At 32.8% G+C, this 119,964-nt stretch overlaps 8 protein-coding genes, 3 long non-coding RNA genes and 1 pseudogene across 17 annotated transcripts; 2 read left to right on the top strand and 10 right to left on the bottom strand.

Moving 5' to 3' along the window:
- The first annotated feature begins 22,556 nt into the window (after positions 1-22,556).
- LOC145314762 (protein twisted gastrulation-like) lies at positions 22,557-28,247 on the top strand. 2 transcript variants are annotated; one of them, XM_080154819.1, is made up of 8 exons: positions 22,557-22,655; positions 22,821-22,847; positions 23,625-23,744; positions 24,338-24,401; positions 24,802-24,865; positions 25,707-25,775; positions 26,771-26,861; positions 27,426-28,247. In XM_080154819.1, the coding sequence occupies exons 1-8, from the start codon at positions 22,593-22,595 to the stop codon at positions 27,501-27,503; spliced, it is 576 nt and encodes a 191-aa protein (XP_080010945.1). In that variant the 5' UTR covers positions 22,557-22,592; the 3' UTR covers positions 27,504-28,247. The 2 variants fall into 2 exon arrangements, with proteins under 2 accessions (XP_080010945.1, XP_080010947.1); XM_080154821.1 differs by lacking the exon at positions 22,821-22,847 and having other exon boundaries at positions 22,557-22,682.
- Positions 28,248-32,121: 3,874 nt separating this feature from the next.
- LOC145314761 (uncharacterized) lies at positions 32,122-41,232 on the bottom strand. Of its 3 annotated transcripts, XR_013877865.1 has the most exons (4): positions 41,137-41,232; positions 35,544-35,640; positions 34,670-34,757; positions 32,122-33,137 (listed from the first exon to the last, which is right to left on the bottom strand). XR_013877865.1 is itself a non-coding variant. In XM_080154818.1 (3 exons), exon 3 carries the CDS (start codon positions 37,466-37,468, stop codon positions 36,776-36,778), a length of 693 nt encoding a protein of 230 aa, XP_080010944.1. In that variant the 5' UTR covers positions 37,469-37,492; positions 37,889-37,976; positions 41,137-41,232; the 3' UTR covers positions 36,737-36,775. The 3 variants fall into 3 exon arrangements, 1 of the variants encoding a protein (XP_080010944.1); XR_013877866.1 differs by lacking the exon at positions 35,544-35,640; XM_080154818.1 differs by lacking the exons at positions 32,122-33,137; positions 34,670-34,757; positions 35,544-35,640 and adding exons at positions 36,737-37,492; positions 37,889-37,976.
- A 2-nt stretch (positions 41,233-41,234) lies between these two features.
- On the bottom strand, positions 41,235-42,696 carry LOC145314760 (uncharacterized). Its single transcript, XM_080154817.1, has one exon. It carries the CDS (start codon positions 42,671-42,673, stop codon positions 41,495-41,497), a length of 1,179 nt encoding a protein of 392 aa, XP_080010943.1. The 5' UTR covers positions 42,674-42,696; the 3' UTR covers positions 41,235-41,494.
- A 6,406-nt stretch (positions 42,697-49,102) lies between these two features.
- Positions 49,103-57,591, bottom strand: LOC145314753 (uncharacterized). Its single transcript, XM_080154811.1, has 2 exons — positions 57,579-57,591; positions 49,103-50,445 (listed from the first exon to the last, which is right to left on the bottom strand). The coding sequence occupies exon 2, from the start codon at positions 50,419-50,421 to the stop codon at positions 49,159-49,161; it is 1,263 nt and encodes a 420-aa protein (XP_080010937.1). The 5' UTR covers positions 50,422-50,445; positions 57,579-57,591; the 3' UTR covers positions 49,103-49,158.
- On the bottom strand, positions 53,778-56,508 carry LOC145315333 (uncharacterized; annotated as a pseudogene). Its single transcript, XR_013878045.1, has 3 exons — positions 56,424-56,508; positions 54,996-55,240; positions 53,778-54,916 (listed from the first exon to the last, which is right to left on the bottom strand). The product of XR_013878045.1 is annotated as an uncharacterized LOC145315333 (transcript).
- Positions 57,592-60,471: 2,880 nt separating the features above from the next.
- Positions 60,472-63,233, bottom strand: LOC145314756 (uncharacterized). Its single transcript, XM_080154815.1, has 3 exons — positions 63,138-63,233; positions 62,731-62,817; positions 60,472-61,631 (listed from the first exon to the last, which is right to left on the bottom strand). Exon 3 carries the CDS (start codon positions 61,605-61,607, stop codon positions 60,681-60,683), a length of 927 nt encoding a protein of 308 aa, XP_080010941.1. The 5' UTR covers positions 61,608-61,631; positions 62,731-62,817; positions 63,138-63,233; the 3' UTR covers positions 60,472-60,680.
- LOC145314754 (uncharacterized) lies at positions 63,227-66,796 on the bottom strand. Its single transcript, XM_080154812.1, has 2 exons — positions 66,722-66,796; positions 63,227-64,988 (listed from the first exon to the last, which is right to left on the bottom strand). The coding sequence occupies exon 2, from the start codon at positions 64,962-64,964 to the stop codon at positions 63,735-63,737; it is 1,230 nt and encodes a 409-aa protein (XP_080010938.1). The 5' UTR covers positions 64,965-64,988; positions 66,722-66,796; the 3' UTR covers positions 63,227-63,734.
- Positions 66,797-73,371: 6,575 nt separating this feature from the next.
- On the top strand, positions 73,372-77,349 carry LOC145314987 (uncharacterized). The gene is made up of 2 exons (XM_080155056.1): positions 73,372-76,045; positions 76,181-77,349. Exons 1-2 carry the CDS (start codon positions 73,372-73,374, stop codon positions 77,347-77,349), a joined length of 3,843 nt encoding a protein of 1,280 aa, XP_080011182.1.
- Positions 77,350-80,719: 3,370 nt separating this feature from the next.
- Positions 80,720-82,597, bottom strand: LOC145314759 (uncharacterized). The gene is made up of 2 exons (XR_013877864.1): positions 82,515-82,597; positions 80,720-81,406 (listed from the first exon to the last, which is right to left on the bottom strand). It is a non-coding gene; the product is annotated as an uncharacterized LOC145314759 (long non-coding RNA).
- A 2,565-nt stretch (positions 82,598-85,162) lies between these two features.
- On the bottom strand, positions 85,163-93,971 carry LOC145314758 (uncharacterized). The gene is made up of 3 exons (XR_013877863.1): positions 93,884-93,971; positions 86,020-86,107; positions 85,163-85,189 (listed from the first exon to the last, which is right to left on the bottom strand). It is a non-coding gene; the product is annotated as an uncharacterized LOC145314758 (long non-coding RNA).
- Positions 93,972-97,984: 4,013 nt separating this feature from the next.
- On the bottom strand, positions 97,985-105,795 carry LOC145314757 (uncharacterized). The gene is made up of 4 exons (XR_013877862.1): positions 105,298-105,795; positions 104,439-104,516; positions 101,006-101,093; positions 97,985-98,927 (listed from the first exon to the last, which is right to left on the bottom strand). It is a non-coding gene; the product is annotated as an uncharacterized LOC145314757 (long non-coding RNA).
- A 2,353-nt stretch (positions 105,796-108,148) lies between these two features.
- LOC145314752 (uncharacterized) lies at positions 108,149-119,940 on the bottom strand. Of its 3 annotated transcripts, XM_080154809.1 has the most exons (4): positions 118,856-119,940; positions 116,861-117,968; positions 114,331-114,407; positions 108,149-109,231 (listed from the first exon to the last, which is right to left on the bottom strand). In XM_080154809.1, the coding sequence occupies exons 2-3, from the start codon at positions 117,942-117,944 to the stop codon at positions 114,403-114,405; spliced, it is 1,089 nt and encodes a 362-aa protein (XP_080010935.1). In that variant the 5' UTR covers positions 117,945-117,968; positions 118,856-119,940; the 3' UTR covers positions 108,149-109,231; positions 114,331-114,402. The 3 variants fall into 3 exon arrangements, with proteins under 3 accessions (XP_080010935.1, XP_080010933.1, XP_080010934.1); XM_080154807.1 differs by lacking the exons at positions 108,149-109,231; positions 114,331-114,407 and having other exon boundaries at positions 116,151-117,968; positions 118,856-119,938; XM_080154808.1 differs by lacking the exons at positions 108,149-109,231; positions 114,331-114,407 and having other exon boundaries at positions 116,151-117,971; positions 119,024-119,938.
- Positions 119,941-119,964: the final 24 nt, after the last annotated feature.

The following is a 119,964-nucleotide window of genomic DNA, read 5'->3' as shown; positions in this document are numbered from 1 at the left end:
AATTGCCATATAGGTGAAATAGAGAGAGAGAGAAAGAGAGAGAGAGAGAAAGAGAGTGAGAAAGCAATTGTCATATATGTGAAATAGAGAGAGAGAGACAGAGAGAGAGACAGAATGTGAAAAAGAGAGAGTGAGAAAGCAATTGTCACATAGGTGAAATAAAGAGTGAGGAAGAGAGAGAGAGAAATAGAGCAGAGAGAGAGAGAGAGAGAGAGAGAGAGAGAGTATGAGAGAGAGAGAGAGAGAGAGAGAGAGAGAGAAAGGTAGATAGATAGAAAGAGAGAGAGAGAGAGAGAGAGAAAGAGAGAGAAAAGAAAGCAAAAGTCATGTGTAATTTTAAATTACATATACAACATATATTTGTGTATCTGTGTGTGTGAGAGAAAGAGAGAGAGAGAGAGAGAGAGAGAGAGAGAGAGAGAGAGAAAGATAGAGAAAGGCACGTGGGTCAGTCCGTCCGGCCGGCGTGTATACTAACATTTCCCCAACCCTCCATATAATATTAATCCACCCTCTTTCCTTTTTTCACATATATCTCCTTTCCATTTTGACTTACACATTTCTCTCTATTTCTTTCTTTTAGCTCTTTACTTTACTTTTTAAACTAAAATAAGTTATGGTTCGATTTGAGTGTCTAATCAAGACAACGAAATAAGAATAATGATTATAAAACTTTGGGTACCAGTGGAATTTAGAATTCAATATCCTATCCCTTTCTAAAAGAACAAACTAGATAAGATAAATGTTTACATACATATACTAACTTAAATATTTTCCGCTAGATATCTCAAAATTATACAGTCAAATTTTATTAGGGATCTTAAGGGATAAGACATATAAAATTTGATCAACAAAATTCTTCCCAATTCTTGTACATCAAAATTATTGGAGAAAATGTTTGAACACTGCTAGTTTAACCCTACCAATCATGATTTTAGCCAACGAATGAGAGAACGTACTTTAGGTACCAGTGAAATTTACAATCAAATGTCCCCTCTATTCCTAAAAATCAAAATACATTCAAAACTTGTTTATATACTAGTTAAAATATTTTCCGCTAGGTGTCTCAAATTTAAACTTATAGAAACTATACAAAATATGATATATTATAATAAAAGCAGATAAAACTTATATTTTAAATTCATTTTAACAAAAATAAAAGAAGATTTAATTCAATTCTGATATTTTAGTTTTTAAAAGATTAAATAATTCTCTTAAACAAGGAAAGTATTTTAGGTGTTTTAAATTATATTGTGTCACATTACCTGGAGTAGATTGAGCTAATATTGTACCTGCTCTTTATCTGTGAAGTAGTAAATCTACTTTATAATCATTTAGAAATTTAGGGATAATATTTGAGGGGACAATGGGTTGTTAAATACACTAGTCCCCAAAGTTTTTAATAATGATTTCTTATTCGTGGGCACTGGGCTTGACAACTTTGCGGAATTTTAATGGATTTTGATAGGTTGGTGTATTTAGTTTTATTGTCCAAACGTTACTACCAATGATTGTAATCTACAGAAGTGGTAATTTTGTTTTTTATCATTGGGTATGTACATAAGTTTATCGGCCATTGTCTTATCCCTTCAGATCCCTGAGTTTTACTTGTTATTGCTGCGCTACGTATGAAGATTATATTCTACTTGTTACTACATTATTGCAAGAGAAGCTTTTCTACAATTAGTTTCAGTCTTACGGACACCAGTACCTCCGTGACGGTTAGCTCTAACCGTTAATTTAGGCATGTTAGAATTTGATTTCAAACTTGCCATGATAATTCCAGTAAGAGTTAGGGATGATATAAAAAGCGTAGCAACTCTATATTCATTACCATAAAGTCCAAAAATCCATTTACAACATGTTGATTTTTAACCTTTTTTATGTGTTATTTTTATCCTATTCTTCTGATTGCTATTACTACAAGGAACATTGTTATAAGCGAAGCATCTCTATAACCAAATCCTAAAAATGTAAATATATCCTTAAAGAGTTTCCTGTATTTGAGCAGTTTTGCACCAAATTTACTTACAATTTAGTTTGAACATATAAATTTATATTCTGCTTATTTAGTTCTGGCACTCGTTAAGTTAATGTTCGTTTGTCCTACTGTCTGATAATCCTGATTCGCTTTCAAAGATGTTATCATCCTTGTTATTATTTACTTAGAGATAATATTTTACTTAGCTTTCTATTATTATAGGTGTTATAACAGCTAGAAGTAATTAGGTTATAGAAGGATTTTAAGAATTATCTGTACATAGACGTCCAAGGGGGGGGGGGGGTAATGGGGTGATTACCCCCCCCCCCCCCAAAAAAAATGAATTTGGGGTTGCCGTAGGCTTGGACGCCTCTGTATCTGTATATCTATCTATCTATCGATCAATCTAGTTTATATTATTAAAGGTGTTATAACAGCTAGAAGCAATTAAGATATATCTATTTATCTATCTAACTAAATATCTATCTATCCATCTATCTATCTAGTTTTCTATTATTATTGGTGTTGTAACAGCTAGAAGCAATTAAGATATATCTATTTATCTATCTAACTAAATATCTATCTATCCATCTATCTATCTAGTTTTCTATTATTATTTGTGTTGTAACAGCTAGAAGCAATTAAGATATACATATCTATTTATCTATCTAACTAAATATCTATCTATCCATCTATCTATCTAGTTTTCTATTATTATTGGTGTTGTAATAGCTAGAAGTAATTAGGTTATAGAGGGATTTTAATATTTATCTATCTATCTTTCTATCTATTAGTAAATCTATCCTTCTTTCTTTCTATCTATCTATCAATCTAAATATTTTTCTACATATCTATCAGTATCCATCTATCTATCTATCAATCTAAATATTTTTCTACATATCTATCAGTATCCATCTATCTATCTATCCATATTTATTTCTATTTAATTTTCCATATATCTATCTATCTAGTCATCTATCCATCCATCTATCTATCCACCCATATATATATCTATCCATCTATCTATGTAGGAAATAAAAAGTTATTTTAAATGAACATGACATTTTGAATTGCAGGTATAATTCAGGGATCATAAGGGATAAGACTATGGACGATATATTTATATACCCTTCCAATTACTATGAATAAGATTACAATAAATATATAGAAAAGTTTGTACACTAAAGTCCCCAAACAGATGAAAAAAACTTTGAGGACCAGAATAATTTAAAGTCTAATGTCCCCTCCCTCCCTTGCAGCTACTACTAAATTTAGGCGGATTTTATAAGATAAGGATTAAACATGGGTATGTTCTATCAGTACAGCTAATTTATTCCAATTGACTTCATTTAAATTATTTAAGTTTAATATAATAAGAGTCAGTTCGTTCGTCCGTTCGTCTGTCCGTCCGTAACAGATATCTCAGATTGGTAATTTAGGTCTGTTTGAATTGTCCTACAGATTTTAAATTATTCATTTACTTCTTAATCGGTACGGTAAATTTTGAAAAGTTGAAAATTTTACTTTAAATTTTGGAATGGTTATTCTTAAGACGAAAAATCTCTTAAATTTAGTGTAAAAAGTTATTACTTCAAAATCATATGTTTTCCAAAATTTTCCTAAACATAAACATATTTATTTTGACATTAAAATTTAAACATTCTAGAATTATCCTCTCCCAAATAGTTAAAAACCTCCCATGAGAGTATGATTGGTGTAGCAGTTAGTGAGATCTGTCAGGGAAAACACACAGAAAAACAGACACACATATTGATATCAGGAAATTGATTATTCTAACGAGTCTATGCTGTTTGGAACGAACGTCTTACATTACAAAGGGAATATTTCATACGTGTAATTTATTAGTGCAAAGCTACTCAATAATTTAGTTATTTATTTTATAGTATTATAGACAACTTTTCGCGGATAACAAAATGAAAATTTATACAATTTCAGATTTACTTAGGGTGTTTATTTTTTTATTTTTAATACCATATCATTTTTTTATCTATCTATTTATCTATCTATCTAACTATCTATGATTTACTTAGGGTGATATTTAATCCTTTAATATCTCAGTAAAGTTATGTAAACTTTCTTTTATTAATCTATCTATCTATCTGTCTATATATCTATTGATTCATCTATCTATAATACAAAGTAGATTGATGTCTGTCCGTCCGTCCATCTGTCTGTCTGTCCGTCCCTTAAGATCTCGTTAACCACCAAACCGATTGGATTCTACTTTTCAGGGAATATACCTACTGGTCCAGTGGTGGTTTTAGGCTATTTTCTTGGAGGGTCGGACACCACATACCTCCCCCCCCCCCCAAAAAAAAATGCCCCTATATTTTTCTAAAATTTTTTTAGGCATCTAATTTAAAATTAATGGTTGCAGCACCAGAAGTACTTAATTTTTTTTTTTAATTACCTCTTGGGGCAAAGCCCTTATAGGCTATGGTTGAAGCCGCTAGTTTATCATAAGGTGTTATTTAATCCTTTAATATCTCAGTAAAGTTATGTAAACTTTCCTTTAACACCGGAAGGGGAAGTTATAATTCAGGGAGAGATCAATTGACGTGAAATATTTTCCCCGCCTCTCTTCGATGAAAAGGCGTAAATTGTTTGTAATTGGAGGTAAATTTGAGGGAAGATATATGCCTTATTTAACATTATCTGTCTTTACAATTTGATTTTATAACAAGTTATAGAATATAAAGGAAAATTTTTTCTCCGAAAATTACTAATATCTGCTTGATTAGAACCGGTTCTCAGCCATTCTAAAAAAATATTACAGTTAATTTTCCACGCATATTGAAATAAAATTGTGATACATGACCAGTATAAATGGGGAAAATAGGGGAATTGATATAATTACCAAAGTTGATATATTTTTATGGAGACAACTGTTCTGGATATTTGAGGAACATAATTGATTAACATTTATACCCCAAATAATTAAAATTACACATTCTTAAAAAAAATAATGGCAGAAAGGTTTGGACATTAAAGGTTTGTACATCCCAATTAAGATTAAATAATAGAGATGCTGTTTTTAAAACTTTGGGGACCAGATAACCTTACAGTTCAATGTCCCCTGCCTTTATGTTGTTATTTGCAAATGCTATTGCAATGACTACAGAATAGTGGATAAATTAACAGGGGGAAAATTGTCGTCAATTTAGGCTGTTATTATGGACCTCATTTATTGGTCAGTTCGTTCATCTATTAGGAGAGGAGGAGATGGGGTTATCTTTATTTGAGACAGCTGCGAGTATCACTTAAAAGAGTACATGCAAATCTGGTGCAATATCCAAGTAATAATATATCGATTGTTATTGTTATACTTTTTAAGCTTTTTAAATCTCATAATAAAAGAAGCTAATGTTTTACCTTTCAATATATTAAATCTGTTGTTATTAAAACAAGGATGACAACATCCACAAAATCGAAGCACTGAAACGGTAGGACAAACTGACATTAATAATCATAATATAATGTATAAGAGTCAAAGCAAAATTGTTAGTAAATTTGTTGAAAAACTGCTTGATTCAGAATAATGTTTATGGACATACTAACATTTTAGGACTTGATTATAGAGTTGCTTCGCTGATTACATTATACTTTGTTGTCCCAGGAATCAATATACCAAAAATCAGATCAATCGGATGATTAGATCACATAAAAATTTGTTGTTAAAAAAGTAAAAAAATTATCATGTTTAAAATGGACGTACGGACATTTTGGTGATGATTATAGAGTTGCTACGCTTTCTAAATCGTACCTAACTATTAAAGGAATCACCATGCAAAATTTGCAATCGAAAGGACAATTCTAACATGCCTAAATTAACGAAAAAAGCTATCCGTTACGGACGTACGGACGGACGTACGGACGGACGGACGGACGTACGGACGGACCGACCCTAATTATAGAAAAGCTTCGCTTTTAAAAATGGGAGGGAGTAGACATTTGACAGTAATTTATAATGGAACCCAAAGTTACATAAACAAATTCGCTTTCCCTTTAATCATGTTTAAAAACATATACTAAAGGCTACGTCCCTAGAGGCCTCTAGGGGCACTTGAGGTGTTAAAGGTTTAATTCGACCCTCTACCTTATTTTTTTATTTTAATTTCAAAAAGAAAAAGAAAAGTTCAAGGGTGGTCGTACCTGTCCCCAAAATAGCTATAAACCTTACCAAACCTTATGGGAATCTACAATGTAAAGGAGAACCGAATCGGTTAAGCAGTTAGCGAGATTCTTTGGTACAGACAGGGATCAAGTTTTTTTTTTCTCAAAGATCAGTCACTCTGTGCTTTTTAATGCGCGTTTGTCTATATGATTTGATTAGCTGCGCTTTGCATGGATGATGTCATTCTTGTTTAAAGTATTAGTTAACTCGTTCATAATTTATCTTCGATTTTTGTTGATGTAAAAACCCTCTCAAATACTTTATTTTAGATGTTTATGTAAAATAGAAAAAATTCCAAACACAGAAATTAAGCCAATGCAAATAACTGGCATGATATAATTTTTTTTGTTATTGTCAAGCATTGATTTATATTGCGGCAACGCCCCTAGAGGCCTAGAGGAGGTAGTGGTTTATTGGATTTGATCACCCCGTAGTGTCAAAAAGAAAAGGTGCAATTCACGCCCCCCCCCCCCCCCCAATTTTTTCGCATCCTTCCAAAACAGTTGTAAAACTTCCCGTAAAGGAGAAGTACACACAAACATTCAATTACTTTATTATAAGGATATTCGAAACTTGTATTTCTTAGACTAAAATTAATGATATTTTGCTATTATGTATATTGAAATATTTCAGAGCTGTTTCGTAAAAACAGACACATTTATTTTGATTGGGGGAAAAATTTAAGAAAAATTATACCTACGTACCCGATATTTTGACTTTTTTAGTCTATCTATCTATCATTTCATACAACTATTTATCTAAAATTTATAAATCTATAAGAAACCTTTTCTAAAAGTAACAGGGTCTCTATCTGTATGTTTATTTATACCGAAAGATCTCGCTAACCGCTGAACCGATACAGTTCTCCTTTACTGTGTAGCTTCTCATAGTTACTAGGAAGGTTTATAACTATTTTTGGGGAAGGTTACATCATCCTCCAAAGAGAAATCGCCAAAAAATCTCCTACTACAAAACAAGTGCCGCCTAGTAGACTTTAAAATGTTTTTTTTTTGCTATTCTTAACATTGATTTCAAAGAAAACATAGCGTAAAGTCCCTTTCGTAACATCGCACCTTATGGGGCGATTCCTCGTATTTTTCACAGTAACTTTTCTCCTATTTCTAGCCCCTGCGGGGGGCTCTAACCCTGCGGACCCAATTATCTAATCCTCTGGGGCAATCACCTAACCCAATATAACCTAAAATAACCTATAAAATGCCATTTCAAAAATACGACGTTCCGCTAGTAGCCGCTAGGGGCGTAACCTTGGGAATAACATATAGCTATCTTTAATTATTTATATTTATCGTACTGTTTACCTATCTAAATATCTATATTTACATCTGTCTACCTATCTATCTATCTCTCGTTCTATCTATTATATATTTCCGTCTATCTATCAATTCTTTAAGAGGGGTGGGGAATTTAAGAAAAATCCTCCCGTCTAAATTTTAATCTTTTTTGTCTATTCATTAAAAATTCCCTCAAAAACGTGCTATTTTGATGCGTAGCTGCTTTATAAGTTGTTTCGTATATATAAATATAGTATAGTATAGTAAGTAAAAATATATATTTTTTTAAAAGCAAAGCTTTTGTATAATTAGGGTCGATCCGTCTTTACGTCCCTTTAAAACGATTAGCTCTTTTGGGTAATTTAGACTTGTTAGAATTGTCCTATCGATTTCAAACTTTGCACAATGATTCATAGGACAGTTAGGTACGATTATAGAACTAGAAAGTCCGTACATTCATCTATCTATTCAATTTTGCAACAAATTATGTACAATTTTGTTTAGACTTATAAATCAATGTTCTGACAGTTATTGTTCATTTGTCTTTCATTCTGATTTTATAGCTTGGCTATTATAGATGTTGTCATTATTGGTATTTAAATAATTTCATGGCAATATTTAACTGATCTACTTGTGGACATGATTGTCTTTGTTGTTTTGATGTGTTTAATTTATTTTAACTTGATAAGCAAATTACGACTTATCTTTAAATAATAGTTTCCTACTTTTATACACCTAGCAGCTGCGGCCCTAGAAGAAAATATAGCTTAAAACCAACCTGGAATCATGTATTAATTAAGTTTTTCTATAATGGGGACTTAATTTTCGTTTAAACTAGAAAAAGTAAAGTTTTTAGATATTTTTTGTATTTGAGGGTGGTTTTACTCTCCCCAAAATAGATATATGTAAATAATCATTTCATTGAAGAGCTTTACTGTAAAGGAGAACCTTATAATAAATAATCTAAAACATTCTGTTAAAATATAAAATTATCTTATATTTATCTATCTATTTATATCACAGAAAATGTCTTGTTTAAATACCTTAAGTGTAGTTAAATAACTTAGATTTTAGCAGGGAGGGAGGAGACATTGGGATGTTTATTCCTCTAGAATAATAGCTTTGGGGACTTTTACAGAATTTTTGATTTATTAAGTTGAGTGTCTAACGTTTCAACCACTAATTGTTATCTACAAAAGGAGTAATTTTGTGTAACACCATTAGGGATGTACATCAATTTATCAGCCATTGTCTTATCCATTAAGATTCCTGGATTCTAGATATGGAATTTCACCCCTAACATTTTTGTCTGTCTGTGTATCTATAAATGGAACTTTCTGTCTATTCATTTGATCTATCTACCTATATATCTATATATCTATCAATCTATCTAGCTAGCTCTTCATTTATCTATCTAAATATCTACCTATCTATATATCAATCTAGCTATCTTTTTTATCTGCTTAATTCAATTAGATATTATTAGATAACTTTTCATCTATATCTATCAATCAATCTATCTATCTATATTTAAATATATTATTCTATCTATCTATCTATATAAATTATATGGGGTTGTTTAAACTTTGAAACCCCTCATTTTACCCCCCCCCCCCTCAAAATAAAATAAAGAGCATGGACTTCCCTGACTCTATCTATCTATCTATAAGAATTCTGTGGGGTTGTTTAAACTATCTGAATGACAAGTAAACGATGTTAAAAATCCCCCAAAATCATAAAAATACACGAGGACAAAATTATCCATAATTAGCGAAGATTGATTATTTATTATTTATAATATCGTTATGTCAATATGTTGTCATCCATTACCACATTAATATAGTGTCATACAGTCTACGTAACAAAAATATTTTTTCATGTCTATATAATATTAGCTACAACCCGTTTTCTTAAAGGATTAAAGTCGGGAGGAAAAATTTGAGATGTCACACCCCTCCTTAACCAAACTTTAGATTAAAAAAATTTTCCAAACATTTGGACAATTGGGCGTTCAAATAGGACCTAGTGGTAGTTAGAATCAGTTGAGAACAAAATCCTAGCCGTTCCTTCTTGCCAGATATCGCCATTTTAAGATTTTAAGTAAAATTGCATTAAATATCCAAATAAAAACTTAAATCTTCTTTCAATTTTAGTAAAAATTTAGTGAGACAGCCCCAAAACAGAGTATTTTTGCTCCTGTGGCCAAACTGACTGCCTGGAGTCCCTAACAGAGAGTACCTTTATGTGTTAACACAAGTAGGGATTCGAACCCATTCCCAAAACTAACCAAGGTGGAATAGCTTTGTATTACAGCATGAGGTCAGAATTTTCACCACTGACAGATGGAAGGCAAGGCCTATCCTAATAAGAAACAGGATCATTTACCCACAGGTACCAATGGAGCACCTTGGAGGTCTGCACCACATGTTTTCTGGGGTGTTGTTTACCTGCACCCATGGATTGGGCAGGTTGAGACCTAATGGTGCCCTCAGACTTCCATTAACACTGCCATTTATGCCAAGCTTAGAATAATGTCACACACCTGGCCCCTGAAATGGGCTGTGAGATGTCCCTTGCCAATCACAGATCAGCACAGCTGCCATGAAAGGATAGCTGTAGGTGGTGGGCCGCATACCTTAACTCAAGATGCAAGTTAGCCCTATTCTGATCTTGATCCTCCAGGAGATCATGGTAGTGTGCATCTTGAACTATGTCCTGAGCCTGGGAGGGTTCTTTCTGAGGGAGTTGGGGACACCATAACTGTTTGACAAACTGTTTGTCATGGTCGCCCCCACTCACATTAAGCAAGTGGTCCCAGCAATGCCAACCCTTGGGAAGGCCCATGGCCCCTCCCACAACCAGCGGCTGAAGAAAAGAAGCCCTCTAGCTATAAAATCAACTGTCTGGCCTGGGCAGCTTTCATGGGGCCACAGCCCTTGTCCCCATTGACTTTCATGATGTCAAGGAGCACCTGTTTAGAGCTCACCATTGACCAGGATATGGGTAGCATGAAGTTCTTGGCCATTCCCATTAAGATAGGGGCCAGGGCCCCCCAGATGGTGAAACTGGACAGGGGCTATTCTTAGTTGTACACCCCCATGGTGTTCAATGTGCCTCAAAGAGGTGCAATTGCATCAAACGGCCCCCCCAGTAGAGAGATGGTGGTCAAGACCAGGCCTAACTTCCAGTGCAGGGGCCTGACTATGGGGACCCCAGGTAGAACTTTAACAAGGAGTAGAACCTGCTGATAGGTGGAGATGGATGATGGCTTGCACGTAGTTCCACCTGCCCGAGGGTCAATGAGTTCCAGAGCCATGCTGAGAAGGTCCTACCATGTCAGACGGGTTTGTGATGAGGCTCCAGTCTAACAGTCATCCCTGAAACTCCACAGTAATGGAGGTTGGCGCAGGGCTAATAACTCTGCCCGTAGAAAAACTTTATTACAGAAATACAACAAGGTACCCCTCAAACAACCCTTGTAACAGAGGAAAGTATGGGAAATTCTTCTGATCCAATGACTGAGGCTGTTGGCAACAACAATATGACGTCTGGCTGGCAAACTGCTAGCAGACCAGGTAGACCGAGGCTCCTCAACTCTAGTAGATCAACCAAAATTTGCACATGGAACATACAAACAATGTACCAGGCAGGAAGAGTAGAAAACATTATTAGAGAAATGACGAAGTACAAGATTGATGTTCTAGGCATCACTGAATCACGATGGACTGGAAGTGGTGACTTCAAACATCTCTCAGGCATGAGAATACTATATTCTGGCCAACAAGATGAGGCACTAGGTCACCACCAGGGAGTAGCACTTATCCTAACAGCCGATGCCTCCAAGGCTCTGATAAGTTGGCTACCACATGGCCCAAGAATAATGGAAGCTTATTTTAAAACCTCTAACAAGAGGATAAATCTGCGGCTAATATTAGTCTATGCCCCAACTGAGGATAAAGATGATGATGTCAAGAACAACTTCTATGACCAACTTGACAAAGTTTACAGGGATGGTCAAAAAGAGAAGGACATTACCATGCTCATCGGTGATCTCAATGCCAAAGTTGGTGATAACAATGAAAACATGGAGGAAGTTATGGGTAGACATGGACTTGGTTCCATGAATGATAATGGAGACAGACTTGTAAGTTTTTGTACAGAGCATAAGTTGGTGATAGGTGGAACCCTTTTCCCTCACAAGAAGATTCATACAGCCACGTGGAAATCACCAGATCAAGCTACTTTAAACCAGATTGATCATATATGCATCTCCAAGAAGTTCAGAAGATCCCTTCTTGATGTAAAAGTACAAAGAGGTGCAGATGTAAGCTCGGATCATTTTCTACTCTCTTCTATTGTTAAGCTAAAACTTAAAAAACAACAATCAGCCCAAAACCCAAGGATTAAATACAACATAAGTGCTCTTCAAGATCAAGACAAGCTAAATACCTTTAAGCTTAACCTTCATAATCGTTTTGAGGCCTTGACACCCACTGAAGATGATACTGTTGAAGAATCCTGGGAAGAAATCAAAACTGTCTATAATGAAGTCAGTAAAGAATATCTAGGTTTCAAGAAAAATGAAAAGCAACCATGGATTTCTCAAAATACCATCAACCTTATGAACGAAAGACAAGAGTTGAGAAAAAAAGTCCTTGATACAGAAAATGAGGCTGACAAAGCTTCTTACAATAGACTTAGCAAGGCCATAAAAAAGAGCGCTCAAAGAGATAAAAGATCCTACACTGAAGAACTTGCAACAAAAGCTGAGAATGCTGCAAGACAAAATAGGATGAAAGAGGTCTATGATATCACCAGAAAACTGACTGGTAAATTCAACAAATCTAGTTCACACATCAGAGACAAACAAGGTAATCTGTTGAAAACTGATGAAGATAATCTGAACAGATGGGCTGAACATTTCAATGATATCCTAAATGTACCCTCTTCTGAAGAAGAAGTTGATATCCCACCTTCTGAAGATACACTTGATATTCTCACTGAGCCCCCTAGCCTGCAAGAAATCAAGGAAGCGTTAAAGACTCTCAAGAATAACAAAGCTGCTGGTCCTGACAATATTCCTGCTGAAGTATTAAAAGCCGACATAGAACTCTCAGCCAAGTCCTTTTTACCCCTCATACACAAAATCTGGAATAATGAGATTTGTCCTGAGGACTGGAAAAATGGTCACATCACCATTTTACCAAAAAAAGGAGATTTGACTCAATGTGGAAATCATAGAGGAATCATGCTTTTATCAGTTCCCGGCAAAATTCTAAGCAGAATTATTCTAAGCAGGATCAAAACTAAAGTTGATGAAAAGCTTAGACCAAATCAAGCTGGTTTTAGATCAAATAGATCAACAATTGATCAAATTACAACACTTAGAATAATAATAGAACAATCTAAGGAATGGAACTCTCAGCTTTTTGTAAACTTTATAGATTACAAAAAAGCATTTGACTCACTGGACAGAACATCACTGTGGAAGATCTTGAGACACTATGGCATCCCAATCAAGATCATCAACATTATCAAATCTATGTACGAAGATGGTGGTGGTAAAGTGATGTTCAAGGGGAAACTGTCTGATCTGTTTGTTATTAAAACTGGGGTCAGACAAGGATGTCTCCTTTCCCCTTTTCTCTTTCTCCTTGCTATAGACTGGATCATGAGACAGTGTGAAGCAAGAGATGGTATTCAGTGGACCGTTACTGATCATCTTAATGATCTGGACTATGCAGATGATATTGGTTTACTCTCTACAACCAGACATCAAATGCAGAGAAAGACGAATAGGATTGCAGAAACTTCCAAGAAAATTGGATTAAATATAAATGTTCCCAAAACTAAAATCCTTAGAATAAATGCCACATCTCAAGAACCAATAAAGATTGGCGACATTAATTTGGAAGATGTTAGCACATTTGAATACTTAGGCAGTAAAATTGATGAATATGGTGGAACAAATGCAGATGTTAAGGCTAGAATATGTAAAGCTAGATCAGCTTTTGCTTGCCTAAACAATATCTGGAACTCAAGAACCATCTCTGTTCGCACAAAGTTAAGACTTTTTAACTCAAATGTCATGTCTGTTCTGCTCTATGGAGCTGAAACATGGTTTCTAAATAAAACCCATGAGACTAAGCTCCAGACTTTCATCAACAAATGCCTGAGAAGGATTCATAAAATCTTCTGGCCTAACATCATATCAAATAAAGATTTGCTTCTGAGAAGTGACATGAAAGATATAAGATCAGTGATAAAGCAAAGAAAATGGAGATGGTTAGGACATACCCTAAGAAAAAGTCCCCAAGATATTACTAGGCAGGCCTTACACTTTAATCCCCACCAGGGGAAAAGGAAACCAGGAAGGCCAAGGAACACCTGGAGGAGAGAGTTGGAGAAAGAGATGATTGATTTGAAGATGGAATGGAGTGATGCTGTTGCCTTAGCAAAGGAAAAGAAGAATTGGAGAGACCTTGTCCGTAGCCTATGCCCATCATAGGGCTACCCAAGGCATAAGTAAGTAAGTAAGAACCTGCTGATCACCAACAACAGCTAGAGGGTATCCAGAGGGGCATGCATTGCCTGAGCCCAATAATGTAATATACAGCTATTCCACCGTAAAGAGTTTCAAACAGTAACTAAGTCTCCAACTCATGCTTTGCCTGAGCCCAATGCTGTAATATACAGCTATTCCACCATGGGTAGTTTCAAACAGTAACTGTGTCTCCAACTCTCTTAGAAAGAACCATTCCAGGTTCAGGGCATAGTTCAAAATGCACACCACCATGTCTCCTGGAGGATCAAGATCAGGGTAGTGCTAACTTGCATCTTAATCGAAGGTATGCGGCCTACCACCTACAGCTATCCTTCCATGGCAGCTGTGCTGATCTGTAATTGGCAGTGGAGCATTTTGGTCAGCTCTAAAATGACCTCATGAAATTTGATGGGGACTAGGGCTATGGCTTCATGAAAGCTGCCCTGGCCAAACAGTTAATTGTACGATTAGAGTGCTTCTTGTCTTCAGCCGCTGGTTGTAAGAGGGGCCCTGGGCCTTCCCCAGGGTTGGCAGGGCTAGGGCCACTTGCTTAATGTGAGTGGGGGCGACCATGGCTACTCTCCCTATTTATCCATACCATCAGCTCAGGTTTGTCAAACAGTTATGGTGTCCCCAACACCCTCAGAAAGAACCCTCCCAGGCTCAGGGCATAGTTCAAGATGCACACTACCATGATCTCCTGGAGGATCAAGATCAGAATAGGGCTAACTTGCATCTTGAGTGAAGGTATGCGGCCCACCACCTACAGCTATCCTTCTATGGTGGCTGTGCTGATCTGTGATTAGCAGGGGAGCATCTCATGGACAGGGCACATGCCAGGTGTGTGACATCACTCTGAGCTTGGCCCAAATGGCAGGGTTAATGGGAGCCTTAGGGCACCATTAGGTCTCAACCTGCCCAATCTTTGGGTGCAGGTGAACAACATCCCAGAAAACATGTAGTGCAGACCTCCAAGGTGCTCCACTGGAGCCTTTGGGTGAATGATGGGGTTTCTGGTTAGGATTGGCCTTGCCTTCCATCTGTCAGTGGTGAAAATTCTGACCTCATGCTGTAATACACAGCTATTCCACCTTGGTTAGTTTTGGGAATGGGTTCGAATCCCTACTTGTGTTAACACATAAAGGTACTCTCTGTTAGGGACTCCAGGCAGTCAGTTTGGCCACAGGAGCAAAGATACTCTGTTTTGGGGCTGTCTCACTAAAATTATACTAAAAGTTGTAAGAAGATTTAAGTTTTTATTTGGATATTTAGTGTAATTTTACTTAAAATCTTAAAATGGCGATATCTGGCAAGAAGGAACGGCTAGGATTTTGTTCTCAACTGATTCTAACTACCACTAGGTCCTAATTGAACGCCCAATTGTCCAAATGTTTGGAAAATTTTTTTAATCTAAAGTTCGGTTAAGGAGGGGTGTGATGTATGTACTGTATAAAATGAACCCTAAATTAGCCTGTGGCCATGGGGAATTTTGTAGGACAAGCGAAGCTTTTCTACGATGTTATATCTGTCTATCCGTCCGAAGCTTAAGATCACACAAACAGCTAAACCTGGTAGGTTGTGCGTGTCAGGGAAAACAAAACAGGGCCTGGAGGCTAAGGGAGAAGCCACTAATCCTATTATATAGAGTCGTAATGTGTCTTATCTGTGTGTTAAGATCTCAGTGACTACTAAAACAAAAGATGCCTGAAGTTTAGGGAAGCTCTCAAGATGGTTGGTTATTGGCAACACGTTTCTAAATTGAAGCCTTGGGATGGTTTTTAGCTATTTTCTCCTCCTCTCTCATAAAATGAAGAGCTCTTTTATATGAATGGGGCGAAGCTAATAATTTCTCCCGAAACGTTGCTCTTAAAGATTATAAAAACAAGGATGACAACATCCATAAAAGCGAAGCACTGAAACGGTAGGACAGACGGACATTAACACTTGTATAGTGTCTGAACTGAATAATCAGAATATAAAAGTATCGAAAGAGTCGAAGCAAAATTGTAAGTAAATTTATTGAAAAACTGCTTGATACAGGATAATGTTTATGGACATACTTACACTTTTAGGACTTGATTATAGAGTTGCTTCGCTTCTACTATTGTTCTTTGTTGTTCCAGGAATCAATATACCAAAAATCAGATCAAACGGATAATTAGATCACAAAAAAAGTAGTTGTTAAAAAAGTAGAAAAATCAACATGTTTAAAATGGACGGACGGACATTCTGGTAATGATTATAGAGTTGCTACGCTTTCTAAATCGTATATAACTACTACAGGAATCATCATGCAAAGTTTGAAATCGATAGGACAATTCTAACATGCCTAAATTAACCAATAAAAGCTATATATCTCGGACGGACGTACGGACCTACCCTAATTATAGAAAAGCTTCGCTTTTAAAAATATTTTTTTTCTATTGATCTATTTTCCAATGGTCTATCCCTGCATGTGTAGCTTGACCAAAACAGGTGTTGAAGTAAGCCATCGGCGGTTTCTATAAAAAAAAAAAACATTAATGTTACAGTTTAGTTACATAACTCACAAGGCTGTAAACATACTGTTATACTTTGGTATTACTCAACTATGGTTTATTTGGGCAGGTAGATAAAGAACCAAAAGATGTCCTACGTACAAAAACGTTTAAAACTAACAATTAGCCTTTTATGAACAAAATACATTTTTGTATTTAATGTGTCATAAAAGATCTTTATATATTGATTATCAAACTTTCAAATTCAAATGAAATACATAGAGAAAATGTCATATTCAGTGATTTATTGACCTACATTTGATTCAAAGTATTGATATATTTGTCCTTTTATCAAGAAAAAATTTTTTATCTCGTTATTGCAATGCTAATTATGTATATATAAATCCAGAGATCTAAAGGGATGAGACAATTGGGTGATAACTAGATGTAAACCCCTAATGATGATACACAATATTACCATTGTGTAGATTATAAATTAGTGGTTGAAACGTTTGAACATAATCATCAACTAATCAAAATTCAACAAAAAGCCCCAAAGTTATTAAGCCAACAAATAAGAAAACATTATAATAAAACTTTGGGGACAAGTGTAATAATTATCCGAATGTCCACTCCCTCTCTATTTCTCATACTTTTTAACAAGAATAATCAGGTAAAACATTGTTCTGCTAGAAAATAAAACAATAAAGCTTTTAATAGGTCCAGGAAACGTCTAAAGCTATTTTTGGAGAGGGTACCATCACCCATCCAAGAGAAATCGTCCCAAGAATAAATACATCCCCACAAAAAAAAATACTTAAATAAAATTAAAAATATCTAAAGATTGTTATTGGTGCGCTACCTATGGATATAATATTGCTTGACCTACAAGAGACTAAATGAATTTAGAAGATTACTAAAATATATCTTTATGTAATTTTATTTAAATTTTAGTTGAAAATATCTATATTTAAAACGAATTTGTATATTTCTTACACAAATTGGCTATGTTAAAGTTTAAGCTGTAATATAAAAACACTCTAAAACCAAAGAATTAAGTAAGAAGGCAGAAAGCCTAAAATGCAAAGAAGGGGGGAGGGAAGGCTTAAAACACACAAATGAGCAGATTAAAAAAATGGGGAGAGGGGCATAAATACCCAAAGTTTTTGCGGGGGGAGGGGGGGCTATTTATGGGGAAAGGGGTTTCTCAGTAGTCAGCTGGTTTTCACAGTGATTTCATACCAATATTTATATTCTTAATAAAAATAAATATAAACAAAAACAAAGTGAAAAAATAATATTTTGTTATATTTTGTGATTATTAAAGTTTCTAGAATGACTTATTGATTCATATGTAGAAAGAACATAAAAGGTAAATATTTTTTAAAGTTAAAGAAATATTTGATAATTAAAAATACAATCTGACCATAAGTAGAACAATAAAGTATTAGTTAGTTGTTAATAAAAGTTATTTAGACTTAATTAAAATATAAGCTTTTGGGAGATTTACATTTTCGTTAGATAGTGTTTTCTAATCCCTTGTATGTATGAGTGAAACTTAAAATAGTTGATATTATAACCAGCTTTCCGCGGATATTAAAATGAAAACTAAATCGATTTTTGATAGAACCGAGAGGTCAAATTGTATGCTTTTTATTTTAGTATTTAGTGGTAAATTGTCTGTAAAACGATGCTAAACATGATTTTTAAGAATGGCTGAGAACCGGTTCTTATCCTGCGGATATTAATCAGTTTTAAAACCATTATGGTAAGGTGTTTCAAGTCCCTACTTAAACTTAACTATACTTGGAGACTTGCATATCGTACCTAACCTTAAATAATTGTAATATCTAAATGCTTTTTTTTTCATCAAAACGTTTGATTATCGTTAAAATTTAACATTTGAAATTATGTAGTGGCTGCGTTAATACAATGAAGTTATTGATATAACAAACAATCGATAACTTGAATTGAATATCGTTAGTTGGTAAGAAAAAAGGATGACAACCTCCACAAAGACATTAAATTAGATGGACAAACAAACGAACGTTTACAAACATAGAGTGACTACTATCCTATTACACAAATCTATAATACAAAGTAGCTTGATGTCTGTCCGTCTTACCGTCCGTCTGTCTGTCTGTCCCTTAAGATCTTGGTAACCACTGAACCGATCGGATTCTACTCTTCAGGGAATATACCTACTGATCCTGTGGTGGTTTTAGGCTATTGTCTTGGGGGGTGGGACAACCCCAACCCCCCCCCCCCCAAAAAAAAAATCCAACCCCCCAAATTTTTTTTTTACATTTTTTGTAAAATCTCAGTAACTGCTGATCAAATTGGGCTCTACCCTTCTAGGAATATACCTAATGGTCCTCTGGTGGTTTTAAGCTATTTTCTTGGGGGGTGGGACACCCCAACCCCCCGGCCCCCCCCCCAAATATAAAAAAATCCCCACTTCCACAATTTTTTTTTTTTAAATTTTTTTTAAACAAAAACCAGTAATTTGGGTGGGGGAACCCCACTGCAACATGGGGCGAAGCCCCCATGAATCCCCCCCCCCCGAAAAAAAAAATCAAAATATTTTTTTTTTAATTTTAATTTTTGTGTATGCGAACAACCTAGGTCTAATTTTTACGAATTGAAATTTTTGTGTATACGGCAAACAACCTGGGTTTAATTTGTACAAATTAAAATTTTTGTGCATAAAGCGCACAACCTGGGTTTAATTTTACCACAGAGTAATTAAACAAAGAATAATTTTTTGAATATTTCTATTAAGGAGGGTTGACTTCCCAAAACTATATAGGGCGAAGCCCCTAGAGGCTAGGGGCGAAGCCGCTAGTTCTATTTTATAAAGTAGTTAGAGATTTTTAACTAAAGCTTAAGATCTTAGTGTTAGGCTATTTTATTTTGAGATTTAAGCCATGAAATGCTTTTAATCTACTTCTAAAATCCTAACTTAGAAACTACATCGAATAACAAATGTTAATAAACAAGGATGACAACATCCATAACAAATTAAGCTTAAAATTATTATTCTTTTTATAATACTAGCGGCTAAGCCCCTAGCAACTAGATGCTATGAATTCAAACGGTCAGAGAAAGCAGAAAAGCAGCGCTTTATATCTAAAAATTAAATAGCCTAATACCATCCATAAGTCGATGTGAAACTTGCAAACATTAGAGAACTCAATGGTTATTATAAAACAAGGCTGACAACATCTATAAAAGCGAAGCACTGAAATGGTAGGACAAACGGACACTAACACTTGTATAGTGTCAGAACTGAATAATCAGAATATAAATGTATAAATGTCGAAGCAAAATTGTAAGTAAAATTGTTAAAAAACTGCTTGATACAGAATAATGGTTATGGACATACTTACATTTTTAGGACTTGATTATAGAGTTACTTCGCTTATAATATTGTACTTTGTTGTCCCAGGAATCAGTATACCAAAAATCAGATCAATCGGATTATTAGATCACATAAAAATTTGTTGTTAAAAAAGTAAAAAAAATCAACATGTTTAAAATGGACGTACGGACATTCTGGTAATGATTATAGAGTTGCTACGCTTTCTAAATCGTACCTAACTACTACAGGAATCACCATGCAAAGTTTGAAATAAATAGGACAATTCTAACATGCCTAAATTAGCGAAAAAGCTATCCGTTACGGACGGACGGACGTACGGACGGACCGACCCTAATTATAGAAAAACTTCGCTTTTAAAAATATACTTGAAATGAATTTATTGTCATGTTAACAACAGCTACGCCCCAAAAGCCTCTGGGAAAACTTGATATAATGGGGTCGAGGTGCGTGTCGTTATTTTAGCCCGCTGCGTGTTTCATAAAATAATACTCGAAACGGGCGCAAAAAACGACATAGAGTACATGAAAATCTGGATCAACATCTAATCCAATAATGTATATTGATTCTTCTTTTAGGTGTTAAAAATGAGACAAATCTTGTTGTTGGTAGCGTTGCTCGGCGCCTGTGGACTAGTCTATGCTTGTAATGAGGTAATCTTATCATTAGTACTGAAAAATCATGTATAGCATGCATCAGTACACAAATCTTGTTGTTGGTAGCGGTGCTCGGCGCCTGTGGACTAGTCTATGCTTGTAATGAGGTAATCTTATCATTAGTACTGAAAAATCATGTATAGCATGCATCAGTACACAAATATTGTTGTTGGTAGCGGTGCTCGGCGCCTGTGGACTAGTCTATGCTTGTAATGAGGTAATCTTATCATTAGTACTGAAAAATCATGTATAGCATGCATCAGTACACAAATCCTGTTGTTGGTAGCGGTGCTTGGCGCCTGTGGACTAGTCTATGCTTGTAATGAGGTAATCTTATTATTAGTACTATAAAATCATGTATAGCATGCATCAGTACACAAATCTTGTTGTTGGTTGCGTTGCTCAGCGCCTGTGGAATAGTCTATGCTTGTTATGAGGTAATTTTATTTTTAACTAGCGGCTTCGCCCCTAGCCTCTAGTCCCGGGACCTATGAGAAGCTACCCTGTAAAGGAGAACCCGATCGGTTTAGTGGTTAGCGAGATCCTTCGGTACAAACATCGTTCTACTTTTTATTATAGATAGCGAAGTTACTAATTAGTTTCTTCCAGGCAAAGTAACATTTTAAAAACTAGAAACCAAACTTTCTAACATTTAATATTTTCAAGTACGGATAATTACACACACAAACACTTACACATCCTGCAGTTTTTTTTTAGTAGAGAAGCTACTCTATAATTTGAAATATTCGTCTGTCCTTATGTAAGTAATTATGTATGAAACATTTTTGGGGAAACGTGATTTTCTCGGCTCATATTAAAGATAGATGAATGAAACTTTTTGTCAACATTACTATCCATATGGAGCATAATAAAGTATTAAACATCCTTAGAGGTCAGACTGCTTTAAAGCAGCTTTTTAGTTGCTTTTACTTTTTACAACAGATTTTTCTGCTACTACAAAAGACACACGGCTGCTGAAACTTATTGCCAATATTCCATTCATTATGCACCATAATTTGGTATAAAAAATTTATGGTAGTTTGATTGCTGTTAAGCAGATTTTTAGCTGCTTTTCTTTTTGCAACTTTCAAATAGGTACCTTATTTTTTTAAAAGGTTTTGTGATTTTAGGTTTTTGAATATTCTCTCTCTTTCCTTTCTTTGTTATGATTGCAGATAATCTGCTCTATAACTCACTTTATCCGTTATTTCTTTTTATAATAGATTTTGTGCTTCGCTACTTATTGATGTTGTCATCCTTGTTTTTTTTAATAAAGAATGGAAAATAACTGTTATGCAGAATACTAAATATGTCGTATAAAAGTTTTTTACTTTTTTGTCAGAATCGACGTTACTATATACTTTGTATGTCCGTCTGACTTTCAGTCCGTTACAATATGAAAGAAAGGTGATTTTCTAGATAAACAGACAATCATACATCCTGTTACTCTTTATAATTATTCAGGCTATCTGTGCTAGCATAGTATCCAAGTGTATGTTGCTACAATCCTGCAGATGTGAAATGGAGAAAGACAATTGCTCATGCTGCAAAAAATGCTTTGAATGCCTAGGAAAAAAAACATAAATTAACAAAAAAAAACATTAGTAGATAAGCTACCCTTCAAATTTTTAGCTATGATCTTTTTTTGATGTCATATAAATATTGATACTTAATTCAGCTTCAAAATTTAAAAGTGGGCATTGGGCTGTTTATGACACTAGTCCCCAAAGTCTAATAACGTTTTATTATTCGTTGGCTTAACAACTTTAAAGAATCTTTTTAAAATTTTGATTGCTTGGTTTATTTAGTTAAGTGTCCAAAAGTTCCACCCACTAATTATAATCTAATGCAGAGTTAATTTTGTCTCTCATCATTTGAGATGTACATCACTTTATTGGTCATTATCTTTACATTTGATCCCTGTTATTTATTAGTGGCTCTTCCAAAGGAGGCAATAGCCTAAAACCCTCCTCAAAAAAAGATAAACAAGAAAGCTAGTAATAATTAAAATTTATGTTTTAAAATGTGTGTAGATTATCTGTATACTGAATGTTGTTCTTGTGTTGACATGTGCCCGATGCCAAACTCAACAGTTCATGAACTTTCCCAGAAGTCTCATGTTGAAGATTTAGCAACCAGTTCACCACAACTTTTTAATGTAAGTTATATTTTTGTTAAATACGCCAAAAGGTTTCGTGATTTATTTTATGATATTAAGTATATCATTATCTATCCCTTACCATTAAATAACTCAACAGTATACGAACTTTTACAAAAGTCTCATGTTGAAGATTTATCAACAAGCTCACCCCAACTTTTCAATGTAAGTCATATTTTTTTTAATACGACAATAAGGTTTCATGATTAATTTTATGATATTAACTATATTAATTTCTTAGCTTAATATAAATGGTTGATCATGTAAATACTCTAATACGGTTTCATGATTTATTTTACTCTAATAATTTATATTTAGAGACTCAGTATTTAAAGGAGGGTAGCAAAAAATATCCTAAATCCATCCCAAAATAACCCAAAACACACACCAGACGTTTTATGTTGTATCTTGCAGACGCCTAAATTAACACTTTCTGAACTTCCCTCCTAAGGTTTTATAAGGGAATTTAATTGTAAACAAACATCTTGGCCCAGAAAAGTTATACTTTTGATCAAGAAAATATGGACATTTTTTCTTAGTGTTTTTATTTAATATATAAAAAGAAGTATTATAAGCAAGGCCATTTTCTGACAGGCAATGAATATCATGAATTTTTGGTAGCTGTGTTCCTAGTGCCCTAGGAAAATGGGGATAAAGGTTACGGCTTTTGGCCTTCCTATTCTATTGCCATCATATTAGAGTGTTAGAAAAAGGGAAAGAAACCATTTTGCTAGGGCACTATAGACAGCTACGATTTTTTGAAGGCACTTGTGAAACTTGTAGCTGGCTAAAAAATGATCCCCAATACACACACTTTACCCCATCCTCTCCCATCCAACTTGATGAACGAATTGACCAATAAGTGATGTCCATGTTATCAACCCAAATGACGACCATTTTTTTCCTATCAAAATATCCACGTATATTCTATATCCATTGTAGGCGCTGACCCAGGAAATGGACCCGTCAAACCGATGGTCAATCATCACCTTCCCCATCGACCTACCCACCTCGGCGTTCAAACCAACGGACAAACATGTTGTTGTCATAGACTCAGTTCAGGTGAGACATCCACAATTATAATAAACAAAATTACCCCATCGACCTACCCACCTCGGCGTTCAAACCAACTGACAAACATGTAGTTGTCATTAATTCGGCTCAGGTGACCTAATGTAGCAAGGATTTAAAAGTGATATACATTCCTTTTGTGATGATAAACAAAATTACCCCTTTTCTAGATAAATTGTTAAATAATTTCAACTATAAAGATTTATTGAGTATATTTAAATTGTGTAGGGACCTTAATTTCTTATTCGCTATCCATCTACTTAACTATCTACCCATCTCTCTGTCTATCTATCTATCCATCGATCCATCCATTTAACTATCTATCTATTTATTTTAGTTACAACAATCAACATTCCTTGAAGATAACAAAATAACTGTTCATAGAAATCTATCTATCTATCTGTCTATCCATCAATCTAACTATCTATCCATCTATATATCTATATTTTTTTTAGTTACAACATTCAACATTGCCTGATGAAAACAAAATAACAGTCTCATATCTATCTATCTTTCTGTCTTACTATCTGACTATCTGTCTATCTATCCATCTATCCATCTATCTAACTATCTATCTATTTTAGTTACAACAATCGACATTACCCGATGACAACAAAATAACAGTTAATTGTACAGTTGCTTATATAGGTAACATTTATCAATTTTTATAGCTGTTTTCGGGATCTTTAACAGCATTCCACATTAGGATTAGATGTTTTCTTATGAATCTATGGGATAATATAGGGGTTGACTGTGTACAAAACATATAATTAACATTATCTTTGATTCTGATAAACAAAACTACCCCCACAGTCGTTTGAATTTATTGGTAGAAAAGTTTTTACACTTTTAGAAACTAACTACAGTAACTACACTAACAGACATACAGACAGACATCAAATTACTTATTTATTTTGTCTAGGTAAATGTATGTCATGGCATAAGTGTAAAGACTCCTGTACTTCTATGGGAGCTACAGACAGACAGAAAGACAGACAGACAGATATACAGACAGACAGACATCATATTACTTATTTATTTTGTTTAGGTAAATGTATGTCATGGCATAAGTGTAAAGCCTCGTGTACCTCTATGGGAGCCACGTCCTACAGGTGATAATCAATAAGATTAATTATACAGCTGCTATGCTTTAAAAAAATATTTCTTATTGAGATTTCATAGAAAATATATAAAAAAGTAAAAAAGATATTTATCACATCATTTAATGAAAAAAAGGTAAAATAGGATTAATTTTTATGATCTATACACCATCCCCCTTAAGGCGGCCTTAACCCTTCAGAGTGTCCTGACCCTGCTATCCACAACCCAATAAAAACAAACGTAATTCTTATACTAAAGTTGCAGGATGTTTGTTTGTTTGTGTGTCTGTGAGTTTGTACCAAAGGATCTCGCTAACCGCTGAACCGATCGGGTTCTCCTTAACAGGGTAGCTTCTCATAAGTCCCGGGAAGGTTTATAACTATTTTGGGGGAGGGTATCACCACATTCCCAAGAGAAATCGCCCCAAAAAAGTAAATCCCAACCCCCCTTAAAATATTTTTTTCAATTTTTTTTAAGTAAAATAAAAAATGGGGGGGGGGGGCACCCGCCCTCCCCAAAAAATTCCCCCCCCTATTTTTTTTTTTATTTTCTTTTAAAATCTAAAATAATAAATTGGGTTATTAAATTCGACTCTCCTCTCCTCAAGTGCCGCTAGAGGCCTCTAGGGGCAAAGCCGCTAGTATAACCTAAAGTAAAAAAAAACAAAGTATAGGATAGGGGTTATTTGACAAACTGCAAGAATTATCTAACGTAAAATATTTTTCCAGTATGACTTCAAAACCGAATAATATCTCTTTATCCTTATAAAGATTGATTTTAATAGTAAGCATGCCTAAAACCAAATGAATCGATCTGCTTTGAGAACCTTTTTTTCATTTAATTTATTTTTAGGTGGTTTCACGATGGGTGTTGCGAGTGCGTTGGGGATAAATGTATCAACTATGGCATCAATGAATCCAGGTAGATAATTATCTATCTTTCTATCTATTTATCCATCTATCTATCTTACTATCTATTTATCCATCTATCTATCTTACTATCTATATGTCTATCTATCTATCTTACTATCTATATGTCTATCTAACTTTCTGTCTATCTATCTACCTATCTTGGGGTTGTAAGTGCGTTAGGGAAAAATGTATCAACTATGGTATCAATGAATCCAGGTAGATAAAAAAAGTGCACCCAGTTTTAAATACGAATTGCGCGGTTTGTGTTAATGGTTGAAAAATACCTTACATACCGTTAGAATTGATCTGAGTTCTGTTTTTTTTTGAAATATAAATAATATATTTGGGTTGTTTTTAATTTTTTTAGCTATGTTGAAAAATGTCAGGAAGGGTGGAAATTCAATTTCTGATTAAATCAAGAAAAATTCCATTAAGATTATTTTTACAGTTTAACTTCATTGCTATGTTTTTGAGATGGTCAATTATGTTTTTTTCTGTTTTACAACCAATTATAATTCATTTTGTTAATATATATAAAAAAAATAATCATTGAACTTCATAAGTATATTGAATAATTGAAGACCTGTTACTCAAAATACACTTTCACGAATTTAACTTTCTGCTGACCTAAAAAGTTACTCTATGGGCCTATAAATAAATGTACAAAATTTCATCTGAAAATATGCAAAACACATAAATTAATCTCCAAGACATTCTCTTATGCATTTGAAATTTTTGTATGAAATACTATGAAATAACGGGATCTCAAAAATGGCCTTTTTTTAGAGGCCTGGCGCTAGGTAGCCAGTAGAGATGGAGAGTTCAGATTTTGTTACATGTATTTCTAGGCCCCTAAAGTAACTTTTTAGGCCAGCAGACGAATTAAATTCGAAAAAGTGTATTTTGAGTAACAGGTCTACTTGCACAGTCATTGAAAAGTAAAGAAAAGCTAAATTTTACCAAATTTTAATTTTCAGTTTTAAATTTATGATTGTTTGTATCTAGATGTGCAGAGTGTCCCATGCTAGACCTGGAGGAAGAAGATGAGGAATTAACAGATGAAGAAATGGAGGAGCTTGTCAATATGCCTGAAGATGTAAGATAGATCTAGATAGATAGATAGACAGTTAGATAGATGGATAGATAGATAGTTAGTTAGATAGATTGGTGGACAGATGGATAAATTGACAGATGAAGAAATGGAAGAACTTGTCAATAGGCCTGAGAATGTAAGTAGAATGTTTATTAGATAGATAGAATTAGGACTCGGCAGCCGCAACTAAGCTTTCAAATTTTTTAAAACAGCGATTGCCATATTTGAGTTAGGTTTAGACTTTTAGCTGACTTTTGAAGGCTGACATCCCTGAGGCTAACAACAAGCGGCTAGCGCATGGCTGCCGAGCCCTGGATAACAAGACAGATCCACACACCCCAATAAAATTGATTAAAACCGCCAAAGGACTAGTCTGTATATTCCCCAAAGAGTAGATCCAAAGTGGTTTAGTGATTACCGAGATCTTCAGAACTTTAGACGGACAGACATCAAGCTACTTTGTAGTATGTACAATGTATATATTTTTAAGGTTAAAAGTAGATTGTAAATTGGGTGAAGAAATGATTATATAGAATCTGTAATAAAATATATATTTTTTTAATTTAGGAAACCGCAGATATCGACATACAGGCAGACACTAAGAAACTTCACCAAGCTTTAGTCGACAAAGATGTTATTTTATAAACAATTTACAGTGTACATTACACAATGTAAAAATATTATTTTTTGTACCCCTCCCACCCCCCTAACATTGTGAGGTTTTGAATCCAATTTATGTAAATGTTAAAAATCAAAACTAATGCTTAAAATGCGATTTTAAATATCTACTTTCAATGTTTTTTTTATAAAAATAACATATTTTTATATTTATTTTCATTTCACTATTCTGCATAGTTTTGTTTAATATTTCTCAATTAAAACTAAAAACCTAAGTTTGCAATGTTAAACTTCAAGCTAGGACTATAAGTAATAAAATCTTTATTTTTACTTCATTTTGTCCATCTTTACATTGTGGATATATTATGATATTCAAGGACTTTCAAGGGGAGGGGGTAGGGTGTTTTTACCCCCCCCCCCCCATCCTCCTCGAACAAATTTTGGCACCCCTAAATTTTTTGAAATTGCATCAAATCACCCCTAAAAAAAATTGAAACGACTTATTCAACCACCCTCCCCCCCTTAAAAAAAATGAAAAGCTTGGACGTCCTTGTTTATATTTTGTTTGATTTTTTTATTTATGTGCCATTTATAGTTTATTCGGCATTAACGATATTTTTATAATAATACAAACAATTAGTTTTTAAAGAAATTTTTACATTATTAAATTTAACTTTTAAAATCAAAATAGAGATTAAACCCTTTTTCTAGTATGGCTTCGAAACCGATTAATCTCCGTTAGATTAGAACCAGTTCTCAGCCACAATGAAAAATTAATAATGCCATTGTTACAGAAAATTTTCCACGAATAATAAAATTAATACCAGTTTTGTAAGTCCTGAGGATTTTTATATTAGATTTCTTTTATTTTAATATCCGTGGAAAGATTTCTATAATTTGATGCGATTTATTATAAAATTATTAACTTAATTCTTATGTGAATTTTCGTAAATTTAAAATTTAATAATAGTTATTATTGCATCGTGTTATAGACAGCTCTCCGTGGATAGTAAAACGATTTGTTACAAGATTAAAACTAGTTTTTTTAGACCCGAAATCCGAAGGTCCATGCTAAACAAAACTGGTAATAATTTTAATTGATTTTTGTTTAACCATTTATGGAGAATTGTCTATAATACGCTGATATTTCAGTATAGCAGAGAACTGGTTCTAATCCAGCGGATATTAATCGGTTTCGAAGCCAGACTGGAAAATTTTATTTTCTTGTGATATCTTAACGAGTTTAATATCTTTAATTCCTGCGTTTTAATTTCTATTAACTTGATATGTACTTGCAGCGGACATTGGACTGTAAATTACACTGGTACCCAAAGTATTATAAACACGTTATCTAATTCGTCCGCTCTAAAACTTTGGGTACTTTCATTGAATTTTGATAGTTTATTTAAAAACTAATAGTGTTTAAACTTTTCAACCAATGATGTAAATCTACAGAATCTAATCTTATGTATCATTATTGGGGCTGAGTAACAATTTATCGTCCATTGTCTTATTCTTAACTTGTTAAATAGATCAGAAAAATGTAAATAAATTAATTATAATTTCTCTTAAAAGATATTTATATGTAAAAAGACGACTCTAATACTTACAATTATACTTATTTTTATATTTTAATGTACATACATACATATTTTAATCTTTAACAAGAATAAAGTTAAAATTTATAATTGGATTTTAATTGTTTTATTAGTAGCAACACTACTCTATAATGTCTATAATTTACATTTTGTCCGTCAGTCTGTCAGCCATGTCCTTCAGCTGCTTTAAAAGATCAGAGAGAGAGGGGACAATAGGATGTTTATTTCACCAGTCCCCAAAGTTATTGTAAATTAAGTTATGTGGTCAAACATTTCAACCACCAATTTTAATCTACAGAAAAGGTAATTTTGTGTAAATTTATATCAATTTATTGTCTTATCGTTTTAGATCCCTGATATTAGCTAGACATCTGATCTTGTTGTCAACATTCCCATAACCATTAAGGAGCATATTAAACATCTCTGGCGTTTAGAATGCCTTTTAGATAGCCGCTAGATACAACCAACCCTTTGATTTCACAATGTTTACTTGGAGGTCCTAACTGTGCATGGTAATGCCTGTGTTTTTGAGCCATCACATTACCCATACTCTCACCAGTAGTGTCATGTACTAGACATAGCAGCAGTATAAACCATTTTTAATATCTGTAGTACTTCGTGGTATGTTCCAGACTCGAACCCGACACCTCCCCGACAGGAAGCAATCAAATTACTTGGTTGTTAATTATTGATATTCTAGTTTTTCTTTACTTTCTTTTCAAGGGGCGTCATTATGATATTCTTGTTATATAGGCAACATTTTTTCTATTTGTCAGTCTGTACCGAAGGATCTTGCTTAACCACTGGACCGATTTGGATCTCCATTAATTACCTCGTACGGGTGGGATTGCAGTCAAGGACCTTATCGACTTGATGTACTGTCCAGGTCCTGGTCCAGCAATCCAGGAGAACTAAGGATGACTGTTGCGCACCCTTCTCTGTCCAAACACCCAAGGATATTAGGTTAAGTAACATCCAACAGACAACCAACTCTCTGTGATGCACGACCTTTGTCTGAGAAGTCCCAACTGTGCAAGGCATTCCCTCTACTCTAACTATTTATGTCGCGCATCTGACATAGCAGCAGTAGGAACCATTTTTAACGTCTTTAGTTGTGCCGCGGTGTCGGTCCGAGATTCGAACCTATCACCTTCCCGACGACGAGCGGATGCGCTACGTGTTGAGCCACGAAGCTTCTCAAAAGTCAAGGAAAGGTTTATAACCAATTTGAGGAGGTTACCAACCGATGAGAATTAGCCCCAGGAAACAAATCCACCTATCCCCTCCCCCCCGAAACAAAAAAATTAAGGAGATCATTATGATCTTTTTATTAAGTAGTTTTGTATTTGAAGATCTCAAGAACTGCTGGACCGATATGGTTCTCCTTTATAGTTTCAGTAAAACCCTACACCCACCAAAAATTATTTTTAAAAGCGAAGCTTTTCTATAATTAGGGTCGGTCCGTCCGTTGGTCCGAGATAGTTAGCTTTTATTCGTTAATTTAGGCATTTATTTCAGATCTAAATTCGAATTCTAAGTGCCATTTATATTGGTTGCATTAACCCCTACCTCCCCCCCATTAGAATTGTCCTATTGATTTCAAACTTTGCATGGTGATTCCTGTAGTAGTTATGTACGATTTAGAAAGCGTAGCAACTCTATAATCGTTACCAGAATGTCCGTACGTCCAATTTAAACATGTTGATTTTTTTACTTTTTAATAACAATTTTTTATGTGATAAAAACATCCGATTGATCTGATTTTTTTATTACTGATTCCTATTACAATAAGGTACAATATTATGAGCAAAGCATCTCTATAATCAAGTATTAAAAATGTCAGTATGTCCTTAAACAGAATTTAGTATTTAAGAAGTTTTGCAACAAATTTACGTATTATTTTGTCAAACCTTATATTTTCATATTTTGTATATTCAGTTCTGACACTCAACAAAAGGTAATGTTCGTCTGTCATATCGTTTCAGAGCTTCGCTTTTATGTATGTTGTCATCCTTGTTTAAATATACTCTCCCTAGAGAATTCTAGTGGCGTAGCCGATAAGATAGTATTTAAACTTGATGAAAAACTGCGTATATTGTTTTAAAACATACTTAAATTATGACTTGATTATAGAGATTCTTTGCTTAAATTTTATTTACCTTTTAAATAAAAAAAAATTGTTTCAGAAAAAGTTTAAATCAGCATGGTTAAAAAGGGCTTACGGACTTTTCTTGTAACGTTTTCAGAGTTGCTATGCTTTGAAATCGTACCTAACTGTAACAGGATTCATTACCCAAATTTTTACAGGACAATTCTAACATACCTAAATAATGAAAAGAACTAACCGTGACGTGCATAAAGACGTACAGAACCTAGTTATAGAAAAGCTTTGATAAGAAAAAAATGTTTAGTTAATTTTACAATATTTATTGTACGTACATTATAGAAACATGTTGTCAAAATAAATACAAAATATTTTTCATTTTATATACAAATTTTATATTATAAACTAATAGGATGTCTTCATGTAAGCATGGTCAATACTATCTCATAAACGGCTGGACAAACTGTTTATATTTAAGAAGCTTAGTAACTGTGAAGAAATTTTTAAGCCAATGTGATATGATAAAGTAAAAAAGTTATAGATATCTTTTTTAATTGGATAATAAATTAAGTATATGTTTGATTTTTTAATCCTTATAATAAAGTAACAGGATGTCTGTTTGTATGTCTGTCTGTCTGTTTGTGTGTACCGAAGGATCTCGCTAACCGCTGAACCGATCGGGTTCTCCTTAACAGGGTAGCTTCTCATAGGTCCTGGGAAGGTTTATAACTATTTGGAGGGAGGGTACCACAACCCTCCCAAGGGAAATCACAAAAAAATCAACAACAAAAATTCGCCTAGAGACTCTAACGAAACATAAAGAGGTATCGTAGAGACTTGATTTTTCGCCTAGAGACTCTAAAACAACATAAGAAGTATCGTAGAGACTTGAACAAAAAAACATTTAAAGTGCTACTAGAGGCTCTAGGGGCGTAGCCGCTAGTATATCAGAAAGTAAAATAATATTTATAATTCTCTGATAAAATTATTTACAACACTCTCATTCATTTACATATCAATAGAGAGAGGATCAATATTGTCAGCTCTCATCTGGATAGAGAGAGGATCCTCTTCAATTATTTCTTCTTCTTTAATTTCTTCCTTGATATAAATTTCTTCACATTTAATAAAACTGAAAGAAACATAAGTTGTAACTGTATTATTACAGGTTTTCATCATTTCTAAATGTCCAGAAGATTTATTATGATATACTAACGCTGAACTAGAGATATAATGTTTGTCACAAAGTTTACATGAGTATGGCTTCTCACCCGTATGAACTCTTTTGTGGTTAGTCAAATTTATATTATGTGTGAAAGAAACTCCACATTGATCACATGAGTATGGTTTCTCACCAGTATGCATTCTTCTGTGGTAAGTCAAGTGACTACTAGCTGCAAAGGTCTTTTTACATTGATCACATGTGTATGGTTTCAGACCCGTATGGATCCTTTTGTGTATAGTCAGTGTACTATTATCAGAAAAAGACTTTTTACATTGATCACATGAGTATGGTTTCTCACCTGTGTGAGTCCTTTTGTGTACAGTTAAACTATTTTTCTGAGAAAATGACTTTTCACATTGATCACATGAGTATTGATTAACACCACTATGGATCTTTTTATGTCTAATCAAATTACTTATTTGAGAAAATGTCTTATCACATTGATCACATAAGTATGGCTTTTCTCCTGTATGGACACTTTTATGGGTAGTCAATTGACTACCAGTTGCAAAGGTCTTTTTACATTGATCACATGAGTATGGTTTCTTACCAGTATGTAGTCTTTTGTGTAAAGTCAAAGCACCATTCTGAGAAAAATTCTTGTCACATTGATCACATGAGAATGGTTTCTCTCCCGTATGAACCCTCATATGAACAACCAAGTTTTCTCTCCGTGTAAAATGTTTGTAACAAATATGACAGGTATTCATGCTGGTATATCCTCTCTCAATCTCCTAAAATATTATTTTTATCAATAAAAACACAAAATTTTCCTTAAAGCCTCAAATTATTTATTGTACCTTAATGTTAAAGGAATCATCAGAACAATTCTGACATGCCTAAATTTACGATAAGAGCTAGTGTTATATTAATTGTTTTAATGCAATGATAAATGGGCGGAGTTAGAATTTGATATTTGAGGCAGGGGAGAAAAATTTACCCCCATCCCAGGACGTATATAAACTAGGGCGGTAAATATAAATAAATACATTCACATAGAACTGGAAATAAATTGTTAACATAGAAGTAAAACATTGATGAATAAATCTATAAAAGCCAGAGATCTAGAGATAATTGTGTAAAAACTTTTTAGGTGTGTCACTAATTACCCCAAGTTTTGGTATCTTTCAAAAAACCGGCTCCAACCGTCAACTGCCGCCAAAACAACATGGTCTAAAATGATTCCAAATTGCCTAATTCGGCGAGAAATACAATAAAAAAAATTTGGGGGCGGCGGCGAAAACGGTACCGCCGCCGATTCTTATTAAATTTTTTTTACTGACCAACCTAAAAAGATTTTGTTTCAATATCTTTAAAAGCACAGGAGAAGCATTGAGAATTTGGAAAAAAATGAATCCCCCCGTAGGGTCGCTTATGAGAAAATTTTTTTGAAAAAAATAAAATGGTGTCAAATGATTCCAAATTGCCTAATTCGGCCAAAATGGCGAGGAACGGCGGCCCCGCCGCCATTTTTTTGTATGAAAAATACCAAAACTTGGGGTAATTAGTGACACAACCAAAAAGATTTATAGACTTTTATAGATTTATTCATCACTGTTTTTCTTCTATAATAAGAATTATTTCCAATTATTTAATCCCCCCCCCCCCTTTACACAAAACTTCAACAATCTATCTTTTATAAAAGCTGAGAAGCATATTTCTCAAAAAGAGAGGGGACTATGCGCTGTTTTATTAAACTAGTCCCCAAAGTTTTAAAATAACGTTTTATTATTCGTTGGCTTAACAACTTTTGGGACTTTAACTGAATTTTGGTTGGTTGGTTTATTAAGTTAAATATTCAAAAGTTTCAACCGCTAATTTTAATCTAAACGGGTGTAATTTTATGTGTCATCATTGGGGATGTACATTAATTTATTGGCCATTGTCTTATCCCTCCATATTTCTCATAGCAGTACAGACAGACTAACACATTAGAAAATATTCGGAAGTTATTTACAAAATAAGGATGACAACATTCATAAAATCGAAGCTCTGAAACGGTAGGACAAACGAACGTTAACGCTTGAACTGAATAAGCAGAATATAAATGATATATCTAAGGAAAATTATAAGTAAATTTGTTTTAAAACTAATAAATTCAACTGTTTCAAATAGACGTACATAAATTCTGGTAATGATTATTCAGTTGCTACGCTTTCTAAATCGTACCGACCTTATTTATAGAAAAGCTTCGCTTATAAACATTGAATACCATAAAAGAATACGCCTGGAGTAGAGACATAAAACACAAATAATATAAAAATACCTTATGATATAAAGTAGATCTGTATAATGGATTTCTCTCTGTTCACTGTGATTGTTAGCTGCTGACTGACAATGATACTTTTGTCAACCTAAATCATAAACAATAGTTATATCTACGTAAATTAAATCTCCGCCCATTTACTTACATATGATGTTCAAATATGACTCATCCCACTTTTAATTAGAAACTGGATAAGAAAATTTGTTAAATAGTTGTGATGTTATTCAAATAAAAATTCTGGCGGCAAAGGGAAGGGCGAGAGGTGGGATGACGTAATGACATCTAAACTTAAACAGTGAGCAAAATGGTCTAAATTTTGTGCTAGATTCTTGAAACTTAGTAGGTACATAGTCCTACAGGACAGGTACTACATCTAAATGAAATAAAAAAATGAAAAAATATATTTTTAGGTTAGGTATTAAAAACCCGGCGGAAATGGGGTCTTTAGGTCTTTTAGCATGCTAGGTGGGTGGCTTGCAGGGGTTAAGAGCATTTTTTCTTATTTTGTGTTATTAAATTATAGGTTTTTTGAGTTTCAGTCCCCAAAACCATTTTAAGTAATGTACTTGTAAATAGACATATAGTGTATTCAAGGAAAAAACTTAAGAAAAAAACAATAAGTTTCTACATCAAAATAGACCAAAAAAGACAAAAAAAATTCATTTTCGCAGGGTTTTCTAACCTAACCAAAGAATAGAAAATGTATAATTTTTTTTCATCTAGATGTAATACCTATAGGACCAGGCATAAGTACCAAGTTTCAAGAATCTAGCTCAATATTTAGACCGTTTTGCTCACTGTTAAAGTTTAGATGTCATTAGCCCCCCCCCCCCTTATTGTTTTTTATTCATGATACTTAAAGAAATTAAAGTACCTCGCATAGGTTTATTCCAAATTCAAAATTCCTCTGCGGATTTCTCTCTGTTCACTGTGAATGTTAGTTGCTGACTGATATTAATACAATTATCAACCTAAATTATAAACAATAGTTACTCATGTTTATAAATAAATCGAAACGAAATCTCCGCCCATTTACTCAATGCAATCGGGCTCCTCCTACTTTTAATCACAACATAGACTGAACATTATTACTAAATAAATATTCTGGCGGGAAATTATTCTTTATCTTTATTAATGAAAAGTGTATTAAATGTATTTATGTCAATAAATTCAAAAACTCTGATGTATAATCAAGTAATAATTACCAACAAGACATTGAAAAAAAATATTTCTAGAGTCACAAAAAAGCTTCTGAAGTTGCAATGATATTAAGAACATATTTAAAAGCCTTATAGTCATAGCAAGGGTTGGGTAGTATAGATATTTGGCCGGATTCAGGATATCCGGCCAAGTGAGCGGATATTGTCGTATTTAGGTTATTTAGGGCTAGGTAAATGTTAATGATACCCCGCAGGATTTGGAAATAGGCCCCACATGGTTAGAGCCCCCCGTAGGGGCTAGACATAGGATATCGTCGTATATCTTGAATAGGAGCCCAGAAAATTCCATTATCTGTGTCTGATAGATAGTCAGACGGACGGACATTTGGAATTATAGAATAGCATTGCTACTAAAAAAAAGCTTAAAACCTAAAAATTAAGTAACTATTTATGCATCCATTAGCCCGTTAATCAGTAATATTACTAATTGCTATTAATTACCAAGAATTTTTGAAATAATGATTGTGAAAGGGATTTTTTTTATAATTATATTGCTGGACATCCTGCCAGATAATTTTAATATCCGGTCAGATACTGAAAATGGCCGGATATCCGGACCAACCCTAAATATACTAGATAAAAAGCAGCTTTTATTACCAAGTTTATTTGCACCAGTCTGTAAAGAATTTTTTAGTATATGAAAACAGGAATGGACAGATAGAACCTAGTTGTAAAGTAGCTCACTATGCTGATAAAAACTAAAAATCTTTGAATTTTAATTGTAGAAAACCTCTTCACCATTGATATCTATACTTTTTCATTTTCTTGTTAAATAATATTCTGAAAATAAAATATTTACATAAAAAAAATACGTTTTTTACACAAACAAAATAATTTAAAATTATGTACAAAAATTAATTGAGGTCATGAAAATAAAATTAAAACATTAAGAAAGAGGATCTTCTATTTCTTGTTTAATATTTTCATCAATATTGTCAGCTCTAATCTGGATAGAGAGAGGATCTTCATCAAATATTTCTTCTTCTTTAATTTCTTCTTCAACATCAACTTCTTCACATTTAATTAAACTAATAGATACAGGAGGTGGATCTGTATTATTGCAGCTTTTCATCATTTTTAAATGTCCAGGGGATTTTTTATGTCTTGATAACTCTGAACTAGAGATATAATGTTTGTCACAAAGTTTACATGAGTATGGCTTCTCGCCAGAATGGATTCTTTTATGGACAGTCAAAGTACTTTTATCAGAGAAAGACTTTGCACATTGATCACATGAGTATGTTTTCTCTCCAGTATGAACTCTTTTGTGGACTGTCAATTGACTATCAGTTGCAAATGTCTTTCCACATTGATCACATGAGTATGGCTTCTCATTAGTATGGAACCTTTTGTGGGCAGTCAAATTACTAAGCTGAGTAAATGTCTTTTCACATTGATCACATGAGAATGGCTTCTCTCCAGTATGAATTCTTTTATGTCTGGTCAAGGCACTACCAGATACAAAGGCCTTCTCACACTGATCACATGAGAATGGTTTCTCACCCGTATGAACCCTCCTATGAACAACCAAGTTATATTTCTGTGTAAAATTCTTGTTACAAATATCACAGGTATTCATGCTGGTATATCCTCTCTTAATCTCCTAAAATAATTTTATGGATTAGTATTAGAACTTAGAATATTGTAATACAAATATTTTAAGGTAACAAAATTGTTTACACAAAATCATGGCGAGAAAGGTAAAATAAGGATGATAACTTCCAGAGAAACAAAATTGTATAAATCCAATGTTTACATTTTATATGAATTTTTGTCAACAAACTAATTAACTACCTAAGAATTTATAAGAAAAAGCGGCCTTTCTTGTAACAATTATAGAAATTCTTTACTTTCTTAATTGTACCTTATTGTTAAAGGAATTCTGATATGCCTAGATTCTTGTACACAGTACAGTCAAATTTTAAAAAGCTTTTAAAAAGAGCGACTGTAATTATATTGTGTACAGAGATTATTTACCTCCCAATATTTAACTAGATACCTTGTGATAGAAAGTAGATCTGTATAATGGACTTCTCTCTGTTCAGTGTTATTGTTACTTGCTGACTGACAATAATACTTTTGTCAACCTAAATCATAAACAATAGTTAACTCTTGTTTATAAAAAAAGGCTAAACAAAATCTCCGCCCACTTACTTACACATGATACTCAAGGCAGACTTTTAATGAGAAACTGGACAAGCAATTATTGGAGTGAATAAAGATTCTGTCAGCAAATTATTTTTATCATCCATTATTTGAGGATATAGGTTTTTAAATATCGTTTTGTCATCATACAATATCAATGTAATTTAGCGGCTCAAACAGAATAAATGTGATCTTAATACGGACAGATGGTCAAAATTGGAGAAAGGCTTTGCACATAAAATATGATAAGAAATTAAAGTACTTTTCATGAATTTATTCCACAATCGAAGCTCCTCTGTGGACTTTTTATCGCTAGATTACATTGGATTTTAATATTAAAAACATGTCCGAACTGGGATCTACTGCAGTTCATGGTAAAATATTGCTGGTAACGAATGCTTCCTGGTTACTGGCAATATTACAAGAATCCTGGGTCCAGCAGCACGCATATTTCCCTAAATCCCAGGTTCCTGTTAGCTGGCAATCTGCACATTTTTCAGGTTACCAGGAATGACAGAAGATAACTGGCTTACAGGAGTTTTTACCCCATACCCTTTTTCACAATTTCTTAGGGGGTAAAGCAATGCTTAAAAAGGGACAGTGGCTTCCAATTCTGAGAAACTAGCTGTAATTACTTTATATACATACTTAATAGAGGTAGGAGAAAGGGGTTGGGGATCTTCACCTACAAATTTAACTGCTTTTATTTTAAATTTCGCTTTCGCGCCAAAATTTGAATGGCATCCATCAAAAGTGCCCAACGACCTAACAATCAATACCGCCTCTTTATTTTTATAATAAATTAAAAAGATAGTCTTTATTTTAATCGTATCTGCAAATGTAATTTTATTATCGTCTAATAATAAAGAGATTTTAATTGGTAGATATTTGATTTAGGAGAAAGTATGTAAGTTCCATCTTGGAAATGAAGGTCGCTAGGAAGTCCATGATAATATATACGTCTCTATTTCTCACCCTTATTAAAAAAAACGTACTTGCAATTTAACAAGTATGACCACATCCATAAAAGCAAAGCTCTAGAGTGTCAGAACTGAATAATCAGAATATAAATGTATAAAAGACGATACAAAATTGTCAGTAATTTCTTGAAAGCTGATTAAATACAAGATAATGTTTAAGGGCATACTTACTTTTTTAGGACTTGATTATAAAGATGTTTCGCTTATAACATTGTACTTAGTTGTCATAGGAATCAGTATTCAAAAAATTAGATTAATCGGATAATAAAAACTTGCTGTTTAAAAAAGTTAAAAACTTGTTTAAAATGGACGTACGGAGATTCTAGTAATGACGGTGGTACCTAACTACATGCCTAAATCAACGAAAGCCATCCGTTCTGGACAGATGTACGGACGGACGGACTCACCTAATTATAGAAAAGCTTCGCTTTTAAAAATGGGTAATCACGGTTATTGCAAAAGGGTAAGCACTTTATTAAAAAGTTAGGGGAAAGTTGAAAGGGAAAAGTTAGGGGAAAGGCAAACTATCGCAACATATAAATATTGGCAATTCTAAACAACCACTCACAGTCAAATACAGGATAGGAAATAGGAAACATCACCAGCCATGCCGCCACAAAGTTTGTCCGTACATTAAAATATGTCAATAGGAGAAGAAGGAGGGGGGGGGGGGAGTTAGAGAAATTCTTAGCACATTTATATTATTTTATATAATAGTTTAGATAAAAATTAAAGTTTACAGAACAAATCATTTTATTATCCCCGGAGATCCATGGATATCCTTTAAAAAAGAAACATGATGTCTGTTTGTTTAGCTGTACCGAAGGATCTCGCTAACCACTGAACCGATCGGGTTCTCCTTAACAGGGAAGCTTTTCATAGGTCCCGGGACGGTTTATAACTATTAGTTTGGGGGAGGGTACCAGAGAAATCACAGAATGCTTTTTTTCGTACAGACTTAAACGCAACATAGACAAATTATATAAAAACGGGTTTTCGGGATTCAACTCCCACCTCTTCAAGTGCCCCTAGAGGCCTGTAAGGGGCTTAGCCGTAAGTTTATGTAAATTTAAAAATCAATTTGTTTATAGTATATGTAAAGACATTATGTCTATTTGATTTCCTTTTTATTACAGCCTTACAGTAAAATATTCAGAAATAAAATTTATTTTGAAATTAGCTTGTCGATATTATGTTAGCAATGCCCACTATAATTAAAGCAATAGTCGATGGAATGTCTACAATTTTACACAAGAATATTTACTAGAATATAAAAATTAACAGGTTAAATCTTTTCAAACCTAATTTAAGCAATCTTCTCAAATATTTATAAACATGGACTTAAGGGCCAATTGTACAGTAAATTCAAAGCTGTCAAATCACAAAAGCAAATGACTGAATGAAACAAATTTATTTATATGACCGTTTTTTCATATCCATACCCAATTAGTACAGAGTAGGATCTACCCCCCCCCCCCCCCCCTCCCACTACCAAAACCCTTACCATTGGTCTTTCAGACAAACATGCCAAAATAGCCGCTTCGAGTAGTGTGCTATCAACCTCTATTTGTGGGGTAAGTGTGATAAAAGGGTAATGGGAATTAAAAAGGGAAATATTGCTCTTTAACAGGAATATTTCAAACCTGCCAGAGTCCAGGAATGTGCATAAATTGCCAGCAACCAGGAAAGTTAAACATTGGTGGCTCTAGAAATATTTCTTGTTATGCTAGATCCAGGATTCTTGGAATATTGCTAGGAAACAGGAAGCATTCGTTACCAGCAATGTTTTACCATGAACTGCAGTAGATCCCCGAACTGTACCAAAAAAAGTATCAGGAGAAAATATAGGATAATTTTGTCAGAAAAAAGTTTATCTCAAATGATTCAAAATTTTCTAATTTGGCGAGAAAACGCAAAAAAAAATCGGCGGTTTATCGTTTTTTTTTTACAAATTCACGTTATACCCCATTAAAGCAAATACTATGCCAAATTTTGGAGTTCTACTTCTATTTCAAAGTCTTAAAACTCACACTCTTACAGGATTCCCCTTTCTAGAACCAACAATCCTATTAAGCCTCCAGAAAATAAGGTGGAGCCTTAAGTTTGAATAAAACTAAATAACCTGTGCATTTAGAAACAATATTGGTAGGAAACTTGTTTTCTTTATAACATTGCTATCTATACTTGGTGCATTTTTATGTATTATAAATATTTATCTGAAAATAATATATTTACATTTGATAAAAATATTCTATTCACACAGAAACCAATAAATTAATGATTGTCATTATGCTTAAAAACATCAAAATTATTCAAAGAAAATTAAAGTAAAATAGATTATTGTTAAAAAGTCAGTTGTAAGCAAAGTAAATCCAAACTCAGATTTTTTATATTTTTGTCCAAAAGTTATTTGTCTTTGAACAGCATTTGATAAATAAAGATTCAATTGCGGTGTTATAACAGTTATGACAATTAAATGTTTATACTTCTATTTTATGATGAACAATATCAATATCATCAATTCTATCTTCATCATAATTCTGTTGACAAGAAAGAGGATCTTCTATTTCTTGTTTAATATTTTCTTCAATATTGTCAGTTCTCATCTGGATAGAGAGAGGATCTTCATCAAATATTTCTTCTTCTTTAATTTCCTCTTTAACATCAACTTCTTCACATTTAATTAAACTAATAGATACAGGAGTTGGAACTGTATTATTACAGCTTTTCGTCATTTCTAAATGTCCAGGGGATTTTTTATGTCTTGATAACTCTGTGCTAGAGATATAATGTTTGTCACAAAGTTTACATGAATATGGCTTCTCACCTGTATGGATTCTTTTGTGTTTGGTTAAATCTCTATTCCTTGTGAATGATTTTTTACACTGATCACATAAAAATGGTTTTTCACCTGTATGGATTCGTTTGTGTTCAGTCAAATGACTACTTCTCCTAAATATCTTTTCACATTGATCACATGAGTATGGCTTCTCACCCATATGGATACAATTATGGGCAGTCAAATGACTTATTTGAGAAAAGGTCTTTTCACATTGATCACATGAGTATGATTTCTCACTCGTATGGATTCTTTTGTGTTTAGTCAAAGTACTTTTATCTGAGAAAGATTTTTCACATTGATCACATGAGTAAGGCTTCTCTCCAGTATGGACTCTTTTATGTATTGTCAAGTGACTACTAGATGTAAATGTCTTTTCACATTGATCACAAGAATATGGCTTTTCACCTGTATGAATCCTTTTGTGTTGAGTCAAATTACCACTACTTTTAAAGGTCTTTCCACATTGATCACATGAGAATGGTTTCTCTCCTGTATGGATTCTTTTGTGATTAGTCAAACCACTCATTTGAGAAAATGTCTTTTCACATTGATCACATGAGTATGGTTTCTCACCTGTGTGACTTCTTTTGTGTTCAGTTAAATGACTACTACGTTTAAAGGTTTTTTCACATTGATCACATGAGAAAGGCTTCTCATCTGTATGGATTCTTTTGTGATTAGTCAAACCACTCATTTGAGAAAATGTCTTTTCACATTGATCACATGAGAAAGGCTTCTCATCTGTATGAACCCTCCTATGAACAACCAAATTACCTCTCAATGTAAAATTCTTGTCACATATATCACAGGTATTCATGCTGGTATATCCTCTCTCAATCTCCTAAAATATTATTTTTATTAAAAAAAACATAAAATATAGTTTTTCCCATATTTTCAAATAAACACAACACTAGGTAAAAACTGTAACAAGGATGACAACTTCCATAGAAACAAAGCAAGAAAAAACAGACAGCCAAACAAGCAAGCAATACAAAGATGTAGTACCTATAGGACTAGGCTTATGTTCCAAGTTTCAAGAATCTAGCTCAATATTTAGACCATTTTGCTCACTGTTTAAGTTCAGATGTCATTACGCACCCCCCCCCCCTTTCTTTACATAGAGCTGTTAATAAATTGTTATTATAGAAGAAAAACAGAGATGAAAAAATGTTAAAAAGCCAAGCTCAACAAAACAGAATGTCCGATAATTTACACAAAACTTCAGCAATCTATCATTGAGTAAAGCTGAGGAAAGGCATATTTCTTATAAAAATTTGAATCAGAGCAGTACAGACAGACTAACACATCAAGTGATATAAAATCATAGAGTAGGTGCGAAATGGTTAGTAAATTATTTACAAAATAAGGATGACAACATTCATAAAAAGCGAAGCTCTGAAACCGTAGTACAAATGAACATTATCACTGCTTAATAATAGGATACCGTTTAAGGACATGCCAACATTTTTAGAACTTGATTATTGACATACTTCCTTATAATATTGTACATAGTTGTAATAGGAATCAATATTCCAAAAATCAGATGAATAGAATAATTATAACACATAAAATCTTTACTTATACATTTATAGATCAGTTAACAGATCTAACCCTAACAACGTAAAGCCAAAAACACTATAAATACCTTATGATAGAAAGTAGTTCTGTATAATCGATTTCTCTCTGTTCACTGTGAATTTTAGTTACTGACTGAAATAAACACAATTATCAATCTAAAATATAAACAATAGTTAACTCTTGTTATATAAAAAATAAACCTCAGAAAATCTCCGCCCATTTGCCCAAAAAATGATGCTCAATGCGAGGACTCCGCCCACTTTTAATCAGAAACTGGACAAGCAATTATTGGAGTGAATAAAGATTCTGGCGGCAAATTATTTTTATCATTCATTATTACATGATATAGGATTTTTAAATGTAAATATGTTATTATATAAGATTAATGTAATATAGCGGCTCAAACAGAACAACAGTGGATGGTTATGTGGCTCAACAAGTAGCGCATCCGCTAATCGTCGTGGAGGTGATTGTTTCGAATCGCGGCTTTACACAACATCTGTTTCTGATTCTATGTCAGGTGCGCGACATTAATATTTAGAGAAGGGGGAATGCCTTGGCCAAAAACAGGCGCAACTCATTATGAATGAATGAATGAATATATATTTTTTCGAATCTACATTTAATAAGATTACAATTTTAAAAAATTTATAATTTGGATAGAGAGAGGATCTTCATCAAATATTTCTTCTTCTTTAATTTCTTCCTTGACATCAACTGCTTCACCTTTAATTAAACTAATAGATACAGGAGGTGGAACTTTATTATTACAGCTTTTCATGCTTTCTAAATGTCCAGGGGATTTATTATGTCTTGATAGCTTTGAACTAGAGATATAATGTTTGTCATAAAGTTTACATGGGTATGCTTTCTCACCAGTATGAATTCTTTTATGGACATTCAAATTACTATTCGTAGAAAAAGACTTTTCACATTGATCACATGAGTAAGGTTTCTCTCCAGTATGAATTCTTTTATGGACAGTCAATTCACCACCAGTAGCAAAGGTCTTTTCACATTGATTGCATGAGTATGGTTTCTCACCTGTATGAATCCTTTTGTGATAAGTCAAAGCACTTTTATCAGATAATGACTTTTCACATTGATCACATGAGAATGGTTTCTCACCTGTATGGATCCTCTTATGTGCAGTCAAATGACTTATTCGAGAAAATGCCTTTCCACATTGATCACATGAGAATGGTTTCTCACCGGTATGAACTCTTTTATGTATAGTCAATTGAGATTTAAATTTAAAATTCTTGTTACAAATGTCACAGGTATTCATGATGGTATATCCTCTGTCAATCTCCTGAAATTATTTTTAAGGATTAGTAGGTATTAGAACATAAAATATTGTTGTACAGATATTTGTAGGTAAAAATTGTTTACACAAAATCCGGATAAAAAAAAATAAAGGATGACAACTTCCATGGAAGCAAAGCTAAAAAATAAAGTTGTATAAATCCAATGGCTACATTATATAAAAATTGTTGTCAACTAAATAACTAAATGTTTATAAGTGCAAATAGCCTTTCTTAGAATAATATTACAGATACATTTTTTTTTACAATTCTGATATGACTAACATTACGATTATAGATACTTATAAAAATAAAGAAAACAGTTCAGTTTACTTATTCTTTAATTAACTTTAGAAAACTTGCCCCAAGGAAAACCCCTGTTCAATTTTTTATAACTCTTGTGAATTATGTGGCAAATCATTCTTTAATACACTTGTGTTTTGGCCATACACACTTGTCTTGGTACTTTCATAGTGTGTTCCTTGCGGGATCGAACCCCCACCTAATTTTACCTAAACCTTACTAGAAATATGAGCAGAAGACGACTTTTGTAGTTTGAAATCATAAAATATAAGCAATGAAGCGCGGCATAGCCATATGTGTGCGCCCCACGCGCTTTCTTCCTTTGTATTGTTTATACCATGGGCTCAGCACGTTGTGTGTGACGAAAAATCATGTTTTGTAATAAAATGCATGGTTTGCTGTGCTATGATTTTACCTCTAATACTTCCTGGCTTGATATGAATTAAGACTGGTGAGTATTCTTTCTTTTTAACCTTTGAATTTTGAAGATTAAAGTGATTTTTTTGGTTTAAGATATAGCAAATTGATTTCTTTATTTTTTTATTAAAATAGACCAAATCATTGACTTATTTTTACCTACGAATAATTTTATATATATTTAAAATGATTCTGTTTGAAATTTATCAGTTTCTATTAAAAAATATGCACGTTTTCTTATTCGTTGAAACATTTTTAATATTTTGTATTAATTTTGTTATTATTTTTTTAGATCCCACCGTTTCATAGTGGTAAATACACTATTTGTAACTGAATCAGTGCCTTATTCATTGGAAGTAGTGAGGTTGATTGTGCTTCTGCACTTTAAGATCTCGTAGACGGCCACGTAGGCCTAAGTACCGAGATATTCGGCCCAAGTACCGAAACAACACTAGAAAAAAATAGACCATTCTCGTGTAATTTATGTGACAATCACTTTAACCTTTTTAGACTTTGTCAAATAAAAAAAAGTTTGGTCAGGTCAATGTTAAAAATTCTCTTACACATAATCATATCTATCCAATGTGTAATATATTTTACAAAGACATATAAAGTTCACTACTTTAAATACCTTAACTCTTTAAATGCACTTTGTGCAACAATCCCAAGAGCTACTGTTATAGATGTACAGACAAATGTAAAAAAGCTTCACTTCTAGAATTGTAGAAAGAAAGTATTGAACAAGGATGACAACATTAATAAAAGTTGACAAACATGGAATGACAGCATTTATATTTGTGTACAGAGGTTGATATGGTTTTATAAACCAACCATCCCCCACCCTCTTTCCACAGATTTAGTTTTTAAAATTATTGTTTATAATATTCAGCAACTCCTCCTACTAGTTTTAAATTAATGATAAATGGGCGGAGTTAGTTAGTAGACACCCCTTTACCCCCATCCCAGGACTTGTATGAGTTAGGGCGGTAAATATAAATAATATATTTACTTATAACTGGTAATAAATTGATATCATAAAAGAAAAACATTGATGACAACATCTATAAAAGCTCAAATACCAAGTGGTTTTTTAATGCCAACCCTGCTTGAAGGTTGTCAGAACTGAATAAACAGAATATAAATGTATAATATATGTCTAAGGAAATTTGTTTCAAAACTGCATAATTACAGGATACTGTTTAAGGATATGCTTACATTTTAGAACTTGATTATAGAGATGATTCCTTATAACAGATTTGATTTATAACAGATTATTGAAGATTATGGATTTAAAGGTTGTGCAAAAAATGCGCACATTTTTAGAATTCAAATTGCCCAGCCGATGTGTATAAGCCATAATTGTTGAAAACCGGTAAAATATTATTTCTGTTTATTTGGAAATAGTTTAACTAATTTCATATAGATCAGAATAGCAAAGTAAAAGAATATAGGGGTAAGGGTTCAATAACTATGGCGACTTTCAATTGGGTCCTTGAATATCAGCCAATAGCATCAGAAATATTAACACAGCTAAATCGCTATAAATAGGAGAAAGCAATTTGCTAGCAGAATAAAAAGGTCCCAAGAAAGTTGTCTGGGGTATACATCTTTACTTATACATTTATAGATCAGAGAACAGATCTAACCCTAACAATCTCTGAATTAATGACGTAAAGCCCTAAAAACTATAAATACCTTATTATAGAAAGTAGATCTGTAGAATGGATTTCTCTCTGTTCACTGTGATTATTAGTTGCTGACTGAAAATGATACTTTGGTCAACCTAAATCATAAACAATAGTTATATTTATTAAGATTAACTCTGGTTTATAAATAAAACCTCCCAAAATCTCCGCCCATTTACTTACACATGATACTCAAGACTCCTTCCAATTTTAATCGGAAACTGGACAAGCAATTATTGGAGTGAATAAAGATTCTGGCAGCAAATTATTTTTATCATTCATTATTACACAGGGGTGTATATTTTACATGGGATCCCCTGCTCAGGGGTGGGGAAAAAAAATAAAAAATAAGTGGTTGGAGGGGAAAAAAATGTAAAAATTAAGAAAATTAAAAACATTTTTTCCAGTTCCCGAGGGGGGAATCAGGCTGGTGGTGAAAAAAAATTTTTAAAATGTGTGGTAGGAGGAATAAAATAAATAAAATATAGAGTTCTTTAAATATTTTTCCATTTTCCCCCTACTTGGTGAGAAAAAACTAGGGGGGGAAGAAAAATAAAAAAATTTTGTAGCAGGGAAAAAAAAATAAATCTTGTGCAGAATATACAGCCCTGTTATTACATGATATAGGTTCTTAAATATCGTTTTGTCATCATATGCATAATATCAATGTAATTTAGCAGTTCAAACAGAAGAAATGTGAACTTAATACGGACAGATGGTAAATATTGGAGAAAAGCTTTGCACATAAAATATGATAAGAAATTAAATTCCCTTTCATGAGTTTATTCCACAATCAAAATTTCTCTCTGTTCACTGTGAATGTTAGTTGCTGACAGTCTTTAATACAATTATCAACCTAAAACATAAACAATATTTAATCTTGATTATTAAAATAAAGCTAAACAAAATCCCCGCCCTTGTTACGAAGCTCAACACAGACTCATCATTATAATACCTTATCAAAAACTGGGCAAGCAAATGGTTTTTTGTTAAAAGGCGTAGGGAGTTATTTTAAATCAAGATTCTGGAAGCAAATTCCTGTAGATCAGAAAGGTGAAAAAAGATTTAGCTAAATAAAAGTGATAAGAAAAGTTGTCATCTAGATTGAATGTATAGTTAGTGTAAGTTTGATAAAAACTGATACAACCCCCCCCACCCCAAAAAAAAAATAACTCTGTAACGTTTGAAAATACAATATAAACCATTTATAGCCCCTAACAATAACAATTTGCGGGCACTTCTCACCATGGTTATAAAAAGCTTGGGTTTTACAAATTTTACACCTACAATAAGGATTGTAGCCTGCCACAAAAAATACACCCCCCCCCCCTAAAAAAAATAAAAAGGCATGAAGGTCCTTGACTAGCATCTGACAGTATAATCATCTCAGAAGATTTACAGCCTTTTACTTATAAATATAAACAAACTTCTTGTAAACAGCTACAATAATTTAGGAAAGTAAAATAGAAAAATATTGCTTTTAGACATTAGGAGGGTGAAGGGGATTTTACTCTATCTAAGAGATATGACCCTCTTTAATTCCTCTCAATGAAAAACCTTTAGTAATAAAAAAGTGATTGACCTGTGTGTTTGTAAACGAAATTAGTAGAAAACTTCTTTCTTGTTGATATCTATACGCTGTGCATTTTTCTTTGTTATAAAGTAATCTGAAAATAATATATAAACATTAGACGATTATTTTATTTACACTACAAGATAAATAAACAAATAAATAATTAATCTTTACACTAAAAAGATAATATTATCATTTATGTAAAAAAATCATTTAAACATCAAGTTGTAAATGAAATAAAATGGAGACAGGATTAATGTGGAGATCCTTTAAAAGTAAAGTAACGTAAGTATATTTAGAATTTAGAAACACCTTAGAAAGATTAAATAGTCACATATAAATTGAAATAAACAAAATAGCAAAATGTTGAAGCTAAACTTAAAGTGAAAATTAAGATTTTGATTTTTGTTTAAACAGTTTGTATACTATGACAAATCAATCTTTATATTTCTATTTTATTATGAACAATATCAATAGTATCAATTCTATCTTCATCATAATTCTGTTCACAAGAAAGAGGATCTTCTATTTCTTGTTTAATATTTTCTTCAATATTGTCAGCTCTCATCTGGATAGAGAGAGGATCTTCATCAAATATTTCTTCTTCTTTAATTTCTTCTATAACATCAACTTCTTCACATTCAATGAAACTAATAGATACAGATGGTGGATCTATATTGTTACAGTTCTTCATCATTTCTAAATGTCCAGGGGATTTTTTATGGTTTGATAGGGCTGAACTGGAGGTATAACGTTTGTCACAAAGTTTACATGAGTATGGCTTCTCACCAGTATGGATCCTCTTATGGATAGTCAATTCACCACTAGTTGTAAATGTCTTTTCACATTGATCACATGAGTAAGGCTTCACAACAGTATGGATCCTTTTGTGGACAGTCAAAGTAATATACTGAGAGAAAGACTTTTCACATTGATCACATGAGAATGGTTTCTCTCTTGTATGAACTCTTTTGTGCATAGCCAAATTACCACTAGTTGTAAATGTCTTTTCACATTGATCACATGAGTAAGGTTTCTCTCCTGAATGTATCTTTTCATGACGGGTCAATTGATCTTTCCGTGCAAATGCCTTTCCACATTGATCACACGAGAATGGCTTCTCACCGGTATGGATCCTTTTGTGTTTAGTCAAGACACCATTCTCAGAGAAAGTCTTTCCACATTGATCACAGGAGTATGGCTTCTCACCTGTATGAGTTTTTTTGTGGTTAGTCAAATTACTAATAACAGAGAAAGACTTTCCACATAGATCACATGAGTATGGTTTCTCGCCAGTATGGATTCTTTTGTGGACAGTCAAAGTACCTTTATGAGAAAAAGACTGTTCACATTGATCACATGAGTATGGTTTCTCACCTGTATGGACTCTTTTATGTTTAGTCAAATCACTATTACTAGAAAATGTCTTCTCACATTGATCACATGAGAAAGAGTTCTCCCCAGTATGGATTCTTTTATGAAAAGTTAATGTACTTTTAACAGAGAAAGTCTTTTCACATTGATCACAAGAATATGGCTTCTCCCCAGTATGGACTCTTTTATGTTTAGTCAAATTACTATTACTAGAAAATGTCTTTTCGCATTGATCACAGGAGTATGGTTTCTCTATCCTATGAACCCTCCTATGGACAATCAAGTCTGATTTCTTTTTAAAATTCTTTTTACAAATATCACAGGTATTCATGCTGGTATATTCTCTCTCAAGCTCCTGAAATTATTTTTTATGAATTAAAACACATGGTTGTAATGATATTTCTCCCCTTTCCAAATTTAATCTTTTCAATGGATGATCATGAAGGATTAGCATGACTTAAAACCAATAAATTTAAGCACACTTTTAAAATGCCTTTTTCCAAGTGAAAAAGTGCTATCAGTAAAAAAAACATTTTAATGTAATTTAAAGGGATAGTTCTACGAAGTGTATTTAAAGAGTTAAGGTACTTAGAGTAGTGAACTTTTATATGTCTTAGTAGAATATATTAGGCATTGGATAGATATGATTACATGTTAAAGAATTTTTAACATTGACCAGACCAAACTTTTTTTATTTGACAATAACTAAAAAAGTCAAAGTGATTTGCCACATAAATTACATGAGAATGGTCCATTTTTTTCCAAATATGTATAGCCAAAACGCAAATATCAGAGAATCTTTTTCCACATATTTCACAAGAGTTATAAAAAAATTGAACAGGGGTTCCCCTTGGGACAAGTTACTTAAAAAACATAAAAAATAACGTCCGGTTCATTATAGGACAGGTTTTCTATAGATTCTTTTAAAAAAAATAAAGAAAACCGTCCGGTTTACTTACAATATACACATTATCTCACGCGGAAATACCAACTAACCATAATACAACATATATATAAAAAAAACCATTCTCATGTAATTTATGTTGCAAATCACTAACTTTTCTAGATATTGACAAATAAAAAAGTTCGGTCAGGTCAATGTTAAAATTCTTTATCACATAATCATATCTATCCAATGCCTAATATATTCTACTAAGACATATAAAAAGATCACTACTCTAAGTACTATACTAAATATTTTATTGGTCATTCTTTGTTGTTATGTGTATTTTGTTGTATAAAAAGTTTGAAGTTCTATTAACTAGTAAATGCTATCTAAGGTTGTATTTATGACAAAAAAAGTTTTTGCCATATATAACATGCAACGAAGTTAAAAATAAAAATGAAAAACTCATTTTTTAAGGAAAATCCCTGGTCAAATCTTTTAATTTTAATCAATAACTTTATATTATGAACTACTACGTTATTTAAAATAGAAAAAACTTACAGTTCACTATTTTTTTTTTAAATGCACTTCGTGAAACTATCCCTTTGAAAGAATTACATCTTAAAACAGTAAAAAAATTATTTTGGTCAAAGGTTTCCTTTTGCTAAAGTCACTTTTTCAAAACTTTGCCACTAAAAATCTCTGTTGTAGAAAAAAAAATATTTTCATATATATTCTTGTCTGGAAATGTATAGAGAACATGGACATAAAATAAACATATCAATTTGTGTCGTAATTTCATAAAAACCTTATGATCAGTAGATCAGTATAATGGATTTCTCTCTTTTGTCAACCTAAATTATAAACAATAGTTAACTCTTGTTTTTTATAAAAAAAGCTCACGAAATCTCCACCCATTTACTTAAGTAAGATGCTCAAGGCAGACTCCTCCCACTTTAAATCAGATACTGGACAAGCAATTATTGGAGTGAATAAAGATTCTGGCAGCAAATTATTTTTTTATCATTCATTATTACATGATATAGGTTTTTAAATATCGTTTTGTCATCATATACATAATATTAATGTAATTTAGCAGTTCAAACAGAATAAATGTGAACTTAATACGGCCAGACGGTAAATATTGGAGAAAAGCTTTACACATAAAATATGATAAGAAAATAAAGTATCTTTGATGAGTTTATTCCACAAACAAAATTCCTCTGCAGATATCAATCTGTTCACTGTGATTGTTAGTTGCTGACTGACAATGATACTTTTGTCAACCCAAAATAAAAAGAATAGTTAACTCTTATTTTATATAAATAAAAAAATCTCCGCCCATTTACTTAAATATGAAGATCATATAGTACTCCTCCCACTTTTATTCAGAAACGGGACAAGTAAATACTTTTGTTAAAGGTTTGTAATGTTATTTAAATAAAAATTCTGGCGGAAAATTATTGTTTATTATTCATTATTACATGAAGAGGTTTTTAAATGTATGTATGTCAATATTTCATATTCAAACAATCCAAATATTAACATTGGTAAAGCCCCAAGAAGATAAGGTGGAGCCATAAGTATGAATAAAACTAAATAACCTGTGCATTTAGAAACAATATTGGTAGGAAACTTGTTTTCTTTGTAATATTGCTATCTATACTTGGTGCATTTTTATGTATTATAAATATTTATCTGAAAATAATATATTTACATTTGATAAATATTCTATTCACACAGAAACCAATAAATTAAGGGGGGGGGGAGTTTGTACAGTTATTGGAAATGCAAATTCAGTACCAAATTTTGCCCTGGCCGTTTGGGCTTGTTTTTATAGTTATCAACCTAATTCTTTTTGTAAGCTCTCTTATATGATTGGATCTACCTGTAAAATTTTGAAAAATGAATTTTGGGACTTTCCCTCTAGGGACTAGTGGGGCAAAAGACCCCCCCCCCCAAACAATTAAATTTTAAGTTATGAGCTTATTTTTAAAGATTTCGAGCTAATTTTTTTAACGGAACCTTTTATTACATAGATGAGTTGATTAGCCACCCCATATTTAATTTTTGCACTTTACTTCTAGGGGTTATTGGAGTAAAACAACCCCCCCAAATACGAAAGTTTTGAGCTTACATGCCCCTAGAGGTAAGGTGCAAAAATGAAATATGAGATGGCTAATCAACTCATTTATGCAATAATAGCTTACATTTAAACAAAAAATCAGCTTGATATCTTTAAAAATAAGCTAATAACTTAAAATTTTAGTGTTTGGTGGGGTCTTTTGCACCACTAGCCCCTAGAAGGAAAGTCCCAAAATTCAATTTTCAGTTTTACAGGTAGATCCAATCATATAAGAGAGTTTACAAAAAGAATTAGGTTGATAACTATAAATTTTCATTTCCTTAAACTGTACAAACTGCCCCCCCCCCCTTATTGTCATTATGCTTAAAAACATCAAATTAGTTAACAGAAAATAAATTATTGGGCGTTATCCTCTTAGGAATTTTTTCTTCAATTTTTTTTCAATTTTATACCCCCCCCCCGATTAAATGACTGGGTTAGGTTATATGGCTAGGGGGCCAAGCGCCCGCGGCTAGACAGGCCAGGGGGCCGAGCGCCCGCGGCTAGGCAGGCCAGGGGGCCGTTTTTCTGGGGGGGGGGGGTATAAAAATTGTCAAATTTTGAGAAAAATTTCCTAAGAGGATAATACCAATTATTGTTAAAAAGTTGTAAGCAAAACAAAAATAAAGATAAGATTAAAAAACTAAATTCACATATCAATGGAATTTAAAACGAAAATCAGATTTTTTATATATTTTGTACAAAAGTTATTTGTCTTTGTCCAGCATTTGATAAATAAAGATTTAATTGCGGTGTTTTAACAGTTTAACAATTAAAATAAGGTTTAGATTTTTACATAATTGAGCATTACTCCTGTCACTCTAAATAAATATTTGTATCCTATGACAATTGAATATTTATATTTATATATTATGATGAATAATATCAATAGTATCAATTCTATCTTCATCATAATTCTGTTGACAAGAAAGAGGATCTTCTATTTCTTGTTTAATATTTTCTTCAATATTGTCAGCTCTCATCTGGATAGAGAGCGGATCCTCTTCAAATATTTCTTCTTCTTTAATTTCTTCTTTAACATCAACTTCTTCACATTTAATTAAACTGATAGATACAGAAGGTGAAACTGTATTATTACAGCTTTTCATCATTTCTAAATGTCCAGGGGATTTTTTATGAGTATATAACTGTGAACTAAAGGTATAATGTTTCTCACATTGTTCACATGAGAATGGTTTCTCGCCAGTATGGATTCTTTTATGGACAGTCAAAGTACTAATCTGAGAAAATGTCTTTTCACATTGATCACATGAGTATGGCTTCTCACCAGTATGAACCATTTTGTGGAAAGTCAAGTAGTCACTACGAGAAAATGTCTTTTCACATTGATCACATGAGAAAGGCTTCTCACCTGTATGAATTCTTTTGTGGTTAGTCAAATTACTATTATCAGAGAATGTCTTTTTACATTGATCACATGAATATGGTTTTTCACCTGTATGGACTCTTTTGTGCTGAGTCAATTGACCACCAGTTACAAATGTCTTTTCACATTGATCACATAAGTATGGCTTCTCTCCTGTATGGATCCTTTTATGTACAGTCAAATTACTAATACCAGAGAAGGACTTTTCACATTGATCACATGAGTATGGCTTCTCACAAGTATGAACTTTTTTATGTATATTCAAACCACTAATCTGAGAAAAAGTCTTTTCACATTGATCACAAGAGTATGGTTTCTCTCCTGTATGAACTCTTTTATGTTTAGTCAAATTAGTACTACTTGTAAATGTCTTTTCACATTGATCGCATGAGAATGGTTTCTAGCCCGTATGTATTCTTTCGTGTTTAGTCAAACCACTATTCTGAGAATAAGTCTTTTCACATTGATCACATGAGAATGGTTTCTCACCCGTATGTAGTCTTTTATGTCAAAGAACTATTCTGCGAAAAGGTCTTGTCACATTGATTACATGAAAAAGGCTTCTCACCTGTATGGATCCTTTTGTGGTTAGTCAAATTAAATCTAGTTGTAAATGTCTTTTCACATTGATCACATGAGAATGGCTTCTCTCCTGTATGAACCCTCATATGAACAACCAATTTATCTTTCTTTGTAAAATTCTTGTTACAAATATCACATGTATTCATGTTGGTATATACTCTCTCAATCTCCTGAAATATTATTTTTATTAATAAAAACACAAAATTTTGTTTTTTCCAATATTTTCAAATACACACAACATTCAGGTAAAATCTTAAACAAGGATAACAACTTCCATAGAAGCAAAGGAATAAAAAACAGACGGTCAGACAAGCAAGAAAAATTGCAAATGTCATATCCAAGTTGTTGTCAATAAAGCTAAATAATTTTCATAGGACAATTTTAGAGATCCTATACTTATTTTAAAAGAAGTCATCAGGACAAATCTGACATGCCTGAATTTACAATAAGAGCTACAGTTATAGACGTACAGACAAATGTAAAAAAAGCTTCGCTTTTAAAATTTTAGAAACATATTTTTCTTCAATTTTCAAATAAACATTCAGGTTAAAAACTTTAAAATTGTACAAAGAAAGTAATAAACAAGGATGACAAAATTTAAAAAAGCGAAGCTGACAAACATGGAATAACAGCATTTATATTGTGTTCAGAGGTTGATATAGTTTTATAACCCAACCACCCTTTCTCCAGATTAAGTTTTTATAATTAAAGAATATTTAGCAACTCCTCCTACTTTAATTGTTCTAAATCAGTGATAAATGGGTGGAGTTAGAATTTAAATTTGAGGCAGGGGAGTAAAATGAGGGATTTCAAAATTTGGGGTAAGCACCCCTATATGCATTAGGCCGGTAAATATAAATTATTATACAATTAATTGTGCAGGGAAAATAAATTAAAACAGAGATTAGAATAAAAAACAACATGACAGAAAGATAGACAGGCGTAAAAAAAACCTTACATTGACAAACAAAGAGTGACTGAGAGGCTAATATGATAGTATATCCCCCTTTATCAACTCCCCCTACTATATTTGTTCTAAGCAAGTGAGAAATAGGCGAAATAGTATTTCAATGATTTGGGCGGTAAATACAAATAAAATAATAGAAAAAAATTATTCATGACAACATCTAGACTGTCAGCAAAATTAAACAAAATTTCAGACACTATCGTGGATAAATGCTAAGTAAAGGCATATTTCTTATAAAAATTTGACAGGCCAGCACATGAAGTAATATATAGAGTAGGTGCAAAATTCGGAAATAGTCAGCAAAATATTTACAAAACAAAATGTTTCTACCCTAACACTAACTCTTTCTTGAGTTATGATGTACAGCACAAAAAATATTCAAATACCTTAAAATATAAAGTGGATCTGTATAATGGAGTTCTCTCTGTTCACTGTGAAAGTTAGTTCTCACTGACGTTGATTCAATCATAAACCTAAATCATTAACACTAGTTATATTTATTGAAATTAAATCATAACAAATTCTCCGCCCATTTACTAAATTCTGTTGCTTTACCTAGACTCCTCCTACTTATAATCAGAAGCTGAGTTAGGAAATGTTTCTGTGAAGGGTGGTTATAATAAAAAAAGATTCTGGCAGCAATTATTATCATATTAAGCTGGATCGGTGGTTCTGTCGCCGTTTTTTTTCGTCATGTAATATATGAAAAGTTGTGGTAATTATTAACTCATCAAAAAAGATTTAACCTAATTATATCTATAACTAGAGGAGTAGCACCCAAAATAAAATTGCTGGTATGTCATGTTAAAAGACACATCATCCCGCCCCCTTTTCAATTTGATACTTTTAGCCTAAAAAAAAATAGAAAATCAGACAAAAATTACCAAAGATAGGTATATAGCTTAAAACCATACCTAGACTAATTAGGATTAATCCTGTGAAATTCTATCTAAGTATACTAGGAACAATATGGGGTAAATTATTTCTCTATTTATATTATTATCCTTTATTACTAAGCTTAGTAAGTTTGGTGCGTGTAGGGAGTAAACTAAAATGTATTAAGAGTATTATAAATAATTTTTGAAATAGGTACCAAGGGAAAAATAAAACAACTATTGCTTTAAATTCATAAATAGGAAAAATCTTATAAATCAAAATGACAAAGTGTAACTGTTCATGTGTAAAAAGAAAAGAAAAAACTAATATTACCAGACCATATCAACTTTGACAAAAAGTAGAAAACACAAGGACAGACTGACAAATATAGCAGACAGATAGATAGATAAAAATTAAGTAAAGGGAATAGAAAAGTACAAACCAACGGACATTGTATAAAATAGAACAAACAGAGCTTGGGATTATTAACAAGGCAACATGGAGTTCTGGAGGTTGTTGATATCCAAAACAGTTACTTTGTCTAGCTCAGGTATTTTACAGGTATATATACCTGTTAGAGATAAGATTGTTACTCTTCCTAAGATAAATGACCCTCTTTATTTCTTCTCAATGTAAAACCTTTAGTAATACAAAAAGTTAATAACCTGTGTGTTTGTAAACAAACTTAGTAGAAAACTTCTTTATTATTGATATCTATACTCTGTGCATTTTTATTTGTTATAGATTAATCTGAAAATAATATATTTACATTCGATAATTATTTTATTTACACTACAAGATAAACAAACAAATAATTACTCTTAACACTAAAAAAATAATATTATCATTCATGTATATAAAAAGAAATCATTTAAACCCAGGTGTAAAGTAAGTATATTCAGAATTTCGCCGTATTTTCACAGTAGCTTTTGATAGGTTATTTTAGGTTAGGTTAAATGATTACCCTTTAGGGTTAGAGGCCCCCTAGGGGTTAAAAATAACTTAAGAGAAAAACTACTGTGAAAAAACGACGAAACCTGCTACTACGTTTTCTTTCCATGATCCTAAAATTCAAAATTCTCACATAAATTGGAATTAACAAAATAGCTAATGATGTTGAAAACTGAATAAAATATTACGACAAATAAAGATAAAAAGCAGATTTTTAAATTGAAAAATAAGATTTAGATTTTTACAATTAAAATAAGATTTAGATTTTTACATAATTGAGCATTAATCCTGTCTCTCAAAATAAACATTTGTATCCTATGACAATTAAATGTTTATATTTATATTTTATGATGAACAATATCAATAGTATCAATTCTATCTTCATCATAATTCTGTTCACAAGAAAGAGGATCTTCTATTTCATGTTTAATATTTTCTTCAATATTGTCAGCTCTCATCTGGATAGAGAGAGGATCTTCATCAAATATTTCTTCTTCTTTAATTTCTTCCTTGATATAAACTTCTTCACATTTAATTAAACTAATAGATACAGCATTATTACAGCTTTTCATCATTTCTAAATGTCCAGGGGATTTATAATGTCTTGATAACTCTGAACTAGAGATATAATGTTTATTACAAAGTTTACATGAGAATGGCTTCTCACCAGTATGAATTCTTTTATGTCTAGTAAAATTACTATTATCAGAGAAAGTCTTTCCACATTGTTCACATGAGTATAGTTTCTCACCTGTATGGATCATTTTATGGGAAATCAAATACCTATTCTGTGAGAAAGTCTTTTTACATTGTTCACATGAAAATGGCTTCTCTTCAGTATGGATTCTTTTGTGTACAGTCATATTACTACTTGTTGTAAATGTCTTTTCACATTGATCACATGCGAAAGGGTTCTCACCTGTATGAATTCTTTTGTGCCTTGTCAATGCACTATTAGTTGTAAATGCCTTTTCACATTGATCACATGAGAATGGGTTCTCACCAGTATGAACTCTTTTGTGTAAAGTCAAATTAAAACTAGTTGTAAATGTCTTTTCACATTGATCACATGAGTATGGTTTCTCACCCGTATGAACTCTCATATGAACGACCAACTTAGATTGATGTTGAAAATTCTTGTTACAAATAACACAAGTATTCATGCTGGTATATCCTCTCTTAATCTCCTAAAATAATTTTATGGATTAGTATTAGAACTTAGAAGATTGTAATACAAATATTTTAAGGTAACAAAATTGTTTACACAAAATCATGGTGAGAAAGGTAAAATAAGGATGATAACTTCCAGAGAAACAAAATTGTATAAATCCAATGTTTACATTTTATATGAATTGTTGTCAACAAACTAATTAACTACCTAAGAATTTATAAGAAAAAGCGGCCTTTCTTGTAACAATTATAGAAATTCTTTACTTTCTTAATTGTACCTTATTGTAATTATATTGTGTACAGAGATTCTTTACCTCCCAATATTTAATTAGATACCTCGTGATAGAAAGTAGATCTGTATAATGGATTCCTCTCTGTTTACTTTGATTGTTACTTGCTGACTTCCAATGATACTTTTGTCAACCTAAATCATAAACAATAGTTAACTTTTGTTCATAAAAAAAATCTAAACTAAATCTCCGCCCATTTACTTAAATATGATGCCCAATGCGCGGATTCTTCCCATTTTTAATGAGAAACTGGACAAGCAATTATTGGAGTGAATAAAGATTCTGGCAGCAAATTATTTTTATCATCCATTATTTGAGGATATAGGTTTTTAAATATCGTTTTGTCATCATACAATATCAATGTAATTTAGCGGCTCAAACAGAATAAATGTGAACTTAATACGGACAGATGGTCAAAATTGGAGAAAGGCTTTGCATGTAAAATATGATAAGAAATTAAAGTACTTTTCATGAATTTATTCCACAAACAAAATTCCTCTGCAGATATCTATCTGTTCACTGTGATTGTTAGTTGCTGACTGACAATGATACTTTTGTCAACCCAAAAAAAAAAGAATAGTTAACTCTTATTTCAATAAATAAAAAAATCTCCGCCCATTTACTTAAATATGAAGATCATATAGTACTCCTCCCACTTTTATTCAGAAATGGGACAAGTAAATACTTTTGTTAAATGGTGTCATGTTAATTAAACAAAAATTCTGGCGGAAAATTATTGTTTATTATTGATTATTACATATGATAGGTTTTTAAATGTATGTATGTCAATATCTCATATTCAAACAATCCAAATATTAATATTGGTGAAGCCCCTAGAGGATAAGGAAGAGCCTTAAGTATGAATAAAACTAAATAACCTGTTCATTTAGAAACAATATTGATAGGAAACTTTAATCTTTATAACATTGATGTCTATACTTGGTGCATTTTTATGTATTATAAATATTTATCTGAAAATAATATATTTACATTTGATAAATATTATATTCACACAGAAACAAATAAATTAATGATTGTCATTATGCTTAAAAACATCAAAATTATTACCAGAAAATTACAGTAAAAATAAATTATTGTTAAAAATAAAGTTGTAAGCAAAATAAAAAAGGAGATTCTGATTGATTAAATAAATAAATTCATATATCAATTGAAAGTAAAACGAAACTCAGATTTTTTATATTTTTGTCTAAAAGTTATTTGTCTTTGAACAGCATTTGATAAATAAAGATTCAATTGCGGTGTTTTAACAGTTAAAATAAGATTTCGATTTTTATATAATTGAGCATTAATCCTGTCTCTCTAAATAAACATTTTTATACTATGACAATTCAATATTTATAATTTATGATGAACAATATCAATAGTATCAATTCTATCTTCATCATAATTGTGTTGACAAGAAAGAGGATCTTCTATTTCTTGTTTAATATTTTCTTCAATATTGTCAGCTCTCATCTGGATAGAGAGAGGATCTTCATCAAATATTTCTTCTTCTTTAATTTCTTCCTTGACATCAACTTCTTCACCTTTAATTAAACTAATAGATACAGGAGGTGGAACTTTATTATTACAGCTTTTCATCATTTCTAAATGTCCAGGGGATTTATTATGTCTTGATAAGGCTGAACTAGAGGGATAATGTTTGTCACAAAGTTTACATGGGTATGCTTTCTCACCAGTATGAATTCTTTTATGGACATTCAAATTACTATTCGTAGAGAAAGACTTTTCACATTGATCACATGAGTAAGGTTTCTCTCCAGTATGAATTCTTTTATGGACAGTCAATTCACCACCAGTAGCAAAGGTCTTTTCACATTGATCGCATGAGTATGGTTTCTCACCTGTATGAATCCTTTTGTGATAAGTCAAAGCACTTTTATCAGATAATGACTTTTCACATTGATCACATGAGAATGGTTTCTCACCTGTATGGATCCTCTTATGTGCAGTCAAATGACTTATTCGAGAAAATGCCTTTCCACATTGATCACATGAGAATGGTTTCTCACCGGTATGAACTCTTTTATGTATAGTCAATTGAGATTTAAATTTAAAATTCTTGTTACAAATGTCACAGGTATTCGTGAATGGTTTCTCACCTGTATGGATCCTCTTATGTGCAGTCAAATGACTTATTCGAGAAAATGCCTTTCCACATTGATCACATGAGAATGGTTTCTCACCGGTATGAACTCTTTTATGTATAGTCAATTGAGATCTAAATTTAAAATTCTTGTTACAAATGTCACAGGTATTCATGATGGTATATCCTCTCTCAATCTCCTGAAATTATTTTTAAGGATTAGTAGGTATTACAACATAAAATATTGTTGTACAGATATTTGTAGGTAAAAATTGTTTACAAAAAATCCGGATAAAAAAAATAAAGGATGACAACTTCCATGGAAGCAAAGCTAAAAAATAAAGTTGTATAAATCCAATGACTAAATTATATAAAAATTGTTGTTAACTAAATAACTAAATGTTTATAAGTGCAAATAGCCTTCCTCGGAATAATATTACAGATCCTTTTTTTTACAATTCTGATATGACTTACGATAAGAGCTATCTGTTAAAGACGTAATCACAAATGTAAAAAAGCTTTCCTTTTAGAATTGGAGAAAGAAAGTAATAAACATGGATGATAGCATTCATAAACAGCAAAGCTGACTAACATTGAATGACAGCATTTATATTTGTGTACAGGGGTTGATATGGTTACTAACCCTCCACCCCCCCCCCTTCTTCTTTCCAAAAATTTAGTTTTTATAATTATTGTTTATAATATTTATCAATTCCTTCTACTTTAATTGTTGTAAATCAACAAGAAATAGGCGGAGTTAGAATTTAATATTTGGGCAATAAATAAAAAGAAATTGCCATTATAGAAAAAAAATATTGATGACAACTAAAATAATTTTCTTTTTGGTACAACCAGTTCCGAAATCTATCTTTGATAAAGCAGAGTCTCTTATAAAAATTCAAATGAGAGCAGTACAAACAGACTAACACATTCAGTGATATATAGAGTAGGTGCAAAATACTTTTTTAAAAATCAGCATTGTTTACCATAAAAGAGTGTATTTAAGATAAATTCCCAATACAAACAAGAATCATCACACAAAAAAATCCGCCATGTACTAAGGAAAAAATAAAAATTTTCTCAGAGCATTAACGACACACCAACTGGCCATGTTTCTTTACAAACAAAAAATCATTAGTCTCTCTTGAATAGCAGCCGAGAAATTCACACTTCCTCCACTTAAAAATGCATAAATTGTTGAAAACCGTAAAATTCTTAATATAGTTTTAAAAAGGCAGAGTATAATATAGATCAGGTAACAGATCTAATGACGTAAAGCCCAAAAAAAACTATAAATACCTTATAATATAAACTAGATCTGTATAATGGATTTCTCTGTTCACTATAAATGTTAGTTTAGTGACTGTCTTTGATACTTTTGTCAACCTAAAACACAAACAATATTTAACTCTTGTTTATTAATAAAACCTCACAAAATCTCCGCCCATTTACTTAAATATGATACTCATATAGCACTCCTCCCACTTTTAATTAGAAACGGGACAAGTAAATCTTTAGTTAAATGGTGTGATGTTAATTAAATAAAAATTCTGGCGAAAAATTATTGTTTATTATTCATTATTACATAAGATAGGTTTTTAAATGTATGTATGTCAATAGCTCATATTCAAACAATCCAAATATTAATATTAGTGAAGCCCCTAGAGAATAAGGTAAAGCTTTAAGTATTAATAAAACTAAATAACCTGTGCATTTAGAAACAATATTGGTAGGAAACTTGTTTTCTTTGTAACATTGCTATCTATTCTTGGGGCATTTTTATGTATTATAAATATTTATCTGAAAAAAATATATTTACATTTGATAAATATTCTATTCACACAGAAACAAATAAATTAATGATTGTCATTATGCTTAAAAACATCAAAATTATTACCAGAAAATTAAAGTAAAATAAATTATTGTTAAAAAGTAAGTTGCAAGCAAAATAAAAAAGGAGATAGATTAAATAAATAAATTCATATATCAATTAAAAGTAAAACCAGACACAGATTTTTTTTATATATTTGGCCAAAAGTTATTTGTCTTTGTCCAGCATTTGATAAATAAAGATTTAATTGCGGTGTTTTAACAGTTTAACAATTAAAATAAGGTTTAGATTTTTACATAATTGAGCATTACTCCTGTCACTCTAAATAAATATTTGTATCCTATGACAATTGAATATTTATATTTATATATTATGATGAATAATATCAATAGTATCAATTCTATCTTCATCATAATTCTGTTGACAAGAAAGAGGATCTTCTATTTCTTGTTTAATATTTTCTTCAATATTGTCAGCTCTCATCTGGATAGAGAGGATCCTCTTCAAATATTTCTTCTTCTTTAATTTCTTCTTTAACATCAACTTCTTCACATTTAATTAAACTGATAGATACAGAAGGTGAAACTGTATTATTACAGCTTTTCATCATTTCTAAATGTCCAGGGGATTTTTTATGAGTATATAACTGTGAACTAGAGGTATAATGTTTCTCACATTGTTCACATGAGAATGGTTTCTCGCCAGTATGGATTCTTTTATGGACAGTCAAAGTACTAATCTGAGAAAATGTCTTTTCACATTGATCACATGAGTATGGCTTCTCACCAGTATGAACCATTTGGTGGAAAGTCAAGTAGTCACTGCAAGAAAATGTCTTTTCACATTGATCACATGAGAAAGGCTTCTCACCTGTATGAATTCTTTTGTGGTTAGTCAAATTACTATTATCAGAGAATGTCTTTTTACATTGATCACATGAATATGGTTTTTCACCTGTATGGACTCTTTTGTGCTGAGCCAATTGACCACCAGTTACAAATGTCTTTTCACATTGATCACAGAAGTATGGCTTCTCTCCTGTATGGATCCTTTTATGTACAGTCAAATTACTAATACCAGAGAAGGACTTTTCACATTGATCACATGAGTATGGCTTCTCACAAGTATGAACTTTTTTATGTATATTCAAACCACTAATCTGAGAAAAAGTCTTTTCACATTGATCACAGGAGTATGGTTTCTCTCCTGTATGAACTCTTTTATGTTTAGTCAAATTAGTACTAGTTGTAAATGTCTTTTCACATTGATCGCATGAGAATGGTTTCTCGCCCGTATGTATTCTTTCGTGAATAGTCAAACCACTATTCTGAGAAAAAGTCTTTTCACATTGATCACATGAGAATGGTTTCTCACCCGTATGTAGTCTTTTATGTAAAGTCAAAGAACTATTCTGCGAAAAGGTCTTGTCACATTGATTACATGAAAAAGGCTTCTCACCTGTATGGATCCTTTTGTGGTTAGTCAAATTAAATCTAGTTGTAAATGTCTTTTCACATTGATCACATGAGAATGGCTTCTCTCCTGTATGAATTCTTTTGTGCTTAGTCAAATTACTATTAGTTGTAAATGCCTTTTCACATTGATCACATGAGAATGGCTTCTCTCCTGTATGATCCCTCATATGAACAACCAATTTATCTTTCTTTGTAAAATTCTTGTTACAAATATCACATGTATTCATGTTGGTATATCCTCTCTCAATCTCCTGAAATATTATTTTTATTAATAAAAACACAAAATTTAGTTTTTTCCAATATTTTCAAATACACACAACATTCAGGTAAAATCTTAAACAAGGATAACAACTTCCATAGAAGCAAAGGAATAAAAAACAGACGGTCAGACAAGCACGAAAAATTGCAAATGTCATATCCAAGTTGTTGTCAATAAAGCTAAATAATTTTCATAGGACAATTTTAGAGATCCTATACTTATTTTAAAAGAAGTCGTCAGGACAAATCTGACATGCCTGAATTTACAATAAGAGCTACAGTTATAGACGTACAGACAAATGTAAAAAAGCTTCGCTTTTAAAATTTTAGAAACATATTTTTCTTCAATTTTCAAATAAACATTCAGGTTAAAAACTTTAAAATTGTAAAAAGAAAGTAATAAACAAGGATGACAAAATTTATAAAAGCGAAGCTGACAAACATGGAATAACAGCATTTATATTGTGTTCAGAGGTTGATATAGTTTTATAACCCAACCACCCTTTCTCCAGATTAAGTTTTTATAATGAAAGAATATTTAGCAACTCCTCCTACTTTAATTGTTCTAAATCAGTGATAAATGGGCTAGAATTTAAATTTGAGGCAGGGGAGTAAAATGAGCACCCCTATATGCATTAGGCCGGTAAATATAAATTATTATACAATTAATTGTGCAGGGAAAATAAATCAAAACAGTAATTAGAATAAAAAGCAACATGACAGAAAGATAGACAGGCGTAAAAAAACCTTACATTGACAAACAAAGAGTGACTGAGAGGCTAATATGATTGTATAACCCCCTTTATCAACTCCCCCTACTATATTTGTTCTAAGCAAGTGAGAAATAGGCGAAATAGTATTTCAATGATTTAGGCGGTAAATACAAATAATATAATAGAAAAAAATTATTCATGACAACATCTAGACTGTCAGCAAAATTAAACAAAATTTCAGACACTATCGTGGATAAATGCTAAGTAAAGGCATATTTCTTATAAAAATTTGACAGGCCAGCACATGAAGTAATATATAGAGTAGGTGCAAAATTCGGAAATAGTCAGCAAAATATTTACAAAACAAAATGTTTCTACCCTAACACTAACTCTTTCTTGAGTTATGATGTACAGCACAAAAAATATTTAAATACCTTAAAAAATAAAGTGGATCTGTATAATGGATTTCTCTCTGTTCACTGTGAAAGTTAGTTCTCACTGACGTTGATTCAATCATAAACCTAAATCATTAACACTAGTTATATTTATTGAAATTAAATCATAACAAATTCTCCGCCCATTTACTTAATCCTGTTTCTCAAGATGTACTTCTCCTACTTATAATCATTTTTAAAATTGAAATTGTGTGGCTTGTGTTAACAGTAGAAAAACCATCATTGTATCTACCTTATGGAAATATATGACATTGTGTTTTAGTAAGTTATGTTTTATAGAAGCTTGAATCAAAAGTAGGCTCCATCTAGCCTCCAACTATTCTCGAGAAAATCCGGTCTATCATTGCCAAAACTACCGAACAGTACACCACACTTTTAAGCTTTAAATATTTCAATAGGTTTTTACTACATCTTAATCTTATACTTAACACGAATATATTTAAATAAAATTCTGGCAGCAACTCAATGTTTATTTAGACGAAATAAAAATGCTTACAACAGAAAAATTTATGAGATTATGTTTTGTTAGCCCAAGCTGGGTGATAAAAAATGAATAACCTGTGAATTGTAAACAAAATTGTTAAAAAACTTCTTTCTTGTTGACACATCTATACTCTGTACATTTTTATTTGTTATAAAGGGGGGGGGGGCGTAATGACATAAGCTCTTAAACCGTGAGCAAAATGGTCTAAATATTGAGCTAGACCCTTCAAACTTGGTATATAAGCTTAGTCCTATAGGTATTACATCTAAATGGCAAAAAAATCCAAAAAAAATTATTTTTAGGTTAGGTTAGGTAAGAAAAACCCTGCGGAAATGGGGTTTTTAGGCTTTTTTTGGTCTATTTTGATGTGGAAACTTGCCTTAAATTGTTTTTTCTTAGGGTTTTAACTTAAATACACTGTATCTATTCATATGGACATTATACAAGATGATTCAGCAAGTCGGGGACCGACCCCAGGGGGCTAGGTGGGTGGCCCGCAGGGGTTAAGTTCATTTTTCCCAATATATTTGTTGTGATACATCAAATTATAGGTTTTTTAGGTCAAGGAACTCAAATTCAGAGCTAAAATAAGCATTAGACTAATCTGAAGCTAGCCCCAGCGGGCTAGGTTGGTGGCCCGCAGGGGTTAAGTGCATTTTTTCTAATATATATCTTGTTATATATCAAACTATAGGGTTTTTAGGTCAAGAAACTCAAATTCTAAGCGAAAATTAGCATTAGACTGACCTGAAGCTAACCCCCCCGGGCTAGGTTGGTTTTCTGCAGGGCTTAAGAGCATTTACCTAACCTAACCTAGAAACTTACTTATATTTTTACAGGTTTTTTTCTTGAATAAACTGTGTCTATTAATGAAGACTTTATTTAAGTTGATCCAGCAAGTCGGGGACCGACCCCAGCGGGCTAGGTGGGTGGCCCGCAGGGGTTAAGTGCATTTTTCCCAATATATGTATATGTTGCGATACATCAAATTATAAGTTTTTTAGGTCAGTTAACCCAAATTCAGAGCTAGAATTAGCATAAGACTAATCTAAAACTAGCCCCAGCGGGCTAGGTTGGTGGCCCGCAGGGGTTAAATGCATTATTTCCAATATAGATCTTGTTATATATCAAAATAAAGGTTTTTAAGGTCAAGAAACTCAAATTCAGAGCTAAAATTGGCTTAAGACTTACCTGAAGCTAACCCCTGCGGGCTAGAAGGTAGATTTTCCACAGGGCTTATGTGCATTTTACCTAACATAACCTAGAAACTTACTTATTCTTTTTGTTTTTTTTCCTTGAATAAACTGTGTCTATTAATGAGAACATTATTTTAGATAATCCAGCAAGTTTGGGACCGACCCCAGCGGGCTAGGTGGGTGGCCCACAGGGGTGAAGTGCATTTTTTCTAAAGTATGTGTTGTCATACATCAAATCATAGGTTTTTTATGTCAACAAACTCAAATTCAGAGCTTTTTTAAGCATTAGACTGACCTAAGGCTAACCCCCGCGGATTAGATGGGTGGCCTGCAGGGGTAAATTTTCCAAATTATGTGTTGTTATACATCAAACTATAGGTTTTTAAAGTCAATTTGGAGCTAAAAAAACACAATTGCAACCTGATGCTAGTTTTTCGTGGTATGTGGTATACATTAAATTAAAAAATTGTATCCTATTAGCATATTAAATTCTTCCACCGCTAACATTGTACTATCAAAATTGAAATTCTTTCAAATATATACCATATAAATGTAGTTTAACCAATTAACCAGGAAAAAAATATGCAGTTCACTAAATTAAGTTCAAATGCATTTCGTGAAACTACCCCTTTGAATTTCTGGACCTAAAAAAACTATAATTTTATGTATGACAACTAAAAATGCACTTAACCCCTGCGGGCCACGCACCTAGCCTGCTGGGGTCTTAAATCTTAGATAATGTTCTAATAAATAGACATAGTTTATTCCAGAAAAAAAACATAAAAAAATCAAGTAAGGTTCTAGGTTAGGTTAGATAAAATGCACTTAAGACTTGCAGGCAACCCACCTAGCCCGCTGGGGCTAGCTTCAGATTAGTCTGATGCTTTTATTAGCTGTAAATTTGAGTTTCTTGACCATAAAAACCTATAGTTGGATGTATGACAACACATACTTTAAAAAAAATGCATTTAACCCCTGAGGGACACCCACCTAGCCCGCTGGGGTCGGTCTTCGACTTGCTGGGTCATTTGAAATAAGGTCCTCATGAATGGACAGTTTATTTGAAAAAAAAACCTATAAAAAATATTAAATGTAAGTTTCTAGGTTAGGTTAGGTAAAATGCACTTAAGCCCTGTGGGCTACCTATCTAGCCCGCTGGGGTTAGCTTCAGATTAGTTAAATACTTATTTCAGCTCTGAATTTGAGTTGTTTGACCTAAAAAAACATATAATTGGATTCATCACAACATATATATTGGGGAAAATGTACTTAACCCCTGCAGGCCACCCACCTAGCCCGCTGGGGTCGGTCTTCGACTTGCTCAATCTTCTGAAATAAGGTCCTCATGAATGGACAGTTTATTCTAGAAAAAAAACCTAAAAACAATAATTAATGTAAGTTTCTAGGTTAGCTTAGGTGAAATGCACTTAAGCCCTGTGGGCAACCCAGCTAGCCCGCTGGGGTTAGCCTCAGATTATTCTTATGCTTATTTTAGCTCTGAATTTGAGTTCTTTGACCTAAAAAACATATCATTTGATGTATCACATCATATATATTGGGGAAAATGCACTTAACCCCTGCGGGCCACCCACCTAGCCCGCTGGGGTCGGTCCCCGACTTGCTGGATCATCTTAAATAAAGTCTTCATTAATAGACACAGTTTATTCAAGAAAAAAACCTGTAAAAATATAAGTAAGTTTCTAGGTTAGGTTAGGTAAATGCTCTTAAGCCCTGCAGAAAACCAACCTAGCCCGGGGGGGTTAGCTTCAGGTCAGTCTAATGCTAATTTTCGCTTAGAATTTGAGTTTCTTGACCTAAAAAACCTATAGTTTGATATATAACAAGATATATATTAGAAAAAATGCACTTAACCCCTGCGGGCCACCAACCTAGCCCGCTGGGGCTAGCTTCAGATTAGTCTAATGCTTATTTTAGCTCTGAATTTGAGTTCCTTGACCTAAAAAACCTATAATTTGATGTATCACAACAGTATATTGGGAAAAATGAACTTAACCCCTGCGGGCCACCCACCTAGCCCCCTGGGGTCGGTCCCCGACTTGCTGAATCATCTTGTATAATGTCCATATGAATAGATACAGTGTATTTAAGTTAAAACCCTAAGAAAAAACAATCTAAGGCAAGTTTCCACATCAAAATAGACCAAAAATGCCTAAAAACCCCATTTCTGCAGGGTCTTTCTTACCTAACCTAACCTAAAAATAAAATTTTTTTGATTTTTTTGCCATTTAGATGTAATACCTATAGGACTAGGCTTATATACCAAGTTTGAAGGGTCTAGCTCAATATTTAGACCATTTTGCTCACGGTTTAAGAGCTTATGTCATTACGCCCCCCCCCCCCCCTTAATCTGAAAATAATATATTAAGATTAGACAATTATAGAATATTTACATTATACAAAATAAATTATCAAATTAATGATTTGTACTTAAAAAAACATAAAAAAATGTTTAGGTAGTTAATTTTTCATTACTTATTATAGATATGGAGACATGTTGTCAAAATAAAAACAAAATATTTGTCATTAACAGTAATTTATTTTTTAGTTTAAATACAAATCTTATATTATGATGACTTTCTTTATGTATGTATGCAAGGTCAATACTATCTCAAAAACGGCTGGACAAACTGTTCTCTAATTTAGGCAAGGTGTTAAAAAATAATAAAGTAGAGATGTTATGGATATTAATTAAAATTGGATAATAATTATGTTGTATTTATATTAGAAATTATTCATTTACATTTCTGTTCACAAGAAAGAGGGTCTTCTATTTCTTGTTTAATATTTTCTTCAATATTGTCAGCTCTTATCTGGGTAGAGAGAGGATCTTCATCACATATTTCTTCTTCTCCAATTTCTTCTTTGATATAAACTTCTTCACATTTAATTAAACTAATAGAAACAGGAGGTGAAACTGTATTATTACAGGTTTTTATCATTTCTAAATGTTTAACAGATTTTTTGTGTTTTGATAACTGTGAACTAGAGGTATAATGTTTGTCACAAAGTTTACATGCGTATGGCTTCTCGCCAGTATGGATCCTTTTGTGATTAGTCAAATCACCACCAGTTACAAATGTCTTTTCACATTGATCACATGAGAATGGCTTCTCGCCAGTATGGATCCTATCGTGGTAGGTCAAGTGATTTCTAGTTGTAAATGTCTTTTCACATTGATCACATGAGAAAGGGTTCTCACCTGTATGAACTCTTTTATGAACAGTCAAAGCACAATTATTAAAAAATGTCTTTTTACATTGATCACATGAGTATGGCTTCTCACCTGTATGGATCCTTTTGTGTTTAATCAAATTACTATTATCAGAAAATGTCTTTCCACATTGATCACAAGTGTATCGCTTCTCACCTGTGTGTGTCTTTTTGTGTCTAGTCAAATTACCACCAGTTGTAAATGTCTTCTCACATTGATCACATGAGTATGGCTTCTCTTCTGTATGAACTCTCATATGAACAACCAAGTTAGATTTCAATGTAAAATTCTTATTACAAATATCACAGGTATTCATCCTCTCTCAATCTCCTAAAATATTATTTTTATTAATAAAAAAATAAAGTATTGTTTTTCCAATATTTTCAAATAAACACAACATTCAGGTAAAAACTGAAACAAAGATAACACTTTCTATAGAAGCAAAGCAAGAAAAATTGTAAAAGTCATATCCAAGTTGTTGTCAATAAAGCAAAATAATTTTAATACAAACTACCTTTCTTTAACAATTTTACTGATTCTTTACTTATTGTTAAAAGAATCATCAGAAAAATTCTGATATGCCTCATTGCCTAACTTTACGATAAGACCTACTGTTAAAGACCTACAGCCAAATGTATAAAAGCTTCATTACTAAAAATTGTACAAAGAAAGTAATAAACAAGAATGTTAACATTTATATTGTGTACAGAGGTTGATATGGTTTTATAATCCAGCCACCCCCCCCCCCCCTCTCTCCAGATTTAGTTTTTATAATTCTATAATTATTTTTTTATAATATTTAGCAACTTCTCCTACATTAATTTTTCTAAATTAATGATAAATGGGCGGAGTTAGAATTTAATATTTAAGTCAGGAGATTGAAATGAGGAATTTCAAAGTTTGAGATAAGGGGCGTCGTAGCTCAGTGGTAACGCACTGAGTTACGGTGGTAAGAGTTCGAGTTCTAGTCCCCATGTGGCAACTCGAATTTCTCAGTTAAATACATTCACGCAACTTCCCCTTGTTGTGTAACAATGGAGATTATTGAGTGGTTTGGATGCTTAATAGTTAGGTACATAATATCTGTTCAATCCTTTTTCCAAGCTCCTCTGCGGATAGCATCATTCATTACGGTGACTTACTTTGGGACACCTGCCATACTCGGAAAGGGTAAGGTAATAACGAATAGCCCCATTGAGACAGTGTGGAGCTTGATAGCCCTAGTGGCTATACAAAAGTGTCTTGTCTTGTCTATTTTTTAAAAATAGTTTAACTAATGCAGAGTTTCATATAGATTAGATATTAAATTAAAATAATAGAGGGGGTAGGGTTTAAATAACTGTTTGTTTAATGTTCATGGGGTGGGGAGCCTATGGCGACTTTCAATTAGGTCTTTATATATCATTTAATAGCGTCGGAAATATTAACACAGCTAAGTCGATACAGAAGAGGAGAAAGCAATTTGCTAGCAGCCACCACTGAGTCTGCATCTATACTTAAAGATCAGTTAACAGATCTAACTGATAAACTATAATATATACTATAGTATTAGTTATATTATAGTTTACTAATTGAATGTTTATTTGTATAATAATTGTGATTTCAGATATAATGTAAAATGTATTTGTTATCCTCTCCCTTTAACTTATATGTGTTTATTTCCAGATAAGTATATCTTGGTAGAATGTGAGGAAGAGAGAAAGAGGATGTGCATTTGTCTGTATTAAGTGAGAAGTAAGTCACTTTATCAATAGTAGCATCAGCTACGTTTTGATCTACGGACCATCTCTTTCTCTCATAGGTTAGTTAGACTAAAACAGAAATGGCTCCAGGAGTGAGCATTAGTGTACCTGTGCTGAGTAAAGCAAGGTCATATGAAACTTGGAAAAAGGAAATTGAACTTTGGTGTAAAATTACTGATATCAAAAAGGAAAAATTAGGTATTACTATAGCATTAGCATTACCTGATGATGAATGTCATTTTGGTACAGACATAAAGTCAGAAATTCTGGAAAATTTAACTGTTGAGCAATTAGAATCTCAAGAGGGTCCAGTACATATCACAGATTATTTAGATAAGATCCTAAGTAAGGATAAAACAGTGGATAAGTTTCAAAGGTTTAAGGATTTTGTAAATTGTAAAAGAAAAGATAATCAAAACATTGATGATTTTCTTAGGAATTTTGATTCCCATGTCAATCGTCTGAAAGGAGTCGGACAAAAGATTGATGGAGACATTATTACATTTATGCTAATTTTAAATGCCAATCTGGAAAGATGGGAGGTTAGTATGATAATGTCTAAGCTAGACTTTGATGAAGTTTTACTAGTTTATGATAAAGCTAAGAAGCAAATGAGGCAGGTTTTAGGAAATACTATTTCTTCAGCTTCAGAAACATCTGAAGGTAAATCTAAAGATAGTTTTACAATAAAATCTGAGCCAGTTGAGGATGTATTAGCAGCTAATAGCTATAGAGGAGGCTTCAGAAGAGGCCAAGGTAATAATAGAGGAAGAGGCCAAGGGAGAGGTAATGGTTATCAGGGTAACAGACCCAATAACAATGGTAGTAGACCATTCCAACCCGGTGGGAAACCGGTAGGTAAGAATGGAATTGGTCGAGATGGTAATCAACTCAGATGTAGAATATGTGAGTCCACTCATCATTTTGTTAGAGATTGTCCTCACAAGAATGAGAGTGTGAATTATACTGAAACCACTGATAATTCTCAAAGCAATGAGAATGAACATGTGTTTTTCAGTGACATTGCTTTAAAAGCAAGTGATCCCAAGACCATGGTGCATTTTACTGCAGAAGCAATAAATTGTGCTGCTCTTGACACTTGTTGCTCTTCCTCAGTAGCAGGGGAAGAGTGGATGAAAATATATATAGCATCGTTACCAGGTAACATGAAAGATATGGTTTTAGGACCAATGAAAGGAAATAAAACATTCCAGTTTGGTAATCTAGGATTACTAAAATCTGTAGGTAGATATAGGATTCCTGCCATGATAGCTGGAAAGCTTGATCAACTGGAAGTTGATGTGATCAGTTCAGATATTCCTCTACTTTTGTCTAAGAAAGACATGAAGAAGAGAGGTATGATTCTAAATCTGAATGAAGATAAAGTCTACTTCTCAAAGAATGATAACAAATCAGAAGATTTGTTTACTTCTTCAGCAGGACATTACATTTTGCCACTACTAGAGAAAAGTGGTGAGGTGTGTCAGGTTGAAGAAGTATTGGCAGTAAATTTCAAATCATGTGAAGATAATGAATGCCAAAAGGCATATTTAAAACTTCACAAGCAATTTGGTGGTCACAGACCAAAGAAATGTTTTGTTGATCTCTTGAAAGGGGCTAATGCATGGCAACCAAGAATAGGTTCTATGCTTGACAAGATTATTGATGGCTGTGAAGCCTGTATTCTTAGGAAAAGAAGTCCTGATAGGCCTGCAGTAGCAATGCCAATGGCAACAGACTTTAATGAAAAAGTAGCTATTGATCTTAAGAAATGGAAATCAGGACACATTTTGTATATGATTGATATGTATACAAGATTAACTCAAGCTGCGTTTATACCTAATAAAAGTCCAGAACATGTTATCACTGCAATTCTAGTAAAGTGGATTGCAGTATATGGTGTCCCTAAGGCAATTTTGAATGATAATGGGGGAGAATTTGTAAATGCTGAGATGCAAGAGCTCAAGTCCTGGTTGAATATTGTAGATCTTACTACAGGGGCTGAAGCTGCTTACCAAAATGGTATGTGTGAAAAAAATCACTATACTGTTGACAATATAGTAGATAGAATAGAAGAAGATTTTCCAAATATACCCATTCATGCAAAATTGGCGTGGGCTTGCATGACTAAGAATTGTCTGCAAAATGTACATGGATACAGTCCTAATCAATTGGTGTTTGGAAGGAATCCAAATTTGCCAAATATTATGACTGATGGCCCCCCTTCATGGGAAGAAAGCACAGTAAGTGATAGGTTAGGTGCTCATATTGCGGCTTTAAAAGCAAGTCGCAAAGGTTTCATTGAGTCAGAATTTAGCGAGAGAATCAAAAGAGCTCTTAAGTCTAAGATAAGGTGTGCAGAGATGCAGCTTGAACATGGAGATATTGTGTATTATCTTCGTGAAGGTATAAACAGATGGAGAGGCCCTGCCAAAGTTATGTTTCAAGATGGTAAGATTATTCATCTTAGGCATGGAGCCAATGTTGTAAGGTGTTCAGCAAACAGGATTGTAAAGGCTAAGGAGGAACTAGCCGCTAAAGTAAGAGGTGAAGACAACTGCAAGGAAGTAGTTGATTCATTGCCAAGTAGTGTAAAGGAGAATACAGTTGAGGATAATACTAATGATTCTTCTATAATAGAATTTGCTGAAGACAACATTGAGACTGTAGGTTCTCAGATGTTGCCTGATAATGAGAGTGAATGTGTTGAAGCTAATACTTCACAAAAAGAGGATCTAAGTGTACAAGAAGGTACCTTAAATGAAGAAAATCATTCTAACAAAAGGAAGGCTGACAAAGAGTTGACTCCTGTTAAGAATACTAAACAGGCCAAAATTAAACTTATCCGTGTCAATGATAAGGTTAGAATTCGTCAAGAAGATGGTACCTGGAATGAAGCAACCATTATCAGCAGAGGCGGCAAAGCTTCTGGAAAATATTCTAATATTTGGAATATAGAGTATGATGATAATACTCAAGCTTGGTTCGACAGTGAAGCAGTTGAATTTGAAAAGATTCAAGATACACCTGAGGAAGTTCATGCTGTTATGGTTCCTAAAAGTTTGCAGAAGCAACCAGAATGTTTAGCAGCAAAGGAAGCAGAACTTCAAAAGCTGAAAGACTTCAAGACATATGAGGTTGTAGCGGATGTTGGTCAACCTAGAATCACTACAACCTGGGTGGTTTGTGAAAAAGATGATGGAATTAAAGCTAGATTAGTAGCACGGGGTTATGAAGAAACAAATGAAATTGTTTCAGATTCCCCAACTATGACCAAAAGCTCTCTTAGATTGATATTGTCTTTAGCGGCTAGCAAAAGCTGACAGGTAGAGACAACTGACATTAATTCAGCATTTCTCCAAGGGGAACAAATTCAACGCGAAGTTTTTGTAAAACCCCCTAAGGAGGCAAATCTTGAAAAAGACAAGATTTGGAAGCTCTTAAAATGCTTGTATGGCTTAAAAGATGCTTCCCGACAATGGTATGAAAGAGTTATTGATGAACTCTTTAAAGCAGGATTTAGGGCAACTGAACTTGATCCTGCAGTTTTCTTCATGGTCAACCAAAATGGTGAGGTAATTGGAATTGTAGGTGTACATGTTGATGATTTTATTCATGCAGGTACTATGGAATTTAATGAAAAAGTCATTATTCCATTGATGAATGCTTTCCAGGTTGGCAAGAATGAGAAAGGTAGTTTTATGTATACTGGTTTTAAGATAAACCAATCTAACTATGGAATTATGTTAGATCAAAATGCTTATGTGGAGAAAAATTTGAAAGTCCAACCTTTGGAGCCAAGTAGGGCTCGTCAAAAGAATTCCCCTCTATCAGAAGGAGAACTTTCTGATCTGAGGAAAATGGTTGGTGGAATTAATTGGGTTGTTAGAGCTACTAGACCAGATATTTCATTTGAGTTGATAGATTTGAGCACAAAATTTAAGAAAGGCACTGTTGATGATCTAGTAAGAGCTAGAAAAGTCATTCAACATCTGAAAGAAAGTGAGTGTAAGATTTTCTTTCCTAAACTTGATGTAGCAAGTTTAGAGATTCTGGTTTATACTGATGCATCATTTGGAAATATCAATGATGGTCTAGGCTCTGTAGGTGGTCAATTGATATTCCTTAAAGATAAGGATGACAATATGTCATTGATTGAGTGGCAGGCTAACAAAGTTCGTAGAATTGTTAGGAGTACACTTGCAGCTGAAGCTTTCAGCTTGGTAGATGGGTTAGAAAATGCTATTTACCTTAGGCGACTGATATCTGAGCTGACTGGGAAAGCAGCAGATAGTATCAAGATTAAAGCTATTACTGATAATCGCTCTTGTGTTGATGCTATCATGTCTACTTCTTTGATTGATGATAAGAGATTGAGAATTGAGATTGGTATGCTAAAATGCATGCTTAAAGAAAAAGTTATCAATCAGATCAAGTGGGTTAAAGGTGCAGAACAATTGGCTGATTGTCTTACTAAAAGAGGAGCATCTGGTTTTAATCTCTTGCATATTGTTCAAAATGGTAAGCACTAATAACTCTTTGTTTAAATACAAACAAGAGTTATATTTTTTTTTTCGACATGATCCCTAGTTATTTTAGAATAAATAACCTTTTTTTACTTCATGTTTTTATCACAAGACACTTTTACAATAAGTAAAAGTATATCTTAGAATGGATTTTTTTTAGTTTTTTACTGTTTTTACAGAAACTAGTTTTTAGATTAAAATGTGACTTTAGAATAAGTATTTATTTTGTTTCTTATTTTTATGGTTTATGCAAAAACCATGTTTTTTTCAGATTAAAGTGTAAGTATTCATTTTATTTCTTATGTTTTTTTTCAGATTAAAGTGTGACTTTAGAATAAGTACCTATTCATTTTATTTCGTATTTTTATGGTTTATGCAAAAACCATGTATTTCTTTTCTGCTTGGTTTATTTAAAGCAAAAGTAGCAGAAAATAAATGGTTCCACTGTGCTTTAAAGATTAAGTTCAGTAAGTATGATTTTAATCTTTTGACTTGATTTTAGTATAGTTAAAGTTATTTACTATTAATTTGTTTTGGAAGCAGCCAACAATTATAGAAATAATTTATATTAATATTTGATTAGTTTGAATATTTTGGAAAATGATATATATATTTTTTTCAGAAATTGTTTAATATAACAATGAGTGTCATGGTAATTCGCTCCAGAATGCCTAAAAGCAAGTATTTCCACTACAGGTTACCTGGAAGTTCTGTGGATACCTGTAAGATTTTGTATGTTGGTTGTGAGGACTCATTTTCTGATTTCTCAGAAACGTTGAAGTCTATTCCAGGCATTGACAATACTCTAGCCTGTTTAATGTTTGAATCTGACACTGAAGTGAATCAGCTTGTCAATGAACTTGAGATGTTCATCAAAAACTGTAAGTATGATGACATCAAAGTTGTTTTGGATATTTTTAGTTTGTATAAACATCTTGGATTGGTAGAATGTCAGAACATTCTCTGTGTTCTCAATGAATACCTATTGTGCAACTGGAACATCCGGTTTGCCTTTGCTCCCCCTATTTTGACCCCAGCTGAAAATACTAAGTGGGAGGAAATCTCGAAAATCCAGGAATTTGTTAACCAGCAAAATGTGAATGAGGGGAAGAATCCTTTGTTTCCATTTAGATGGGTAATGAGGTTTAACAAACACAACTTACTTTGCCATGTTCCCTCTAACTGGGAAAATGATAGTGTAACACTAAATTTGAAAGGTTCTAAAGCCTATTTTCGCTGTATTTGGATGTATATCCGTGACTCCATGGATGCCAGTTTGGTCAAATACGACCTAAACTCTAGGATTAAGCCACAAACTACATCTTCTTTTAGACCTGTAAACACACAGTCTAGAAGATCTGTAGGTGTAGGCCGCAGGTTGAGTTCTGTTTCACGTGGCAACCATGATGCTAGGGCTGTTCTTTCTCACCGAAGAATCACCAGAGAGCTGGAGTTGTGCAAGAGACTCATGTCCATGAACATTGTCGGCTACAATACACGTGGTGGGGTTGAAGAGATGCTGAAGAACATGTCTCTCTACTTCACAGTCAATAATTAAGTTGAAATTCTTTCATATATTGTGATATTTTCTATCAAATTTGTCAGATGCAGATCTCATATTTTATATACTTTCTATGCTCTATTATTTTTTTAGAATATATTTTTTTATGAAAAAAATGAAAAAAAAAAGAAAAGAAAAAGATAAATAATAATGAATGATAAACTACAGGGTCATTCAAGAGAAATGATTTTTTTAAAAACTTAATTATGCATAGAAAATAAAACAATTATGTAAAATCCTTTATATATTTGGGAAACATATTATGAGACATTTATGTTTCAAATATTTGAAAATGATTATTTCAACAAATTATGTCCTAAAAACCGGTTTTTCCAAAGGCCTTTTTTTCGAAGATTTATTGATTTAAGCTTAAGCCCTGTGGGCAACCCAGCTAGCCCGCTGGGGTTAGCCTCAGATTATTCTTATGCTTATTTTAGCTCTGAATTTGAGTTCTTTGACCTAAAAAACATATCATTTGATGTATCACATCATATATATTGGGGAAAATGCACTTAACCCCTGCGGGCCACCCACCTAGCCCGCTGGGGTCGGTCCCCGACTTGCTGGATCATCTTAAATAAAGTCTTCATTAATAGACACAGTTTATTCAAGAAAAAAACCTGTAAAAATATAAGTAAGTTTCTAGGTTAGGTTAGGTAAATGCTCTTAAGCCCTGCAGAAAACCAACCTAGCCCGGGGGGGTTAGCTTCAGGTCAGTCTAATGCTAATTTTCGCTTAGAATTTGAGTTTCTTGACCTAAAAAACCTATAGTTTGATATATAACAAGATATATATTAGAAAAAATGCACTTAACCCCTGCGGGCCACCAACCTAGCCCGCTGGGGCTAGCTTCAGATTAGTCTAATGCTTATTTTAGCTCTGAATTTGAGTTCCTTGACCTAAAAAACCTATAATTTGATGTATCACAACAGTATATTGGGAAAAATGAACTTAACCCCTGCGGGCCACCCACCTAGCCCCCTGGGGTCGGTCCCCGACTTGCTGAATCATCTTGTATAATGTCCATATGAATAGATACAGTGTATTTAAGTTAAAACCCTAAGAAAAAACAATCTAAGGCAAGTTTCCACATCAAAATAGACCAAAAAAGCCTAAAAACCCCATTTCTGCAGGGTCTTTCTTACCTAACCTAACCTAAAAATAAAATTTTTTGGATTTTTTTGCCATTTAGATGTAATACCTATAGGACTAGGCTTATATACCAAGTTTGAAGGGTCTAGCTCAATATTTAGACCATTTTGCTCACGGTTTAAGAGCTTATGTCATTACGCCCCCCCCCCCCTTAATCTGAAAATAATATATTAAGATTAGACAATTATAGAATATTTACATTATACAAAATAAATTATCAAATTAATGATTTGTACTTAAAAAAACATAAAAAAATGTTTAGGTAGTTAATTTTTCATTACTTATTATAGATATGGAGACATGTTGTCAAAATAAAAACAAAATATTTGTCATTAACAGTAATTTATTTTTTAGTTTAAATACAAATCTTATATTATGATGACTTTCTTTATGTATGTATGCAAGGTCAATACTATCTCAAAAACGGCTGGACAAACTGTTCTCTAATTTAGGCAAGGTGTTAAAAAATAATAAAGTAGAGATGTTATGGATATTAATTAAAATTGGATAATAATTATGTTGTATTTATATTAGAAATTATTCATTTACATTTCTGTTCACAAGAAAGAGGGTCTTCTATTTCTTGTTTAATATTTTCTTCAATATTGTCAGCTCTTATCTGGGTAGAGAGAGGATCTTCATCACATATTTCTTCTTCTCCAATTTCTTCTTTGATATAAACTTCTTCACATTTAATTAAACTAATAGAAACAGGAGGTGAAACTGTATTATTACAGGTTTTTATCATTTCTAAATGTTTAACAGATTTTTTGTGTTTTGATAACTGTGAACTAGAGGTATAATGTTTGTCACAAAGTTTACATGCGTATGGCTTCTCGCCAGTATGGATCCTTTTGTGATTAGTCAAATCACCACCAGTTACAAATGTCTTTTCACATTGATCACATGAGAATGGCTTCTCGCCAGTATGGATCCTATCGTGGTAGGTCAAGTGATTTCTAGTTGTAAATGTCTTTTCACATTGATCACATGAGAAAGGGTTCTCACCTGTATGAACTCTTTTATGAACAGTCAAAGCACAATTATTAAAAAATGTCTTTTTACATTGATCACATGAGTATGGCTTCTCACCTGTATGGATCCTTTTGTGTTTAATCAAATTACTATTATCAGAAAATGTCTTTCCACATTGATCACAAGTGTATCGCTTCTCACCTGTGTGTGTCTTTTTGTGTCTAGTCAAATTACCACCAGTTGTAAATGTCTTCTCACATTGATCACATGAGTATGGCTTCTCTTCTGTATGAACTCTCATATGAACAACCAAGTTAGATTTCAATGTAAAATTCTTATTACAAATATCACAGGTATTCATCCTCTCTCAATCTCCTAAAATATTATTTTTATTAATAAAAAAATAAAGTATTGTTTTTCAAATATTTTCAAATAAACACAACATTCAGGTAAAAACTGAAACAAAGATAACAACTTCTATAGAAGCAAAGCAAGAAAAATTGTAAAAGTCATATCCAAGTTGTTGTCAATAAAGCAAAATAATTTTAATACAAACTACCTTTCTTTAACAATTTTACTGATTCTTTACTTATTGTTAAAAAAATCATCAGAAAAATTCTGATATGCCTAACTTTACGATAAGACCTACTGTTAAAGACCTACAGTCAATTGTATAAAAGCTTCGCTAATAAAAATTGTACAAAGAAAGTAATAAACAAGAATGTTAACATTTATATTGTGTACAGAGGTTGATATGGTTTTATAATCCAGCCACCCCCCCTCTCCCCAGATTTAGTTTTTATAATTCTATAATTATTTTTTTATTATATTTAGCAACTTCTCCTACTTTAATTTTTCTAAATTAATGATAAATGGGCGGAGTTAGAATTTAATATTTGAGTCAGGAGATTGAAATGAGGAATTTCAAAGTTTGAGATAAGGGGCGTCGTAGCTCAGTGGTAACGCACTGAGTTACGGTGGTAAGAGTTCGAGTTCTAGTCTCCATGTGGCAACTCGAATTTCTCAGTTAAATAAATTCATGCAACTTCCCCTAGTTGAATAAGAAGGGAGATTATTGAGTGGTTTGGATGCTTAATAGTTAGGTACATAATATCTGTTCAATCCTTTTTCCAAGCTCCTCTGCGGATAGCATCATTCATTACGGTGACTTAATTTGGGACACCTGCCATACTCGGCGAGGGTAAGGTAATAACGAGTAGCCCCATTGAGACAGCGTGGAGCTTGATAGCCCTGGTGGCTATACAAAAGTGTCTTGTCTTGTCTATTTTTGAAAAATAGTTTAACTAATGCAGAGTTTCATATAGATTAGATATTAAATTAAAATAATAGAGGGGACAGGTGTTAAATAACTGTCCCCTCTTGCTAGCAGCCACCACTGGGTCTGCATCTAAACTTAAAGATCAGTTAACAGATCTAACCCTAACTCTTTCTGGAGTATAACTCAAAAAAAAACTTTAAATACCTTATAATAGATCTGTATAATGGATTTCTCTCTGTTCACTATGAATGTTAGTTCTTGACTATCTTTAATACAATTATCAACCTAAAACATTAACAATATTTAACTCCTTGTTTATTAAAATGAAGCTAAACCAAATCTCCGCCCATTTACTTAAGTAAGATGCTCAAGGCAGACTCCTCCCACTTTAAATCAGAAACTGGACAAGCAATTTTTAGAGTGAATAAAGATTCTGGCGGCAAATTATTAATTATCATTCATTATTACATGATATAGGTTTTTAAAATGTAAATTTATCATTAGGTATATAAGATTAATGTAATGTAGCGGCTCAAACAGAACAACAGTGGATGGTAATGTGGCTCAACAAGTAGCGCATCCGCTAATCGTCGGGGAGGTGATAGTTTCGAATCTCGGCTTAACACAACGTCATAACTAAAGATGTTGAAAATGGTTCCTACTGCTACTATGTCAGGTGCGCAACATTAATAGTTAGAGTAGGGGGGGATGCAGTGGCCAAAATCTTGCGTAACTCATTACTATGCACAGTAAGAACTTCTCAGACAAAGGTCATGCAATCAAAGAGTTTATTGTCAAATGGGAGTTACTTAACCTATTACCACTGGAATTTGAACAGAAAAGCAGACATTTGGCTCCCCTTTGTTATGCTGGGTTGTTGGACCATGGCGTTTGAGTGTCATGGACAGCATCCCCACCCATATGAGGTAATTGATGGTAATGAGCAGCTCCTGCTTATGGACCAAGCTAATCACCCTTATTCTTACTGTTGATGTCACGCACCTAACATAGCAGCATTAGTTACCATTATTAATGCCTCTATTATGACGCAGTGAGGCTCAGCCTTAAACCTGACCCCTCCCCGACAGTAAGCTGACACATTACCAACTACGGATTTTCCATTCAAACCAACAGACAACAATACTGTAGATATGATAATAAATTAAAGTACCTTTCATGAGTTTATTCCTTAATTCTCTGTTCACTGTGAAAGTTAGTCACTGACTTATTTTAATTCAATTATCAACCTAAATCATTAACAATAGTTATAACAAAATCTCCGCCCATTTACTTAAATATGATAATCAACGCGGACTCCTCCCATTTTATTATTATAAACTGAACTCACAAATATGATATGGCGGAAAATTATTGTTTATTTATATGAAATAACTTTTAAAATGTATACATGCCAATTCTACAAGTCCAAAGTCTATTTAATGTATACAAACTGCCAGACAACAATAATGTAATTTTACTTTGTACATAACGTATACCTATTAGACAGACATACAAATGACAGGATGCGGATGTCCGTAGTGTACAAGATTGATTGATTTTACAAACCCTTCCTCAAGCTACATATACTAAACTGTAACCAGGGAAGGATATACCAACATACGAATGACTTGATGACTCACTTACACAATTTTTTTAACTAAAAAAAAACATTCTTCTAGCTTCAATATAGCCAAAGCTAAGAATTTTTTTTGCTTAGTTAGATATTCTGTCGGACGTACCAACATTTGCATGTCAGGATTTTAGAAAAGTTAATAACCTGTGTGTTTGTAAACAAAATTAGTGGAAAACTTCTTTCTGATTGATATCTTTAAGCTGTGCATTTTTATTTGTTATAAATTAATCTGAAAATAGTATGTTTTCATTAGACTTGTATTTTATTTACGCTACAAGAAAAAACAAAAAAAAACATTTGTATCATATGACAAATTATTTATTGTATTTCTATTTTATGATTAAACAATTCTATCTTCATCATAATTCTCTTGACAAGAAAGAGGATCTTCTATTTCTTGTTTAATATTTTCTTCAATATTGTCAGCTCTCATCTGGATAGAGAGAGGATCTTCCTCAAATATTTCTTCTTCTTTAACATCAACTTCTTCACATTTAATGAAACTAATAGATACAGAAGGTAGAACTGTATCATTACAAGTTTTCATCATTTCTAAATGTCCAGGGGATTTTTTATGTTTTGATAAATCTGATTTAGAGATATAATGTTTGTCACAAAGTTTACAATAGAATGGCTTCTCACCAGTATGGTACCTTTTGTGGACAGTCAATTCACCTTTTCGAGAAAATGACTTAACACATTGATCACATGAGAATGACTTTTCACCAGTATGTAGTCTTTTATGTCTAGTAAAATTACTAATATCAGAGAAAGTCTTTTCACATTGTTCACATGAGTATAGTTTCTCACCTGTATGGATCTTTTTATGGGAAGTCAAATGACTATTCTGTGAGAAAGTCTTTTTACATTGATCACATGAGAATGGTTTCTCACCTGTATGGATCATTGTATGGACAGTCAAGTTACCACTAGTTGCAAAGGTTTTTTCACATTGATCACATGAGATTGGTTTATATCCAGTATGAATTCTTTTATGTCTAGTCAAGATTTCATTACGAGAAAATGTTTTTTCACATTGATCACATGAGTATGGTTTTTCACCTGTATGGATCTTTTTATGTCTGGCCAAGTCACTACCAGATACAAAGGCCTTCTCACACTGATCACATGAGTAAGGCTTCTCACCCGTATGAACCCTCCTATGAACAACCAAGTTAGATTTCTGTATAAAATTCTTGTTACAAATATCACAGGTATTCATGCTGGTATATCCTCTCTCAATCTCCTGAAACTATTTTTATGGATTAGTATTAGAACATAAAATATTGTCATACAGATATTTCTAGGCAAAAAAATTGTTTACCCAAAATCAAGGCGAAAAGGATGAAATAAGGAAGACAACTTCCATAGAAGCAAAAATGGAGAAAACAAAAGGGGGGGGGGGCGTAATGACATAAGCTCTTAAACCGTGAGCAAAATGGTCTAAATATTGAGCTAGACCCTTCAAACTTGGTATATAAGCCTAGTCCTATAGGTATTACATCTAAATGGCCAAAAAAATCCAAAAATTTTATATTTAGGTTAGGTTAGGTAAGAAAAACCCTGCGGAAATGGGGTTTTTAGGCTTTTTTTGGTCTATTTTGATGTGGAAACTTGCCTTAAATTGTTTTTTTCTTAGGGTTTTAACTTAAATACACTGTATCTATTCATATGGACATTATTTAAGATGATTCAGCAAGTCGGGGACCGACCCCAGGGGGCTAGGTGGGTGGCCCGCAGGGGTTAAGTTCATTTTTCCCAATATATTTGTTGTGATACATCAAATTATAGGTTTTTTAGGTCAAGGAACTCAAATTCAGAGCTAAAATAAGCATTAGAATAATCTGAAGCTAGCCCCAGCGGGCTAGGTTGGTGGCCCGCAGACACTATCGTGGATAAATGCTAAGTAAAGGCATATTTATTATAAAAATTTGACAGGCCAGCACATGAAGTAATATATAGAGTAGGTGCAAAATTCGGAAATAGTCAGCAAACTATTTACAAAACAAAATGTTTCTACCCTAACACTAACTCTTTCTTGTGTTATGATGTACAGCACAAAAAATATTTAAATACCTTAAAATATAAAGTGGATCTGTATAATGGATTTCTCTCTGTTCACTGTGAAAGTTAGTTGCTGACTGACATAAATACAATTATAAACCTAAATCATTAACACTAGTTATATTTATTGAAATTAAATCATAACAAATTCTCCGCCCATTTACTTAATCCTGTTTCTCAAGATGTACTTCTCCTACTTATAATCATTTTTAAAATTGAAATTGTGTGGCTTGTGTTAACAGTAGAAAAACCATCATTGTATCTACCTTATGGAAATATATGACATTGTGTTTTAGTAAGTTATGTTTTATAGAAGCTTGAATCAAAAGTAGGCTCCATCTAGCCTCCAACTATTCTCGAGAAAATCCGGTCTATCATTGCCAGAACTACCGAACAGTACACCACACTTTTAAGCTTTAAATATTTCAATAGGTTTTTACTACATCTTAATCTGATACTTAACATGAATATTCAGTTCAGTTCAGGCGCGTCTCTCTTTTGGACTGTGTAGTCCAGAGAATACGGCCACCCTGCTCCTCCATGAATTCCTTTTTTTGGCAAGTGCTTTAGCTTCTCCCCATGTTAATTCCAAATTAAAGAGGTCCTTTTCAGTGCTCCGCCTCCAGGTCATTTTTGGTTGTCCCTGTTTACGTTTACCAGTGGTGGGGTTCCATTTTAAGCACTTTTTTGGAAACCTATTTTGTTCCATTCTAAGCACATGGTCTAGCTACCTTAGTCTTTTAAATTTCACTTCTGCTTCAATACTATTGCACTTTGTCTTAGCATACAGCTCAATGTTTGATATTTTGTTTGGCCAGAATATTTTGCAAATTCTTCTTAGGCAGCTATTGTGAAATGCATTAAGTTGATTTGTTTCAATTTTCACAGTTCTCCAGCATTCAGCTCCATAAAGAAGAACTGATTTCACATTACTGTTGTAAAGTCTGATTTTTGTTTTCAGAGCAAGTTTCTTTGAATTCCAAACGTTTTGTAGACTGTTGAAAGCAACCATAGCCTTATCAATCCTGGTTTTAATATCAGCTTTTGAGCCATTTTCACTGCTGATAACACTCCCCAAATAGGTGAATTTGTTGCTTTGTTTCAATTGTTCACCATTTATTGTTATAGTTTGATCAGGGTTTGTAGGTATATTCATAATTTCAGTCTTCTTGACATTAACAAAGAGCCCAACTTGTCCTGCGTATTTGACTAGTCTATCTGTCTTAGCTTGTAGATGTTTAATTGTTTCTGAAATCAGTGCCAGGTCATCAGCAAAGTCCAGATCTTCTAGGTGTCCTTGTATGCCCAGCTGGAGACCACGTTTTTTTGTCCTCTGTGGTTTTCTTCATCACCCAGTCAATGACCAATATAAATAGAATAGGTGATAAAATGCATCCCTGTCTAACTCCAGTGCTTATTTTAAAGAAATCAGATGTCTTATTGTTTCCAACTGAAACACAGGCTTGGAAGTTGTCATAAAATTTAGTTATCATAATTATCATCTTTTCAGGTATACCATAACTTCTTAGTATTTTCCAGAGTGTTTGTCTGTGTATGGAGTCAAAGGCCTTAGAGAAATCAACAAAATTTACATGGAGTGGCTTGTTAAATTCAACACATTGTTCAATAACTGTCCTAAGGGTGAAAATTTGGTCAACAAAGCCTCTTCCAGCACGGAATCCAGCTTGATCTTCTCTTAGTTTATTGTCAATTTTCTCATCAATTCTGTTTAAAATGACTTTACATAGGACCTTGCTTGGGATAGAAAGCATCATAATTCCTCTCCAATTATCACAATTGTTCAAATCTCCCTTCTTAGGTAGTTTTATGATTATACCTTTAGAACAGTCAGTTGGTATCTTTTCTTGTCTCCAAATTTTATCAAAGAGATCAGTCAGAGTCCTAGCAGAAAGATCTATGTCTGCTTTAAGCATTTCGGCAGTTATCAAGTCAGGTCCAGGTGCTTTGTCATTCTTTAGACTATGTATAGCAGCTTTAACTTCTTGAATAGTTGGTGGTCTTGTATCTATGTCTATTTCATGTCCTGGTTTTGGTTCTGCAGTAATTTCAGGTTCAGGTCTGTTCAACACTTCTTCAAAATGCGATTTCCACCTTTCAGCAACTTCTTTTTCTGTAGTGAGTAATTTACCATCTTTAGCCTTGATAGTTTCACCACTCTTTTTGTTATATTTGCCACTTAATTGCTTGGTTATGTTGTATACTGTTTTCATGTTACCGAAGTCAGCTGCTCTCTGGGCCTTTTCAGCCATATTGTCAATGTAATCTCTCTTGTTTTTCCTTGTGCGCTTTTTGACTTCTTTGTCTTTAGCAGTATATTCAGCTCTTAAATTGCCCATGTCAGCCAAATGTGGAGCATTATGAATTTGGTTTTTAAGCTTCTTTCTCTCTTCTATTTTGTTCCATGTTTCTTCAGAGATCCAGTCCTTTTTCTCTGGTTTCTTGTGTACTAGGATTTCCTTAGCAGTAGATTGAAAGTTTTCTTTAATTGAAGTCCATGTGATCTCAGTCTCGTCATTTAGGTCCTCTAAGACTTGAAATCTATTTCTGAGTTTTAAGACAAATTCATTCTTTATCACTGGGTCCTTTAATCTTGAAGAATCATATTGTCTACCAATCTCACTCTTTTTATCATGGCCAGTACGCTTCAGCTTTAATTTAATCTTACTGACAACTAGTTCATGGTCACTGAATATGTCGGCTCCTCTATAGCTCCTACAGTCTTGCATTGACTTGACCCATTTTCTATTGATCATAATATGGTCAATCATGTTTCTTGTTGGTCCATCAGGTGTTGTCCAGGTATATTTGTGAATGTTTTTGTGTTGGAATAATGTACCTCCTAAAACCATATCATTATTTAAACAGAATTCAAATAAAAGTTCTCCATTTTCATTTCTTGTACCTATGCCAAAGTGTCCCATTGCATTTTCCACTCCAGTCCTGTCAGTTCCTACTTTAGCATTCATATCTCCAAGAACTAGACACATGTCATGTTTGGGTACTGAGTTTCTGATTGATTGCAGTTGATCATAAAACTCTTGTTTTACTTCTTCACTTTTGTCATTTGTTGGGGCATAGCATTGGATAAGGGTCAACTTGCAGTGCCTTGATTGGAATCTAGCCTTAATTATTCTGTCTGATATAGGTTTCCAGTCTATTAGTGAATTGACATGTCGTTTTTGAATAATTATAGCAACCCCATACATATGTTGACTTTCATGACCAGAATAAAGTATTAGGTGGCCATCTTTGGTTGTCGTTTGTCCTTGTCCTGTCCATCTACATTCTGCAATTCCAAGTATTCCGATATTGTAACTTGTCATTTCTTTAACTACTTGGGCTGTTTTAGTTGACTCATACATTGTTCTAACATTTCAGGTTCCTATCTTACAGCTTTGCTTAGAACTTATTGGTCCTGTCATCAAGTTGATAGCTTCCTTTCGGATTTCACAATCATCTTTCATATTCTCAGTAAACTGAGCATCAGTTCCAACAGTTCTTGTTTCATGCACACCTCTGGCTGTGTTAAAGCCATAAGTGTTTGAGGTTTTGTGGGTGGTTTCTGTAACTGTGGGGATTTTTACAGGTAGAATAGTTACAGTGTGGCCACAACCAAAAAAATACTGATACTGAAGAAAAAAAAGGAAATACTGAAAATACTGAATCCTAAAATAAGAAAAAATACTGAAATACTGAACAAAAAAATACAAATACTGAATAAGTATTTTTTTTATATGATTCCTCATTTCAAAATTTCATATCATCATAGCTTTGTTATTAGTGGGATATTTTAAAGATCTTTTAATTTTGCCTCTTAGATTTTCTTGCACCAATTAAGCATAAAATGACTGATAAATATTTTAAATGATTACAAAACTTAAATACTTTTTAGTTGAGTTAAGAGCATAGACGTCCAACCTTTTTTTTTGGGGGGGGGGGAAAGGGGGGGGGGAAATGTGGTGACTCGTGCCACGACATACCAGCAATTTTATTTTGGGTGCTACTCCCTTAGTTTTAGAGATAATTGGGTGAAATCTTTTGGGCTGGGTCACTAATTACCCCAACTAGAGGTATCTTTCAAAAAAAACGGCGGCGGGTCCGCCGCTCCCGCCGTTCGCCGCCATTTTCCGTCGCCGCCAAAAAATTTTTTTTTATTGCATTTCTCGCCGAATTAGGCAATTTGGAATCATTTGAGACCATGTTATTTTTTTCAAAAATTTTTCCCCTTATAACCAACCCTGCGGGGGGACTTAGTCATTTTTTTCAAATTCTCGTTTATTAAGTTATATCTTAAATTCAGTGCTTCTCCTGTGCTTTTAAAGATATTGAGACAAAACCTTTTGAGGTAGATCAGTAAAAAAGATTTGAATAAAAAAATGGCGGCGGTACCGCCGCTCCCGCCGTCCACCGCCATTTTCCGCCGCCGCCAAATTTTTTTTTATTGCATTTCTCGCCGAATTAGGCAATTTGGAATCATTTGAGACCATAAGAATAAGAATATAAGAATAAGAATATAAGAATAAGATTTATTTTCAAATCGGTTTAGTTATGATAAACATATTACATAGCATTTTTAGATATTATAAATCACATCATTAATAAACTTTGTTATTTTTTTCAAAAATTTTTCTCCTTATAACCAACCCTGCGGGGGGACTTTGTCATTTTTTTTCAAATTCTCGTTTATCAAGGTATATCTTAAATTCAGTGCCTCTCCTAAGCTTTTAAAGATATTGAGACAAAACCTTTTGAGGTAGATCAGTAAAAAATATTTGAATAAAAAATGGCGGCGGTACCGCCGCTCCCGCCGTCCACCGCCATTTTCCGCCGCTGCCGCCAAAATTTTTTTTATTGCATTTCTCGCCGAATTAGGCAATTTGGAATCATTTGAGACCATATTATTTTTTTCAAAAATTTTTCCCCTTACAAGCCGTCCTGTGGGCGGCGGAAAATGGCAGTGGATGGCGGGAGCGGTGGTACCGCCGCCATTTTTTATTTAAATATTTTTTTGCTGATCTACCTCAAAAGATTTTGTTTCAATATCTTTAAAAGCACAGGAGAAGCACTGAATTTAAGATATAACTTAATAAACGAGAATTTGAAAAAAATGACAAAGTCCCCCCGCAGGGTTGGTTATAATGGGAAAAATTTTTGAAAAAAATAAAATGGTCTCAAATGATTCTAAATTGCCTAATTCGGCGAGAAATGCAATAAAAAAAATTTTGGCGGCGGCGGCGGAAAATGGCGGTGGACGGCGGGAGCGGCGGTACCGCCGCCATTTTTTATTCAAATATTTTTTACTGATCTACCTCAAAAGGTTTTGTCTCAATATCTTTAAAAGCTTAGGAGAGGCACTGAATTTAAGATATACCTTGATAAACGAGAATTTGAAAAAAATGACGTCCCCCCGCAGGGTTGGTTATAAGGGGAAAAATTTTTGAAAAAAATAACATGGTCTCAAATGATTCCAAATTGCCTAACTCGGCGAGAAATGCAATAAAAAAATTTTGGCGGCGGCGGCGGAAAATGGCGGTGGACGGCGGGGGCGGCGGTACCGCCGCCATTTTTTATTCAAATATTTTTTACTGATCTACCTCAAAAGGTTTTGTCTCAATATCTTTAAAAGCTTAGGAGAGGCACTGAATTTAAGATATACCTTGATAAACGAGAATTTGAAAAAAATGACGTCCCCCCGCAGGGTTGGTTATAAGGGGAAAAATTTTTGAAAAAAATAACATGGTCTTAAATGATTCCAAATTGCCTAATTCGGCGAGAAATGCAATAAAAAAATTTTTTTTGGCGGCGGCGGAAAATGGCTGCGAACGGCAGGAGCGGCGGACCCGCCGCCGTTTTTTTTTAAAGATACCTCTAGTTGGGGTAATTAGTGACCCAGCCCAAAAGATTTCACCCAATTATCTCTAAAACTAAGGGAGTAGCACCCAAAATAAAATTGCTGGTATGTCGTGGCACGAGTCACCACATTTCCCCCCCCCCCCTTTTTTTAAGGGGGGGATAATTCGCTTTTGGAGGGGGTAAAATTTGTTTGGGGGGGGGGTAATTACCCCCCATGAAATCTGTTGGCAGTGGTAAATTTTGTTTATCCCCCCCAAAATTTACCCCCGGGGTAAAATTTTTGGAGGGGTAATTTAAATTTTATTAAATATTTAGTATTAAAAATGCGCGCGAAGTGCGCAAAAATTTTCTTTGTTAAGAGATTTTTTATTTTGGAGGGGGTATTTACCCCCCCCAAAATTGTTTAGGGGGATGTAAATACCCCCTCCTAAATGGTTAGGGGTGCCGTAGGCACCTCTCAGGGTAGGGGTAAATTATGAATGGGGGGGGGGGGGGTAAAATGAAAAAAATAAAAATTTAATGGGGGGGTAAATAATCATGCAAAGTACTCACCTTAGATTATTCATTCTATTAATAGACAAAACAAGGATGACTAACATCCATAAGTAGCGAAGCTCAAAAACTATAAATAGACAACTGGAAATGATCTATAGAGTATGTAATAAAAAACTTAAATAACAAAAATCATGAAACCTTTTAAAATGTATATTGTGTGATGTTTTTTTGAAGCATTAAGCTAATAAGAAAAAACGTTAAAATCTAAAATTCGATTTAGCACCCCAAAAAAAGTAAGTCTTTAAAAAACTTGGTCAAAATATGAAGAATGTTGACTTAATTAATCACTAAAAAATCCAACCGTTTATCTTGAACAGGAGTTGAGAAAATCACAAAAACTTGAAAAACTAGGAATCGATCTAGCACCCTTATCAATAAAGGTATCTTAATAAAAATAGGTGTAATTATGTATAAAGTAAACTTGTTCAATCCCTGAAAATTTCAACTTTCTATCTTGTATAGGGATTGAAAAAATCATAAAAACTTAAAAATCTAGGAATCGATCTAGCACCCCAACCAATAAAGGCATCTAAATAAAACTTAATCGAAATATGTAAAATCTAAATTTATTTAATCCCTGAAAATTCCAGCCATTTATCTTGAATCTAGGAATCAATCTAGCACCCCAATTAACAGACAGACGGACAAAACAATGTATAGATTAGATGGGCATATGTCATATGAATCTTTACTAAAAATTTCAGCTGTCTATCTTGAATAGGAGCCAAGAAAATCACGTTTCCCCCATAGCGTTACGGACGGACTGACTGACTGACTGACTGACTGACGGACGGACGGACATAGTGAATTATAGAGTAGCTTCGCTACTAAAAAATACTGTATAAAAGCATCTCAAATATCTAAAAAATTTATATTTGAGATGAAATTGAAAAAAAATGTATATTACCATAAAAAAAAAAAAAATTAATGAACAAAGTTATAGGGTAATTAAAAGGAAAGTAAAGTGAGGCGCGAAGCGCCGAAAAAAATCTGACATCAACTACTTAAATAAACATTGTATTTAAGCAAATTTTTTTGGAATTTAAGAAATAATGAAAATACTGAATCATGAAAATTTCCAAAAACTGAAAAATACTGAATAAAATTTTCAAATACTGAATATTCAGTATTTACTGAAAATACTGAAGCCCCAATTTACAAATACTGAAGAATACTGAAGATTTTCAATATACTGAAGAATATGGCCACGCTGTAGTTAGTCCTACGCAAACCTTTCATATCCCTGGAAGGGAGGGTGACTGGTAAGGGGAGGGACGTCAATATCCCCCAGTACTTCAAGAAGTACCTCCTGCCCTGTAACATGAATATATTTAAATAAAATTCTGGCGGCAACTCAATGTTTATTTAGACGAAATAAAAATGCTTACAGAAAAATTTATGATATTATGTTTTGTTAGACCAAGCTGGGTAATAAAAAATGAATAACCTGTGAATTGTAAACAAAATTGTTAAAAAACTTCTTTCTTGTTGACACATCTATACTCTGTACATTTTTATTTGTTATAAATTAATCTGAAAATAATATATTAAGATTAGACAATTATAGAATATTTACATTATACAAAATAAATTATCAAATTAATGATTTGTACTAAAAAACATAAAAAAAATGTTTAGGTAGTTACTTTTTCATTACTTATTATAGATATGGAGACATGTTGTCAAAATAAAAACAAAATATTTGTCATTATCAGTTTGTTAATTTTTAGTTTAAATACAAATCTTATATTATTATTTATGTATGTATGAATGGTCAATACTTTCTCAAAAACGGCTGGACAAACTGTTCTCTAATTTAGGCAAGGTGTTAAAAAATAATAAAGTAGAGATGTTATGGATATTAATTAAAATTGGATAAGAACTATTTTGTATTTATATTAGAAATTATTCATTTACATTTCTGTTGACAAGAAAGAGGATCTTCTATTTATTGTTTAATAATTTCCTCATTATTGTCAGCTCTCATCTGGATAGAGAGAGGATCTTCATCAAATATTTCTTCTTCTTTAATTTCTTCCTTGATATAAACTTCTTCACATTTAATCAAACTAATAGATACAGGAGGTGCAACTGTATTATTACAGCTTTTTATCATTTCTAAATGTCCAGGAGTTTTATTATGATATGCTAGCGCTGACCTAGAGGGATAATGTTTGTTACAAACTTTACATGAGTATGGTTTCTCACCAGTATGGACCCTTTTGTGCTTAGACAAGTCGCTAACAGATGTAAATGTCTTTTCACATTGATCACATGAGTATGGCTTCTCAGCTGTATGGATTCTTTTATGGACAGTCAATGTACTTTTATCAGAGAAAGACTTTTCACATTGATCACATGAGTATGGCTTCTCACCTGTATGGATTCTTTTATGGACAGTCAATGTACTTTTAACAGAGAAAGACTTTTCACATTGATCACATGAGTATGGCTTCTCACCTGTGTGGACTCTTTTATGTTTAGTCAAATCACTATTACTAGAAAATGTCTTTTCACATTGATCACATGAGAATGGTTTCTCTCCTGTATGAACCCTCCTATGGACATTCAAGTCTGATTTCAGTGTAAAATTCTTGTTACAAATATCACAGGTGTTCATGTTGGTATATCCTCTCTCAATCTCCTGAAATATAATTTTCATTAATAAAAACACAAAATATTTTTCATATATTTTCAAATAAACACAACATTTAGGTAAAGACTGAAACAAGAATAACAACTTCAATAAAAGCAAAGCAAGACAAATTGTTAAAGTCATATTCATGTTGTTGTCAATAAAGCTAAATAATTTTAATACAAACAATTTTATCTTTAACAATTTTACAGATCCTTTACTTATTATTAAAGGAATCATCAGAAAAATTCTGACATACAAAAATTTACAATAAGAGCTACTGTTATAGACGTACAGACAAATGTAAAAAAGCTTTGCTATTAAAAATTGTAGAAAGAAAGTAATAAACAAGAATTATAACATTTACAAAAAGCAAAGCTGACAAACAGAGGTTGATACGTTTTTATTACCCCCCCCCCTCCCATAAGGTTATATTATGTATCTTAATTCCCCCCCCCCCCCCCAGTTTTCCTTTTCATAATTTAAGAATATTTAGCAACTCCTCCTACTTTAATTGTTCTAAATCAATGTTAAATGGGCGGAGTTAGAATTTAATATTTGAGGCAGGGGAGTAGAATTTCTCAGTTGAATACATTCACGCAACTTCCCCTGGTTGTGTAAGAAGGGGATTATTGAGTAAGTTTGGATACTTGATAGTCAAGTACATAATATCAGTACTACCCTTATCCCAAGCTCCTCTGCGGAGAGCGTCATTCATTACGGTGACTTAATTTGGGACACCTGCCATACTCAGCGAGGGTGAGGTAATAATGAGTAGGTCCCTTGAGACAGCGGGTCAAGTACTTGTACTTGAGCGTGGACCTTGAGCTGGCCCTGGTGTTAGCATACAAAAGTGTCTCGTACTACTCCATGACTACTTAGGTCCAAACACTAAGAAACTATGGCTACACACACACACACACAGGGGAGTAAAATGAAGGATTTACACACAACCTAGGACTTCTATGATTTAAGGACATACTGACGTACGTTTTGAGGACTTGATTATAGAGATGCTTCGCTTATAACACTATAACTTGTAATAGGAATCAGTATAAAAAAATCAGATTAATAGGATAATTAAACATACAAAAATTTGTTGTCAAAAAAATAAAAATCAGCTTGTTTTATATGGACGTACGGACTTTCTGGTAGCGATTATACAGTTGCTGCGCTTAATAAGTAGATCCTAACTGTCATAGGAATCAGCAAGCAAAGTTTGAAATAGATAGGACAATTCTAACCTGTTTAAATTAACGAAAAGAGCTAACAGTAACTGACGGATCATGGCATTTTTAAAAATATCAGTATATTTTAGGTAAATTTTTAAAGGGGGGGGGGTGGATTTTTGGAGGGTAGTGTATCTCTCTCAAAACATCTAAAATCTTCAAAGGAACCGTGAAAAGCTACATTGTAATGGAAAACCATATCGGTTTAGTAGTTAGAGAGATATACTGGTACATACATACTGTTACTTTAAAAAACAAAAAAATTATGGAAAAAAGAATTTAAAATTAAACAATATTTGGACTAAAACGTTTTAAAAATGTCTATAAGTTGTATGATAATTATACTTTATAAAGAAAAGTTACACATAATGAGTTAAAATTGTTGAAAAAAGACTATTAAAAAAACGGTTTTTTAGTTTTAATACAAAACAAAACCACCTTGCATTTTTAGTTGGGTTTTGTTTGCCAACCTTGATTTTTTGGCAAAAGTAAATTTTTTTATATTTATCATTTCAATGGGTGATTATGAAGGATTAGCGTGACTTTTAACAATAAATTTAAGCACACTTTTAAAATGACTTTACTTTTAATAAACATATTAATTTGTGTTGTAATTTCATAATAACCTTATAAAATACCTGATAATATAAAGTAGATCTGTATAATGAATTTCTCTCAGTTCACTATGAATTTTAGTTACTGACTGACATAAATACAATTATTAACCTAAAATATAAACAATAATTAACTCCTCGTTTGTTATGATGCGAACTCCCCCCACTAATATAAAATCAGTAACTTATTCTGGCGGGAAATAATCATCCATCTTTATGGAATAAAGACATAGAATAATTGAAGACCTAACCCAACATACTTAATCTAGGTTAGAAAATTTTAAGTAGCCCCACAGGGTTAGGGCCCTCTGATATATGGATGCTGTCATCCTTGAAATTATTCTATATTTAGTTTAGGACTTTTGTAGGATTATACCTTTTGTAAATTTAAGGTCTTATGTAGAATTAGGCCTTTTGTTTGCCCCCCCCCCCCTACTTTACTGCTGGAAAGGGAGCATTAGATTAGGTGGGTTAAGAGGGGGTCATAGATACACTTAGCTTTGAAGTTGGCACGGGGGCTTATGGCTTAGCAAAACAAAAAGTTGTATAATTCTTGTCTTTTCTTCTACCAAATTTCTATCTTTCGTCTATTTCTTTTCCCCTTCCTTCTTCACCAAGATTAAAGGGTTTAATTGTCTATGATTAAAATTATTAATCTTATAGAACTTTTTAACAATGAACAATCGTGAACAAGAACAAGAAGAAAGAGTCATCACTGGACGTTCCAGCAGCGTTGGCACTAGAGGTAGAATCAAATTTCTAGAACCAACAATCTAAATCCTATAAAGGTGAAGCCCATAGAGAATATAGTGGAGCCTGAAGTATGAATAAAAATAAATAACCTGTGCATTTAGAAATAATATTGGTAGGAAACTTGTTTTCTTTGTAACATTGCTATCTATACTTTTCATGTATTATAAATATTTATCTGAAAATAATATATTTACATTTGATAAATATTCTATTCACACAGAAACCAATAAATTAATGATTGTCATAATGCTTAAAAACTTTAAAATTATTAAAAGAAAATTAAAGTAAAATAAATTATTGTTAAAAAGTAAGTTGCAAGCAATATAAAAAAGGAGATAGATTAAATAAATAAATTCATATATCAATTAAAAGTAAAACCAGACACAGATTTTTTTATATTTTGTCCAAAAGTTATTTGTCTTTGTCCAGCATTTGATAAATAAAGATTCAATTGCGGTGCTTTAACAGTTCAACAATTAAAATAAGATTTAGATTTTTACATAATTGAGCATTAATCCTGTCACTCTAAATAAATATTTGTATCCTATGACAATTGAATATTTATATTTATATATTATGATGAATAATATCAATAGTATCAATTCTATCTTCATCATTATTACGTTCACAAGAAAGAGGATCTTCTATTTCTTGTTTAATATTTTCTTCAATATTGTCAGCTCTCATCTGGATAGAGAGAGGATCTTCGTCAAATATTTCTTCTTCTTTAATTTCTTCCTTGATATAAACTTCTTCACATTCAATTAAACTAATAGATACAGAAGTTGGAACTGTATTATTACAGCTTTTCATCATTTCTAAATGTCCAGGGGATTTATTGTGTGTTGATAACTGTGAACTAGAAGTATAATGTTTGTCACAAAGTTTACATGAGTATGATTTCTCACCTGTATGGATTCTTTTATGAACATTCAAATTACTATTCGTAGAGAAAGACTTATCACATTGATCACATGAGTATGGTTTCTCACCTGTATGTATTCTTTTGTGTTTAGTCAAATCACTATTATCAGAAAATGTCTTTTCACATTGATCACATGAGTATGGTTTCTCACCTGTATGAATTCTTTTATGTCTGGTCAAGGCACTACCAGTTGCAAAGGTCTTCTCACACTGATCACATGAGAATGGCTTCTCACCGGTATGAACTCTTTTATGTATAGTCAATTGAGATTTAAATTTAAAATTCTCGTTACAAATGTCACAGGTATACATAATGGTTTATCCTCTGTCAATCTCCTGAAATTATTTTAATGGATTAGTAGGTATTAGAACATAAAATATTGTTGTACAGATATTTGTAGGTAAAAATTGTTTACACAAAATCCGGATAAAAAAAATAAAGGATGACAACTTCCATGGAAGCAAAGCTAAAAAATAAAGTTGTATAAATCCAATGGCTACATTATATAAAAATTGTTGTCAACTAAATAACTAAATGTTTATAAGTGCAAATAGCCTTTCTCGGAATAATATTGCAGATCCTTTCTTTCTACAATTCTGATATGACTAACATTATGATAAGAGCTATCTGTTATAGATGTAATCACAAATGTAAAAAAGCTACACTTTTAGAATTGTAGATAGAAAGTAATAAACAAGAATGACAACATTAATAAAAGTTGACAAACATGGAAAGACAGCATTTATATATATTTGTGTACAGAGGTTGATATGGTTTTATAAACCAACCATCCCCCAACCTCTTTCCACAGATTTAGTTTTAAAATTATTGTTTATAATATTCAGCAACTCCTCCTACTAGTTTTAAATTAATGATAAATGGTTAGTAAACACCCCTTTACCCCCATCCCAGAATTTGTATGAGTTAGGGCGGTAAATATAAATAATATATTTACATATAACTGGTAATAAATTGATATCATAAAAGAAAAACATTGATGACAACATCTATAAAAGCTCAAATACCAAGTGGTTTTTTAATGCCAACCCTGCTTGAAGGTTGTCAGAACTGAATAAACAGAATATAAATGTATAATATATGTCTAAGGAAATTTGTTTCAAAACTGCATAATTACAGGATACTGTTTAAGGATATGCTTACATTTTAGAACTTGATTATAAAGATGATTCCTTAAAACAGATTTGATTTATAACAGATTATTGAAGATTATGGATTTAAAGGTTGTGCAAAAAATGCGCACATTTTTAGAATTCAAATAGCGCAGCCGATGTGTATAAGCCATAATTGTTGAAAACCGGTAAAATATTATTTCTGATTATTTGGAAATAGTTTAACTAATTGTATATAGATCAGAATAGTAAAGTAAAAGAATATAGTAGAAAATCGTTATGCATATCATTAGAACCGTTATGAAGTCTATTTTTAGGAAATATAAAAACGATTCCAGTGCTATGTAGTAAAATGTCCCAACTGGCTTAAAACTTGACTTGCGAGTAAATCATTAAAGATTAAATTAAAGGGTATGCAAATAAAAATACGTACATATATTTTTAGAATTCCAATTGCTCAGCTTGTGTTATTAGTAGAAAAACGTTATGCATACCATTAGAACCGCTATGAAGTCTATGTTTTGGAAATATAAAAACGATTCCAGTGCTACGTATAATTTATGAGCTATGTGGTAGAATGTCCCCACTGAATTAAAACTTGACTTGCGAGTAAATCATTAAAGATTAAACTTTTCCACTTTTCTCACATTTATCAATACAGCTCCTAAACTAAAAATAGTACAAAAATCGTACTTTCTAAAAAATAGAGCTTATGACGGTTCTAACGATATACATAGCATTTTTCTACTATTCACACAAGCTGAGCAGTTTGAATTTTAAAAATGTCCGCAGTTTTGCACACACTTTTTTTATCTTTAATGATTTACTCTCAAGTCAAGTTTTATGTCAGTTGGGACATTCTTCTACGTAGCTCCTAAACTATAAGTAGCACAGTAATGGTTCTTATATTTCCACAAAATAGACTTCATAGCGGTTCTAATGGTATGCATAATGTTGTTCTACTATTAACACAAGCCGCGCAATTTGAATTTTAAAAATGTACATATTTCTTATAAACTTTAATCTTTAATGATTTACTCGCAAGTCAAGTTTTAAGGCAGTTGGGACATTTTACCACATCGCTCCTAAACTATACGTAGCACAGGAATCGTTTTTATATTTCCAAAAAATAGACTTCATAGCGGTTCTAATCGTATGCATAACGTTTTTCTACTATTAACACAAGCCGCGCAATCTAAATTTTAAAAAGGTCCACATTTTTTTGCACACCCTGTAGATCAAAGGACAGATTAATGACGTAAAGCCCAAAAAACTATAAATACCTTATGATAGAAAGTAGATCTGTATAATAAATTTCTCTCTGTTCACTGTGATTGTTACTTGTTGACTGACAATGATAATTTTGTCAACCTAAATCATAAACATAGTTAACTCTTGTTATATGAAATAAACCTCACAAATCTCCGCCCATTTACTAAATTTTGATGCTCAACACGGACTCCTCCCACTTTTAATTAGAAACTGGACAAGAAAATTTGTTAAAAGGTTGTGATGTTATTCACATAAAAAAATTGGCGGCAAATTATCATTTATTTATTAAGAAACATTTAATACATAAAAGGGGGGGGGGGGTAGATATACCACACTTTTCTGGGATCTTGCTGAGTCAAGTATCAACTGTTGGGAATATCAAAGGATGACTCCATGCAAAATTTGAGCCAGATCCGGCCAAAACCGGCCGTGAATTTTATAAAAAACCGGTTTTTTCCGGTTTTTAGGGGGTATCTGTAAATCGATTCAGCTGGAGCAAAACCGGTTAAAGGTACAAAAAATTTTACTTCACATGAAATTTAGCCAATGCAATTGCCTACAAAAATGTACTTCATCATCAACTTGATTGGACAACTCTTTCCCCTCCTAAATGTCCATTAAAACTTCGGAAACGGCAAAAATCGGCAAAAATCACGCCTTCGGCGGCGAATAACGGCTAAACGGTCAGCCGGAGGCGAATGAAACATAAATAAAGAAATGTCCGCCTCAAAAAGTTGTTCAACATCAAAGAGATGCTTGAAGTCTCTAAAACGACTCCTTCCCCTCCTTAAAGGGAAAAACCTGAAAAAACGTGATTTTCAAAAGTATGCCCACTTCGTGGGTGTGGGGGGCACTGAACCCGTCACCCCAGGGTCACCAAATATAAAGTCTAGGCGGCCCACAATGCTGAATTTTTACCAAGTGAAAGTCTTGTGTCATTATCTCTTATGAGAAAAAAGTTATTAATTAATTAAAATTTCAAATTGTGATTTTTTGATGGATTTCTTTGATGAAATGACAGGCCGGTCAATTTTTAGGCCATTTTTTGCGGTTTTTGGGCCATCACACCCAAACTGTTTGAGATAATCTCACGGGACCTTTTGTCCGACCTAAGTCTGGTTATTTGTGAGGACTAAGAAAAAAAAATCCCGGATTGGATGAAGCACGACGTCGCTGCGCACCGTCAAAAATCGCTGGTCGGCTCATTTTGCCCCCTCAAACTCTCACCTCGTGCCATTTTTCTGTGTAAAGATTATAATTATAATCTTTTGTGTAAGTCTGATTTTTTTCCTAGACCTCACAAATAACCAGACTTAGGTTGGGCAAAAGGTCCCGTGAGATTATCTCAAACAGTTTGGGCGTGACGGCCCAAAAACCGCAAAAAATGGCCTAAAAATTGACCGGCCTGTCATTTCATCAAAGAAATCCATCAAAAAATCACAATTTGAAATTTTAATTAATTAATAACTTTTTTCTCATAAGAGATAATGACACAAGACTTTCACTTGGTAAAAATTCAGCATTGTGGGCCGCCTAGACTTTATATTTGGTGACCCTGGGGTGACGGGTTCAGTGCCCCCCACACCCACGAAGTGGGCATACTTTTGAAAATCACGTTTTTTCAGGTTTTCCCCTTTAAGGAGGGGAAGGAGTCGTTTTAGAGACTTCAAGCATCTCTTTGATGTTGAACAACTTTTTGAGGCGGACATTTCTTTGTTTATGTTTCATTCGCCTCCGGCTGACCGTTTAGCCGTTATCCGCCGCCGAAGGCGTGATTTTTGCCGATTTTTGCCGTTTCCGAAGTTTTAATGGACATTTAGGAGGGGAAAGAGTTGTCCAATCAAGTTGATGATGAAGTACATTTTTGTAGGCAATTGCATTGGCTAAATTTCATGTGAAGTAAAATTTTTTGTACCTTTAACCGGTTTTGCTCCAGCTGAATCGATTTACAGATACCCCCTAAAAACCGGGAAAAACCGGTTTTTTATAAAATTCACGGCCGGTTTTGGCCGGATCCGGCTCAAATTTTGCATGGAGTCATCCTTTGATATTCCCAACAGTTGATACTTGACTCAGCAAGATCCCAGAAAAGTGTGGTATATCTAGGGGGGGGGTGTAATGACATCTGAACTTAAACAGTGAGCAAAATTGTCTAAATTTTGAGCTAGATTCCGGAAACTTAGTACAGAGTCCTACAGGTACTACATCTAAATGGAAAAAAGAAAAAAAATATTTTTAGGTTAGGTTAAGTACTAAAAACCCGGCGGAAATAGGGTTTTTAGGTCTTTTTTGGTCTATTTTGATGTAGAAACTTATTTTTCTTCAGCTAGTCGGGGACCGACACCAGTGGGCTACGTGGGTGGCTTGCAGGAGTTAAGTGCATTTTTTCTTATTTAGTGTTATTAAATTATAGGTTTTTTGAGTTTCGGTCCCCAACTTGCTAAATCATATTAAATAATGTCCTTATGAATAGACATACTGTATTAAAGAAAAAAAACTTAATCAATAAAAGTAAGTTTCAACATCAAAACAAACCAAAATAGGCCTAAAAATCCCATTTCTATTAGGATTTCTTACCTTACCTAAAAAAAAAAATTTGATATTTTTTTCATTTAGATGTAGTACCTCTAGGATTAGGCTTAGCTCTGAATTTGAGTATCTTGACCTAAAAACCTATAATTTGTGTATGGCAATACATACTTTAGAAAAAATGCACTTAAAACCTGCGGGCCACCACCTAGCCCGCTGGAGTTGGCCTCCAATTTGCCGAATGATTTAAAATAATATCCTCATGAATAGACTAAGTGCATTCAAGGAAAAAACCTTCGAAAACCTAAGAGCTATCTGTTTATAGACGTAGACAAAAGAGAAAATTATAGAAAGAAAGTATTAAACAAGGATAGCAACATTAATAAAAGCGAAGCTGACAAACATGTATTGACAGCATTTATATTGTGAACAGGGGTTGATATGGTTTTGTAACCCCCCCTCTCACTTTTTTTGATATAAAAATATTTAGCAACTCCTCCTTCTTTGTATGTCCTAAATCAGTAAGAAATGGGCGGAGTTATATTTCAATGATTTAGGGGTAAATATTAATAAAAATTTGGGATGCGAGGAAACATTCACATAAAACTAGCAATAACTTTTTTTCATATAAGAAAAATATTGATATCTGCATCAGAGCTTTACAGACAGACCAACACATCAAGTGATAATTGGAGTAGGTGCGAAATTTGGAAAATATAAAGAAAGTGGACCCCTCTTGATGTCTGTATTACAACCCCATAAGGTTCACAACCCCCTCTATTTTTGCTTAAGGAGAGTGTCAAAACAACACTGGTATATAGTTTAAATAATGTAGATTCATATAGATTAGATAACAGATGGAACCCTATTTCTTTCTGGAGTAATAATGTGAAGCAGAAAAAAATATACGAATACCTTATAATAAAAGTAGATGGTTTTCTTTCTGTTCACTGTGAAAGTTAGTTGCTGAATGACAATGATACTTTTGTCAACCTATAATATAAACAATAGTTAACTCATGTTTTTAAAAAAAACCTTCAAAATCTCCGCCCATTTCCTTAATTATGATGCTCAGACTTCTCCCACTTTTAATCAGAAACTGGACAAGAAATTATTTTTGTTAAAAGGTTGTAATTTTACTTTAAATGAATAGATATTCTGGTGGCAAATTATCATTTATCAATCATTATTTAATGATATAGGTTTTTTAAAATGTAAATATGTCAATTTGTCATCATGTTAGATAAATGTAATGTAGCAGCTCAAACAGAACAAATGTAATCTGATTGTCCAACATCCATAAAAGCAAAGCTCTAAATTCAAAAGGAAGGATGAATGAGCAATAACTTTTGTTGAGTGGCAGAACATTAATTTGTAAGTATAATCAAAATTGAGCATAAATTTGTTGCAATATTGCTTAAATACATGACATGCTTTAATTTTTTGGATTTGATTATAAAGATGCTTACAATTTTGTAATTTGTTGTCCTAGGAATCATTATTAAAAAAATACATCAAAAATCATACAAAAATTTTTTGTCAAAAGTTGAAAATCAGCAATTTTTCATTGGATGCAGGGACTTTCTTGTAACGATTATAGAGTTACTATGCTTCCTAAATCTTACCTAGCTGTTATAGGAATCATGATGAAAAGTTTAAAAGGACAATTCTAAGATGTCTAAATTAATTACGGACATAAATACGGACGGACGGACGGAGGTACGGACTGACCAACCCTAATTATAGAAAACCTTTAGTAATAAAATTGAATAACCTGAGTAAACAAAATTAGTAGAAAACGTCTTTCTTATTCATATCTATACTCTGTGCATTTTTATTTGTTAAAAAGGGGGGGGGGAAGTTCTGACACTTTTGCGTAAACAGTGATTATAGGCTTTGTCTTTGGAGATAATGGATAGGTTATTTGGCAAAAAAGTTTCCTTTTGGGATGTAGTTTTCCTATTTTCAAAAAAATTTTGGATTCGGCCTCCAGGTTCCGGTACTCCAGGCCTCCAGGTGGATTCTGGACAGGTAAAAATTGAAAAATCAAGATAGAACAAAACTTATTTAACAAAAGTTTGTACTTTATGGATGGTATGAACTAATTTGAAGAAATTTTTGAAATCGGGCTCCAGGTTCTGGTACTGCAGGCCTCCAGGTGGATCCTGGACAGGTAAAAATTGAAAATTTTTAATTTTAAAGTTAGAACAAAACTTATTTAACAAAAGTTGGTACTTTATGGATGGTATGAACTAATTTGAAGAAATTTTTGGATTCGGTTTCCAGGATCCGATACTCCAGGCCTCCAGGTGGATTCTGGACAGGTAAAAATTGAAAATTCAAGATAGAACAAAACTTATTCAACAAAAGTTTGTACTTTATGGATGGTATGAACTAATTTGAAGAAATTTTTGAAATCGGGCTCCAGGTTCTGGTACTGCAGGCCTCCAGGTGGATCCTGGACAGGTAAAAATTAAAAATTTTTAATTTTAAAGTTAGAACAAAACTTATTTAACAAAAGTGGCTTCTTTATAGATGGTATTAACTAATCTGAAAAAATTTTGAAATCGGGCTCCAGGTTCAGATGCTGCAGGCCTCCAGGTGGATCATGGACATGTAAAAATTGAAAATTTTTACTTTAAAAGTTAGAACAAAACTTATTTAACAAAAGTGGCTTCTTTATGGATGGTACGAACTAATTTGAAGAAAATTTTGAAATCGGGCTCAAGGTTCAGGTGCTGCAGGCCTCCAAGTGGATCCTGGACAGGTAAAAATTGAAAATTTTTAATTTTAAAGTTAGAACAAAACTTATTTAACAAAAGTGGCTTCTTTATGGATGGTATGAACTAATTTGAAGAAAATTTTGAAATCGGGCTCCAGGTTCAGGTACTGCAGGTCTCCAGGTGGATCCTGGACGGGTAAAAATTGATAATTTTTACTTTAAAAGTTAGAACAAAACTTATTTTTACAAAAGTAGCTTCTTTATAGATGGTATTAACTAATCTGAAGAAAATTTTTATATCGGGCTCAAGGTTCAGGTGCTGCAGGCCTCCAAGTGGATCCTGGACAGGTAAAAATTGAAAATTTTTAATTTTAAAGTTAGAACAAAACTTTTTTTACAAAAGTGGCTTCTTTATAGACGGTTTTAACTAATCTGAAGAAAATTTTGAAATCGAGCTCCAGGTTCAGGTACTGCAGGCCTCCAGGTGGATCCTGGACAGATAAACAGTAATTTTTTACTTTAAAAGTTAGAAAAAAACTTATTTAAAAAAAATGGCTTCTTTATAGATGGTATGAACTATTTTGAAGAAAATTTTGAAATCGGGCTTCAGGTTCAGGTACTGCAGGCCTCCAGGTAGATCCTGGACAGGTAAAAATTGAAATTGTTTGCTTTAAAAGTTAGAACAAAACTTATTTAACAAAAGTCGCTTCTTTATGGATGGTAGGAAGTAATTTGAAGAAAATTTTGAAATCGGGCTCCAGGTTCAGGTACTGCAGGCCTCCAGGTGGATCCTGGACAGGTAAAAACTAAAATTTTTTTCTATTAAAGTTAGAACAAAACTTAGGTATTGAACAAAAGTTGATACTTCATGGATGGTATTAAATACTTTAAAGAAAAATTTGAAATTGGGCTCCAGGTTCAGGTACTGCAGGCCTCCAGGTAGATCCTGGACATGTAAAATTGTATTTTTTCACTTTAAAAGTTAGATCAAAACTTATTTTACAAAAGTTGATACTTTATGGATGGTATTAACTAATTTGAAGAAAATTTTGAAATTTCAAATTTTTCTTCAAATTACTTCCTACCATCTTTAAAGAAGCCACTTTTGTCAAATAAGTTTTGTTTTAACTTTAAAAGTAAAAATTTTTAATTTTTACCTGTCCAGGATCCACCTGGAGGCCTGCAGTACCTGAACCTGGCGCCCAATTTCAAAATTTTCTTCAAATTACTTCCTACCATCTATAAAGAAGCCACTTTTGTCAAATAAGTTTTGTTCTAACTTTTAAAGTAAAAAAATTCAATTTTTACCTGTCCAGGATCCACCTGGAGGCCTGCAGTACCAGAACCTGAAGCCCGATTTTAAAAATTTCTTCAAATTAGATCATACCATCCATAAAGTAGCAACTTTTGTTAAATAAGTTTTGTTTTAACTTTTAAATTAAAAATTTTCAATTTTTACCTGTCCAGGATACACCTGGAGGCCTGCAGCACCTGAACCTGGAGCCCGATTTCAAAAATTTCTTCAAATTAGTTCATACCATCCATAAAGTACAAACTTTTGTTAAATAAGTTTTGTTCTATCTTGAATTTTCAATTTTTACCTGTCCAGAATCCACCTGGAGGCCTGGAGTACCGGAACCTGGAGGCCGAATCCAAATTTTTTTTGAAAATAGGAAAACTACATCCCAAAAGGAAACTTTTTTGCCAAATAACCTATCCATTATCTCCAAAGACAAAGCCTATAATCACTGTTTACGCAAAAGTGTCAGAACTTCCCCCCCCCCCCCCCCTTAATCTGAAAATAATATATTTACATTAGACATTTATCTTATTTACACTACAAGACAAATAAACAAATTAATGTATTTATAGTTAAAAACATAAAAATAATGTTTAGTTAATTTTACAATATTTTTTCTACATATGGAGACATGTTGTCAAAACAAAAACAAAATATTTGTCATTATCAGTTTGTTAATTTTTAGTTTAAATACAAATCTTATATTATATTATTATTTATGTATGTATGCAAGGTCAATACAATCTCAAAAACGGCTGGACAAACTGTTCTCTAATTTAGGCAAGGTAAGATACAATTAGAAAACAATATAGTAAAGATGTTATGGATATTAATTAAAATTGGATAATAATTATGTTGTATTTATATTAGAAATTATTCATTTACATTTCTGTTCACAAGAAAGAGGGTCTTCTATTTCTTGTTTAATATTTTCTTCAATATTGTCAGCTCTCATCTGGATAGAGAGAGGATCTTCATCAAATATTTCTTCTTCTTTAATTTCTTCTTTAACATCAACTTCTTCACATTCAATGAAACTAAGAGATACAGAAGTTGGAACTGTATTATTACAGGTTTTTATCATTTCTAAATGTTTAACAGATTTTTTGTGTTTTGATAACTGTGAACTAGAGGTATAATGTTTGTCACAAAGTTTACATGCGTATGGCTTCTCGCCAGTATGGATCCTTTTGTGATTAGTCAAATCACCACCAGTTACAAATGTCTTTTCACATTGATCACATGAGAATGGCTTCTCGCCAGTATGGATCCTATCGTGGTAGGTCAAGTGACTCCTAGTTGTAAATGTCTTTTCACATTGATCACATGAGAAAGGGTTCTCACCTGTATGAATTCTTTTATGAACAGTCAAAGCACTATTATTAAAAAATGTCTTTTTACATTGATCACATGAGTATGGCTTCTCACCTGTATGGATCCTTTTGTGTTTAATCAAATTACTATTATCAGAAAATGTCTTTCCACATTGATCACAAGTGTATAGCTTCTCACCTGTGTGTGTCTTTTTGTGTCTAGTCAAATTACCATCAGTTGTAAATGTCTTCTCACATTGATCACATGAGTATGGCTTCTCTTCTGTATGAACTCTCATATGAACAACCAAGTTAGATTTCAATGTAAAATTCTTATTACAAATATCACAGGTATTCATCCTCTCTCAATCTCCTAAAATATTATTTTTATTAATAAAAAAATAAAGTATCTATTGTTTTTCCAATATTTTCAAATAAACACAACATTCAGGTAAAAACTATAGAAGCAAAGCAAGAAAAATTGTAAAAGTCATATCCAAGTTGTTGTCAATAAAGCAAAATAATTTTAATACAAACTACCTTTCTTTAAGAATTTTACTGATTCTTTACTTATTGTTAAAAGAATCATCAGAAAAATTCTGATATGCCTCATTGCCTAACTTTACGATAAGACCTACTGTTAAAGACCTACAGCCAAATGTATAAAAGCTTCATTACTAAAAATTGTACAAAGAAAGTAATAAACAAGAACATTTATATTGTGTACAGAGGTTGATATGGTTTTATAATCCAGCAACCCCCCCCCCCTCTCCCCAGATTTAGTTTTTATAATTCTATAATTATTTTTTTTAAATATTTAGCAACTTCTCCTACATTAATTTTTCTAAATTAATGATAAATGGGCAGAGTTAGAATTTAATATTTGAGTCAGGAGATTGAAATGAGGAATTTCAAAGTTTGATATAAGGGGCGTCGTAGCTCAGTGGTAACGCACTGAGTTACGGTGGTAAGAGCTCGAGTTCTAGTCCCCATGTGGCAACTCGAATTTCTCAGTTGAATACATTCACGCAACTTCCCCTTGTTGTGTAAGAAGGGAGATTATTGAGTGGTTTGGATGCTTAATAGTTAGGTACATAATATCTGTTCAATCCTTTTTCCAAGCTCCTCTGCGGATAGCTTCATTCATTACGGTGACTTACTTTGGGACACCTGCCATACTCGGCGAGGGTAAGGTAATAACGAATAGCCCTATTGAGACAGCGTGGAGCTTGATAGCCCTAGTGGCTATACAAAAGTGTCTTGTCTTGTCTATTTTTTAAAAATAGTTTAACTAATGCAGAGTTTCATATAGATTAGATATTAAATTAAAATAATAGAGGGGACAGGTGTTAAATACCTGTTTGTTTAATGTTCATGGGGCTTGGACCCTGTCGCAACTGTCAATTAGGTCTTTATATATCATTTAATAGCGTCGGAAATATTAACACAGCTAAGTCAACCTATTATCAACCTAAAACATTAACAATATTTAACTCCTTGTTTATTAAAATGAAGCTAAACCAAATCTCCACCCATTTACTTAAATATGATGCTCAAGGCAGACTCCTCCCACTTAAAATCAGAAACTGGACAAGCAATTATTGGAGTGAATAAAGATTCTGGCGGCAAATTATTAATTATCATTCATTATTACATGATATAGGTTTTTGAAATGTAAATATTCCATTATATAAGATTATTGTAATGTAGCGGCTCAAACAGAACAACAGTACATGGTAATGTGGCTCAACTAGTAGCGCATCCGCTAATCGCCGGGGAGGTGATAGTTTCAAATCTCGGCTTAACATAATGTCACAACTAAAGTTGTTAAAAATGATTCCTACTGCTACTATGTCAGATGCGCTACATTTATAGTTAGAGTAGGTGGGGTGCAGTGGCCAAAATCTTGCGCAACTCATTACTATGCACTGTTAGAACTTCTCAGACAAAGGTCATGCAATCAAAGAGTTTGTTGTCTGATGGGCGTTACTTAACCTATTATCACTAGTAATTTAAAAGAAAAATAAACATTTGGCTCAACCTTGTTAAGCTGGGTTGTTGGACCTTGGCGTTTGAGTGTCATGGACAGTAGGGTTGGGCCGGATATCCGGTGTGGCCGGATATCCGGCCATTTTCAATATCCGGCCGGATACCGGATATTGAAACTATCCGGCCGGATATCCGGCAAAATAATCTTTTATATTTTACAACAAAAATCTCTGTTTTTTTAATCTTAAATGGCTGTAATTTTCTTATTATTGAAGCTAGAAGAACAATTTTTTCTGAATATGTTTATCTTTATGTAAATTTTATATTAGAAATCTCAAAACATAAATTTTGGCGGTGGCAGCAGTACTTGGCAGCTGCCAGCCGCAAACCAACGGTTGGCAGGTAAACGGCAACTGATTTTATGAAATTGTAATTGATATATAAAAAAACCTAAGATTAAAATTTGAAATCTTCAAGTAAAAATTTGCGGTCACAGGAACCGCTTAAAGATTTCTGAAGACCTGGAGGTTCAGGACTTGCAGAATTATACCTGGAACCTGAAATCGACTTGAACACCTATATTACATTTGAGGATGTACGACTATAGGATATTTTAGAATTAGATAACATGAAATGCTTTGTTTAAGTAAAAAAATATTTTTACTTTTACCTGAATGACCTTACCAGATTTGCTGGCATCCTGTGCCCGCCAGGATGGAGGTATTAAAAAAATTTCAACTCTCAGTTATGTGTCATACCCATATTTCGGAAGTCACTCAGTTTTTAAGTTTTAACCTTAATTTTATCCTATTATATAAAGTAGTAAGCTTTTTTTGTCTGTAGCAAAGGATCTCGCTTACCGCTAAACCGATATGGTTCTCCTTTAGAGTGAAGCTTCTTATAGTTCCCAGGGTGGTTTTAGGCTGTTTATTTTTATAAAAAAAATCGTTGTAAGGTTTTATATTATTTTTCTGCACTTTCATGTCCCTACTAATATCCCTAGATACTTGGGACGCAGCCGCTAGTATAATATAAAACACCAGTTTATGAAGAAATTTTTTTTGCGGGTATAGTCCCTTTCGTGGCAACGCCCCTTAAGGAGCGATTATTCGTATTTTCACAGTAGCTTTCCCCCTATTTCTAGCCTCTCGCCGGGTACTCTAACCTTGCGGGGCAAATTGCCTAACCCTGCGGGGCAATCACCTAACCAAATATAACCTAACCTAACCTAAAATAACCTATTAAAAGCAATTTTAAAAATACAACGAATCGCCCCTTAAGGTGCGTTGCCACGAAAGGGACTATATATTTTTTTGATACTTTAATATGTAGTAATTTGGCCGGTTATCCGGCCGGATATCCGGTAATTTGGCCGGATCACCGGATATTTGCCGGATACCGGATATCCGGCATTTGAAATCAGCCGGATATACGGTATCCGGCCAAAAAAATATCCGGCCCAACCCTAATGGACAGCATCCCCGCTTATATGAGGTAATTGAAGTTAATGAGCTGTACCTGTTTATGGACCAAGCCTATCCCTTTTATTCTTACTGTTGATGTCATATTCCCGACATAGCAGCAGTAGATACCATTATTAACGCCTCTAGTATGACGCAGTGAGGCTCAACCTTGAACCTGACCTCTTCCCGACAGCAAGCTGACACAGTACCTACCAATTACAGTTTAACCCTGCATGCAAACCAATACACTTTAAATACACTTTGTGAAACTACAAACTATAAACGATAAAAAATAATGTCATAGACAAAACAGACAAATATAAGAAAGCTTTGCTATTAAAAATTGTAGACAGAAAGTAATAAACAAGAATGATAACATTTTAATTACAAAAAGAAAAGCTGACAAACAGAGGTTAATACGGTTTTATTGACCCCCCCCCCCCCCCCACCCCCCAGTTTTTGTTTTCAACTGGAAATAAATTGTTATCATAGAAGAAAAACAAGGATGACAACATCTATAAAAGCCAAGCTCAAATAAACCAGACTAGCAGAAAAATCCAGGGATCTAAAGGGATAAGACTATGGCAAATAAATTGAGAATGCACATAATTCTATATATCAAAATTAGTGGTTGAAACGATTGAACACTCAAATTAAAGAATTAACCAATCAAAATTCATTAGTGTCTCCAAAGTTGTTAAGCAAACGAATAATAAAAGGTTATTATAAAACTTTGGAGACCATTGTAATAAAACAACTCATTGTCCTCTTTCTCTCTGAGACAAATCTAGAATCTATCTTTGATAAAAGCTGAGTAAAGGCATATTTCTTATAAAGACTTGCATTAGAACAGTACAGACAGACCAACACATCAAGTGATATATAGAGTAGTTGCAATATTATGAAATTGACAGCAAATTTTGAAAAACATAAATAAAACAAGAATAACATATTTCATAAAAGCGAAGCTCTGAAACAGTAGGACAAACGAACATTAACACTTGAAGGATGTCAGAACTGAATAAGCAGAGTATAAATGTATATGTCTAAGGAAAATTGTTACAAAAGTTCCGTATTACAGGATACTGTTTAAGGATATATTTACTTTTTTAGAACTTATAGTGTACCTTATTGTAATAGGAATCAGTATTTCAAAAATAAGATGAATAGGATAATTGTAATCATCAATATGTTTTAAATGGACTTACGGACATTCTGGTAACAATTATAGAATTGCTACGCTTTCAAAGTTGTACCTAAATAATAAGGAATCACCAAGTTTGAAATCGACAGGACAATTCTAACATGACAAAATAGATGAAAAGAGTAAACCGTTCCAGGTGAACCGACCCTATTTATAGAAAAGCTTCACTTTTAAAAATCAACATTAAATATCATAAGAAAGTAGGTTGGAGATAGATTCTCTATCAACACAATAAATCCGCAATAAATTTAGATTACCCCAGAGCATTACCCAAAGACCTACGGACCATGTAAACTAATTATTTGATGCTAATTAGAATAGGGAATCTTTACAAACAAAAAATCTACAGTCTAACTTGAATAGCAGCCGAGAAATTCACATTTCCCCCCAACCCATTTCTTTCTAACAGAAAGATGGACAAAAAGACGCTGAAAATAGAATTATTGAGTATTTAGCTTGGTATAATACAATTACAGGGTCTTTCTTTGAAACTTAATTATGCATAGAAAACAAATAATTATATGAAAGGTTAAAATATTTGGAAAACCTGTTCTGGTACATTTATGTTTTAACATAAAACAACTTTTGTCAAAAAGTTTAAAATCAACATGACTTAAATGAACGTACGGACAATCTGGAAACATATTATAGAGTTGCTAAGCTTTCTAAATTGTACTTTACTGTTATAAGAATCATCATGTAAAGTTTTAATTCAATATGAAAATTCTAACATGTCGAAATTAATGAAAAGAGCTGACCATTACGGACAGAACGACCTTAATTATAGAAAAGCTTCGTTTTTAAATATATAAATACCTTATAATATAAAGTTGATTTGTAATATGGATTTCTCTTTGTTGTTAGTTGCTGACTGATTTGATTCAATTATCAACCTAAAATAAAATAAAAGTTAACTCTTGTTTAATAATAACACCTCACAAAATCTCCGCCCGTTTACTTAATCAAGATAGTCATCACGGACTCCTCCCACTTTTAATCAGAAACTAGACAAGTAAATACTTTTTGTTAAAGGGTAGTGGTGTTATTTAAATAAAGATTCTGGTGGTAAATTGTTTATAATTCATTATTACATTATAAAAATTTTCATAATTTATAAATATCAATTTGTTAATCAACAAGACAAACGTGGTCATTTTTTTTCGCGTATTTTCTGGAAAATTGTGTGTTTTAAGACTTTAAATAGAAGTAGAAATCTAAAATTTTAGCATGACAGCTACAATATAGAACGGCGGTAAAACCACCGCTGCCACCTAAAACCGGTATATCCCACCAATTTTTTGCCTTTTCTTGCTAAATTACACAAATTTGAATTATCTAAGAAAAATCTATTATTTTCTAATCAAGTTGACCTTTTATTTGCTCTGGACACTTTTATTTTTGTATTTAGATGGCAGCTGAAAATATATGGAAATTTTTTAAGAAAAATAAAATCTGTCTCAAATCATTCAAAATTTGGCGGTTTTCGGCAGGAGCAGCGGTTCGGTTGCTATTTTTTTCACGAATCCACGTTATACCCCATAAAAGCAACTTCCATGCAAAATTCTACTCCTCTATGAAAGTCTTAAAACTTCCACCTTTACGGAAAATGCATGAAAATAATGACCTCCTTTAGGATGAATATAAACTTAGTGTGAAAACCAATGCAAATCAAGAAATTAAAGTACCTCCATGAGTCTATTCTAATATCAAAATTCCTCTGCAGATTTCTCTCTGTTCACTGCTGACTGACAATGATACAATTTTCAACCTTAAAAATAAACAATAGTTACTCCTGTTTATAAATAATGCGAAACCAAATCTCCGCCCATCTAATAAATTAAGATGCTCAACGCGGACTCCTCCCACTAATACCTAATCAGAAACTGGAAAAGCAAAAGTTTTTTTTGTTTAATGTTTAAAGGGTAGGAACTTATTTAAAATAAAAATTCTGGCGGCAAATTATTGTTTAGTTAAATGAAAAACTTAAATAGATATAGGTAAATAAAAATTGTCTTTATATTAAATCTATTGTAAAGGAGTGATCCACCTCCCCCCCCCCCCAAAAAAAAAAAAAACACTCAATAATGTTTAGAATTGTATTAGGTTTTATCTCCCCTCCCCAAACTAATAAGGAAGGACAAATGAGCAATAAATTTTATTGAATGTCAGATTATTAATTTGTAAGTATAAACAAAATTGAACATAGATTTGTTGCAATATTGCTTAAATACAGGATACAGTAGAGGACATACTTTAATTTTTTGGATTTGATTATAAAGATGCCTTGCTTACAATAATATAATTTGTTGTCCTAGGAATCATTATTCCAAAAATATTATTGCCGGGACTTTCTTGTACAAATTATAGAGTTTGTTACTATCCTTCCAAAATCTTACCTAGCTGTTATAGGAATCATGATGAAAAGTTTAAAAGGACAATTCTAACATGTCTAAATTAAAGAGTTAACTATTACGGACATAAGTACGAACGGACGGAGGTACAGACTGACCAACCCTAATTATAGAAAACCTTTAATAATAAAGTTGAATAACCTGAGTTTTTGCAAACAAAATTAGTAGAAAACTTCTTTCTTATTGATATCTATACTCTGTGCATTTTTATTTGTTATAAATTAATCTGAAAATAATATATTAACAATAGACAATTATTTTCTTTACACTACAAGATAAATAGACAAAAAAGGGAGGAGTACAAGATAAATTAACATTTTAATGTTTAGTTTTACAATATATATTCTACATATGGAGATATGTTATCAAAATAAAAATAAAATATTTGTCATCAGTAAATCAATTCTAATACAAATCTATATTATAAACTAATAGGATGTCTTTATGTATGCATGGTCAATACTATCTCATAAACGACTGGACAAACTGTTTATAATTTAGGAAGCTTAGTAACTGTGAAGAAATTTTTAAGCCAATATGATAAAGAAAAGAAGTTATAGATATCTTTTCTAATTGGATAATAAATTAAGTATATTTTTGATTTTTTTATATGAGAAAGTAAAATAATATTTATAATTCTCTGATTAAATTATTTACAACACTCTAATTCATTTACATATCAATAGAGAGAGGATCAATATTGTCAGCTCTCATCTGGATAGAGAGAGGATCTTCATCAAATATTTCTTCTTCCTTAATTTCTTCTTTAACATCAACTTCTTCACATTCAATGAAACTAAGAGATACAGAAGTTGGAACTGTATTATTACAGCTTTTCATCATTTCTAAATGTCCAGGGGATTTTTTATGTCTTGATAACTCTGAACTAGAGATATAATGTTTGTCACAAAGTTTACATGAGTATGATTTCTCACCTGTATGGATTCTTTTATGAACATTCAAATTACTATTCGTAGAGAAAGACTTTTCACATTGATCACATGAGTATGGTTTCTCACCTGTATGTATTCTTTTATGTTTAGTCAAATCCCTATTATTAAAAAATGTCTTTTCACATTGATCACATGAGTATGGTTTCTCACCTGTATGAATTCTTTTGTGATAAGCCAAATTACCCCCTCTTGTAAATGTCTTTTCACATTGATCACATGAGAATGGTTTTTCACCTGAATGGATCTTTTTGTGGTGAGTCAAATTACTACTAGTTTTAAATGTCTTTCCACATTGATCACATGAGTATGGTTTCTCTCCAGTATGAACTCTTTTGTGGTCAGTCAAGTTACTGTATGGAGAAAATGTCTTTTCACATTGATCACATGAGAATGGTTTCTCACCCGTATGAACCCTTTTGTGAAAAGTCAAATGGCCAATTCGAGAAAATGTCTTTTCACATTGATCACATGAGTAAGGCTTCTCTCCAGTATGGATCCTTTTGTGTTTAGTCATAGTATCTTTATGAGAGAAAGACTTTTCACATACATCACATGAGAATGGCTTCTCGCCAGTATGGATTCTTTTGTGGGAAGTCAAGTGACTACCAATTGCAAAGGTCTTTTCACATTGATCACATGAGAATGGTTTCTCTCCTGTATGGATCCTTTTGTGATAAGTCAAAGCACTTTTATCAGAATATGACTTTTCACATTGATTACATGAGTATGGCTTCTCACCTGTATGGTTCCTTATGTGTACAGTTAAACTATTTTTCTGAGAAAATGTCTTTTTACATTGATCACATGAGTATTGATTAACACCACTATGGATATTTTTATGTCTTATCAAATTACTTATTTGAGAAAATGTCTTATCACATTGATCACATGAGAATGGTTTCTCACCTGTGTGACTTCTTTTGTGTTCAGACAAATGACTACTACGTTTAAAGGTCTTTTCACATTGATCACATGAGAATGGCTTCCCTCCTGTATGAACCCTCATATGAACAACCAATGAAGATTTCTTTGTAAAATTCTTGTTACAAATATGACAGGTATTCATGCTGGTATATCCTCTCTCAATCTCCTGAAATATTATTTTTATTAATAAAAACACAAAATATTTTTTTTCTCTTATATTTTCAATTTAACACAACATTCAGATAAAAAATGAACCAAGGAAAGCAAGAAACATAAAAACATTTTGGTCTACTTTGATTCAGAAACTTACCTTAAATTGTTTTTCCTTAGGTTTTTTTAGGACATTATTTAAGATGATTCAGCAAGTCAGGGAACGACTCCAGCGGGCTAGGGGGATGTTCACAGGGATTAAGTGCATTTTTCTAAAGTTTGTGTTGTTATATATCAAAATATAGGTTTATTGAGTTTCAGTCCCCAACTAGCTGAATCATCTTAAATAGTGTCATTATGAAGAGACATAGTGAATTAAAGGAAAAAACTTAAGAAAAAAACAATTAAACCAAGTTTCTACATCAAAATAGTCCTAAACATAACAAAAAAAGGCTTAAAAATCACATTTCCACAGGGTTTTCTTACCTAAACTAAAAATTTTGGATTTTTTTTCATTTAGATGTAGTACCTATTGGACTAGGCTTATGTACCAACTTTCAAGAATCTAGCTCAATATTTAGACCATTTTGCTCACTGTTTAAGTTTAGATGTCATTACGTCATCCCCCTCTTTGTTTTGCGCCCTTAGCATCTAGGTGTCCTATTAAGTATATTTTGCAAAATTGACCCTGCTAAAGGGGGGATAAATAAATATGTGGTTTGGGGAAAAAATAAAAATTAAGAGAACTGAAAACACTTATTCCATTTTTCTCCTCTCCTTGGTGTAAAAAACTAAAAGAATATGCAAGAGGGGGGGATAATATGAGTTCTGTAAATATTTTTCCATTTTTTCCCCTTCCTTTCTGGAACAAACCAGGAGAGGAAAGTAAAAAGAAGTAAGAACCTGTTATATTCCTGTTATATTGTATATGTTTGAAGTGTGATAGTAGGAAGAAATATTTCTGTTTATATTTCTGTTATATTGTATATGTTTGAAGTGTGATGGTAGGAAGAAATATTTCTGTTATATTGTATATGTTTGAAGTGTGATGGTAGGCAGAAATATTTCTGTTTATATTCCTGTTATATTGTATATGTTTGAAGTGTGATGGTAGGCAGAAATATTTCTGTTTTATTCCAGGCACATTTTCAACAAAATTGTTCTCTGCAAATAATATTTCAATTATCAGGTGAGTGTATTATTTTTGGGTGTACAAACAACAATACAAAAATAAAATAACAATTAGAAACTAGTATGGTTCAGTCCTAGCATCTATGAAAGGATGTATGGTCAAAAATAATAGCCAAAACCACCCAAAGATATTTACTAAGCTTCCCTGAAAAGGACAAAAAAGGACTATACAGTCGAAATGGAATAATAGGGCGTTTTCATACAAAAATTTTCTTTTAAATAAAATACAGCAAAAAAAAGTAAGGATTGTTTGGGGCATACAACTTTTAAACTGATATTGCAATATATATTTTACTATGATTAAATAGTTGGATTAATCAGATTTCAAACAATGTTGAAAAGAAAATTTAAATATAATATTTATTTTCAATTCAAAGGCAAGAATTATAATATTACAAAAATGACAAATACCTTATCTAAATCAAACATCTCTTTAAAATTTATTTTAATTTATACAATGTATTTTGGTTGTTATAGAGTAAAAACAATATGTGAGACATAAAAAAAGGGCTGAAAAAAATTGAGCAGGGTTTGGGGGAGTTGGTAATTTGTACTCCATTTATTTCATAGTAATCTGTTTTTATTTTTTTTCTTCTGAAGACATTTTATAACAATTTTAATCTGGACAGCTATAATTTATAAAGCTTATCTATCACATAATATATTTTGCTAAGGAGTAATTCTATCCTTCTCATATCCATTTCAACTTTTAAAATTTTATACAAGAGATAAAATATAAAATTGACTATATAAATTATTCTTAAAAGATTCATATGTCATAACAAATAAGACAATTAGACTTCTGTTTTATAATCAACATA

Source organism: Acartia tonsa, chromosome 3, assembly GCF_053477335.1.
Source record: "Acartia tonsa isolate MP-2025a chromosome 3, ASM5347733v1, whole genome shotgun sequence".
NCBI classification, from domain to species: domain Eukaryota; kingdom Metazoa; phylum Arthropoda; class Copepoda; order Calanoida; family Acartiidae; genus Acartia; species Acartia tonsa.
This window is presented reverse-complemented; position numbering and strand designations above follow the sequence as displayed.

Coding starts and splice junctions, on each gene's coding strand:
- LOC145314753 (XM_080154811.1), bottom strand. CDS start 50,421: ATGAATACCTGTGATATTTGTAAAAAGAATTTTAAAAAGAAATCAGAC.
- LOC145314762 (XM_080154819.1), top strand. CDS start 22,593: ATGTGCCCGATGCCAAACTCAACAGTTCATGAACTTTCCCAGAAGTCT. Junction 22,656..22,820: donor AGTCTCATGTTGAAGATTTA/GCAACCAGTTCA, acceptor GTTGAAGATTTA/TCAACAAGCTCACCCCAACT. Junction 24,866..25,706: donor ATGGGAGCCACGTCCTACAG/GTGATAATCAAT, acceptor ATTTATTTTTAG/GTGGTTTCACGATGGGTGTT.
- LOC145314754 (XM_080154812.1), bottom strand. CDS start 64,964: ATGAATACATGTGATATTTGTAACAAGAATTTTACAAAGAAAGATAAA.
- LOC145314752 (XM_080154807.1), bottom strand. CDS start 117,944: ATGAATACCTGTCATATTTGTAACAAGAATTTTACAAAGAAATCTTCA.
- LOC145314760 (XM_080154817.1), bottom strand. CDS start 42,673: ATGAATACCTGTGATATATGTGACAAGAATTTTACATTGAGAGGTAAT.
- LOC145314756 (XM_080154815.1), bottom strand. CDS start 61,607: ATGAATACCTGTGACATTTGTAACAAGAATTTTAAATTTAGATCTCAA.
- LOC145314987 (XM_080155056.1), top strand. CDS start 73,372: ATGTCTAAGCTAGACTTTGATGAAGTTTTACTAGTTTATGATAAAGCT. Junction 76,046..76,180: donor AGCTAGATTAGTAGCACGGG/GTTATGAAGAAA, acceptor CATTTCTCCAAG/GGGAACAAATTCAACGCGAA.
- LOC145314761 (XM_080154818.1), bottom strand. CDS start 37,468: ATGAATACCTGTGATATTTGTAACAAGAATTTTACACAGAAATATAAC.